General features: G+C 40.6%; 2 protein-coding genes across 7 annotated transcripts; both read left to right on the plus strand.

The window, feature by feature from the left end:
* The first annotated feature begins 6,625 nt into the window (after positions 1-6,625).
* TCAF1 (TRPM8 channel associated factor 1) lies at positions 6,626-59,343 on the plus strand. Of its 4 annotated transcripts, none has more exons than XM_064372523.1 (9): positions 6,626-6,835; positions 30,060-30,693; positions 47,128-48,122; positions 48,412-48,509; positions 49,625-49,838; positions 50,487-50,726; positions 51,638-51,975; positions 53,413-53,663; positions 56,609-59,343. In XM_064372523.1, the coding sequence occupies exons 2-9, from the start codon at positions 30,074-30,076 to the stop codon at positions 56,616-56,618; spliced, it is 2,766 nt and encodes a 921-aa protein (XP_064228593.1). In that variant the 5' UTR covers positions 6,626-6,835; positions 30,060-30,073; the 3' UTR covers positions 56,619-59,343. The 4 variants fall into 4 exon arrangements, with proteins under 4 accessions (XP_064228593.1, XP_012302976.2, XP_064228598.1 ...); XM_012447553.2 differs by lacking the exon at positions 6,626-6,835 and adding an exon at positions 20,501-20,644; XM_064372528.1 differs by lacking the exon at positions 6,626-6,835 and adding an exon at positions 23,506-23,674.
* A 210-nt stretch (positions 59,344-59,553) lies between these two features.
* TCAF2 (TRPM8 channel associated factor 2) lies at positions 59,554-105,096 on the plus strand. 3 transcript variants are annotated; one of them, XM_012447550.3, is made up of 8 exons: positions 59,554-59,568; positions 78,308-78,935; positions 94,779-95,770; positions 96,405-96,502; positions 97,732-97,945; positions 98,238-98,477; positions 99,384-99,721; positions 102,350-105,096. In XM_012447550.3, exons 1-8 carry the CDS (start codon positions 59,562-59,564, stop codon positions 102,602-102,604), a joined length of 2,772 nt encoding a protein of 923 aa, XP_012302973.2. In that variant the 5' UTR covers positions 59,554-59,561; the 3' UTR covers positions 102,605-105,096. The 3 variants fall into 3 exon arrangements, with proteins under 3 accessions (XP_012302973.2, XP_012302974.2, XP_012302975.2); XM_012447551.2 differs by lacking the exon at positions 59,554-59,568 and adding an exon at positions 74,313-74,409; XM_012447552.2 differs by lacking the exon at positions 59,554-59,568 and adding an exon at positions 74,532-74,999.
* Positions 105,097-125,533: the final 20,437 nt, after the last annotated feature.

The following is a 125,533-nucleotide window of genomic DNA, read 5'->3' on the forward strand; positions in this document are numbered from 1 at the left end:
GTAGGAAGACATATCTACACTTGAAGGATAAAATTCTGACTTTTTCAGGGGCTACTCATTACTTCAGTCCACTCTATGAAGACAGAATGACATTAGCTAGAATTCTTAGTGTTTTGTAAACTTACTACTTTCCTTTGTACAGTTTCTGAGAGTTGGAAGAATGAGGGGGGATAGTGTTCAAGCATCATTCCAAGATTGAGGTGGGGTGGGAGAAGGGGGCTGCAGATTTAGGGTTCAAAGGCTATATATTTCAGTGACCAGGAAAAAAAAACTTATAAATTTTTCCATAAGGTAATGTAAAAACTATGACTACTTGAGAATTCTATCAAAGAAAATCGGTGAAATCTTTCCAAGAATGAGTTGACTAGCATAAATGCTTACTTCTGTTCGAAGGCAATGGCAGAAATTGCCAAATAAAGATGCCAGAAAAATAGATTTCCTATCTCATAAAATTAATTTACAGAAAGTTTTAGGAATGTAAAGAATTTTGCAGCATAAACCAAAGCAGGAGTGGGACACAACCTCATTTCATAAACGTCAAACAGTGAATATAATTTAATAGAAAATAAAATCGCATTTGCCAAGCATTTGCTACGTGCTAGGCTTTCTTCACACTGTGGCTTGTACAAGAGTGTGTATTAGAAGCCAGACTATTAGGTTTCAAATTCTGCCTCCATAAAAAATAAGAGTCTGGTTCATCTTAGAATGATGCTTAAACAGTATCCCCCTGTCACTCTACCAACTCTGAGAAATTATACTAAGGAAGTAAATTTACAAAAACACTAAGAATTATAGCTGATACCATCCTATCTTCAGATAGTGGACTGAGGTAATGATCAGCCCCTGAAAAAGTCAGAATATTATCCTTCAAGTGTAGAAATGTCTTCCTACCTCCATCAGTGTCTTCTCAGAAATCAAAAAATAACCTAGCAGCACTCATAGTTTCCACCACTCTTGGGTACCATTCCTTAATGGATATCCCTGACCACGTGGAGAAAACCCCCACCCCATGCAGAACACTTAACAATATTTCAAATGTTCATATTGTGGGGAATCCCTTACCTGAGCAATTCTTCGGTTTCCTTATTGAATTCAAGTCAACCTTTTCTTCTGGAGCATTCCCAAAGACCTGTCAGGTCACTTTGCGGGGCTGTGTCCACTTTCCCAGCTCTGATTGCAACACTGCAGGAATCCCTTTCACCCACCCAGCAGAGCACTATGCAGTGAGAGGAAATGGTTAGGAAACATTCAGGGCCTGGTTACGAATCCTCACTGCCTACAAAGGTCAGGCAGTAATGTGAAAGAGTAAAGTGGGCCTGGTACAGGATGTTGGGAAGGTGGGGGCTATCTAGCCAACAGAACACTCTTCTAAAAGGGGGCCTTAGATTGTCACGCCTTGAGAATTCAGGCCCTCTGATGCTCATTTTCCAAATTACTCAAGACAAGCTGGGAGTCCGATCCTTCTGTAAAAACTCCTGATTCCTTAAATGTTGGAAATTAGTAAAAAGATTTAGACACCTGTCCAGTCCCCCTAAACACACCTTTGGGGACCAAGCCTAGCCTATGGGCTGCTGATCTGGGACCTCTATTATAGGTAAATTTGGAAAAAATCTTTCTGCTTGCTCATGTGGCAAGTATCAGTCTCAGTTGAAAATTTCATGTATAAAAAACAAAAATGATTTTGTTTTTATTTAATCAACTCAGTGCTGATATTGAGATCCTATCCCACTGATTTAACAGAAAATTCTGTCATAGTCATTGACGGGGTCCTGGCCATTCCCTCTGAGATCTGGCTACCTCCTTCGGGTACCACAATAACACATGTATAGGTCAGCCCATCACTGCTCTTCTAGGGTCCACAGGCCCTACCCCAGGTCTCTGCCTTCTCTCCTCTTGGCTTTGGTAGTTTTCCAAGGCCCTCCCCGCCTAACGTCACTGTCTAAGCACCTTTGGTAATCTGTCCAGTGGCTCAGACTTTCACTAAGAACTGACTCCTTCAGGATGCTTTGCAGAAGCAGCTACATAATTTGGGGGCATGGTGCAAAATGAAAATGTGGGGCCTCTTGTTCAAAACGTATTAAGAATTCCAAGATGGAGACAACAGAGCATTAAACCAAGGGTGGGGCTCTCCTGAGTGTGGGGGGCCATGGGACTGCAGTGGTCACACACCCATGAAGTGGCCCTGGCGCTTTGCTTTCTGCATTAGAAAAGTACCTGAGAGCTAGGGAGGTTGGGAAATGGAGAGGATTCCCTTACCATGTTTTCAAGAACTGGTTCAGGTTTAGACTTCCTAAATTTTAGACAAGACCACAAATTTCGTAAAGCTGAGAGCATTTTTCAGGCCACATCACCAGGAGCTGGTTTCAGAATTCAGCACTAACCATCTCCGTTCACCTTTTCCAGCTTCCAGTCAAGCCAGAAGGAAGGGAATCAGATGGGTTTCCATTCTCTCTCCCTCTCCCTCTCTCTCCCTCCCCCCTCCAATTGCCAATGACTTCACTTTAATATAAATAAGACCTTCTCCCTGCACTGTGGATTCCTTCACCCCTGCTTCTGTGTCTCTCCACCCTGAAGCACTTTTCTCAAAAGCAAAATCCTTCCACTCCCCTTCTGAGCTTGTTTGACCTGTTTTCCCTTTCTGCCCATCTCACAGGCCTCCCTCAGTTCTAAACCCTGCTTCCCTTTTAATGCTCATTGCCCTTGGGTCTTTCTGTCCATCTTCTCTTTTCCATATTGTTCACCTTTATCCCTCAGATAATTTAGTTCCTTAAAGGTAGAGAGCATCATGGGCAGAAACTCTTACCAACACCACTTGCCTTGTTTTCTTACTGCACTTACTAGCCACCAAAAAGACTGCTGCTCTTCAGAGCTGTAACACACGCGATGATGTGTAAGAAAGGTCATCCAGAACTCCTAGGGGCTGTACCTACTCAGCTTGGAGTCTGGCAGGGACTCCCCTCTGTCGTCCTTTCCTCCTAGGCTTAGTCCGCAAGGAGCAAGTCTGAGAAGAAGAGGAAGGGGTTGGGTAGTAGTGGGAGAGGGGTGGTGGAGCCGAGTGGCTGCCACACTGGTCTTGTGTCCTTCCAGCCCCTAAAACACACACACACACATACACGCGCACGCACGCACACACACACACACACACACACACACACAGAAAGAGAGAGAGAGAGAGAGAAACGTGAGGTGCCGAGAGGACTAGCCAGTGATCTCAGCCTCAAGGACTCTGTTCTGCAAAAGCACTGGCATCGGAATTCCAAGGTCATGCTCCAACTCTACCTGCTGCAAACCCCTACTGCTGCCTGCATTTCAGTGTTCCTTTTTCTATTAATATAAAAGAGGAGAATGGATGAGATTTTTTAGCTCTGAAATTCTATGGCCAACTGCACAGCAAAAACAGCAGCCACTAAAAATGGTGGTTTTTGCCTGTGGTGCCTGGAGAGAGAGTGGGGGTGGACAGGCTTATGTCCTGTTGACTGTCAACTTCTGAGGGGAGGAGGGATCTGGCCAGAGAGAAATGCAGCTGTCTTGGCAGAGGAATGAGAAATGAGAGAATGAGAAAGAGAGATAACTGCAAGCAACCCTGGTCTTTTGAAGACACTCAGTCTACAATCCCCAAACACCCACCTGTCCCCACAGGTTCCCCCAGGCACCCCGTTTAACTGCACAAACACACCCACATGCTGGCTTTTCCTTTCGCCGTAGTAGTCACAAACTACACCTCTGTGATAGTAGCTGGGTGTGTTCACTTCTAGAAATCTCTTAGAAGTAAACCCCCATCCATGTCTGCCCTCCAATATCAGGCCAGGCCTATGTAGTTTTGAGGGAGACTAGATTCGCAGGGAAATGAGGAGAGAACATACAGCTTGGAGATCTGAAGAGCACAGGTCAGGGCCAAGGAAATCATGGAAGAAGTCTGGAAGGATGTATGTATCCATTCTCTGGTTATGGTGAACATTCACATGAGGTTTTCCATGTTCCAGACACTGCTTTAAGAGTTTTCTCTGTATTAAGTCATTTAATCCTCATAAAAATTCCATGAGGTAGAGACAATCACTATCCCCAGTGTTACAGATGAAAACATAATGATAGAAGTTAACAAGCCCGGCTGGGCACAGTGGCTTAGGCTTGTAATCCCAGCACTTTGGGAGGCCGAGGCAGGCAGATCACGAGGTCAGGAGTTTGAGACCAGCCTGGCCAACACAGTGAAACCCTGTCTCTACTAAAAATACAAAAAAATTAGCTGGGCATGGTGGCAGGTGCCTGTAATCCCAGCTACTAGGGAGGCTGAGGCAGGAGAATCACTTGAACCCTGGAGGTGGAGGTTGCCATGAGCCAAGATCGTACCACTGCACTCCAGCCTGGGCAACAGAACTAGACTCTGTCTCAAAAAAAAAAAAAAAAAAAAAAAAAAGTTGCCCTCTGTGATAGGCAGAAAAATGGCTCCTCCCTAAAGATGTTGATATGGTTTGGCTCTTTGACCCCACCCAAATTTTATCTTGTAGCTCCCATAATCCCCACATGTTATGGGAGGGACCTGGTGGGAGATGACTGAATCATGGGGGTGGGTCTTTCCTGTGCTATTCTCATGATAGCAGAGGGGTCCCAGGATGTCTGATGGCTTTAAAAATGGGAGTTTCTCTGCACAAGCTCTCTCTTTGCCTGCCACCATCCACGTAAGACGTGACTTGCTCCTTCTTGCTTTCTGCCATGATTGTGAGGCCTCACCAGCCACATGGAGCTGTGAGTTCAATTAAATCTCTTTCTTTTGTAAATTGCCCAGTCTCAGGAATATCTTTATCTGCTGCTTGAAAGTGGATTGATACAGATGTCCAGATCCTAATTCCCAGAACCTGTGATATGCATTGCTACTTAGCAAGGGAGAATTAAGATTGCAGACAGAATGAAAGCTGCTAATTAGCTGACCTTGAGATGGGAAATTTTCTAGATTTTCTGGATAGGTCCAATGAAATCACAGGGTCCTTCTAAGTGAAAGAGGGAAGCAGGAGACTCAGAGAAGGAGCTGTGACACAGAAGCAGAGGCTGGAGCCCTGAGATCGCTGACTTTGAAGATGAAGAAAAGGGCTGCAAGCCAGGGAATGCGGGCAACCTCTAGAAGCTGGAAAAAGCAAGAAAAATAGATTTGCCCTTTAGATCCTACAGAGAGAAACGCATCTCTGCCTACGCCTGAATGACAGCCCAGTGAGACCTGTGCTGGATTTCTGATCTACAGTACTGGAAAATAGTAGTAAATCTGTGTTGTTTTAAGCCACTAAATGTGTGGCAATTTATCACAGCAGCCCTAGCAACGAACACACTCCCCAGCTTGTAAGCAGAGGATGTGGTGGCTTCAAAGTCCAGGATTTTTCCTTGCTACTTCTTTCTTTCTCTCCCTCATCCCCAGTATCTGTCATCTTTTTTTTTGGTTAGTAACATTCTCAATACCTTACTGTTTTATTAAACTTAAAAAACAATGTATGTGATTTTAAAAAAGAAAAAAACAATTCAGGCCGTGTGCAGTGGCTCATGCCTGTAATCCCAGCACTTTGGAGGCTGAGGTGGGCAGATCATGAGGTCAAGAGATTGAGACCATCTTGGCCAACATGGTGAAACCCCCTCTCTACTAAAAATACAAAAATTACCTGGGCGTGGTGGCGCCTGCCTGTAGTCCCAGCTACTCGGGAGGCTGAGTCAGGAGAACCGCTTGAATCCAGGAGACAGAGGTTGCAGTGCTCCACTGCACTCCAGTCTGGTGACAGAGCGAGACTCCATCTCAAAAACAAAAACAAAAAAGCAATTCAGTGGTTGCGAAGGTAAGAATCAATAGACAACTTTTCCACCATTAGCCCTGCCTCTTATATAAACACATATAAAATGTCTTCTTCCTACAAGAATGTAATGCTAAAGCCGGTGCAGTGAGTGGCTCAGGCCTGTGATCCTAGCACTTTGGGAGGCCGAGGCAGGAGGATGGCTTGAGCCCTGGCGTTTGAAACCAGCCTGGGCAACAAAGTAAGACCCTGTCTCTAACAAAAAATCAAAAAATTAGCTGGGCATGGTGGCGCCGCGCTTGTGGTCCCAGCCACTGAGGAGGCTGAAATGGAAGGATCGCTTGAGCCTGGGAGGTCGAGGCTGCAGTGAGTTATGAGTGCACCACTGCACTCCAGCCTGGGTGGCAGAACGAAACCCCATCTCAAAAAGAAAAAAAAAGAAGAAAGAAATCCTACTCTCCATTTTAATACAACTTGATTTTTTTAATTAAAAAATATATCTAGGACCTACAGATTTCAAGGGTCCTTAAAAATAGTCTTGTATTATTTTATATAAACATCTGAGATTATTTAGCAAGGCCCTCACTTGTTCAGAAATTGTCTCGCATGTTTTTGTTTGTTTGTTTGTTTTTAACAATTTACTCCCTGTAGTCCTGGGCGGGCGCCTAGGCCTGCGTCCCGGATTTGGAGCCACACCTGGGGGCAGAAACTGACACAAACTCAAACTCCCCTAGGGGAGGAGCGGCACCGCCCAAGCCCCGCCCCCGTCCGCGTCGGCCAATCAGCTCCCGGGACGGCGCCCCCCCCACCCCCTTCCCCCGACCCCTCCTCCGCGTTCCCCCGCTGTCTCCGCCCGCGACTTTCCACGTCCCGCAGTCTCGCGCCCGCCGCCCGGTGCCTGCTGGGCAGGGAAGCTGCTTCCTTCTGGGAACGACCGCCTCCCGCTCCTAGCAGGTTCCTACTGCTCCGAACCCGCGCTGCAGGGAACAGCGGGGCAAACAGTGAGTGGGGTTCAGCGTGAACTCTGGACCAGGAGAGGCCCGCAGTGACCGAGGCCGCGGCCCCGGGTTAGTGTCCGTGGCGGGAAGCGGCGCGCTGGGTGCGATGCTGAGTGTCTGGGGAGGGCAGGGCGTGGACCGCGGCCTCTCCGCGCGCCCCAGGTGACAGAGGCGTTCCTCAGGGAGTCTCCTCCTTCCTCTCTGCCCCGTGGCTGATTTTTCTCTGCAGCTCGATCTCTATTTCATTCTCGTGCATTGTTATCTGCTCTGCTGGGGAGGAGGCGATGACCCCCTTATTTTCTTAGGATTTGTTTTTTCACTCCGCAGGGAGCCATTAAGATCTGAGCGAGCTGGAGCCCTCGAGGCGATTTGATCTCGCCTGCTGGGGGCTTGCATTCTTCTAGGCTAGCTTCTCTCTGTTAAGTCCAGGTGAAAGTTTTCATCCACCCCAGTGCTCTAGGCGCCCACGGGCTCTGGGTGTGTTTGTGGTGGGGGAAGGGACCTGGGGAAGGGTAGCGGTGAGAACGCCACGGGAATTCAGGTAGAATGTTAGTCTGGAATGCATTTGGCCTGAAGCAGCAAGTACTGGATGATACAGTTCGCTGGTAAACAGCCCAGAGCTGGCCGCTGGTTTGGCCCAACCTGCAGCAGAAGAAGGCCTTAAGTACAGGAGAAAAAGATCTTTGCCAATTGAATAATCATGGAAATTTGGAAGAAGTACAGCTTGAACTAGACATAAAGGACAGAATGTATCTGTCTAGCTGACCAGCCAACCATCGGTCCATCACTTTCATCCTCCAAACTAGTGATTTGTTGATGAATTGCGTTTCAATACTTTTAAAATGTTGAATAAAAGGTACACAAAACATCTCAGAATGGTCTGAAAAATAATGAAACGAATGCCTGACCATCTCCAGGATTAAAATATAGAATAATACCTTAGAAGCCCATGAGTCCAAACTGACGCCCATTCTTTTCCCTTCTCTAAGATGGGACATCTTTCATGATTTTTGTCTTAATGATTCCCTTGCTTTTCTTTATAGTTTTACCATATTTGTGTGTGTATTCCTAAAACAGATATGTATTGGCTTTCTCAGTTTTGTACTTTCATATCAATGACATTATCCTGTACGTATGCCTAAGTTTTATAGGTTCATCTTTGATGCGTCCTTCATTTTCGTCGTTTGTGGTGTAAATGTACATAATTTATCCATTCTACTGCTGTTAGACATTTGGATTTTTTCTAGCTTTGGAGGTGTATGATTTATCAATAAGCCGTGTCACAAATTACCCCAACACCTGGCAGCTTCAAACCAAAGTGAACAAACAAAACAAAACAAAACAAAACAAAGCCTATTACCTCCTATCTTACAGTTTCCGTGGATCAGGAATCCAGGAGGGGCTTAGCTGGGAGTCTCTGACTCAGAGTCTCTCACAGGCTGTGTCAAGAATTAAGGTATTGCCAGGGCCTCAGTCATCTGACGGCTAGGCATAGGGTCAAGGACCTCTCCCAGGCTTACTCACATGACTGCTGGCAGGCCTATTGGCCTCACTGACCAAGGCTGGACACATCAGTTCTTTGCCACATAGGCCTCTGTATAAAGAATAGTTGCAACATGGCAGCTTATTCCCCTCAGAGTGAAGGCTCCCAGAGAGAAAGAGAAGACAAAAATCAGATTGTTTTGTAATCTCAGAAGCGACATCCCATTATTTTTTTACCGTTTTTTATCCATTAGACGTGAGTCCCTAGGTCAAACTCACACTGAAGGGAAGGAGGTGACACAAGGACATGAACAGCGGGAGGCAGGGATTATCAGGGCCACTTTAAAGCCTGCCCATGTCTAATATTCAAGTACACTTGTGTGGGAGTTTCCCTAGATTATACAGCTGGAAGTAGAATTGCTGAGTTATAAGATTTATGTAAGTTCAATTTTATTAGGTCATTTCTAAACTGTTTCCAAAGTGTTAAACCAGTTTGCACTCCCTCCAGCAGTGGATGAGAGTTCTTGTTGCTCTACACACTTGCCATAGCTTGGTCTTGTAAAATTTCACTTTTTGTCAGTCTGGCAGGTATGAAATAGCATTTCGCTGTGATTTCAATTAGCATTTTCCCATAACTAATAAGTTGACTATCTTTTTACATGTTGATCTGTTAATGTGCTTTCTCTTTGTGAAATTCTGATTCCTGTCTCTTATTCATTTTTATATTGGATTGTTTACCTTTTTTATTGACTCATTGGAATGCTTTCTTCATATAATCTAGGTACTAAGCAATAATTGTTAGCTATATATGCCACAGACATGTTTCCAATTTGCTTTTGAGGGTTTTCTTCTCTGTATATCTTTATGTCTGTTTTTTTCTCTGTCTCTATCAATGAGTCTGAGTTTTGAATTTAATTTCAAGTCAGTAGTGCTTTTGTTATAGCTTGTCTTTTTGATGATTGTTTTCTCAAAGTCACATATTAATTTTAGTGTATAATTTTCTAAAAGTGTTATGGTTTTGCCTTTGGCAATTAGTCTTAATCCATATGGAAATTGATTTTTATGTTGTTTATTCCATATGGATAATCAGTTGTCCCAGCACCAGTGATTTGCGTGAATCAGGATTTCCATATAAGCAGGAATTCGTTTAATTTGTTTTGAGCCCCCATTACTATTTTCTCTATGTCTAAACTCTGCACCAATACTAAATAATTTTTAATTACTATAGTTTTATTAAAAGCCTTGAAATCTGATAGGAAAAGTCCTATCACTTGTTTCTTCTTCAAGAGTGTTTTAGCTTTATGTGGACCTTTGGCCTTCCATATAAATATTTAAATAAACATATCAAGGTCTCCAAAACAAGAAAAAGACAAGCAAATAAACCTGTTGGAATTCTGGTTGGTATTGAATCAACTCTATGTCTTAGTCTGTTTTGCGCTACTGTAGCAGAATGCCTGAGAATGAGTAATTTATAAGGAACAGAAATGTATTGACTCACAGTTCTGAAGGCTGGGAAGTCAAAGATTGAGTGGCTGGCATCTGGCAAGAGTCTTCTTACTGTGTCATTCCATGGCATAAAGGTAGAGAAAGGGAGAAAGAGAGGGAGTAAAAGGAGGGTGAATGCCGCCTTTTATAATGAGCTCACTCCCACAGTAATGGCATTAATTGATTCACTCTGCCCTCATGGCTTGTCTCTCAATAAGCCCACCCTTCAACACAGTTGCATTGGAGATTAAGTTTCCAACACCTGCTTTTTGAGGGACACATTCAAACCATTGCATTCTATAAATCATTTTGGGCAGAAATTACTTCTAAGACGTTGGATCTCTTCCTCGATGAACATGATATGATGCTGTTTATTTAGGTCATCTTTCATGTTTTGTACTGTTTTTTATTGTTTTCTTTTTGCTCAGTTTTTGTTAAATTTCTAGGCACCCTATATTTTTACTGCTATTGTAAGTATTTTCTTTTGTAAAAGTTATATTTTATAGCTTATTGTTACTAGCATATAGAAATTCAGTTGCCTCTTATATATTAATTATATATCAAACTTGAGAAAAGTAATACTTCTAAATTTACCTGTAGCCTCTTTCAGAATTGCTACATAGGCAATCATATCATCTGAAAATAATGATAAGTTTGTTTATTCCTTTCCAATTCTAATACCTTTAATTTCTTTCTTCTGTCTTATGACAATGATTAGGAGCTCCAGTACACTGTTGAATAAAAGTAGTAAAGGGCATCTTGTTTTGTCCGTAAGATACTAAAGAGAAATATTTCACTATATTAACTTAAACATGACATTTGCTATAGTTACTTTGTAAACATCTTTCCCATGATAAGAAAGTTCCATTCTTCTTTTCGTAAGCACTTTTATTATCAATGGATTTTTTTCAAATGGTTTTTCTGTAGCTGTTGAGAATATGTATACTTTTTAAAAATATGTATATATTAACGTAGTATAGTATTTAATTTCTGATATTAAACCAATTTTGTATTCTTGGAATAAATCTTTCCTGGTAAATATGTAGTACCTTCTGTGTGTGGATATAGATACAAAGGTAAACATTAGATATTTGTATTTATATGTGTGATTTAAGATTGGCATGTAATTATACTTTTCTGTATTATCCTTTTCTGATATTGGTATAATCATAAAATAATATGAATAGTATTCTCCCTTATGCCACTCTTCGGAAGAATTTATACAAGATTGGGATTTCTGGTCCTTGAATATTTCCTTGAATTACCTGTAAAATCATCTGTGTTTGGAGTGTATTTTGTCAGAAGACTTTAATGATTATAGCACTATTTAGGTTTTCCTATGGAGTCAGTTGTGGTAAATTGTATTTTCCAAGATATTTAACAATTTCACATATATACGAACATATTAATATATGTATATGTTTATTCAATATATATAAATACATTTGACCGTTGAACAATGCAGCAGTTGGGGTACTGACACCCTTCAGAATTGAAAATTTGTATATAATTTTCGAGTCCTCCACTACTCAGTACCCATAGCCTACTGATGAGTGGAAGTCTTACCAGTAACAGAAGCAGTTGATTAATACATTTTATATGTTGTATGTATTATATTCTTAACTAGAAAAAGGAGAATGTTACTAAGAAAATCATGAGGAAGAGAAAACATATTTATCATTCATTAAGTAAAATGAATCATCATGAAGGTCTTCCTTGTCATCTTCACATTAAGTAGACTGAAGATGAGGAGGGGTTGGTGTTGCTGTCTCTGGGGTGGCAGAGGCAGAAGAAAATCCAGATAATTGGACGAAGGCAGTTCACACCTGTGTTGTTCAAGGGTCAAGTATATATATATATGAATATATGTATTCAAGATTAATAAAATAAACTTGTTTATAATATCCTCTCATTCTGTTTATAAATCTTTCAATTATCTATTGATATAGCCAAATATGTGGACATTTTCTCTTTTTTGTTTTAATTTTTCCAGAACTTGGTTTACTTTATTAGTTTTTCAAATACCAACAAAAAAGCCTTATGTCTTTTACTAATTTTTACTTATTTTATTATTTCTTCCTTCTTTCTTTGAATTTCTATGATTTATTTCCTAAGCTTTTAAATTATATGCTTAGCTCATTCATTTTGAGTTTCTTATGTAAGCTTTTAAAGCTATAAATTTCTATCGCTACATTTTAGCTACATCTTATAAGTTTTGGTATGATTATTTTTGATCATGTAGCTTTATTTATAATTTTCCTTATAGCCTCTTGTTTGAGACATGAATTTTTAGAAGTGTACCTTTTAAATTCCAGTCGGCCATATGAACTTTCTTTTATCTTGTAGTTCCCTAACTAATTTATATTGTAGTCAGAGATTACATCGTACCAATTCCTTTAAATTCACTGAAGCTAGCTTTAAAATCCAGTTTGTTTTCTTTGCGTGCTTAAAAAGTATGTCTTGTCTATAATTATATGATGTTCTGTGTATATCTTTAAAACAACTGTTTTAATTATACAATCCAGTCTTACATGTCTTCAATTTTTTATTTGCTTGAATTATCAATTACGGAAAGATATGTTAAATATTTTCACTGTGATGATGGATTTGACAATTTCTCATAAATCTATATATTTTTGCTTTATATATTTTGAGGCTGTGTTATCAGTGAGTTGTTGTAAATTGAACTTCATATCATAATATAGGGACCTTACATTATAGGTACCTATTAATGTTTTTTGTTTTAAAATCCTAATTTTTTCAAAGATAAAATCAAGGTGTCATTTATCTCTCTTTTATCATTTGACTCTAAATCTTCTGAATTTATGTTTCAATTATATATGTAGCAAACATTTGGATTTTTTAAAAGTCTGGATTTTTAAAATATTGTTTGAAAATTTAAACTTATTCAATAATTTAATTCATGTATATTTATTGTGATTAGTAATACAATTAGATTTATTTCTACCATCTTAGTATTTGCTTTTTATTTTTCCTGCCTTTTATGTTTCATTTTTCTTTACCTGCCTTTTTTTCCCCTTCTTTCTTTCTTTGCCCATTTTTGTTCTTCCTTTTATTTGGAAGTTACATGTTTTAGTTCTGATGCTTTAATTTTCTAATACATTTAGCTCATATAATTCCTATTTTTTTAAACATTTTAACTAGTTTTATAACAGATTTAATTTAGCATACTTAAGTTAAATTGATCCTTATTACTTTGTCTCTTACCCCCAAGTATCAATTGTTTATTGTTATTTAATACTGTCAGTGTATTAAATATGTGTTTATAGATTTTACTTTTTACAAAAACAACCTGAGGTATAACATATATAGAGTGAGATTCACAAATATTAAAAGTACAGCTCAATAAATTTTATATATGTATATGGTCAGATCAGGATATAGAATATTTACAGCACCTCAGAAGACTTTGTTTTTCCCTACCCTAGGTAATTTTCATTCTCAGAAATAACCCTATTCAAACTTCTGTCATGATATATTGGTTCAGTCTTGATCTTCACATAAATTGAGTCATAAATAGATATCCGTTTGTGTTTGTTTTATGCAGCATTAGGTCTATGAGATTCTTCATGTAGTGGCATATAGCAGTAATTTTGTCTGTAGTATTGTATAAGTACATTGCAAATTATTTATCCTTTCTACTGTTGATGGATATTTATTTTTTCCAAGTTTTTTTGACTATTAAAAATAAAGCTCATTTGTATATATCTTTGGTAGACATAGAACCTTACTTTTCATGAACATACATCTAATCAGGCTAAATAATGTCACACAGTTTTATCACATAGCTGTATCAGTTTACCCTCCCATCAGAAATATATACAAGTTCCATCAGCTCCAGATCCTTGTCACCATTTGATATTGTCACTATAATTAATTTTAGCAACCTGGAATGGATATAGGCATCTCATTATGGTTTTAATTTGCATTGCTTTGATGACTAATTATATTAAGCATCTTTTGTATGCTTATTGGCCATTTGAATATCATATTTTGTGATGTACCTGCACATGTATTTTGTCTATTTGGTGGCAAAGAGGTGTTTTCTTTTTTTAAATTTTGTATCTTAAATTATATTCTGGATATGCATATACATTTTCACTTGTATCAGTGATTTGCAAATATCCTTTTCCAATCTTTGGTTTGCCTTTTCACACTGGTAATTATGTCTTTTAATAAAAAGAACTTCTTAATTTACTTAATTTTTATAATACCTAATTTTTATTATTAATAAATCCAAACATTTATGGCTAGGACTAGAGTCATACTGAAGAGAATTTGGCATACCTTTAGGTCACAAGAAGATTCCCTATGAGTAATAGTTCTATCATTCACATTTAGTTTCATAATTTATCCCAGATTATCTTTTTGTATATGACATGAGGTATGAGTTAGGGTTCATTAGTTTTCATACAGACATCTAATCAATCAAGAACTACTTATTGAAAAAGGTTTTCACACCATTAGACTTTTTGAATCTATGTTCACTGAGTAATATTCCTCTCTAGTTTTTTGTTCTTGTAATGTACTTAACAGATTTTGGTATCAAAGTTATGCTGCATGTAATAAAAATGAGTTGGAAAGGATTTCTTTGTTTACTTTTCTCTGGAAGAAGTTTTATAATATTGGTATTATATTTTTCTCAAATGTTTAGCAAAATTCACCATAAAAATCCTTTTGGGCCTAAACATTTTTGGGGAATGTTTTTGATTTTGGACATTTTTTTGATGTATAGGATTATTAATATTTTCTGTTTCTTCTTGCCATTTCAGACAAATTATGTTGTTTAAGGAATTTGAAAATTCATCTGAATTTCTGAGACTGATTGGCATATGGTTATTTATAATATCACTTTGTTATATTTTTAATATCTTTTGGGACTGTAATAATGTCCCCTGACAATTATAATGGATTCTCTCTCTGTGTCTCTCTATTGATCATTCTTAGTTTGGTTCATTAAAACTAACTTTTGGTTTTACTTAATTTCTAAAATTTTTTGAATTTGATTCTTGCTTTTATGTTTATTATATTCTTTGATTTAATTTGTTCTTTTTTAATACTTGAAATAGTTTTAGTCTTTCCCTTTTACTAATATATGCATTTAGAGCTGCGGTTTTCCTTTATTAAGTAGTTGCTTTTGCTGCATCCCACAAATTTTGATAAATTGTATTTTAATCATTATTTAGTTAAAATATTTTCTAATTTACATTGTGATTTCTTCTGTGACCTAAGGGGTGTTCAGAAGTATATTCTTTAATTTCCAAACTTGTGGGAATTTTCTAATTAATTATTTCTGGTTTAGTTATTTATTTCTGGTTTAATTCCACTCAGATCAGAGAATATATTCTATATCCTTTTGAGTTTCTTGAGACTTGTTTTACGCCCAATATATGGTTTACTTGCGAAAATGTTTGACATGCACTAAAAATCATGTGTAAACTGTTGTTGGTAGGCATATATGTACCACATGTGCCAACAGGGTCAAATTTGTTAATTATGTTTTTCAAATCATGAATATCCTTACTGATTTTTTATGCACTTGTTTTATCAGATTACTGAGAAAGATGTACTTAAATCTTAAACTATGCCTATGGACTTGTCTGTTACTTCTTTTATTGTTGTCAACTTTGCTTCATAAATTTTGAAGTTATGTTATTAAGGATACAGATTTAAAATGTTTGTATGGCTATATTGAATCGATTCTTTTATCATTATGAAATGTGTTTTTTATCTATAGTAACACTTGTTGACAGTAATGTTTACTTTGCCCATTGTTCATATAGCCATTCTAGCTCTTAAGGATTATAGTCCTCATGTCCTGTTTATGTTGTTTACTTTTCCAAGTCTTCAATTGTTTCCTATGTTTTGTTGAGCTTTTATTATTGTTTCCAATGGGAGGATTGTTGCAAAGATACAAGGGAATTTCAAAAAGTTTGTGGGGGAAAAAATGAAATTAAAAAATAAAAAATAAATAAATGTTGCCTCAACAACAAAAATAAATGTTGCCCCTTCAAGTTCAAGTCACTTTTGTAAGCAGTGACAAAAGCAATTTAGTCCATCACTAAGAAACTAAAAGTCCTGGGAGTTCAGTCATGTAGATGCAGTCTTTTTTATATTATTAACTAAAGAAAAATGGTTGCCCTTTACAGATTTTTTAAGATTGGGAAACAAGAAGTCAGAAGTAGCCAAATCAGGACTATAAGGTGCATGCCTAATGATTCCCCATTGAAACTCTTACAAAATTGCCCTTATTTGATGAGAAGAATGGGCAAGTCGTTGCCATAATGGAGAAGGACTGTCTGGTGAAGCTTTCCTGGGTGTTTTCCTGCTAAAGCTATGGCTGACTTTATAAGAGCACTACAATAATAAGCAGATGTTATCATTCCTTGGCCTTCCATAAAGTCAACAAGCAAAACACCTTGAGCATCTCAAAAAACTGTCGCCATGATCTTTGCTTTTGAACAGTCTGCTTTTGCTTTGACTGGGCCACTTCTACCTCTTGGTAGCCATTGCTTTGATTCTGCTTTGTCTTCAGGATAGTAAAGCCACGTTTCCTTTTATATTACAGTTCTTCGAGGATATGCTTCAAGTAAGAATCTTGATCTTACTTGTTTAAAATTTCCATTGAAAGTTCTTCTCTTGTCTGCAGCTGATCTTGATGTATCCCATCAAATGGAGAGTTTGCTTAACTTTGATTTTTCAGTCAGAGTTGCGTAAGCTGAACCAATTGAGACGTCTTTGGTGTCTTCTCTTCTTTAATTCACTATGATATATTTAGATCAGTATTTCTTTTTATCATTTTAGGATTTGTTAGACTTCCTGGGTCTGAAGATTGGTGTCTTTCAAGATCTCTGGAAAATTCAATCATTTGTTTCAATAATAACTCTCCTATGATCTTTCTATTATATCTATTTGAACCTCAGATCAGATGTGTCTTAGATGTTCTCACCATATGCTCTATGTCTTCTTTTCATATTTTCCATCATTTTTTCAATTTTAGACTGAATTATGAATAATTTACTCTAGATCCAGCTAAGTAATTCTTTCTTAACTTTGTTTAATCTTCTATTTAGTCTCTTCAATAAATTTCTATTTTGCACTATCTTCAATTATTTTTTATTTCTAGCTATATTTGATTCTTTTTATAAAAACAATTATTTCCTCTTCAACTTTCTTGTTTCTCTTTTATTTTTCAAAGGTATAAAACATGGCTATTCTATATTCTGTGACCAGTAATTCTGATATCTGAATTTTGCCTGTTTCTGATTCTCTTGTTTGTAATAGCTCTCTTTCGTTGTGCTTTACTTCCTGAGTGTTATGTGATTTTAAAAATTATCAGTACAAGTTGCTCCTTTCATGTGAACTTTTGTCCTAGAAATTATTTCTAAAGTTAAATTTCTCTAGAAAAGATATGCATGTACATCTTCCAACTGAATACATTAGCAAATTGGGAACCACCTCAAATTATTTCCTTAGGGTTTTTCAATCCACAGAGGTAGCATGAATTAATATTGCAAACCTATTTGGAAAACTGGTTTGTGGTTACTCATTCTCATTGATCTTTTTCCTCTTCATCTTTCAGCAGGGTTAAGACAAGCAAATTGCATTGATTTCTTCTGTGTTACAAATTTACTTCCCATTTACCTTTTACCCTGTTGAAATACCCCTTTGGTGCCTGAGTTTTGTGCCAGGATGTCATTTTAAATTATATTCTTTATGTGGGCTTGGTCTTAATATCCTAGACTGGAAACCCCATGAGGGTTTTGTGGAAGCATGGTGGTGAGAGCCAGCTTTTGTGCTTGTTTCCTTCAGTGTTTCCTACTTTTAGTTTGGTTTTGCCTTTGTGTACTCTTTACTTTCATATCATCTCATTGATGAATTTATAATATTTTGTGTATATATGTTGTTTCCATCAGTAATATGATTTGGGACATTTATCTACATTTCTAGAACTAAAATATTATTTTTAACACCTTATTAAAGTTAGATATTTGCATGTGTGCTTACATATCAGTATATCATAAATTTACAGCTTGATACATTTTTACAAACTGAACAAGACCTTGGACCAGCACCTAAACTGATTAAGAGAACATTAACAGTAACCCAGAAGTCTCCTTTGTGTTCATCTCTAGTCACTGCCTTGCCCAAGAGTAAATATTATTCTGAGTCTTAATATCAAATATTAGTTTCACTTGTTTTCATATTTATGTAAATATAACAATACAGTATGTGCTGTCTTTTTTCTGGCTAGTTCACTCTGGTATGTTGGTAAGATTCAGCTATTTTGTGAAAAATGTAAATCCTTCATTCTCATTGCTGTACAATGTTTCATTGTGAATGTGCCACAATTTATTTAAACATTCTACTGTTGCTGGTACCCAGCTGAGAGACCAGGGTGGCACTACAGCTGAGAAAGCAGGAAGGGTATTTGAATAGTTTCCAGTTTTAGACTACATTGAATGGTGATGCTTTGAGGATTCCAGTACATGTCCTTTGGTGAAAATGTGTATATTGGGTACATACCTAAGAGTGATATCACTGAACAGTCTTATTTTGTGTTTGAAAATGATACTTGTAACATTTTCAAAATACAAAGTGTCTAAAGAAAAAAAAATTACTGCTCAACCCTCCCCCACTTCCTGAAATAGCCAAATTTGTACTTATGTTTTCTGTGCTTAGATAAACATAAATACACAATTATAGAATTTTTTTCCCTGTATAAAGTAGGATCATACTTTTTTTGCTGAGAATATATGTGAAGACAATTTCTCAAGGTATGAATTGAGCCTCTCTTTAAAGAATTGTATAATATTTTAATGTAGATTTTTAATCTATTTTTAATAAATTGTTCATTTATTCACATGTTGCTGAATATTTATGGAATTTAGTATCTCAAAAGTTATTTCAATACTTTCAGGATTTCATGGCGGTCTTCATTACTCAGAGCTACTCCAGGCAGAACGTTAGAAAGGAAAACAAACTCAAGGGGATGTAGAAATAAGAAAGGATCCAGGATTTAAAATTGGGCTTGTAATGTGTCTGAGACTGAGAAAGAGGAGATAGAACCAGCTCAGAATTTGAGGGAGCATCCAGGCAGGGTGGTTTATGCCTGTATTTCCAGTACTTTGGGAGCGGAAGCAGGAGGATCACTTGAGCCCAGGAGTTTGAAACCAGCCTGGGCAACAAAGTGAGACCCCCATCTCTACAAAAAAATTACAAACCTCCCTAGGCATGATAGCGCGCATCTGTAGTCCCAACTACTGGAGAGGCTGAGGCAGGCGGATCGATTGAGCCCGGGAGGTCGAGGTTGCAGTGAGCCTCGCTCCACTGCGCTCCAGCGCAGTTTGAAGAAGTCTCACTGCGCTCCACTCCCCGTTTCAAGAAAAGAAAAAAAAAAAATGTAAAATTTGAGGAAGCATTAAAAGAGCATGAAGGAAGGAAAAACTTATAGCACAGGAAGTTTGTAATTTGATTCGTTTTCTGCGTTCGCCTGCTGTTTGTTTGATTGAGGAATGATCTTAAGGATTTTCTTCTTACCCCATTTCATCCATCCATTCATCCAGTGGACATTACAGAGCATCTGTTTGTAACCTGGGTGAAGTAGGGAATAGAAAGAATAAAACACAGTTCTTAACCTATGCTTCCGCTAGTTGGGGCAGTTGAAATGAAACCCTTAGGTTATACGGGATGTCGCACCCCGTCCCTTCACCGCTGAAGCCATCTTCCCCTGGAAGGTTCACTCTGGACACTACGCTTTCATAGTAGGGGAGAAAGTTTTGTGATGGTCTTTTCTTGAGAACAGTTTGGTTCCCGGACAACCCTTCCTTAGGTATCCAACAAATAGGGGCCAGGGCAGTGAGGGATGAGGAAGCTAGAGACGGACAAGGGCCACGCAAATCTCCCTGGGGCCCTGGGGACCAGCTATAAAAAGGGATGAGTGGTTCCTCCAGGTTTTACAGTTGAACTCAGCAGGTTAGATGAACAGATGTGAGTGCAGGACCTGGTCAGGCATAAAGCCAGCTCCTGGCTCCATGGCCAAGTGTCGCGTACTACTCAAATAACATGGATCCGAACTAGGAACAAAGCTCAAGAAACCTTTCCACAGGGAGAAATCGTATTTGTAGAGAAGCCGCTGCCAGCTGCTTGAGCAAGGATATTTTATGTAGTTTTTTGGTTGATTAAATTATTTTTATTACAAAATAATACGTGTGACTATTGAAACGTTAATGAGATATATTAAGGAAAAAATAAATAATCCACTTTCCTGTCTGAAGTAACTGATTGTAATAGTTTATATTCCATATAATTTCTGTGTTTATATGAGTATATATGAACGGTTTTAAAGTTTTTATACAAAATGGAACTTTTTTACTATGTTAAATGTTTATTTTAAAAATAATATATAAAGATATACAGAGGCAATATATAAAATAGATTAATATACGTAGATTTAACCCATCCTTGAAAATAGTTATGTATTATTTTATATAGAGATCATCGTTATTTATCCATCGCTCCCTTGTTTATAAATAGTCTCAACGATGTGCTTTGAAACGAATCGTCCTGCTGCACTCGCAGGGCGGGAGCCTGGGCCTCTATCCTGGATCTGGGGGCCGCATCTTGGGGTAGAAACTGACACAAAGCGGGGCCTCTGCGGTCGGGGGCAGCGGCCAAGCTCCACCCCCACCCGCGGCAGCCAATCAGCTCCCAGGGACGCCCCCACCCCCACCATCTGCACTGCAGCCCACTTCCCCCAACGCGCCTTCTCCCAGTCACCCTACTACCAATTTGCAAATCCCCAAGCCATCTGCCCCAGCGCCTTCCTACGTCTCTGTGGAAGACTCCCACCTCTGAAGTAGCCTGGTGTGGAAATTGCTGGACAGAAGGGTGAGTCTCGTCCAAAGATGGTTTCTGGGACCAGAGCAGGCCCGGCCGCACTGACCAATTCAAGGGCGGTTCCCGATGCAGTCCGCTGAGGCACGGGTGGTAGAAGGAGGCACTGATTCTGGGTCGGGGTCCCTGGGGAGCATGGCCAAGGGGGCGCATGATGGCCTGCCAAAGTGGTCGCGTTTTTGGCCTGAGTCCCCATGGGTTTTGGGTCTAGAGAGGAAGATGTCTTTCAAAGAGGGTTTCCTGTGCCTTCTCCATTGCTGTTTCTGTTTCAGCTTCTACCAGTCTCATTTCTTTCATGCTGCATTTCTTCTCCAGGAACCTAACCAGCAAATCTGCCCCTTATAAACGCAGTTTATTATGAAATGTATTTCAAAGCTACATGCAGAAGATAATATGACAGATTTATTGTATGCCGACATTTTATCACCTTTGATTCAGGGCTCCCTCTCTTCCTCCACCCCCCACTTTCTTTCTAAGAAATAAAAGAGTTAAAACCCCTTCCCCCACCAAGTCGCACGCCCCCATCCTCAGAGGTAAGTTAGCTTGCATTCCTTCCCTTGTATATTTTGCCCTTTATTTTTGATACTTATTTTTACATAACCAGCATATGCGTTTTCTGAATTTAAAATTGTTGTACCAGATTCAGTATTATGAGGTTTTAACTTGCGGTGCTGTTAGTCCTGACATTGCAGACCCCGAAGGGACTTAGTGAGTGCCGGCCACCAGCCTGCCTCATTTAGCTGAGAAATGAGAACACTGGAGAAAATAAAAGATGTGATCACTGTCTCTCAGGTGGCCCTTGGCAGGATTCTGAATTCAGGTTCTCTTGATTTCTGTCCCTGCCATTTCCTTTACCTAAAACCTAGCGCTGAGCTCACCTACCTACGTGACCCTGTGACTTGTTCGCAATGATTCAGTTTGGAGAAAGGGAGTTGAAGGGAAATGGGGAAAGGGAGTATGGCTTGGGTCTGGACTCAAACCCTAGTCAGGATTAAAAGTTACACATTTTCTTGAAACATGAAATATTAATCTTTGGATGATTTGAATATTTATATCAGGCGCGCATCCAGTCTTACCGTATACTAGACGTTGATTCAAGAACTTTACAAGCGGCCGGGCGCGGTGGCTCACGCCTGTAATCCCAGTACTATGGGAGGCTGAGGTGGGCGGATCACGAGGTCAGGAAATTGAGACCATTCTGGCTACGAAGTGACACCCTGTTTCTACTAAAAATACAAAAAATTAGCCGGGCGTGGTGGCACGCGCCAGTAGTCCCAACTACCTGGGAGGCTGAGGCAGGAGAATCTCTTGAACCCGGGAGTAGGAGGTTGCGGTGAGCCAAGATCGCGCCACTGCACTCCAGCCTGGCGACAGAGCAAGACTCCGTCTAAAAAAAAAAAAAAAAAGAACTTTACAAGCATGAAATCACCTAATTTAAGCCTTATAATAAATCCGTAGTATAGGTATTAATTTTCTCATCCTCATTGTATAGGTAGGTAACTTGCCCAAAGTCACACAGTTGGTAAAGTATAGCACTGGGATTTGAATCCAGCCCGCCTAGCCTGGGTCCCTGACACCACCTGCATTGCCCATCCTGGAGCCAGCACCTGTGAGAAAGGTGAAGCGGCTCTCCGCTGATACCAGAAAGGAAAGAAATGGGGAGCAGGCACGATGGCTCCCGCCTGTAATCCCAACACTTTCAGAGGTCGAGGCGGGCGGATCACTTGACATTAGAAGTTTGAGACCCAACCGGCCAACATGGTGAAACTCCGTCTATACAAAAATCCAAAAAATTAGACAGGCATGATCACGGGCACCTGTAATCCTAGCTATTTGGGAGGCTGAGGCAGGAGAATCGCTTGAACTTGGGAGGCAGAGGTTGCTGAGAGCCGAGATCGCGCCACTGCACTCCAGCCTGTGCGACAGAGCAAGACTCTGTCTCAAAAAATTAAAAAGATGCGATTTGAACTGTACACAGAAGAATACATTTTAGCTAACTAGTGTTTGAAATACACACACACACACACACATATTTTGAGACGGAGTTTCGCTCTGGTTGCGCGGGCTGGAGTGCAGCGGTGCGTGATCTCGACTCACCACGACCTCTGTCTCCCGGGTCCAAGCGATTCTCCTGCCTCAGCCTCCTGAGTAGCTGGGATTACAGCCACATGCCACCACGCCCGGCTAATTTCTGTATTTTTAATAGAGACGGTGTTTCTCCATGTTGGTCAGACTGCTCTCAAACCCCGGAACTCAGGTGATTCGCCCACCTTAGCCTCCCAAAGTGCTAGGATTACAGGTGTGAGCCACCGCGCCAGGCCTGAGTGATGTATTATTTATTATTTTAATTTACGAAAGTAACACATGTAACTGCAAACAATGCAGAGTTATATAAAAAGTTACACCTCTCCTATTTCTCAAGTTAAACAATATTAGCGGGTAGAGATGTAGCCTTCCCTTCTCCCCACCATAATAATACGAACAGGGTTTGTTTTTCCTATAAAAACAAAAGCATATTCAACAATTTCTACAATTTGTGTTTTTCCCTTGGCAGTATATCACGGTATATTCCCCAAATAAGTGGAGATTCAAGCTTTTCCTAAGAACTGAATAATACTAAGCAGAATGTATGTCCCACCGTTTGCTCAGCCTTTCCCTTACTAATGTAGAGTCAGAGAAGTTTATGTCTTTAATGAAACGGCCGTCCACACTGCCAGGATGGGGTCGCCAGGCTTTCCTAAGCCACAGCAATGCCCAGCCGCCAGGGCAGGCGACACAAAGAAGTGCTGTCCCCTGCCAAGCGCCGCCCCCTCGAGCTCCCACTCCAGCCTGGGAGGAAGTGGGGAGGAGGGGACTCCCATGGAAACCCCTCCTCTCCTCCTGCTCACGTCTCCTCCCTGCTCCCAAATCCCAGCTCTGTCGCTTGGTCACTGCGGTTCAGGGAAGCCCCTTCCCGGTGCGTCCCTCTCTGCGCCTGGCCCTGCCCGCTCCCACCTGCCCCCGTGGAAATCGCAGGGAGAACTGGTGAGTGGCCCTCTCCAAAAGTCTCGCAGGCTGGAGAAGGAGCCAGCGATGGTGGACTTGGCCTGGGTGCTGAGGGAGGGCGGTGCGGGAGGCTGGGGTGGGGGTGCGGGGCGCAGTGGGCGTGCTGTGGGTCTGGGTGTGCCGAAATCGAGGACAGTGAATGCCCTTTGTGTCCATGCTTCTGCTGGTGATTTTCCTCTGCGGTCGGGCTCCGCATCCCCCTGCCGCATTGCTCCTCCTCTCCAGGTTCTGACATCTGCTGGTGTGTGCTCGCTTTGTGTGGTTGAGATACCTAAGGGCCTAACCTAGAGAACCAGTCTAATCTGCGGCTTTATTGAGCAGGGTGGCGGGTAGCCGGTGAGAGAGCATCACTTCTGGCCTACTGTCCTACTGCCCTTTGGTCTTTGCAAACACTGTCTTTGGGACAGAGATCTGTCTCCCACTGGCACCGGCCCCTAGATTCTGGAGTGAGCATTCGTTTGTGTGTGTGTGTGTGTGTGTGTACGCGCGCGCGGAGGAGCTCCCCGTGCATTCGTGTGTGTGTGTGTGTGTGTACGCGTGCGCGGAGGAGCTCCCCGCGCATTCGTGTGTGTGTGTTTACACTCGCGCGGAGGAGCTTCCCTCGCATTCGTGCGTGTGTGTGTGTGTGTTTACGCGCTCGCGGAGGAGCTCCCCACGCATTCGTGTGTGTGTGTGTTTACGCGCTCGCGGAGGAGCTCCCCGCGCATTCGTGTGTGTGTGTTTTTACACTCATGCGGAGGAGCTCCCCTCGCATTCGTGTGTGTGTGCGTGTGTGTGTACGCGCGCGCGGAGCTCCCCTCGCATTCGTGTGTGCGTGTGTGCGCGCGCGTGTGTGTGTTTACGCGCTCGGGGAGGAGCTTCTCTCCTCCCTGCCAGCCACCCCCTAGTCCCCAGTCCCCTCCGCCTCCAGACGTCACGAATGTGCTCTTTGCATACTGGCTCTGGGCCTGGGAGGAGAGAGTGGAGCCCCGCCAGACTCCAAGCTGACTGCTGACAGCACCTGGGAGTTTAGAATATCCCTTCTCACACACTGCATTTTATAGAACACTCCCTGAGGCACGCAGATCAACAGCTGGCGGGGAGGCAGCACCCACATTTGAAAAGATAATAATACCCAGGTCTTCTCACTCCTGGGCTAGTGCTCCTCAATTATGTCGTCCTCTTGAGTGACCTAGGAGAGAAGTGAGCGAATGGGAGTGAGAGACAGAGCCTCCAGGGAACTTGAGAATTAAGAAGGCAGTTGGGTAAGGTAGAAATAGAGGAATAGAAGAAGGAAAGTCTCCAATCCTGCTTACTCCTATGGGGATGACGGAGGTGCTGAACAGGGAGAATCACAGCAGGGGTTTCGAAGATGGTGGTAAAGGTCCATTTTTAAAGCTGAATGGTAGGTATATGGCTGCTTGTTTAATTTTTCAGATTGTTTTATTATTGTGCCATCTATATCCCTCCATGTGTATTACATATTCTCACAGGTGTATGAATTAAACAATCTAAGTGAAAAACAAATAAGACTGAGCTGGGAATGTCTAGGAAAGAATTCAAAAGAAGGGGTCGAACTAGCCCAATGTCTTCAAAAGATACTGGATGTATAAAGAAAAACAGAAGAGTCATGGTGGGGGAAAAAACAGCACCGAGGAGAGAAGACCCATAGAATTGAATGTCTGTAATACAAACCAGTTTTCAAGGTCAGACTAGCTATTTGCTGAAAAAAATGATTCCGGGTTTACCCTTATACGTCATCTGTCATTTAATCATCCAGACATGGATTGTCTATTCATCCAAAGAATACAATGTATACTCTGGCCTCAGACACTTACTCTAGTTTCAGGATTTGAAATCACACTACCATACGGGATATGGGTGGTACAGCATCCAGCATGTTCCACCATCTACCTGCCTTTCCACACGTCTCTCAAAGGGAAAACCAGGTTTAGGAGCCATGGCGCTGCTTTGTGGTAGGAGTGAAAGCTCTGCTCTCTCTCTCAATTACAGGTTGTGCCTGCAATACCTTCTGCTTTGGAAGTGACTTTGGTTCCAGCAAGCTAAAAGGGGCCGGGGGTGGGCCCAGGGGAAAGAAAGCAGGAACCATAGGAGGGTTAGGGAGAGAAAGAAAAGGACATTTCTCCCAGGTTTTATTCATCTGAGCTCACCAAGCCTGGAGAACAAACATGGATTCAGGCATAAAGAGGGGGCATTTGGTTCAAAAGTCAAGTAATGGAGTCACTGATAGCTGCTTAAAGTGGGGACACGACCAGCTGCAGAGTTCAAGGAACCCCCATAGAGGAGGAAGTCAGATTTATATGTGGGCAATGCAGATGCACAACCTGATCAGAGATGAAGGAAGACCTTTTAGGACCAGTGAGCTAGGATCAGTTGATCGGTCTACCTCATTGTGTATATACTGTACTTAATCTTTTAATGTGTGTTTACTTGCTTGACTGAATTTATATTAACTCAGATGTTGTTTCTCATTGTAGTAGCAATACATACAACAATTCAAAGGATGCAGATTTGTATAAAGACAGAAAAAACTGTTCACCTCTTCCCTTCCTAATGTAATCAATGTTATTATGTTGAAATATGGCCTCTGTAGATTTTCAGTGCATAGAAAAGCCTGGTATATAACAGGTACTTGGATATTCTTGGTGTGTAAGAGTATGGACTCAAGCACTGAGTTTCCTGGATTTGAATCCTAGATTCACCACTTACCACCTGTGTGACTTTGAACAAATAACTAATTCTAATAACTAATTCCCTGGGCATTTTGATTTTAGAATTCTTGTTTTGCCCATCCATAAAATGGGGATAGTGATAGTAAATACCTCACAGGTTTATTGTCAGCATTAGTTACATAAATCACTTGTAATAATGCAGGAACCTGGTAAGCATGGTATTGTTACTACTACTACTAATTACTACTGCTAGTGTCATTATCTTTGCTCACATAAAAATGAGTTCATGTTCTACATCTCATAGTGACTTGAAACTTTCACTTAAAATGTATCTGGGACATTCTTCTAGGTGGATGTAAAATATAGTCAACTCATCCTTGAACTAGCTTAGAAAACAACTAATGAGACAGATATGTGAGTTCCCTGTTCTTGTACTTGGGTCAGCACTAGAGGCAGCAGAGGCTGAGAGAAAAGGATTCTGATGGACAGCTCTTTAGGGGGTGTGTATGGGTAGATGGCTGGGGGCAGTGCTACAGGGTCTTATGCTGGGTACAATGGGGTATCTGAGAGCTATGTGGAAGTTGGATAGGTGTGGGTTTGGGTTAGAGATCCTGCACCCACAAGAGTAAAAAATGATTCTAGGAAACATTCCTTGTTATTAATCTATCTGTTTGTACTTCTGGGTTTTCATTTCTCTATCTCCATTTGTAATTTGTGTGAAGTCAGCATCCTTGTACATACGTCTTTACTACCCCTCTTATTTTGGTAAGAAGGGTTATTAGAAGAGGGATTGTTGGATCTAAGAATAGGCACACTTTTGAAGCCAAGTAGGCACTGTGAAATGGTTTTTGAAAAAGAGTGCAGACATTCTCCATCCTTCCTGCAGATTGCGATGGTGTTCCCATCACCTTTCAAATATTAAACATTATTAGCTGCCTTTGTCTTCTTCTTCATCTTCTTCCCCTTCTCCTCCTCCATTTTCTCCTAGTTCTTTTTTTGACAAATACGCAATATATTTTCCATTACTTGATTACTAGTGAGATTTTTCACAGAAGTGGCCATTTTAAATTTTCTTTTCTGTGCCATATCTTCTCTTAAAAGAATAGGATTTCCATAGATAGAAAGATTTAGGAGGGGGAACAGAACATAAAGAGAATGGAAAGATAATCTAAAATGAAAGCAGGACATGTCCAGGAACACAAGGCAGACTGGATGCTGCAGGGAGAGAGGCAGCAGGAGAAAAGGCAGGAAAACCCAGGGAGCAGCCAGCCCTGCAGGCGGTCCACACCAGGAGGCAGTAGATCATCCCCAGGGACTAAGGTAGAGCTTTGAGGATAAATAATATGATTAAAGTGGTTTTAAAAAAGTAAAGGTGGGAACAGGTCCTGATAACATAGAAATTGGATCGGTTGAGTCCAGGCATGAATTACTAAGGACCTACACCAGGTTAATGGCAGTGTGATTGGGAACCATGAACAAGGACATTGATAGGACTTGTGACCAACCAGATATGTGTACAGCAGGGAGCTGGGACATGCTGTAACACTGTGTGCTTTGCTGTCCTGATTATTTGTGGGCACCAAGAGGAGCAGGGAAAAGACAAGCTTCTTACTTACCAAATGTTCATGACAGTATCTTCTCAATAGTTTCTTGAGGTAGGTAGGTCATTAATTCTTCTGTTTAACTACTAGAAACATTGGGCTTATGTAATTTGCCTTAGAAGAGCTCATTTAGAGGGGAAATAATAAATTTAAGACTTTTTAGTTTAGAGACTGGCTATAAATGGCCAGTCTGCTCTTTTAGTAGTGGTCTTGAACTTGTTATTTCAAGACTGGGACTATTTTATCCTGGCTTGTGGAAGGCACATAGCCCGTGTGAAGGACTTTCTCAAGGGCACACAGAGATATCTGAGGGATAAATGTAATAGTAATTAGCATTAGTGTTAGTGTTAGTATTAGTATTGGTACCAAAATATGAAAACTATCAAATCAGAATCAGTACGTGCTCAATTTGGTGTTTGTAAAACCTACGTTAGGTTAAATTGTTTTTCCGCTTTGTAAGCATTATTTTTTATTCATATGCTTAAATTCAATGGTTTATTCTTAACCAAATAATTATAAGCATAAAATTAATAATTGAATATTTATGAAAAGGCATTTAACCTGTTATTTCCTTTAATCTTCAGGACAAGTTTATATGGTAGATATTATTTCTGTTTAATTAATAAGGAAACTAAGTCTTTGAGATGTGTTATCCGAGTCTCACAGTTAGTAAGCAGCAGAGCTGAAATTCAAACTGAGACTGCCCTAACTCCAGAGCCCAAGTTTGTAATCATGTTGCATATTATGTTGAGAGTGAGCATATGTTATCTGACAAGGGAAAAAGACAAGTGGTAAGTCCAAAGATTAAAATGTAAAGACTATCTGCATTTTCCAAGAGGAGGTTAGAAAAGGACAGAAAGTAAGTGGTTCCAGAGGTTGGATATAAAGAGGTTAGCTCAGGCCACAATGATAGAGGTGGTTCAGCCTCATGGATGGGAAGGGAAGTGACATCCTGTGCTGCTGAGTGGTCATGGAGGATGAGACACCCTGCATGACCTGACCATGAAAACATACCTGTCTTTGGAAGAAGTGTTTCAGTACAGCACATGTAGCAGAGGTCAGACTACAGAGCATCCTTAGTGGGGAGCTCATTGTGAAGAAACAGAGGATATCTGTGACTTCACCTCCACACCTTTGTCAGTTGCATCCAGGTGCAATTAGGATTCTGCAATAATTTCATATCTTGTTACCTTCTGCTCCTGGTTATATGAGAATTGCATTTAAACCACAGAGAATTTCCAATTTTCTCTTACGTAGCCTGTGACTTTGACCAAAGAACCTTCTCTGAGAGCCCAGGCATTTAGATGGAAGTTCTGAGTTCTCCAAGCTGGGATTCATATGATTAGTGGGGGAGCCAAGAGGGATGGAATGGGCTAGGAGGACAACATGCTGCACCACTGTACGAATTCCCAGCAGCTGCTGTAGCAAATGACCACAAGTGGGGTGGCTTGAAATAACAGGAAGACATCATCTCACAGTTCTGAAGGCTTAGAAGTTTGAAATCCAGGTGTCAGCCGCATGGTTCTTTCTGGAGGTTCTGAGGCACAATCTGTACCATGCCTCTCTCTTAGCTTCTGGTGTTTGCCATCAATTCTTGGTCTTCCTTGTCTCGTAGACTCATCACTCCAATTTCTTCCCACATTTTCTGATAGCATTCTCCCTTATGTTTCCAAATGTCCTCTTACAAGGACATCAGTCATTGGACTATGAGCCATTCAAATCACATATGACCTCATCTTAGCTTGATTACATCTATGAAGACCTCTTTCCAAAAAAGTCCTAGGGGTTAGGACTTCAAAATATCTCTTTGGGGGGACACAATTCCACACTTATTCATTCCTTCTGTTTGTTTCCTTCTGTGATGGAAAAATATCATACTCTTTAAGTTTGACCACTGAGTTTAAGAGGAGAGGGCCCAGTGGGGTCTCCTGGACTGCAGACACTGACACCGAGTGCTTGAATCATTTCCCAGTGTCAGCCTCATCTGCATAGTGGGAAGAATCACCCAGCTACTGGAAGAGTGAACTGCTTTATTTGTTTCTTTGTTTATCCGTTCTTCACTAAGCCGAGTCTTTGCTTTCTTCTCTACAGAAACCAACAGAGCCATGGCGACTCCCTCTGCTGCCTTCGAGGCCCTTATGAAGGGCGTGACAAGCTGGGATGTACCCGAAGATGCTGTTCCATGTGAACTGCTTCTTATTGGAGAGGCTTCATTTCCTGTGATGGTGAATGACATGGGCCAGGTCCTCATTGCTGCCTCCTCCTATGGCCGCGGCCGCCTGGTGGTTGTGTCCCATGAGGACTACTTGGTGGAAGCCCAGCTCACACCCTTTCTCCTGAATGCAGTGGGGTGGCTTTGTTCTTCCCCTGGGGCTCCCATTGGTGTACACCCATCCCTGGCACCTTTGGCCAAAATCCTCGAGGGCTCTGGAGTAGATACAAAGGTAGAGCCAGAAGTGAAGGACTCCCTCGGGGTTTACTGTATTGATGCCTACAATGAAACCATGGTGGAAAAGCTGGTCAAGTTCATGAAACATGGTGGCGGCTTGCTGATAGGAGGACAAGCCTGGGATTGGGCCAACCAAGGTGATGATGAAAGGGTTCTGTTCACATTCCCCGGGAACCTCGTGACCAGTGTGGCTGGCATTTACTTTACTGACAACAAAGGGGACACGAGCTTCTTCAAAGTCTCCAAGAAGATGCCCAAGATTCCAGTGTTGGTTAGGTGAGTACCTTACCCCACCGGGGAGTTGGCTTCAGGTTAAAAATCATACCCAGTTTTTATCTTCAGGTTGCTCCAAGGCTAACAGAACAGTGCTCCCAGGCACTCAGGAATTCACTACAAATCAACTAGATTTTTTAAATGCCCTGAGGCATATGAGGGGCAAGGTCCTCACTGCCCCGTCTTCCCAGACCAGACCATTTAGTTCTTTGATAGTTGGAATTTACTGATGGCTGTGGTCCTAATGTCTTGTTTAATCAAAAGTGTGTTGTTGACCCCAACAGTTGGCATAGTTAATCCAGATAGTTCCTAGGAGAAGGCTGCTTTCAACAGGAATGTGAAGAAAAGGAAAACAGGTCTGAAGCACCCCATGAGCCAAAGCCTAGAGGGCTGTGGGAAAGGTTTTGACATGTCCATCCAGATGAGGTTAGGATGCAACAGGAAGTAGAAGCCTTCAAAAGTTAAGATATCAGAAAGATGCTTCAAGTTATAAGCGCTTAATCTCAGATTTAGGAGTGGCAAAAGATCAGATGATCAATAATGAAGGAGTCAGGTGATGGGTGTAGGACAGCCTGCACTGAAAGTTCTTGGAGTGTACTGCTCTGCCTGCTTTGCTCTCACTGTACTCCAGTACCATTTATAGTGCATAACAGATAGCAGATCAGTAGGTGCTAAGTAAACATTTCTTGCATGCATGACTGCATGGATGAATGAGAGGGATTCGAAGGTGGAGTAGTCCCAGGAGCAGAAAAAGTACATTAGGCCACTCTCTATATTGTATATTAAAATTCTCAGCATCCTCGGAACAGCATGGCTATTTCTAACTGATGGGAATGGAACAAGGTAGGATTGGGTGAGGAAGACACACCAAGGGTACTACAGAGGTATGGGAATAAGCTATGACTTCTCCTGGACATGGGACTTTTAGGGAAGTTTTATGAAGATCAACCAGAATAGTTAGTCTATTCTGTTTTTGGACAAAAAGATTACTAGTATCATTTTAGTCCAAATATTGGGCTTCTGCAAAAGAGTTCAAACTCTCTGTCATTCATCCATTTATTTAGCCAGAGTTTATTGAATATATTATATATCCCAGGCATTATTTCTTATTTCAAGAACACAATTTGCAAAGATCTGAGAATTAGGGGCATAGGAACATCTCCAATTACAAGACTTGGAAAAAAGGTTGAAAACCAAGTAACTTTTAAGAAGAAGGTTATGCTATCATTGTTCATAAAACCTGGAAACCCAGGATCTACAACCAGTAATAGCACAGTGTGGCCTTAGCATATCCTTTCAATTCTCCTTTTCTCTCTAAAAGAAAGTGTTAGCATAGAAGCTCCCACTGTCCCTTGTAGCTGTTATTCCATTTTTCAGTCTACAGTGATCTCTGTATGTTCACAAAGTCATCAGAGATGCATAGAAAAGAATGCCATGCAAATGGCCATGCTCTAAATGCCCAAATGTTTCAAGAAATTTAGTTTGAAAATACTCCCATGAAACCTGAATTGACCAACCTTATAAATTGATGCTATCTATGCCCCCTTCAGTTTGAAAACTGGTGAAGGGATATTAGCCACAAAAGAGACTTGATTATAACAAACAAGATAGATCTTACACATCCTTGGAGGTCATTGCTGGTTATTGCTGGGTATATATTAGGCATATTTAGAATCCTAATTATAGGGTTTAGGTCAGAAACAATGCCCAAGCGTGGTAGGGTGAATGTATTTACCTCCTTTATAAGAGAGATTGCCAATTAACAATTGTTTTCTTTTTCTTTTTATAAACATTGTTCCCTTTTTTAATTTTAAAATATATGCTTCCTGGGAAAAAAGTAAAATAATTCATAAGCATACAAAGTAAAAAGTGAAAGATCTTGGCCCTCCATCTCATCCTCTGCCTCTCACTAATGCCTTTCTTCCCCCTCTTCCCAAGAAATGATCACTGCTAATGGTTTGGAGGTATCTTTTCTGGTGTTTTTCCTACATTCATGTATTGGTTGGAGTTGGAAGAGCTGGACGGAGGGAAAGAGAGACAGAGAAAAAGGGAGAGATCTGCGACTTGCTCTTTCACTTACTGTGTCCTGAGCAGTTTTTCATATCCCTGTACAAAGATGGGCATCATCCTTTTGAAGACCGTCTTGCATTCAGTTGGATTGTCCCGAAATTCATTTAACCATTTGCCTATTAGCTCATTAATGTTATTTCTATTTTTTTCTTATACATAATAATACAATGACTATCTTTTCACTACAGCCCCTAAGCTTGACATACACCTCTTCATTTTAAAAACTTGGTAATTTCCTTTTAGAAACATCTTATTTTGGAAAATCTCAAACACATACAGAAATAGAAATAGAACAATGAACACATATGTATCCATCACCCAGGTAATGGTATCAAATCACATCCTACCCACTCCTTAACCCTTCCTGTTTGTTTTGAAGCCAGTCTTCAACAGTGTATCATTTCGCTCATAAAACAATGTATCACCAAGAGATAAAGACAAATTTTTAAATATAGTCACAATATTGTTATCACATTTTTAAAATTATCACTATTTTTCTGTCCTAACAAAATGTCAGTAACAATATCCTTTTAAGAGCACTCCATAAATGGCATCTGTTATGTACCTATATCTATACTTACCCTTTAGATCAACTGGTAATATAATCAGTTAAGTCATGGAAATATAAATATTTATATTATATATTGATCTAAAGTATAGAGATATGTATATAACAATTGTTTCATACTCTCAGTGTGATTTTAGAATTGAATTTGGCTTTTGCTTTACATATTTCAAAGCTATATTTTAGGTTTATAAAAACTCATGACTTTTTTTGTGGCTCATACTTTTTTGTCATCTAAAATACTCTTTCTTGCATGTAGTATTTTTCACCTTGAACTCTATTTTGTCTAATATGATGACTCCTACTTTGTTTTATTTGTTGATCTTTTCTTTCATCTTTAAAGCTATATCTCTTAGTACAAATCTGATTTTTTAACCCAATTAATGGTTAAAAATTTATATAATTAAGGACATTGAAGTTTTTGTATAATTAAGGACATTTTTTTTTCTTCTAGTCCCATCATCTTATTTGATGTTTTTTCTTGTTGTTTCTTTTTAAATTTTCCTTTCTGACTTTAGCGTGGTTGCTGGAGTTTCTTCTCTCCTTCTCTCTATTTGGAAATTGTACACAATTTTTGTATCATTAATATAAATACCTTTAACTTTTCCTAGATCTTTCTTTAAATTTTTTTACACTTAAGGAAAAGTTGTCAGAATAACATAATAATTACCACACCCTTTACCTAGATTCACCAGTGGTTACATTTGGTCATATATACTGCATAAGTATACATATGAAGAGATTATTTGGCCTAACCATTTGAGAGTAACCTACAGATCTCAAGAATGAAGGAGGCAGGTGATCGGTATGACACTTGATACCTGAATACTTCAGCCTGTATCTTCTAACAAGGGCATTCTCCCATCTAACTGCAATACAGTTATCTCACTCAAAACATGTAACATTGATAGAATACTGTTATCTAATGTCTCTAATTGTTCCAAAAATATATATTTTTTAGATTTTTTAAAATATAGAATCTAATCAAGTTTCCGTATCATGTTTCATTAGTCTCCTTTAATCAAAATAGTTCTCTAGCTTTTTAAAAAATCTTTCAGGATATTAGTATTTTTGAAATATGCAGCCCAGTTGTTGTATGGAATACCCTTCAGTTTGGATTTGTCTAATTGTTTATTTTTTCATGATTATACTCAGTTCACACATTTTTGGCAAAAAAAATGATGTTTTCATCACAGTGTCACAAATTAAAGGTATATGAGGTCAGCTTGTTCAATTATTGGTAATGTCAAAACTGGTCATTTAATTAAATTGAAGTTTGCCAGATTTTCCTATTTTACTGATTTTATTTATTACATTTTATTTCTATTTATTCCTTTCCCCCTTTTTAAACTAATTTAGTGTATGGTATGACAATTTGAGATCTTTATGAATATCCTGTTTGCCAACAACCTTTCACCTAGTGGTTTTTGCTTTCATTGGTGATATGTACCTGAGTAAATATTTATGAAACTGTCTACTTCTACCACTTAAGTTTCTTCTGATCCTTTCTTCAAAATTCATCTCGGGTATCACACCTTTAGAAAGCCATCCCTTACCCCTCTTCTATCATATAGACGAGTCTTTTGTGTTCCCATACTAACCTAACACCTTAGCACTTACCTCAGGTTAAGTGTTGGTTTACTTGTAGATTTCTTCAAGAACTGATTGACATCTTTGGTAAATAAGACCTTTCCCTCCCCACCTTCACATTTACTGTTAAGTTGGTTCTTCTTTCTAAATGTTTGTTTTAGTATCACTCTATACTCATGGATCCTTTTCTTTTAAGATCAAATGCATTACAATCCATTTATAGTCAGTATTTTTTGAAGGTCAAAATGTCCCAAATTTGGCAAGTTAAAGCCTCATTAAGCTGTCTCCTGAACCCATCAGGTTGTTTGTTTTTTTTTTTTTTTTTGTATTTACTTAATATCTGGCATAAAAAGATGTTGCAAGTTTATCTTGTACTTTTCTAGTTCAAAACCTGGATTCAGTCATTTCCTCAAGGAAGACTAGTTTCATTTAGTCGTGAATAGTATTTAGAAACCAAGATCTAAAGTGTGCTCACTGCTATGGTGTCATCATTTGTGGGCTCCTCAGAAGAGACAGCCATGATATCTTTTAATCATGTATTCATACTGATACCCCCAATTTTAATTCAAAACCACAGAATTCTTCTTCTCTTTCACTCGTTCCATATTTGTATTTTTCTTCTCCCATGGTGAGAATCCTGTTTCCAACAACTTCAACATTTACCTACTTGCTCAGTCCAGTAATACACACAAAAGAGTTTCATGATTACTATACCCATACTATTACCAACAACAAACTTGCTAAGTTATTTTTGCCTTCAGAATATACCACACTGAACAAGTACTATATTCAGAAGTATTTGAGTTGCTTTTTTCATTTGGGCCTGTTTTTATTCTATGTGGGATTTTTCTCTATGTTTGTTGATTTATTTTATGGATTTGCTGTTAGCGTGACTAAAATTGAAGAATACACATTCTTTGTGTGTGTGTTTGTGTGTGTGATACTTTCTTTTTTTTATTGTACTTTAGGTTTGGGGTACATGTGCAGATCATGCAGGGTTGCTGCATAGGTACATACATGGCAAGGTGGTTTGCTGCCTCTATCCCCCCATCATCTATATCTGGCATCTCTCCCCACGTTATCCCTCCCTATCCCCCACTGTCCCTACCCTAGCCCCCTCAACTGACCCCAGGAATACACATTCTTTTATGTCCACATGAACTATTTATGAAGATAAACTATTTGCTATGCCATAAAATAAGCCTTAGCAAGAGTAAAAGAATTGAAATCATACCATATATGTCTTCATCACAGTGGAATTAAATTAGAAATCAATAACATAAACATATCTTAAAAATTCCTAAATATTTGTAAATTTAAAAACATGTTTCTAAATACTCCTTAAGTCAAAGGAGAAATTATAAATGAAATTAGAAAATACTTAGAACTGAATAAAAATGAAAGCACATGTCAAAAATTGTGGAGTGCTATTAAAACAGTGCTAAGAAAGATAATGCCTTTAAATACTTTTGTTAGGAAAGAAAAAAAGTTGAAACTCAATGAACTATGCTTCCCTATTAAGAATCTAAAAAAGGAAATTGAATTAAACCCAAAATATGTAGAAGAAACAAGGAAATAAGAGAACAGAAATCTGTGAAACAACATTTTTTAAAAAAGTAAATCAGTAAAACCAAAAGCGGATTAGTTGGAAAAAAAAACAATAAAAGTGATTAACCTCTAGGTAGATTTATGACAACAGGAGAGAGAACGCAAATTATGAATTTCAGGAATAGAAGAAGGAACATTAGTATAGATCCTACAGACATTAAAAGGTTAATAAGGAAATATTACAACTTTATGCCAATAAATTTGACAGATGAAACAGACAAATTTCCAGACAGACAAAAATTACCAAAATTGACACAAAAAGAAACATAAAATATATGCTAAATAAATTGAATTGTAATTTTAAACATTCCAACACTAAACGCAATGTGGTATCCTGGATTGGATCCTAAAAGACATTGGTGTGAGTACTGATAACATTTATATAGAATCTGGAATTAGTTAATAGTATTTAGTCACTGTTGACTTCTTAGTTTTGACAAATGTACAATAGATATTTTACTATATTTGCAACTTTTCAATTTTCTTACATTTAAAAATAGAAATAGTATTTAAAATAAACAACACAAAGAAAACTCCAGGCCCAGACAGCTTCACTAATGAACTTTATCAAACATTCAAGGAACAAATAATGCTAATCCTACATAACCTCTTTTTAAAAACAGAAAAGAAGGGAAAATTTTTCAACTTGATTTATTAAAACAGCATTTCTCTAATACTGAAACCAGAAAAGGACATTGTAAGAAAAGAAAACTACAGAACAATATCCCTCATGAATGTAGATGTAAAAGTTTTTACTAAAATATTAATAGAATACAGAAATGTATAAAAAGAATAATACATTATGACCAAATAGGGCTATCCTAGGTGAATGACTGGTTTAACATTCAAAAATCAGCTTAACTCACCATATTAATAGAATGGATGAGAAAACCCATGTAATTCAAAGCTGGGCATGGTGGCTCATGCTTGTAATCACAGCACTTTGGGAGGCCAAGGTGGGTGGACGATTTGAGGTCAGGAGTTCCAGACCAGCCTGACCACCATAGTGAAACACTGTCTCTATTAAAATACAAAAATTAGCTGAGCATGGTGACGTGTGCCTGTAGTCCCAGTTACTTGGGAGGCTGAAGCACGAGAATCACTTGAACCTGGGAGGCAGAGGTTGCAGTTAACCGAGATCTTGCCTCTGCACTCCAGCCTGGGCAAACAGTGTGAGACTGTCTCAAAAAAAAAAAGGAAATGAAAAACAATATAATTCAATACATATACATGTAAAATATTCACAGAATTCAATACCAAATCATACCAAATTATGATAAAATTTCAGCATATGAGAAATAAAAAGGAATTTCTGCAACCTGATAAAAATGTGTATGAAAAATCTGTAGTTAAAAAATTCTTAATGGTGAATACTAAACTTTTCCCTTCTAAGACTGAGAACAAGGCACAAAATAATACCTGCTCTCACCTCTTCTATTCAACATTGTGCTACAAGTCCTAGCCAGTGTAATAAGGCAAGTAAAATAAGGGATAGAGATTGGAAATTTAAAAAAAAGACCACTTATTGAGTGTTTTGTTTTTCTAGAACACTGAGCCAAAAAGACAGGAAATGTCTGAATCTTGGTGTCAGAAAACAAATTTAAAAGAAAGATAAAAAAAGTTTTACACATTTAGAAGATTTTTAAATGACAAGATCCATTTGAAAATAAAGTCAGCAGAGCATTTCCTAGAATGGAATTATTTTGTTTTTAGAAGCATTTGCAAAAAGCATGATCATCTATGTAAAAAAAAAATTCTAAAATATCTACAGAAAAACTACTATAATAATCAATTTTAACAAAGTAGTAAGATTCAAAAATCAACTTACAAAAACCAATTACTTTTTTAATATACTGGCAACCAACAATTGATAGTTAAAATTTTAAAATACAACATTTAAAATAGAACCTGAATTATGAAATACTAAAGGTTAAATTTTACAAAATACGTCCTGAGACCTGTATAGTGAAAACTATAAAACATCTCTGAAACAAATTAAATAAAACTGAAAGTAATGGAGAAATATACCATGTTGATGGATCAGAACACTCAATATTTTAAGATGTCTGTTTTCCCCTATTAACCTACACATTTAATGCAGTCCGTAGTTCAAATTGATTCTAAAATCAATATACAAATGAAATGGAAGTAACATAGCCTAATTTCAAGACTTTGTACAGAGATGAAAACACTGTGATATTGGCATAAATACAGACATGCAGATCAATGAAACACTAGATAGATAGTTTAGAGATAGACCCACAGATTTATGGTCAATTGTTTTTTGACAACGTTGCTCAGGTAATTCAATGAGGAAATGACAGTTTTCAACATACGGTTCTGGAACAACTGGAAACCCTTATGGAAAAAAGGTGAATTGTGACCCTTACCCCACTCCATAGAAAAGAAATATTTAAAAATAGAGCTAGACTTAAATGCAAAAGTTAAAATGTAAAAACTTCTAAATGAAAACATAGGAGAAAATATCTGTGACTTTGACCTTTGCAATTTTTGCCTATATAGGACACAAAAAGTACATGAACCAAAAAAGGAAAAAATTAATAAATGGGGCTTTATTTTTTAAAAGTAAATAACTTCTGCCCTTCAATAGACAGTAATAAACAAAAAGGCAAGCCATAGACTGGAAAAAAATATTCACAATACTTATATCTGACAATGGACTTGCATTCAGAATACATAGAGAACTCTTACATTCCAACATTAAGACGACCCATGTTTGTTTGTTTTTTTTTTTTTGAGACAGGGTCTCACTTTCTGTTCCAGGCTAGAGTGCAGTGGCACAAACATGGCACTCAAACAATCCTCCCTTCTTAGCCTCCTGAGTAGCCAGGACTACAGGTGCATACCACCACACCTGGCCATTTTTTCAATTTTTTGTAGAGATGGAGTTTTGCCGTGTTGCCCAGGCTGTTCTTGGACTCCTGGGCTCAAGCAATCCTCCTGCCTTGGCCTCCCAAAGTGCTGGTATTATAGACATAAGATACTGCACCCTGCAAATTTTTTTAAGGCAAAATATTTTAACGCACTTCACAAAAGATAAAATATGAAAGGCCAAAAAGCCCAAATGATTCTTACTATCATTAGTCGTCAGAAAAATACAAAAACTAAAATTATAAAATGGCTAAAATAAAGATTCACTATACCGAGTGTTGACAAGATTGCAGTTTTATGCATTGCCAGTGGAAATATAAAATGACACAACCACTTTGGAAGACAGTCTGGCAATTTCTTATAAAGTTAACTGACAATTAACATACAATTTAGCCATTTCACCACCCAAGAGAAAGGAAAATAAATTAAAAATGGTGAGTTGATTTAAATATTAAAAAAAATAGTGAGCAAGTTTCAAAAAATTTATGATATGCTATGTTTAATTTGTAAAATATCTGGAACAATATGTATCTATGCACATATACTAGCATCAAAAACAAACAGGGAAAGAACATCTTTTTCCAAGAGAAAGGAAAACATGTCCACACAAAAACTTGTACATTAATTTTTAGGTCAGCAAGCCCAAACCAAAGACTACCCAAATGTCCATCGGCAGATGACAGGATAAACAAAGTGTAGACTATCCCCAGAATGGCATAATACACAGCCATAGAAGAGGATGCATTACAGATAGGTGCCACAGTATGGATCATTCTCACAAAGTTATTCTGAGTAAAAGAAGCCAAACTCAAAGAACATACTTTATTATTACATTTATATGAAGCTTTAGAAAACACAAGTCTAATGTTTATGGTTAGAAAGCACATCAGTGGTTGCCTGTGGTTGTGTGTGGGACCTAGACTGATCATAATGGGCCAAAATATAGCTTTTGAGGGTGATGGAAAAGTTGTAGATTTTCACTGTGATGGTGTTGGTTACTCAGATGTATAAAGTTAGCTCATCAAGATGTACTTTGTGAATTTTATCACATCAATGAAAGTGATTGTTAAAAATTGGCATGTTTAAAATTTCAACACCATTTAAATGGATACAATTAGAGAAGACTCATTCTCTTCCCTACTACTTGTAATCTGTTCCCATTCACCCCTGTAGGTACCCAATTTCATCAGTTTCTTGATTATTCTTTCCCTGTTTGTTTTTGATGTTTGTGCATAGACACATATTGTTCCAGATATTTCACAGATTAAACATAGCATACTATACATAAATTTTTTGAACCTTGCTCACTATTTTCTTTTTTATATTTAAGTCAACTCACCATTTTTAATGTATTTTACTGTATGTATGTGTGTGTGTATATATATATATACATAAAACAAGTTTTGATATATATAGCAAAATGGTTACTCTAGTCAAACTATGTTGAATTTACATATTCAATACCTTCCATAGTTACTTCTCTTCAATATGTGTGTGGTAAAAGCAGCCTATTCTCTTAGCAAACTTTCAGTATACATTATTAAAGATAGTCTTCATGCCATCCATTGTTGTCTAGGCTTATTCATTTTACCGAAGTGAAAATTTGCACCCTTGATTTACTTCTCCCTGTTTCCTCCCCTCCTCATCCCTGGTAACCACTATTGTTTTATTCTCTTATTTGACATTTTTTTAAAAAAAGATTGCACATACATGTGAGATCATATTTTTTTTTTCTGTGACTGACTTATATTACTTAATATAATGTCCTGCAGGTTTATCTTTTCTTCTTTGTTTTTCAAGTGATAGTATCTCCTTCTTTTTAGGGTTGAATAATATTTCATTATACATATGTAGATAAAGAAGTTGTCTCTCTATATATATACACACACACATATATATGTATATATATATATACACACACACATATATATAAATGTTGTATCCATTTCGGTTTGATGTAGTTCCATGTGTTTATTTTTTGCTCTTGTTGCCTGAGCTTTTGGTGTGATAGCCAAAATGATTATTGCCATGGCAATATCAAGAAGATTTTCTTCCTATATTTTCTTCCAGGAGTTTTATGGTTTCAGGTCTTAAGTTTAGGTCTTTAATCTAGTTTGTATTGTTGATATATGTGTATCACAATTGTTTTTCTATTCATCCATTAATGGACACTTAGGTTGTTTCTGTAACTTGGCTATTGTGAATAATGCTTTGGTGGACAGATATCTCTATGAGATACTGATTTCACTTCCTTTGAGTATATATCTAACAGATATATCTAGGACATATGGTAGTTCTATTTTTAATTTTTTTTTTTGGAACTTCCAAACCATTTTCCATAATGGCTATATCAATTTACATTTCCACCAACAGTGTACAAGCAGTGTTCCCTTTTCTTCACACCCTAGCTAAGACTTACCTTGTGACTTTTGATAATGAACATCCTAACAGATGTGAGGTGATAGCTCATTGTGATTTTGATTTCCATTTCCCTGATGATTAGTGATGTTGAACATCTTTTCATACACCTCTTAACCATTTGTATGTCTTCTGTGGGAAAATGTCTATTCAATCCCTTTGCCCAATTTTTGATTGGTTTTTAAGGTTTTTGTTTGTTTTGTTTTGTTTTGCTATTGAGTTGTATGAGCTCCTTATATATTTTCGTATTAATTCCTTATCAGATATCTGGCTTGCAAATATTTTCTCCCAACCCATGGGCTGCCTTTTCACTGTGTTGGTTGTTCCTTTGGCAGTACAGAAACATTTTAAAAACACTTGAAAAACAAAGAAGCTCTCCTGTATGAGGTGTCTGTTGACCCCTGCTGGAAGGTGTCTCCCAGTCAGGAGGCATGGGGGTCAGGGACCTACCTGAGGAGACTGTCTGTCCCTTAGAGTGCTGCACTGGGAGATCCGCTGCTCTCTTCAGAGCCAGCAGCCGGGAAATTAAGTCTGCTAAAGCTGCACCCACAGCCGCCCTTACCCGAGGTGCTCTGTCCCAGGGAGATGGGAGTTTTATCTGTAAGTCCCTGACTGGGACTGCTGCCTTTCTTTCAGAGATGCCCTGCCTAGAGAGGAGGAATCTAGAGAGGCAGTCTGACTACAGGCTTTGCAGAGCTGTGGTGGGCTCCGCCCAGTCTGAGCTTCCCTGAGGCTTTGTTTGCACTGTGAGGGGAAAACCGCCTACTCCAGCCTCTGTAAAGGTGGATGCCCCTCCCTCCACCAAGCTCTAGCATCCCAGGTCAATTTGAGACTGCTGTGCTGGCAGCAAGAATTTCAAGCCAGTGGATCTTAGCTTGCTGGTCTCTGTGGGGGTGAGATCTGCTGAGGTAGACCACTTGGCTCCCTGGCTTCAGCGCCCTTTCCAGGGGAGTGAATGGTTCTGTCTCTCTGGCATTCCAGGTGCCACTGGGGTATGAAAATAAGCTCTGCAGCTAGCTTGGTGTCTACCCAATGGCTGCCCAGTTTTGTGCTTGAAACTCGGGGCCCTGGTGATGTAGGCACCAGAGGGAATTTCCTGGTCTGTGGGTTGCAAAGACCATGGGAAAAGCATAGTATCTGGGCAGGAGTGCACCATTCCTCACAGCACAGTGCCTCACAGCTTCCCTTGGCTAGAGGAGGGCGTTTCCTGACCCCTCATTCTTCCTGGGCGAGGCGAAGCCCCACCCTGCTTTGGCTCTCCTCTGGCTGCACCCACTGTCTAATCAGTCCCAATGAGATGAGCCAGGTACCTCAGCTGGAGATGCAGAAATCACTGGTATTCTGCATTGATCTCACTGGGAGCTGCAGACCTGGGCTGTTCCTATTCAGCCATCTTGCCAGCCACCTCAAGACTTATTTTCTTTCCATGTATGAAAATTGGGATTATCTGTTTGGCAATTACATTTTTAGTTTAATCAGTAACTTTTTAGAGTAGCCTGTCCCAGTTATTTAAGAGAGAGGCAATATATCTTCTTAGGACTTTCCAATGATAGGCAGTACTTACTTAGAACATTCTTCTCTATTTGTTGCTGCTGTTCCCTTGGGAGTTTAGTTGTTCTTCTCTTTCGTGTTGTTAATTTTCATCAACTGTTTGGTGGTTCTTGTCTATTTAAATTTTAAATTACATTTAAATCCTAAATTGATCATTATGGGTTACTGCAGAACATTTTCACGGGACAAATGATAATCCTTGGTCCTTTATTCTCCTGATCTTCTCTTTCATATGTGTGCAGTTAGATTTTTCTGTAATCAATCAGATTCCATTTGATTTATATTTTTAAAAATGTTTCCACTATCCCAGTTTGCTCATTGCACCCTTCTCAAAATCCAGTGCTATAATGGATTTATTTATTTATTTATATTGAGATGGAGTTTCACTCTGTCACCCAGGCTGGAATGCATTGGCGTGATCTCAGCTCACTGCAACCTTTGTCTCCCGAATTCAAGCAATTCTTCCACCTCAGCCTCTTGAGTAGTTGGGATTACAGGCATCCGCATTATACCTGGCTAATTTTTGTATTTTTGTAGAGATGGGGTTTCACAAGGATTTTTTTTTTTATTGCATTTTAGGTTTTGGGGTACATGTGAAAAACATGCAAGGTTGTTGCATAGGTGCATACGTGGCAGTGTGATTTGCTGCCTTCCTCCCCTTCACCTATATCTGGCATTTCTCCCCATGCTATCCCTCCCCAACTCCCCACCCCCACCCCCGCTGTCCCCCCTACTCCCCCCAACAGACCCCAGTGTATAGTGCTCCCCTCCCTGTGTCCATGTGTTCTCATTGTTCAACACCCTCCTATGAGTGAGAACATGTGGTGTTTGATTTTGTGTTCTTGTGTCAGTTTGCTGAGAATGATGGTTTCCAGGTTCATCCATGTCCCTACAAAGGACGCAAACTCATCGTTTTTGATGGCTGCATAATATTCCATGGTGTATATGTGCCACATTTTTCCTGTCCAGTCTATCATCGATGGGCATTTGGGTTGGTTCCAGGTCTTTGCTATTGTAAACTGTGCTGCAATGAACATTCATGTGCATGTGTCCTTATAGTAGAACGATTTATAATCCTTTGGATATATACCCAGTAATGGGATTGCTGGGTCAAATGGAATTTCTATTTCTAGACCCTTGAGGAATCGCCACACTGTCTTCCACAATGGTTGAACTAATTTACACTCCCACCAACAGTGTAAAAGTGTTCCTATTTCTCCACATCCTCTCCAGCATCTGTTGTCTCCAGATTTTTTAATGATCGCCATTCTAACTGGCATGAGATGGTATCTCAATGTAGTTTTGATTTGCATTTCTCTAATGACCAGTGATGATGAGCATTTTTTCATATGCTTGTTGGCCTCATGTATGTCTTCTTTTGTAAAGTATCTGTTCATATCCTTCGCCCATTTTTGAATGGGCTTGTTTGTTTTTTTCTTGTAAATCTGTTTTAGTTCATTGTAAATTCTGGATATCAGCCCTTTGTCAGACGGGTAGGCTGCAAAAATTTTTTCCCATTCTGTTGGTTGCCAATTCACTCTATTGACTGTTTCTTTTGCCCTGCAGAAGCTGTGGAGTTTGATTAGGTCCCATTTGTCTATTTTGACTTTTGTTGCCAATGCTTTTGGTGTTTTGGTCATAAAGTCCTTGCCTATGCCTATGTCCTGAATGGTTTTCCCTAGGTTTCCTTCTAGTGTTTTTATGGTGTTAGGTCTTATGTTTAAGTCTTTAATCCATCTGGAGTCGATTTTAGTGTAAGGTGTCAGGAAGGGTTCTAGTTTCTGCTTTCTGCATATGGCTAGCCAGGATTTTTTTTTTAAATAAGTTTTGTTTCATTTCAGAAGAGGGTAAGGAAAAGAAGTAAAATATAACTTATTTTTTCAATGTATGAAAGAATTACTTAGCCCCTCCTGTATATAAGTAATGGCTGTTGGAACTAATAGACAGATGTCTCTGAGGGTGCCTCCTGGCTAGACATTGAGCAAGACCTCATGTAGTCTCATTGTTCAGATGAAGTTCTAATAACTCAGTGTCTGAGTCTCAGCTTTGCAGGTTTAACTTCTCTCATCTTGTCAGTATGCTCGTATAAAAATCCTGAAGCTGATGTATTCACTTAGAGCATAGTAGCCCACCTCTTTACTGATTTCACTCATAAAAACAATTAATTTCATGAAATTTGTAAACAAGGCCAGTGCCGGGGCTCATACCTATAATCCCAGCATTTTGGGAGGCCAAGGCAGGAGGATTGCTTAAGCCCAGGAGTTCAAGATCAACCTGAGCAACATAGTGGAACCCCCCCCCCCCATTAAATTAAAAAATCAAAAATAAAAGAGAAAAAAAATAAACAAAACTCTAATTATAAAAACTAAAACACATTTTTCATTTAATTTTGCATACATGTTTAAAGTACTAAAATAAAAAATGAATTTATAAAAAATTTTAGAGTCACCAAATTAAATACAGACTATCCAAAATGTTGCTTGAATAAAATAAATGTTACAAATCTAGAATATTCTGCTTGGCCTAGCCAGTGACGTCTTTCTCTCATTAGGCAGGTGATCATGGGAAGCAATATTATAATCACAGAGCTGTTCGGTAAGCCTCTAATCAGAGCAAGAAGAGACAGTTGAATGATGTTAATGGTTAGTTCTTTATGGAGTTAGACAGTCATCCACTAATTAGTATGGTGGTCACTTTATCTTTAGTAAAGGGTTTACTTGCTAAGAGGACCATAGCTTTCCCACCAGTTAAAGCTCTGCTAGCCATAGAGAGTACAGCACGAATACTGAAAATAAATTGTCCACCTGACCGCCATTTTTTGGTGTTATCTTATAGCTACATTCTACTATGCAATTCCCATAGCTTTACCTAACAAAAGTGACAGAACCAACACTGGAATCTCAGGCTCAGAGAGGCCACTCTACTCCTTAACCCCACCTTATCCAGTGTTCCATCTCATTTTGGCTTTGTGGGCATCTTGAGGGCTTCTAGGGTTGGGTTACCCACAGACAGTAAACAGATGGTGCTGAGCAAAACCTTATAGCATGGTCATGCATCACTCCTTTTGGGCAGGCAGTGGAAAAGTGGAGTTCTAGATGCAGACAGTAAAGTCCTCTTGGGCTCAGGTAACCAGAGGGTCTCAGTAGAGTTGAAGCCAGTCAGTTCCCCTGCCCCACCTTTTGAGATAATAATGATTCTTCTCTAGCACTACTGACTTAGCCTTCCATAGACTTTATTTGTAGGAAATTAGCTGCATGAAATTTAAGAACAAGACTTCTTATAAGGAAAAAACATGATTTCCCATATATATATATATATATATATATGTATAGAGATGTATATACGTGTGATGTGTGCGTGTGTGTGTGTGTGTGTGTGTGTGTGTATGTATGTGGGGGGGATTTAGAGGATTGAAATAAACATGAACTTAAATCTGGAATATTTAAGACATGGTATTGAGTAAACACAGAAGGGCTTCTTTTGCAATTTCCATTGGAGAATTTGTGCTCTAAGAATGAGCAGAGCAGAATTAATGCTGAGTCCCTCTGTCACCCCTCCAACAAGTCTCCATACCCAGTGAGGTCAGATCTGTCCTTTTTGTTCTCCCAACTTTCCCGTAAGAACTAAAAATAACAATATTAGTAAAGCTTACACATCTATAGCACTCACTGTATGCTGTCCACTGTTCTAAGAGCTTTATACGAAACTATACCTCTAATAAATAATGCATGTGTCTTTTGCAGTTGTGAAGATGACCTCTCCGAGGACAGAGAGGAGCTTCTGCATGGGATTTCAGAGCTGGACATCAGCAACTCAGATTGTTTCCCATCCCAGCTGCTAGTGCATGGGGCTTTAGCCTTTCCTCTAGGGTTAGATTCCTACCATGGCTGTGTTATAGCGGCTGCCCGCTATGGCCGGGGCCGGGTGGTTGTAACTGGCCATAAGGTATTATTCACTGTCGGTAAACTGGGCCCCTTTCTGCTCAATGCTGTCCGCTGGCTAGATGGGGGCCGCAGAGGCAAGATTGTGGTGCAGACAGAGCTGAGAACCCTGAGCGGTCTGCTTGCAGTGGGGGGCATAGACACCAGTATCGAGCCCAATCTGACCAGTGATGCCAGTGTCTATTGCTTTGAACCTGTGAGTGAAGTGGGGGTCAAAGAACTGCAGGAGTTTGTAGCAGAGGGTGGCGGGCTGTTTGTTGGAGCCCAAGCCTGGTGGTGGGCCTTCAAGAACCCAGGAGTGTCCCCTTTGGCTCGATTCCCAGGAAACCTCCTCCTCAACTCCTTTGGCATTAGCATTACAAGCCAAAGCCTCAATCCAGGACCCTTTCGTACTCCTAAGGCAGGGATAAGGACCTATCACTTCCGCTCCACCTTGGCCGAGTTCCAGGTTATAATGGGCAGGAAGAGAGGAAATGTGGAAAAGGGCTGGTTGGCAAAGCTGGGGCCAGATGGTGCAGCTTTCCTGCAGATTCCTGCAGAAGAGATCCCTGCCTACATGTCTGTGCATCGACTCCTGAGGAAGCTGCTAAGTCGATACCGGCTCCCAGTAGCAACCCGAGAGAACCCTGTTATCAATGACTGCTGCAGGGGTGCTATGCTTTCCCTGGCCACAGGGCTGGCCCACTCTGGAAGTGACCTCTCTCTGTTAGTCCCAGAAATTGAAGATATGTACAGCAGCGCCTATCTGCGCCCCTCGGAATCTCCTATCACTGTTGAGGTCAACTGCACCAATCCAGGTAACGAACAAGAGTTGGGAGCTCAGTATTATGGGAATCAGGGAATGGGAACAGGCTGACTTCAGCAGTCCATTTCAGGGACCCAATCGTGTCCAGAGGGCAGTCTCCATCCTTTACCATGAACTTTGAAGAAGATAAGGGTTAGGATTTTAAGTACTGTTTGGAAGAGTTGAATCAGGGCAGTGTGGAGGGGGAAGATATGTACTTATGAAGGGTCTCTGGTGACGGTGGGTGAAGATGGCATCACGGAGGAGAGATAAAGTCTGTCTGTCCCTCCTGCTTTTGGCAGGTACCAGATATTGCTGGATGAGTACTGGACTCTACATACCTGGAAGGCAAATTATAGAAGTCTCATTGCCTGAAGCTGCTGCCTCTGCTGACCTGAAGGTAAGGCTATGCCCTATCTCACCATGTAATATGGAACCCAAAGGCTCTTCCTAGCACAGTCAGTATCTAATTCAATTCTCACAAAGCCCTACTGGTAATACAGAGCAAGTGATTTTACCCTTGTTTTAAGGATGAGGTAACTGAGGTGCAGAAAAGCTGATTATTGATTGAAATGCATAGAGCTAATACAACTAAGTGCCCAGGACTCAAACCTAACTAATTTCTGGTTCTTAAGTTTTGTGCTTTTGACTTATGTCCTAGAGTAGGGAATAAGAGAGGTATCAAATGGAAGATAACCTAGCACAGAGTAGGCATTCAATAAATCTGAGTTTACTGTTCATCCCTATATCCATTCCCATGGTAGCACAAGGTCTTTCTGACTTCAGCCTCCTCCCCAAGACACCCAAGACCATTTCTCGATTGCCCAGTTCACCTTCCCTCTTTCACTTTCACATAGAGATACACCCCACTTGCACAATTTGTCTTCTGTCCTGCTCTATCCCCCTTGAGGGTCACTGTGATGGTTAGCCTCTATTCTGTGCCTGTGCCTATCCTGGAACTTGGTTAGCATAAACCCAGGGAAAAGAATCCTAGGACCCTACCAAGTACCTGCCCAGAAAGAGAGCTTGGAGAAAGGGGAGAAATTGAATCAACCCACCACTAGCTTAGCCAGATCACATCTCCCACTGGGCCTTCCCTCTGATCAGCAAAATGCAGGGTTCCCTCTGCTCCATTCTGAATGTCAGAACCACCACCATGAGCTAGGCAACTGAGTGTTCTGTTTGTTAGCAACACCAGGGGACTGGGCATGGGAGTCAGCCCTCCTCAGAATTGGCCTTATAGGTTACACCTGGCACTCCTCATATTAATGTCTAACATGACCCATTGTGGAGCTATTTGAATACCTTGGGAATATATTTATACATAATTCAGTCCATATCCCTCAAGGAATGCTCCAGTTTGATGGGGTTATCACACATGGTTCATCAGTGGTGGGAAGGTTGGGCTCGCTTGGAGTCATGGCTGAATGACCCATCCTGAGTCCCTTGCTGGGCTCTCTTCTTCCACCCACTCGTGCCCCATGATGACTCTATGGGGGGGTTCTCTCTGTTCAGATACAGATTGGCTGCCACACAGATGACCTGACCAGGGCCAGCAAGCTTTTCCGAGGCCCACTCGTGATTAACCGGTGCTGCTTGGACAAACCCACAAAATCGATCACATGCCTCTGGAGTGGACTCCTCTATATAATTGTACCTCAGAACAGCAAACTGGGCTCTGTGTCCATCACTGTGAAGGGGGCTGTGCATGCTCCATACTACAAGCTGGGTGAGTGGAAGCCCTGGGTGCCCTTGAGGGAAGGGGAAGAACTGGGATGAGGACTCCAGAGAGCATGGGAATCCAGGAGGTGACTAGAGCCTGTTTGGTGCAGAAGGAGAGAGACGCGGACTATCGGAGGAAGGAGGGTCAGCTTCCTTAGATTCAGCTTTGGGGTTGTACAGATAAAGACAAAACCACATCCTTGGAGACTTCATAGAAGAAAGATAGAGAAAAGGGATATGGCCTCAGCAAACTAACGCAGGAACAGAAAACCAAACACCATGTGTTCTCACTTATAAGTGGGAGCTGAACAATGAAAACACATGGACACAAGGAGGGGAATAACACACACTGGGGCCTGTCAGTGGTGTGGGTGGGGAGGGCAGGCAGTCAGAGGGAGAGCATCAGAATAAATAGCTAATTCATGCAGGGCTTCATACCTACGCAATGGGTTGATAGGTGCAGCAAATCACCATCACACATGTTTACCTGTGTAACAAACCTGCATGTCCTGCACATGTATCCCAGAACTTTAAAAGTTTTTTAAAAAGAGGAGGGATATGGCAGTTCATGACTCCAGTTCCTGGAGTCCAAGTTGTATGTCGTGATGTAAGGGATTTGGGAAAGTATTTCAAGCTCCATGGTCTCTCTTCCTAGGGGAGACAACCCTGGAGGAGTGGAAGAGGCGTATCCAGGAGAATCCAGGGCCCTGGGGAGAGCTGGCCACAGACAACATCATTCTGACTGTGCCAACCGCAAATCTTCGTACTCTGGAGAACCCTGAGCCGCTGCTCCGCCTCTGGGACGAAGTGATGCAGGCTGTGGCGCGACTGGGAGCAGAGCCCTTCCCTTTGCGTCTGCCACAGAGGATTGTTGCCGACGTGCAGATCTCAGTGGGTGGGTACTGCGAGCAAACCCTCTATGCATGCTGCCTCTGAGTGCCTTCCGGTCCTTCATCAGCCATGCGGTGGGCAACTAGTAGCAAAAACATTTTTCTAGCAAGACATATAGATGTATCCTTGCTATTTAAATGGGAAGGAAATGTATATAAAATATATTATAAACTGTTATATATATATATAACTGATCATATATATATGATATATATATATATATAATCAGTTTAGGTCAGCATGTCAAGGACATCAAGAAATGCCACCTGAGCTTTCACAGGCATCCATCAGGGACTTCAAGCCGGTAAAAATGGCAGAGGGCCTTGACCTAGGTCAGAGTTGTTGGGTTAAAACAGGGAATTTTAAAACTTTAAGAAGACACTGAATGAAGCGATCTTTGCCTGTGGGCCAAGGAACATGAAAAATGAGGGAAATATACAGACAATAAAGAACCGTGGGAATTTCTCACTTTCTTCTCTTACACAGATGTTCATTATAAACTTGTGTCAATGTGGCAAGTCCATATCTGGACAATGAGAGAGGAGCTATCCTTAAAGAGCTTTGAATTTTGAGAAAAGGTTATAGTGACACAGATTTACATGGATAAGGCATCCTCATCAAATTAGAAAATTGAACGGTAATGTGAATGGCTCCTTATATGTAAGCTGCGTCTCCTTCTGCAGCCACACTCTTTCGGGTCAGAGTGAAGATGAAGGAATTCTTACAGAATGAGAAGAGAAGAAACACCTAGCAGGGTTGCAGTTTGGGCTGCTTTTCAGAGCTTTTCTGAGTATTATGGTGTGTTGGAATTTGGCTGAGGTTACTGAGTATTTTGGAACAGACACAATACAGAGAATTTTATGAGTTGGATGGGGAGGCCCCTAACTCTCTCTTCCGTCCTTCTGCATTTTCCAGGCTGGATGCATGCAGGGTACCCTATCATGTGCCATCTGGAGTCAGTGCAGGAGCTCATCAATGAGAAGCTCATCAGAACCAAGGGGCTGTGGGGCCCTGTCCACGAGCTGGGCCGCAACCAGCAGCGGCAGGAGTGGGAGTTTCCACCACACACCACTGAGGCCACCTGCAACCTGTGGTGTGTGTATGTGCATGAGACGGTCTTGGGCATTCCTCGAAGCCGTGCCAATATTGCTCTGTGGCCCCCAGTTCGGGAGAAAAGAGTCAGAATCTACCTGAGCAAGGGTCCCAATGTGAAAAACTGGAATGCGTGGACCGCACTCGAAACATATTTACAGGTACTGGGCAAGAATGGTGGGTGAGGGGGGACCCCTACTGTGGGGACCATCAGGGCAATGGTCGGATACTGCTCTACTGGCCTAGAAGACCTCCCATGGCCCCTGTCTGCCACACTAGGATACAGGAGGCTCTGACAATGTCCAACTGTGACAGAATGCTCAAGTGGATTTAATCGCTTGAGCCTCACCTTCCACCCCATAGAGATAAATGATAGTAAATAGAAACCACTGAGAAAAGTTAAAAATGGTAGAGACAAATAAGGTACTATACATATACTCACTCACTCTGGCTTTAAAGCCAGGCATAGCTGAGACTGAAGCCAAACTCTCCTACTTAATAGCTATCTAAAACCAAACAGTCCCTGCCATACACATAATCCATAGTATATGACTTTTTTTTTTCTTAGATGAATGTGCCATCTTCTCATTATGCCTCAGCAGTGCCTCAGAGTCCCCATTATATGGGCGATCCAAGAGTCCTGAGTGACCAGGACAAGGATGTGGCCTTGCCTTTGACCAGTTGTTTAATGCCCGGTTCCCTCCCTGCAATGCCTGCATCAGTTCCTCAGTTCCTGACATGGAACTGGAGAGTTTCATCAACTTGAACTTCAGAGCTCAGTCTCAGGCCAGGCATGCTCTATTCTGGTTCTTCCACCTGCTGGAGGCTTTTGCATTCATTCCCACTGCTGTGAGAATTATGGGAAACAGTCATGGAGGCTCCACTTCAACCCTGTTATGGCTGCTTTGCCCCAGGAACACAAGTTTCTCATTGGTGAAATAAATGTGAAGTTGGTCTGCGGAACTGCTCAAGTGCTTCATAATTCAAGCTGTGTAACTCAACAGCCTCAGGATGGCTGCCTTTTTCAAAAATTACAACTTATTCTTCATTCTAGTTACCCAGACAACCTGCAGCCTTCTACTTTGACCCAACTCACGTTTTTCCCCAAGGGCCATTTTAGTAGCCTTGCAAATTGACACAGATCTATGATTAATGAGGATTTCTTTGTGCCAGGATGAGGTGGAGGTTTCCCTATTGTTGCGGTTTTAGTTTTCAACTCTGAGAGATAAGAGGATTTTTCCAATTCTGCCTATTTTCATTCCTTGAATAATATCCTGTCTCTGTTTGCATTATCTAGTGGAATATATGGATAATGATACTGGTGGAAAACACATTAAGTATTGCAGTTATTACCATGGCTGTCACTGACCAAGTGTCCACTTGGTGTTGAGCACCATGCTGGCCCCAAGGCCCTTCCTAAGATTAGAATGTGGGAGAGCAGGGCATGAGGCCAGTAGGTAAAAAACGGAGAGCAAGTCGGTGATAGATGTGAAGCTGATGGTAAGGGGTTACATACAGTGAGTTCACTTATTATAGTGGTTGTTGTTGGACCCTCTTTTATTTCCAAATCTCATCTGTATTTTTCATTCTCTTTCCAGCTACAGGAAGCCTTTGGTTGGGAGCCATTCATCCGTCTCTTCACCGAGTATAGGAACCAGACCAACTTGCCCACAGACAATGTTGACAAAATGAATCTGTGGGTCAAGATGTTCTCCCACCAAGTGCAGAAGAATCTGGCTCCATTCTTTGAGGCCTGGGCCTGGCCTATCCAGAAGGAAGTGGCTACCAGCCTGGCCTATCTGCCTGAATGGAAGGAAAATATTATGAAATTGTACCTCCTCACACAGATGTAAGGAGTGCCCATCGAGGTGGCAGGTAGAGAGGTTTGGGGAGGTAGGCAGAGGTGGGGATTCACTCCTCTACCTCTGCCTCCCAGGGTCTGGCCTTGTCCTGTTAGTTCATTGCCCTATACCTTATTACCAACTCCTGTCTCAAGGAAGTGGGTTCAGAATGCAGCCAAAAGTGGAATTAGAATTTCTCAGGTACAAGGCCTTCTGTTTCTACATCTTGTTCCTCTGCTCTCAGCTGTTAGATTCCCTCCTGACCCTGCACTGGCCCAGTTCTGAAAGCCTTGGCACCTATTTATATATCAATCCTGGATTCACCATCATAGGCTGTAGCCCAGAGCGGGTAGTTCTCGTCTTGGCATTCTGAGGATTCTCTTTGGGCTTTTGTTTTTTTATCAGTTGTTCCAAAAACTTGACCATAGAACTCAACTGGAACACAAATTTACCATGAGACCCAGACAGCTCCCTGATGGACTCATATACTTTGTGATTGAGCAGTTTTCAAAGTGCTACACAAGCATTCTGGCATAGTGGGAAGAGCCTAGAACTAGGTAGGGTTAGCTCTTGGGAAAGTCATTTCAACTTGGTACCTTCATTTCCTGTGTGTAAAATGGGGATAAAAATTCCTGATGCACAGGGTTGTTGTGGAGGTTCAGACTAATAATTCTGAAGAGGCTTGTGAGGTCTGCAGAACACGTCATCTAAGGGGTTTTTCTCTTTTATGCTGGTCCACAGGATAATGAACTTACTACTTTCCATCCTCTCTCCAGAATTTAAAGGTTGGGATAACTCTTTCTACAGGTAGCTTCCCTGTGTCCAAATCCTGGTTCGTTCACCTGCTAGTTGTATAACCTGGCAATTTCCTTAACTTCTCTGTGACTTAATTTTCTCATCTATAAAATAGGATCTATTTCATAGGATTATTGTGAGGATCACATTTTATAATACCTCCAAAAAGTAATAGAAACAGTCCCTGGCAGGTAGTAGCTGTTGAGAAAATGTCAACTGCCATTATTATTACCTAATTGACTCAATATCCTTTATGAGCTAGACTTTACTTATAGGTGATGTTTACAGAGGCAGTTATAGTTAATCCTAGCCCATCTTTTTATACAGTAACCTCTGAAAGGATTATTCTATGTTGCCTCATGAATCTAAAAGAAGAACTCTAAATTCACGAGTTTTTTTAAAAAAGCTAAAAAATTTAGTTTTTCTTAAACTTAGATTGGTAAAGCTATTTTTAAAAACCCCATTGTGAATTTGGAGCTCTTCCTTGGATTTCCTTACCCAATTCTGTCTTAAAGATCCAATTCCTGGATTAAATCAAGAGTAGATGTTTTGAAGAAACCAGATCAATTCCATGATGACATTTGTCTTTAACAAACAGTGGGTATCTGGTTTCATAACAGCGTTTATATTTCTGTAACACAGATTCAAGACACAATCCCTGTCAAGAGTTACTCACCAGTTTGGCAGACAAAGTCCACACACATAGAGGACTTTACTCTGAAATAATATAATTGGATAGAGTTAACCCAAACTTATTTCCTTTTAATTTTATTCAGAATCCCCCATTTCTTTATAGTTTTAACTAAAGTTGGGTCCCTTGGGTTGATGTTGTATACATCCAGCCACTTTTTCTTTAGTTCACTTTTTATTTTATTTTAATATATCATTTTATTTGCTTAATTGGTAATTGGGTGTATATGTAGACTGTAAGATTTGGCCTATAGAGATTTTTCTTTAGATTTCTTTTTTTTTTTTTTTTTTTGAGATGGAGTTTCACTCTTCTTGCCCAGGCTAGAATACAATGGCACAGTCTCGGTTCACTGCAATCTCCGCCTCCCAGGTTCAAGTGATTTTCCTGTCTCAATCTCCTGAGTAGCTGGGATTACAAGCGCCCACCACCACCCCCAGCTATTTTTTGTATTTTTAGTAGAGACAGGGTTTTCCCATGTTGACCAGCCTGGTCTTGAATTCCTGACCTCAGGTGATCCATCCACCTCAGCCTCCCAATAGATTTCTTTATCATATTATTTGTCAGACCTAGGAGTATTTCTCCTGATTACATGAATATCCATTGTCTAGGTGCTTTAAATATTACACACTGGATATTCATTCAACATTTAAAATAATTGTTATCAATTATTGGGTGTGTACCAGTTATGATACTGGTTCCTGTCTATAGATTGTTTCATTTAATCTTCACAATAATCTCATGACATGGAAACTATTATCACTCCCATTTTATTTTATGAAAGAGAGAACTGAATTTAATGAAGATAAGGTAAATTATCTAAGGCTATATTGCTAATAAGTGGTTGATCTGGGATTTGAATTCAGGCATTCTGGTTACAAAATGGACATTCATAACTACAGTGCTTTGAATGACACAATCAATGGGTAAATAAAGAAGCCAACCAGCAAACCAAAGGATCATTATGTCCCTACTTGTCAGAGCTTTGGCTGCACATACTTACCCATCATCTCCTTTTGTCAGAACAAAAAGTCATTTTGTTTATCCCAAATGACAATTTAAAGAATTTAAGGTAGGCTCCTGAAGCACTTCCCAGTAGATAGTGCTGGGCTGAGCCCTTTAGCATCAGCCAGGTCTTTTAGGTTCTGAGTTGTTCAAAATTCAGTTATTCTTTCTAGGGTACCACAAAAGTGTTTGCTAGATTTTGAATGATGGGCTATTTCAGTGAAGTGCCTAACTCCCAAAGATCCCAAACACTGCATATTCTCAGAGAAGAAATTAGATTCTCCATCTTTGAGAAGAATATTTGTATCCATTTTTCCCTTTTTGAATATATTTTTAGCAGCACATCCCGGGGATATATTTAAAATATAAAGTTATCCATGTTACTTCCCTGTCTAAAAGCCTCCAGTGGGATTTCTAATTAAAGATGATGAACTAAACATAAGTTTACCTTCCCTCCCTTGCCAGGCCCCACTGAAGTTGAAGTCAAGAAATGTAAAAACGGAATTGACACATCTCAGAAAAGAAAACTGATGGGATTTGGTTATAAGTGGAGAAGATCTCAGCACATTTCTGGAAGAGAGAAAGTGAATGAAGCATGATAATGAAAGTGAAGTACCTTTCAGATAGACTATAAGCTGATCTGAACATAACCCCACAGAGACTTGAGCACCTGAAAAGTCTGTCTACTGAAGAATTACTCCAGTTGTAAAATTGAGCCCTATCCTACCCTCCCCCAACTCTTAGGCACAGAACACGGGCAGTCTCCACTATTGATACCAGTTAAAAACTTCTTGTTGTTGTTGCTGTTGTTGTTTGTACAAAGGAATTGAACAAACTGCCTGCAGAGAGGTAAGAGTTGGTGCTCCAGAATAAAATTTCTCTTCTAGTAGAAATAAGTGTCCCTACCCCGAGTCAGTCAGTGAATTCTCTACTGACAGTTTAAACCTCCTACTGAAGTACTGTTGCCTTCAGGTATAGAATAGGTTTCCTGAAGAAACAGACCTAACCATACAACAGCAGAGGAAACCCACACCAGCTGTTATAGAAGTCAGGAATTATGTTGATTCTTAAATAGGAATGGTGAGCTGGAAATTCCCAGACATGGGTGGTGGGGAGAAATCACCAGGTAGAATTAGGGGCCTTGAAAATATAAAAAAAATAACAAACTTTGAGGGACACAAAGACAATGTGGAAAAAATAATTTTAATTCTATCTTCAGAGAGATTTGAGGTGTTTATAAGATGAAAACAGGATACTACCAAAAAAAAAAAAAAAAAAAAACCAGAAAACTCAGGAGTTTGAGACCAGCCTAGGCAAGATGGCAACACCCTGTCTCTACAGAATACTTTTAAAAATTAGCCAAGCACAGTGGCATGTGCTGGTGGTCCTAACTGCTTGGGAGACTGAGGTGGGAAGATCACTTGAGCCCAGGAGTTCAGGGCTGCAGTGAGCCATGATGGTGCCACTGTACTCCAGCCTGGGGGACAGAGTGAGAGACCCTGTCTCTTAAAAAGAAAGAGAAAACTGAGAATAAGAACAGCTATAAGACTGCTAAAAGGATTCGGTATACAATCTGGAAAATAAAGTTGAGGGAATCTCCCCAGATACAGAGCAAAAAGAGATAGAAAATATAAAGAAAGAAAAGAGACATAGACAATCAATATTTAATGTTAGGAGTTCCTGGAAAAGAGGACGTAGATAATGTAGGTGAAGAAGTAAAAAGAAATGAAGAACAGAGCAAGCTAAGTCTCCAGATTGAGAGGGCCCAATACAATCTACATCTAGACACAATTTTGTAAAATTTTGGAATATTAAGGATAGAAGGAAGATATTAAAGTGGCCAGGGAGAAAGCAAATGAGGTCATCACTATTAGCTCAACAAAAAAAAAAATGGGTCAGAAATAGACTGCTAACAGATTTGTCATCAGCAAAAGTGAATGTCAGAAGTCAATGGATCAACATCTTCACATAGCTTATAGAAAATTTCTGTATCTAGAATTTTATAGTAAGGCAAACTGTCAAGAAGAATATCTAAGTGAAGACATTTTCTGACAGACAAATTTTCAGAAAGTCTACCTCCTTTGCACCCTTACTGAGGAAGTATCTTGAGGAAGTTCTTCAGCAAAATGAGGATGAAAACCAGGAAAGAAGAAATGGGATCCATAAAACTGTGGACCTTACTTAGGATGTCTCATTCTAGAGTGATAATTATCCAAAAGGATGTCTTACTCTAGAGTGACAGCTATCCATCAGACTAATTTCAGATGAGAGCACATTGTCTTGGGCTTTCTGGGAAGAATGTCCATTCAGTGCCATAGACAGTATCACTGAAGAGCTGGAATGCTTGAGAAGATAATTTAGTCAAGAAAAAAGAAAGACAAATCAACAATATGTGAAAAAATTCAGGTCCAATTGTAGAGCAAAAAAAAATGAGACATGATTTTGAGTTATTCATGAAGAATAAGAAGAGGCTTGATAGGTACATTTCCTTTTCTATGGCACAGGCATGATAACATTGGGTGTGTAGGGAAGAAAATATCCTAGCTTGTACTGGGCTCTCAGTAAGAAGCATTTAAATTGCCAAAATAATGTCGATATCATTTGTTAGTATTTAGTGTTCAGATCAGCCTATTGACAATGTATGAAAAGCTTCATTTTTTATATTCAGAACTGAAGTTGAAAGTAATGCTGACAAAGAAAAAGAAAGCAGAGATTGAGAATTAGAGGAAGAGTGGTGGAATGAAAGGCAGAAATACATATTCAAAGTGGGGATGAAAAGATATTCAGTTAATGGAACAAGAACTAGAGGATTAGTACATTGTTCAAAGCTATAAATCAATAGATGTATTAAAAAGTGACGTAACTAGCAAACATTTGGAGAGAGATGGACAAAGGAGAGTGACGATAGTGTAAGTTAAATACTTATCTTTTGTAATGGGGAATTATTAAAGATCGTGTAAAGTCAGTAAGTCAAGAAATTATTGTTCAAACATATTATTTAAAGTTAGAAAGGTAGTTACCAAATGATCTAAAATAATTATCATTAAATACATTTCCTCTAGGGAATGGGACTAGATTTGAAAAGGGTGGGATGGGAAACTGTGTTTTTCATTTTAAGTCCTTCTGTACTATTTAATTTTTTACCTTGTGCATGTATTAATTCAAGAAAAATTTCAATAAACTCAAAAATCTTCCAGTGACTTCACATTGATTAAGATGTAATCCAACTAAAGCCTTTAACATGGTTTTCAAGGTCCTCAAGTATCTGGGTCCACCTGATGTGTCCAGGCTCATGATATCTCCCCACTAGTCTCTATTTCCAACCACATTAAGTATCTTCCAGTTATTAAAACACACTTCACATTCTTTTGTTTGTACAGGTGTTCCACAAAAAACAAAGCCTACTGCTGATCTTACCATGTCTGGTGAGTAAGCTTACCATCTAGTGGGTTTTTTAATATTTGTTGAATGAAGGAATGTCCAGTAGAGCACTGAATGAAGTTTGCCAACTTCATTCTTTTCCAGGAGGGCCTTTGATGTTTGCCCCTGTTCTGGGAAACATTTCAAAAAGGACCATCCAGGGCCCTAAGCTTTTCTGCATTCCTCTTCATTTGACAGCTTTAATAAGTTTTAGTGTTACATGAGGCCAGCTGGCATCAGAGGATTTCTGTCCACCTGTCAGTCTCCCTGATGTGCTCTTTGCCACTTTCCTTGAACATCGTAACCTGTTTTCAGCTATTTTTAACCCTGTACCTGGGAGAAACAGTCAACTATCTAATGGAAATCTGTAGTCCACTAAGTTCCTTTTTTAAGTTTTTTACTTTTAATTGACTCATAATAATTGCACATATTTATAGGGTATAGTGTAATGTTTTGATACATGTATACATTGTGTGATGATCAAATCAGGGTATTTTGCTTATTTTTCACCTCAAACATTTATCATTTCTTTGTGATAAGAACATTAAAAATCCTCCCTTTTAGCTGTTTTGGAATATAAAATTTAATATTGTTACTATAGTCACCCTACCGTGCAATAGAACACCAGAACTTACTCCTGCTATCTAATTGAACCTTTGTACCTGTTGACCAGTCTGTCCCCATCTCCCCTGACCCACTACTGTCCCAAGCCTCTGGCAACCACTATTCTACTCTCTACTTGTATGAAATCAACTTTTTAAATTATACAGTCCACTTTTGTGTGAGATTGTATGGTATTTGTCTTTCCGTGCCTGGCTTATTTTACTTAACATAATGTCCTCTGGGCCCAATGACAAAATTTCTTTTTATGGTTGAATAGTATTCCATTGTGCATAAATGTCACATTTTCTTTATCCGTTCTTCCACTGATGGAACTTAGGTTGATTCCATGCAGGTATTGTAAATAATACTGCAATAAACATGGAAATGCAGATATCTCCTCCATATAACTGATTTTATTTCCTTTGGATATATACTCAGTGGTGGGATTCGGATCATATGATACTTCTATTTTTAATTTTTTTAGAAACCTTAATTCTGTTTTCCATAATTGCTGGACTAATTTACAACGACATATCAAACTTCCCCTTTCTTCACATCTACACCAGCATTTGTTATTTTTTGTCTTTTTGTTAATAGCCATTCTAACTGGACTGAGGCAGTATGTCATTATGGTTTTAATTTGCATTTCCCTGATGATTAGTGATGCTAAACATTACTATGTCTTCTTTAGAGAAAGGTCTATTCAGGCATTTTGCCCATTTTTAAATGGCATTATTTATTTTTCTGCTATTGAGTTGTTTGAGTTTTCTGTATAGTCTGGGCATTAATCCCTTGTCAGATGCATAGTTTGCATATGTTTTCTCCCATTCCTTAAGTTATCCTCAATCTGTTTGCTTCCTTTGCTGTACAGGAGCATTTTAGTTTAATATAGTAATATTTCTCTATATTTGCTTTTGTTGTCTGCTTTTGAGGTCTTATTCAAAAAATTCTTGCCCAGACCAGTGTCATCAAGTGTTTTTCCCATGTTTTCTTCTAGTATGCTTATGGTTTCAGGTCTTATATTACAGGCTTTAATCAATTTTGAACTGATTTTTATATATGGTGAGAGATGGGGTCTAATTTTATTCTTCTACATGTGGATATTCAGTTTTTCCAGTGCCCTTTATTGAAGATTCTGTCCTTTTCCTAATGCATGTTGTTGACACTTTTGTTAAAAATCAGTTGGCTGTAAGTACATGGATTTATTTCTGTTCTGTATTCTGTTTCAGTTATTGATGTGTCCAGGTTTATACTAGTACCATGTTGATTTGGTTACTATAGCTTTGTAGTATATTTTAAAGTCAGGTAGTGTGGTGTATCAAGCTTTATTTTTGCTCAAGATTGCTTTGACTATTTGAGGTCTTTTGTGCTTCCTTAGAAGTTTTAGGATTTGTTTTCTATTTCTGTGAAGAATAGGGATTGAATTAGTAAATTGCTTTGGATAATATGGACATTTTGACAATATTAAATTTTGCAATTTATTATCTTTCCATTTATTTGTGTCCTTTTCAATTTATTTCATCTGTGTTTTATAGTTTCCACTCTAGAGATCTTTCACCTCCTTGATTAACTATATTCTTGGGCATTTATGTATAGTTATTGTTAATGGATTGTTTTCTTAATAGCTTTTTTAGATAGCTTGCTATTAGCATATAGAAACCCTACTGATTTTGCATGTTGTTTTTGTGTCCTGCAACTTTATTGAATTTATTTATTCTAACAGTTTTTTTGTGGAATCTTTAGCATTTTCTAAATATAAGATCATGTCATCTGCAAACAAGGACAATTTGACTTCCCCCTTTCCTATTTGGATGCCTTTCATTTCTCTTGCCCAATTGCTTTGGCTAGGACTTCCAGTACTACATTGAACAAAAGTGGTAAAAGTGGCATCCTTGTCTTGTTGCAGATCATAGAGGAATAGCTTTCAACTTTTTCTTTTTCAGTATGATGTTATCTATGAGCTTGTCATTTATGGCCTTATTATGTTGAGGTATATTACTTCTATATCTAATTTGTTGAGAATTTTTATCATGAAGGCATGTTAAATTTTATTAAATGTTTTTTTCTTTGTCTATTGAAATGATTATGTCATTTTTGTCCTTCATTCTGTTAATGTGATGTATCACATTTATTGATTTACATATGTTGAACCATCCTTGCATGCCTGGGATGAATCCCACTTGATTGTGGTGAATTATCTTTTCAATATGCTGTTGAATTTGTTTCACTCTCATTTCATTAAAGATTTTTGCATCCATGTTCATAAAGGAGATTGGCCTGTAGTTTTATTTTTGTGTTGTATCCTTGTCTGTGATTGATAATGTTGGCCTCAGAGAATGAGTTTGGAAGAATGTCCTCCTCTTCAACTTTTTAGAATAGTTTGAAAAAAATGAAATTAGTTATTCTTTACATATTTGTTAGAACTTGGGAGTAAAGTCATCAGGTCCTGGGCTTTTCTTTGATAGGAGACTGTTTAGTACTGATTCCTTCATGTTACACATTATTGGCCTGTTTAGGTATTTTATTTATTCACAGTAGTTCAATGTTGGTAGGTTGCATGTGTCCAGGGATTTATCTATTTATTTTAGGTTTTCCAATTTATTGGCATATAATTGCACATAAAAGTCTTTTATGATCCTTTGTATTTCTGTGGTATCTCCTTTTTCATCTCTGATTATATTTATTTGAGTCTTCTCTTTTTTTGTTAGTCTAGCTGGAACATTTGTTTATCTGAACCAACTCTTTGTTCTATTGACTTTTTATATTATTTTCAGTCTCTATTTCACTTATCTCTGCTTGATCTTTATCAGTCCTCTCTTCTAGTAGTTTTGGGTTCAGCTTGCCCTTGTTTTTTCCTTGAGGTGCCACATAAAGTTGTTTATATAAGATTCTTAAACTTTTTTGATATGGGCATCTATTGCTATAAACTCCCTCTTAGAATAGCTTTTGCTGTATCCCATAGGTATTGGTACATTATGTTTCCATTTTTATTTGTCTCAATAATTTTTAAATTTTCTTTTTAATTTCTTTATTGATGACCTGGTTGTACAAAAACATGTTGTTTAGTTTTCATATATTTGTGTATGTTCCATAGTTCCTCTTGGTATTCATTTCTAGTTTTTATTGCATTGTGGTAAGAGAAGATACTTGATATGATTTTGATTTTTTTAAAATTTCTTGAGATTTGCTTTGTGGACTAATATATATTCTATCCTGGAGAAAGTTCCATGTGCTGTTGAGAAAAATGTATATTCTGTAGTTGTTGAGGGGAATGTTTTGTAAATATCTGCTGGGTCTATTTGGTCTAGAGTGTAATTATATCTGATAATTCTTTGTTGTATTTTTTATCTGGATGATCCATCCATTGCTGAAAGAGGGTACTAAAATCCTTTTTTATTTTGTTGTAATTTTTTTCTCCCTTTAGATATCATAATATTTACTTTATATATTGGGTGCGCTGGTGTTGGGTGCTCATAAGCTTATAACTGTCCTAAACTTTTGCTGAATTGATTTCTTTATTATTATATAATGACCTTCTTTTTTCTTTTTACAGTTTTTTATTTAGTCTATTTTGTCTGATATAAGCATTACCACCCCTGCTTTCTTCTGGTTTCCATTTTCACAGGATTTTATTTTCTATTCCTTCACTTCAGTCTATGTGTGGCCTTATAGGTGAAGTGAGTATCTGTTAGGCAGCATATTGTTGAATCTTGTTTTTCCTTTTTAATCCATTCAGCCACTGTATATATTTTAATTGGGAATTTATTTCATTTACATTCAAACTTATTATTGATAGGTAAGGACTTTTGCCATTTTGTTCAATATTTTCTGGTTGATTTGTATATCCTTTGTTCCTTCTTCTCTCATGCTTCTCTTTGTGGCTTGGTGAGGATATTTGTTGTGATAAGCTTTGATTCCTTTCTCTTTCTCATTTGTATATCTGTTGTAATTTTTTTTCTTTGTGGTAAGTATTGGAGTTACATTAAAAACTCTCAACTTATAATAGACTATTTTAAGCTGTTAACAAGTTAACTTTCATTGCATACCAATACTCTAGACTTTCATTCTGCCGCAAATTTACAATTTTGTTGCCTTAATATACATCTTTATATATTGTTTGTTCCTTAACAATTTCTCATAGCTATAATCAGTATTACCATTTTCACTTTTTGGCATCCTACAGAGCTGCATTTACAAAAGAATTTATTATTATTATCTTTTTTTCTTTTTTTGAGACAGAGTCTCACTCTGTCACAGGAGCCAGCCTGGTGGGCCAGAGTGCAGTGGTGTGATCTCAGCTCACTGCAACCTCTGCCTCCCAGATTCAAGCAATTCTCCTGCCTCAGCCTCCTGAGTAGCTGGGACTACAGGCACACACCACCACACGCAGCTAATTTTTGTATTTTTTTTAGTAGAGACAGGGTTTTACCATGTTGGCCAGGATGGTCTCGATCTCTTGACCTCGGGATCTGCCCGCCTCAGCCTCCCAAAGTGCTGGGATTACAAGCGTGAACCACCGCACCTGGCCTATTATTATTTTAAAAATTAGGTCCACTATGTTGCCCAGGTTGGACTCAAACTCCTGGACTCAAATGAGCCTTCCATTGCAGCCTCCAAAATAACTGGGACTGTAAGCACATGCCACAGCAACCAGCTATTTTGGCTTTTAAACTTCATATTAGAGATTTGAAAGATTATGTATCACCATTGCAGTAATGAAGTATTATGAAGTTGATAATGCATTTACCTCCAGCAGTGAGATATATACTTCATATTTTTTATACCAATTATAAAATATCCAATAGTCAAGCATTTCTTGTAAGTTTGGTCCAGTGGTAATGAGTTCCCTCAGCTTTTGCTTATCTGGGAAAGACTATTTCTCCTTCATTTATGAAAAAAAAAAAAAAAAATTTACTGTGTATACTATTCTAAGCTAGCAGTATTTTCTTCTAGTATTTTAAATATATCTTCCCATTCTCTATGGGCCTGCAAGGTTGCTGCTGGGAAATATGCTAATAGTCCAATGGTAATTCCCTTACATGTAACTTGATGCTTTTCTCATGCTGCTTTTAGTATTTTTTCTTTGTCTTTGACTTTTGACAGTTTGGTTATAATATGCCTCAGAGAGGACCTCTTTGGGTTGAATCTGTTTGGTATCCTTTGAACTTCCTGGATCTGGATGTCCATATCTCTTCAAGACTTACAAATTTTTCAACTATTACTTTGTTAAATAAACTTTCTTTGCCTTTCTTCATCTCTTCTTCTTCTTAAGTTGCCAAAATGCAAATATTTGTTTACTTATGGTGCCACTTAAGTGTCTTAGGTTCACACTCACTACAAGGTTTTTTGTTTCCTACTATTTTTAGTTTTTTGGTAGCTGTTCCTTCTCCATCTTCCTTTTTTTTTTCCCCCCTTTACCTCTGACTAGACTATTTCAAAAGGCCTGTTTTCGAGTTCAAAAATTCTGTTTGATCTACTTTGCTGTCAAAGCTCTCAATTGTATTTTTCATTTTATTAATTGAATTTGTTGGCCCCAAGATTTCTGTTTTTTTTTCTCTTTGTTGAATTTCTCATTCAGATCACACATTGTTTTTCCCAATTATTGAATGATCTGTTTGTGTTCTTTTATGTTTCACCAAGTTTCCTTAAGCTCACTATTTTGAATTCCTTTTCAGGCAATTCATAAATTTTTATTTATTTGATTGAGGTCAGTTACTAGAGAATTTTTAAGAATTATTATGTTTCTTTGGCAGTGTCATGTTTCCTTGCTTTTTTAAGTTTCTTGTATCCCTGCACTGGTATCTGTGCATCTGATGGAATAATAACCTTTTCTAACTTTGTAGAGTAGCTTTCATGAAGAAAGACTTACACCTGCAGATGTGTCCCGGCATGTTGGTTGGGTAGGGTACATTTGTTTTTGTTCTGGGTGGATGCAGCAGTGTAGCCTCCATGCAGCTTCTTTAGCTGTAGTTAATGTCAGTGATGCCTGCAAGTACCCCAGTGGCCTTGGCTGCAGAAGTTTGTGTGGCTGGTATGCCTACTCAGCTGCTTGTCCCCTAAAGGCTGGGCACTGGGCTGGTCTGTTCTCTGAGGATCCATGGCTGGTAGGTTCTTCTTGGGTGCTGATCTCTTAGGGGCTGCATAGTGAGCTAGTCTGTGCTCTAGAGAAGTACAGGGCTGGTTATCCAGTAGCTCTGCTAGGTTGCTGCTCCCTTGAAGCCAAGGCACCAGAATGGTTCACACTCACTACAAGGTTTTTTGTGTCCTACTATTTTTAGATTTTGGTAGCTTTTCCTTCTCCATCTTCATTAACATTTCTGTCTGAAGGCAAATATTTGTATAAAAGCCTTTTCTTACCTGAGTTAGCATCTGTCCTATTTTCCATGTATCATAATAGAGATTTATCCTCACAAATAGGAGTAGTTTCCAGATGGCTCAGGTTATCACAGAAATAACCAAAATTATTTTGTCTTCTACCATACCACTGAGTCTGAATTCCTGCAAAGGGAAATTGAAATATGCCATGAGTTTACTTTTCTCTGTTGTCTAACTCCCATAGTCAACTGGAGCTCTCTGATGAGTCTTGGCCTTACAGCCAATCTTCAAAGCAGTATTTATCAGAAATCCTTCCTATCTCTTCTTCATGGGATCAAGCTAATATATTTAGTGCTTAAAGCAATGTCCTCACCCAAGGTCAAAACCTCACCTAATATATGTACCTAACAGGGCAACAGGTAACTAGGGATGGCCTTCAATGTTAACTCTTTTTTTGCCGACAAAAGTAACATATGTTATTCCTTCTTTCAAGACTTTTTCCCTCCTCTGTTCTCTACTCCTTACAAAGCCTTTGTACTCCTACTTGGCTTCTATTTTTAAAAGGATTTCTTTTTTGACCTACATTATTGCAGTCAATCTTCAAGAGGGAGGGAGCAGAAGGTGTTCTTCAGCTTCTCAGAGATCTCTCTTCTAACTACACAAAAAACAACTCACCTCTCAATCAACAGAACTAAGAAATGCTTCCTATGCATTTGGATTCTTGTGCCTTTGAGTGCTATAAAGAAGCATTTCTTTGATAGGAAAGGTTGAGTAGCTTAAGTTATTATTGATCTTCTAGTCTGAAATTGGGTGGGTTTCATAGGTGCTCATTATATTAGAAATAAATAGAATAAAGGAATGAGTAAGTAAGTGAAAGATAAATAGAGGTTGGGTAGCAACTGCAACTTAAAAAAATGTATTGACCAGTGATGACAGTCAGGAACCAAGATTTATCTTAATACAAATACGTGCACCTAAGGGTCATTAAAAAGTTACTTCTGTTCTTAGGAACTCAAATATACATAATTGTTTAAGAAATATGTACATGTAGGTACAGAAAATTATTTCCATGAATTGCTTAGTGACATAAAATTCATTTTTCACATACTACCAAAATTATTTAGTATAAAGTCTGAGGCAGCACTCAAAGGGGGTTAGAGGAGGACAAAATGATCAAATACACAATATAAAAATAATCTATAAGAGAGTATAGAAGAGATCCCACAGGTTTAGAGCGAAGACCCCACTTCTTCTTGAAAATACCCTGTAGGTGAGGGCCCAAGTATATACAGCAGGCTTACCTACTGTCTATGAGATTTCTATGCTTCAAGCAGGAGCCAAAAATGTGAAAATAGGTCATAAACTCTTTCTTGACCCTCCACCATGGTAAATAGAGATGGGAGAGTCAAGTGGAGCTTTAATAAAACAGAGGTTTTTCCTTTTTTTTGTTGCTGCATGTGTAGCCTTGGAGCCAGAACTATTACAAAGGAGAAAATAATAAGCATTAATTAAGGCTTTTGACATTTAATCACAAGACAACTGGCACTATGAGCTTATTGCTCTTAACACCGAGAGCAGACTTAAATCTCAGATCCTCATAGGATACTGAGATAAACTATTTCAGCTGTCAGAATCATTAAAAGACAAACAACTGACTTGTGTCAGTAATGTTAGAGTGAGCTTTTGCAGAAAGCCTAGTGGATCTCCTAGCACTGGAAAATGTACTTTTGGTTGTAGGGCATTATTAATATTATTAATGCATTCATAGTACATAATATTAATGCCCTACAGCCAAAGACCAGTGGAAACACACCTATAATTAAACAAGTTGAATCTATTATTCACAGCAGCTAGGGAAAATGCACACCATAGGGAAATGGGTGTGTCAGTAAAAAGGTGTCAGAACCTATTATGGGCTGTGGGCTCTGGTTGGATCATTTTGTGAAGTGTCTGAAGAGGCAAGACTTTGTTCTAGATTATATACTATCAAGAACCAGAAGCAATTCTATGACTGAGATCTCAATAAATTTCATATATAAGGAGACTTGACTAAAATGAGCATAAAGCTGTGATTGGTTTCTAAAAAGTTGCAATTATTTGATCAGTATTTTGTGGGTTACGTGGTAATCTTGTATGTGCCTCACTTTATGACGGTCTCAGAGTGACCTTGTCTGATGTTGATGTTTTCTGAAATTGTGGGAGAACAATATGGCCTAGCTGTTAGTGCCAGACAAGTTTCTGGATGTCAGGGGCTGCTGCTTTTTTTTTTTATCAGTTGAAAAGGAAAAAAGGGAGAACCATTGCTCCTCTTATAGAGATTCAAATCTGCACCTCTCTTGATTGACCACAAGGGACAGACTGAAAAAAAAGTTAATAGCAGAAAGTATGCATGATGTACCTTGGGTAAGGATGGTTCCCTACAGATCTGCTAGACTTGGTGGAAGTCTTGGGGCAAACCAAAATGAAATTAAGACTACAAGTCTCAATATATAATGAAAAGCCTTGAGAAAGAATAATCTTGATGTCACAGGAACTTTGGAATAAATCAACTTGGAAATAATTGTTTACATTTTCAAATAAGTAAATAAATAGACAATGATAGATGCCGGTCCCATAGGAGTAGGGATTCTGACTCGCTCTTTCTCTGTAGGAGTTTTCTTATATGGTATTGACCTACTATGACCCTCAGTTCCCATACACTTTCCCCCCGGCATATTGATATTTACAACCCTTGTGGGATTGTGAATGAAGACATTTATATTACACTGATGTAGGTGCACTTAAAGAAAATTGGATCTATTGAGCACCTGTCCAATGGTCTGATATTTCAAAGGCAGAAAGAGAAAAAGGACATCCACTCTTATTCTCGGGCTAACTCAGTTCCACTGGCTCCCAGACAACTAAAATCTTCAGTACAAAACCAAACTTTATGTCTGGTCTGGTCATGGGAGGAACAGTTTATAAATGTAAGAATATCTCTCCTCACTTCCACCCCAGCCTTGTCCCTTACTAGAGGAAGAGAGTTTCAGCACCTTTGGAGTGGCAGTGACATGTTCCAAGACATCCTCTGTGATTGGAATATAACTGGCTCTTACCACGTATGTTCCACACACTTATAATCCAAACTGAAAAAAAAAGTATCCCCAAGTAAATTTTACAAATATACCAAAGCAACATACGAAAGCTTTTGTAACTCTGAATTAGGGCTGGCCACTTGTCAAGAGAAGCAACAAACTCCCTCATTGCTTCAAAGTTCCACTGTTTTCAATGAATACGAATCAGGAACTTGCCCTTGGATATAGACCATGCTATAATTTGAATAAAAGTTATTATAAATGTACTAAAGAATGAAACTTAATGGGTGTTTCATAAATACTCTCAAGTTAGTAACTTTGCTTTTTACTCCCACTACAACACAATTTTAGTAATTATACTTGAGAGTTTTAAAGTGAGGAGATATAATTATGACAGTACTTGTGTTATTCTGGGTCCTCCAAGAAGTAGAAACCAAGATAGGATCAGATATGCAAGAGATTTATTAAAGGAAATGCCTGTGAGAGAAAATGTAGAGGAAGCCAGAAGAGGCCGGGAGAGCCACCATCAGACTGCAATGCAGCTTTAACCCTTAGGAAGGAGACAGCAAAGGAAAGAAAGGTTTCCACTGAAGTATAGGTCTCGGAGAGTTTCTTTCAAGACAATGAGGAGTCCTTGAGCCAAAGTCACCCATCAGAAGAATCTCATGTCTTCCAGGAATAGGCCTGCCTTAGGATCCCCACTACATTTAATCACTAGCCTGGAGAAGCCCTTGGCAGCATGGCCTTGGTGCCAAGGATTCCAGAGCACACCAGCTGGGGCCATCTGCAATTTCATACCCACCCCCTGCAGTTGGACATCTGAGAGGAACATTTTCATGGCCACTACAGTGCTGATTCTTAAAGCAGCTGTAGACACCTGTTCTGGATCATCTTAAATAGTGACTGGGTAAACCTCCCCAGTGACTCATACCAGTAAATGTCCATAGGTGGATTCATCCATCTCTGTTCCTAAATTAGAGTGTGGCTAATTCTTTCCAGATTCTTAAGGTCCTTAGAAGAAAGAATATATGGTACCACATTTAGTTAAGCTCATGACTGAAAATAATTTAAGAAGGAGGCCAGTGACTATTAATACTAGCCCACAATTAGAAGGCACATGTATGAGTATCCCCTGCACTTGGCTTAGTGATAAACTGCAATCACTGCAGCAATTGCTCACTATTTGACAAAAAATAGACTGAGGTACCACTGGTAACAATATTTCTGATTTGTGTTTGTCTCTTGTAAATGCTGGACAATGAAGTAGTTTTGTTTACATATATTTATTATGTATACCTAGAAAGAGTCTGTCATGGAAGCACAAAAAGTATGAGTTAACCTGCCTAACTTAAGCTAGTATAGATCTATGCTTGGAACTGGAGATGACGTCATTGTACCCTGAATCTCATAAGGGAGAGGTGGATTATCTGATAAATGAATTTGGTTAGAAAGGAAAATAGGGGCAGTATAGGGAATAGATGTTGAGGAGGCAACCATAGTGTTTACTAAATGGTGCTTTAAAAAAAATATTCCTCCAAACTGTAGAATGAAATCAAAATTCCCTAGTACGGCAGCCGAAGTCCTCTAAACCTAGCCCAAACTTCTTTAGAGGTAACACTATGAAAGTCCTGCTAACTAGTTTCAGCCACTATGAATATTTTGTCTTTCTCAAATTGAGCCTTTCACATTCATATCTCTATGCTTTGGAATATTATACAGCCTCACATTGTAATACCCTCCACCCTTATCTGCCCACAAACATACATTTTTCTAAGCTGAGTTTCTGTGTCACCTTCTCTGCACATTCTTCTCTAATCCTTGGATCAGAAATAATTGCTGCTGCTTTTATGTGCCCTCGCACCTAATTTTGGTACTTAGATTAGTTGACCTGATATTAGAGTTGTTTTCATGTCTTTTCTCCTCTCTAGATTTATTGACCATAATAGCATTTCTGTCTCCCAGAGTGTTTCACAGAATAAGTGTCCAGTAAGGATATGTTGACTTTCATTGAATGGCTTCTGTTTTCTCCTAAGTAAAAGGAAAGATCTGGGGGTCTGCACCTTTGCATAAGCAATAGCCATTTTGAAGCTTATCCAACATGCCTTATTTTGTCATAGTTGTTGTTCTGTTTTGTTTTATTTTAGGCTTCTGGCAGCCTGAATCCATGGTTTTTTGTTTCTGCCTCTAGGGAAAGGGGAAAAGAGGGATGAGGAAGGGGTTTTGCTTGCCCAACCAGAAACAGAAACTAAGAACCCACAGTTGTATTCTCTCTCTTGGATACCCTTTAGTAAGAACATATGCCAGTCACTATCTTTCATCTTTTTTTTTTTTTTTTTTAATGAACCATTATGCCATTCCTATGTTGTTAGGTTCATTCCTCAGGCAGCTCCTGCTCCCAAATGGCAGGTACCTTTTGCTCTCTGACCCTGGAAAAACAACCTTTGTTCAAAGTCCTTTCTTCTATTACAGGAACACCAAAATACTCTCAGGAGTCAATTTAGAACAATAGTGGTACTTTACCTCAGGAGTGAGGTTGATGTAGGTGGAGACTGATTAAAAGCTAAGACCATAAATACATAAAAGATACCGAGCCAGCTTTTTTTTTTTTTTTTTTTTGAGATGAAGTCTCGCTCAGTCCCCCAGGGTGGAGTGCAGTGGCATCGGCTCACTGCAACCTCCACCCCAAGTTCAAGCAATTCTCCAGCCTCACCCTCCCAAGTAGCTAGGATTACAGACACCCACCACCATGCCTGGCTAATTTTTGTATTTTTAGTAGAGATGGGATTTCACCAAGTTGGCCAGTCTGGTCTAGAACTCCTGTCCTCAGGTGATCCACCCGCCTCGGCCTCCCAAAGTGCTGGGATTACAGGCATGAGCCCCGGCACCCGTCCCTGAGTCAGCTTGTAACGTGGAACTTTACTGACCCACTTTCTTTGATGTCCGTCTCCCGCGTCAGTTCCCCAAGGTCAGTTGTTTCCTGATATGAAGCCTAAAACTTCAACATACTTCACCTCACATTGGATTTCTATCCTGAATTATTCCAAATTCTGGCAAGTCTTATCCAAACTTTCTTTTCTGTGTAATTTTCTCCTTGCTCTTTCTTTCTGAAACCTGAATGCATTTGGTCCTCTGCCAATCAGATTTCCACTAGTCTTCCAAAGAGTCAGTTATTAACTCACTAATTCAACAGATATTTTTGGACGTTCACTATTTACTTATTTATTCAGCATATATTTAGGTATTTATTAAGAAACTAAAGCCTACTCCCTATCAGAAATGGAACTAGGCAATGAGGACCCAATGGTGGGCAAAATGCAGACTGCTCTTTCTTCCCCCTCATTGTAGCAGAGTTATCACTTTCCTGGAAAGACGTTCCTAACCTCCAGACTACACCACATCCTCCTCTGACCACACCCCTCCATCTTGATTTTCACCTTCCGACCTCTCTTGCGTAGAAATTCGAGCACCAGACACTCTATAGCTTTAGCTTAATTTCTCCAGCCACGCAAGGACGTATCTGTGTAAGTGATGCCACAGGCACGTTTCCTTCCCAGTAAGAATATCACTCACTGGGCAGCATTTCTGTGGATACTTCCAGAGAAAAATGTCAGTTCTGGTCCTCCTAGTTGAATACCCGCCCCATGACCCTGGGCATCGCCCCGGCTCGGAGTGCATGGCCCGCCGCCGACCATCAGGGGGCAGCCCTCCACGCAGAGGCTGGAGGGACGGGGGCGACACAGCGGCCACCGGCTCTGCTGAGCCCACCCCAGGACCGGAGGAAGGGTGCCCGATTCCACGCGGGGCCTCCGCCGTAGCATACGTTGTTATTAGGGAGTTATTCTCCCTGAATACGGTTTATTGGAGACTTAGAGTTAACTTTTCTCATCAAGTGCGACAGCAACCTGGCAGGGCCCCCTGCCGAATCCAGAACCCGCGGAGGCTCATGCAGGCCAAAGCATCTCTCTGGAAAGACGGGTCGCTCACCTGGTAGGCGCCCCGAGAGCCCGCAGAACGGCCCCAGGTGGGGCCCGCAAATAGAACGGGAGACCACGGGCGTGGTTCGGGGCACGGAAATAACGCTCCGGCCTCGCCTCAGTGACGGCTCCGCCTCACCCCAACCTGCGCCCCGCCTCCGGACAGCTCTGTTTCCGATACCTCCCAGACTCAAGGACAGGCCCGCCTCCAGGATAGGCCCGCCTCCAGGATGGCCCCGCCTACGAGACAACCCCGCCCCCAGAACAGCCCCGCCTATGTTACAACCCCGCCTCCAGGACGGCCCCGCTCCACCTCCGAGACAGCCCCATCCCCAGGACGGCTCCGCCTACGATACAGCCCCGCCTCTGGCACTGCCGCGCTCCACCTCCGAAACAGCCCAGTACCCAGGACAGCCCCGCCTCCGACACTGCCCCGCCTCCGGGAACACCCTTTCTGCCTAGGGAAACAGCCCCGCCTCCATGCCGGCTCGCCTCCGAGACCGCCCCGCCTCTGAGACCGCCCTGCCCCGCCTCTGAGGCAGTCACGTCGCCAGTGCAGCCCCGCCCCTCCTAGGAGACAGCCCCGCCTCCAGTACGGCCCCGCCCCCTAAACCACCCCGCCTCTGGGACCGCCCCGCCCCGCCTCCGAGACCGCCCCGCCTCCGAGACCGCCCCGCCTCTGGCTCCGCTCCGCCCACCTTTGTGGTAGCCCCGCCTCCAGCACGACCCCGCCTCCGGCACCACCCCGCCTCTGGGACCGCTCCGACCAGCCTCCGAGGCAGCCCAGCCTCCGGGACCGCTTCTCCTTGCTTCCGAGAAGTGCCCCGCGCGCCGCAGCAGAGCCAGGCCGACAATCCCCAGGGATCTGCACTGCCCAGGCGTGAGTGTTCCAATCCGAGCGGGTCTTGAGGTGGGGGCGGTGGCTGAGCACCTAGGGCGCTGGGGGTCGCCGCAAAGTGCCAGAGGCCCCAAGCCATTCCCGGGTCAGGAGTGTCCCTCTCGTCTTAGGTCTAGGTCTTTGGTTTCATTTGGTTTTGTGAGTCTGGTGCTATTTGCAGTTTGTCTCAAAACACATTTCTCCCTCCTCTTTGAACTTGTAAATTACTAATTCGATAAAGATGTGAACTTGTAAATTCGATAAAGATGTGATAAAGGTGTGTGGGCGCACGACGGCGTATTTTGTTGCAGAGTGCTGGGTCAGCTTTCCGGGACATATTACTCATCTGGGGTTTTTTAGTTTGTCTTTGTTTACCCTGTCGAACTGGTAAGGCCCGAGAAGTGAAAGACTTCGCCTGTCTTCTGGGAGGTAGCTAGCAGGATCTTGAGCTCAGGCTTCCGGATCTGTTTCCGCTCCTTTTTACCCTGGTCCCTGTGAAGCTGAGATCATGTACCTGCATGCTCGATGATCTGCGGAGTATTGGCTCTCTTTTGTGAACTCACTTTCTCGCGGGCAGTATTAAGAAAAAGACGGTGAGTAGGAAGGGAAGAGGGAGATATTGAATTCTACAGGAAATACAGGGCATGCTCAGAATGTCAATCTTTCTGAGCTTGGAGTGATTTCATGGAAGAAAGCAGCAGGAAAGACGTCCAGTAATCACTGGCATGCCCGACCCTGGAGAAGCCAAGCTGAGGCGCTCAGCAAGTTTCACCTTAGTGAGAGTGAAAGAAATGTAAGGGCTCTTGTTAGAGTTCTTGTGGAGGAAGACTGTGGATGAGAATACATCCTGGGGATTAAAACCAGATTGGTTTAGTCTAGAGTGATTGCCAACTGAAGGGATTGATGTTTGAGAGAGATGGTGAGAGATTAACAGAATGAGGTGGCTAACAGCACATGTGTAGGGCTGTAGAGGCCCCACAGGGTTGTGGGGTGTCCCTTATGCTGTGCTGAGGTGCAGGATCCAAAAAGTAAAGAGACAGGACACTGAAGAACTGGTGAAGAGCGTCTGGACTCAGGAGCCCATGCCACCTGTGAGCAGAGATCGGTGAGCTCCTCAATGCCCAGAAGCATCTGTATTTATTAGGTACAATCAGGGGGCAGGGTTGTGAGTGAGTTCATCATCTATAGGCTTAGTAATAGGGCATATATAATCACGTGAGTCACAAGCAAGGGGGCCACCCCATTATGTCACCTGGGCAGAGAGGTGGGCCATGCGCAGTGGGGAACCATGCCATGCGCAGTAGTAGAGGGTCGTGTACAGAAAAGGGGTCCACCCCCATTAGGTCACTGAGGCAAGGAGGTGGGCTGTGTGCAACAGGTGTCCTGCGCAACACTTCTTATCTGGGGGCTGGAGACCTCAAAGGATTTCTAATAGAAGGATACTGTAAGCTTAACGCAGTGGGAGCTGGCAGACTTGTGCTCTTCTCTTAAGATATTTATGGGAGGATGACTTGAGCTAGCACAGAAGTGAGAAAAGACTGACATGGTGTACAGCCACTGTGTCTGGTCACACCAGAGGGGTTCTTTTCCCTTGGTTATTTCCAGGATCTCAGGCCTGAGGTCTGCTTTCCAAAGGAACTGGATGCAAGGTACTACAACTGCTTTATCAGGAGGAGAGGCTCTTGCTCCAAGCCTGCCATAGAGCGTATGCCTTTTCAGGCAGGGACGCCACCGCCTGGGTCTTCGGTTCTTGTCCTTCTGGTCTGGCTGTTTTCCCATGTACTGCTTCTGTTTTGTGACTGCTCTAGGCATTCCTCCTACTACAAACTACTATATGGTTATATGGAAGGATTCTATAAATCAGCACTAAATGTGTCAGTACAGCTCCAACTACAATACCTCTATGATTATATAGAAAGATTATATGGGACTAAATATGATTTTATATATATAAGCTAGATATAGTAAGCAGTGAGTTATGCTTCAGGCACTAATTCTATAAACTAATATATGATTATGTATGAAGGATTATATAAAGAAATAGCTGAGTAATAACACTATAAACTAAGATATTCTTCAGGTACCAATTGTGCCTGGGGTCTGGACAGTTCTCCTTTCTTAGCGCCCCTGTGGGGTGTTACCACACACATGGACAGGAGGGAGACAGGAAGGAGGCACGTGTGGCTCACGGGCTTGATGTGTGTCTTAGTTTAGATTCTCCCCTAAAGAAAAGCCTTATGCAAGGGGTTATCTACAGGTAATTTTTGCGGGGGTGGGTAAGTGAGACGAAAAAGCCCAAATGAGGAAGTGGAGAGAATGAGACAAGGAAAAAAGGGAAAGTTTGGAGGGGCATGGGCTGAGGGTCTTCCACGTGGTCCGTTCATCCAGGGGCCTTCCGAGGACCTCTGTGAAGGACACCTCCGGAAAGCCACCGGGCACTTTTCTATGACTCCCTGCTCTATTGGGTGAAGCTCACCCTGGTGTAAACTCATCGCCACTTTAGGGCTGAGGTGAGAAGGCTCAGAGCACACAGGAAAGTCCCTTACGCTGGGATCCTCAGAGATGGGCCGAGGGAGGCAGCACGGGACAGCCAGGGGACTACTAGGTGACTGCAATCTGCAACATGGCCCTTGGCACTCCCGGATACTAGAAAGGCAACAAAGGGACAGACACTCGTTTAATCCGTGCTCACTGTGTGTGTACCAACCCCAGACGATGCATTTTTATTTGTTGTTGTTGTTGTTTTTTCTTCTTCTTCTTCTTTTCTTGAGGTAGAGCCTCGCTCTTTTACCCAGGCTGGAGTGCAGTGGCATGATCTCATCTCACTGCAACTTCTGCCCCGCTAGGTTCAAGCAATTCTCCTGACTCAGCCTCCCGAGTAGCTGGGATCACAGGAGCACAGCACCAGACCCACCTATTTTTTTTATAGATTTGTAGAGACAGAGTTTTGCCATGTTGGCAAGGCTGGTCTCAAACTGCTGACCTCTAGTGTGATCCGCCCGCCTCAGCTTCCCAAAGTGCTGGGATTACATGCATGAGCCACCACACCTGGCCTATTCATGTTCTTTTCATCTTCGAAAACAATCTTCCCAGAGATTTATTATTTTCTTTTTGATGGGGAAACTGAGGCTGAAGCCATCTATCCAAGAGGAGCCTCTTAAAGGGAGAAATAAGCTCAGTTTTAGGCATGGCAAATTTTAAAAGACCCCAAGAACCTGCAGAATGCTACCAAATAGAGGGGTCCCTCTCCATTACGGCAGACTTGATAAATTGGGTGGGGGGCACTTTCCACTTACTGAAGCTGTCAGAACAATTGCAGTTTTCAACAGGTCTGCAACCTTTCTGTTCAAAAAAATCAAGCACTGTGCCAACTCAGGCACACAAACTTAACTATCACCTTAATCTACCAGCCCTGAAGGATCTGGCCCCACCCTCACTCCTCCTCAGGGCCTGCTCCTACCTGCCCCTTGCTCTCAGCCACCCCAAAGCAGTCCCTTTGTTGGAATGCTCTTTGCTCACTGCATTTCAGGTTTCAGTTTCAATGTCGGTTTCTCAGAGGCTTTTCCTATCACACAAAAACTAAGAGAGTCTTTCAGTTCCTCCATATCATGTCCTCATGTTTTATTTTCATCATAGGGATTAATTGTTGCATTCTATTTATCTGTTTACTAATTTTTTCATTATCTTTCTCCTAAAATACTCAAATCACGAAAAGGGAAACCTCATCTCTTTTGTTTCTTGCTGAACTCCCAGTACCAAAACAGTGTGTGGCCCACAGTGGGGAATCCAATAAAATTTCGAGATGAATGAATTTAGTTGTTTGTTTTCTTCATCTGTTCTGACCAGCAGTGCTTATCAGTATCTCTTAACTACATGAAAGTCTTTGCTTCCCTTGCCACAGCTGATAGAACCATGGCGACAACTGCTGCTTTTGAGGCCCTCATGGATGGAGTGACAAGCTGGGATCTCCCCAGAGACCCCACCCCCAGTGAACTCCTTCTTATTGGAGAGGCCGCCTTCCCTGTGATGGTGAATGACAAGGGCCAGGTGCTCATTGCTGCCTCCTCCTACGGCGAAGGCCGCCTTGTGGTCGTGTCCCATGAGGGCTACCTGATGCATGCTGGCTTGACTCCATTTCTCCTCAATGCAGTGAGCTGGCTCTGTCCCTGCCCTGGGGCTCCCGTGGGAGTGCATCCGTCCCTGACACCTCTAGGAAACATCCTGCAGGATGCTGGGCTTGAGGCACAGATCAAGCCAGAACCAGGAAAGCCCCTGGGTGTTTACTGCATCAACGCCTACAATGACGCCATGACTGCGACGCTGATCCAGTTTGTGAAACATGGAGGGGGCTTGCTTATTGGGGGCCAGGCCTGGTACTGGGCCAGCGAGCACAGCAGTGACAAGGTGCTGTCCAAATTCCCTGGGAACAAGGTGACAAGTGTGGCCGGAGTGTACTTCACCGACACCTGCGGGGACAAGGACCGGTTCAAGGTCTCTAAGAAGGTGCCCAAGATCCCACTCCATGTCAGGTGAGTGTCTGTTCCCACCTTGGGAAGTCTGACTCGGGTTAAACAATAGAGTTGCTCCCCCTCTTCAACGAGCTTCCATGTCAATACAGGTGACTTTCCACCCAGTTTTGGAACCACCACAAATCAAAAACAGGATGATTAAAATGCACTAAGACACAAGAGAGGCTGGGCCCTCTCTGCCACTCCCTCCTGTGGCCAAAGCTGAATAGAAAAGCTTGTCTTACTCACCACTCTATCTCCATGTCTAGTGCCTGGAACAGAAAGTGCTTATCAGTCCCTCTTAAATACATGAAAGAACATTTGTTTGTATGAGAGACGGAGGCAGACAAACCATGCCATTGTGAGGTTTATATTGCAGGGGAGAGAAAGGCAATTAAGGAAATTAATATTTATGTACTCTATCAGGTATCAATAAGATGCATGAAGGAAAATAATATAAGTGGATAGCATGACAACAGGAAGGTGGATGGAGGCTATTTTATTTCAGGTGTTCAGGGAAGTTCTATCAGTCAGGCCAAGTTGGATTTGTCAGGATTTGTTGGTGTTGCTAGCAGAAGGGATTTAATGTGGGAATTGACTATACCCATGATAGAGGAGCTGAAAATACACATAGGGGACAGCAGGTAACCCAGGGATCAGCAATAGCAGAACCAGCAGAGGGAGGTGGTGGTATTAGTGGAGTCCAGGTGCTACAGCCACCTGGTAGAAGCTGGAGTCATGCTACACCTTCCCAACGGGAGCTGGAACCACAGATTCAAGGTCGGTGTGCTGGGAGCTGGAGTCTCAGAGAAGACACTGTGGTTACCAGCAACACAGCCTGAAGAGAGAAGCACACACTTAGCCTCCTTCCCTCTTCCTTCCTGATTTCAGTCTTCCACCTCTACCTCCCATGGGCAGAGCCCACCAGGATCCAGTGAACAGGGGGGAGCCACAGAAATGCAGTTTTCTGCAACACAGAGAATGACCACGATGAAAGGTGAATGGAGATGAGAGCAAACAAGCCCATGGCCAGCTTGAAGGCAGGTCTGGTAGGTGGCATTTGAAAGGAGACCTCAAGGAAGTGAGGGACTGAGCCATGTGGGCATCTGTGAGAGGATTCCAGGTAGAGTGAGGAGCAAGGGTGAAAATCTGGAATGGAAACCTGCTTGGTATGTTCCAGGAGCATCAGGGAAGCCAGAATGATGGGAGCTGAGTGAATGACAGCTCAGGTCATATAGGAACTGATAGGCCAGGAGTAGAACTTTAGATCTTATTTGCAGTGAGAAGGGAAGGCATTTTGGATTCTCTACAGAAAATTGCTATGATATGACTTAAATTTCCAAAGGAACCCTCTGATTGATGGTGGAGAACAGACTGTGGGAGGCAAAGGTTGAAGCAGCAGATCAATCAGGAGACCACTGCAATAGACCACAGGAGAGATGGAGGTGGCCCAGATAAGGGTGACAGAAGCTATGGAGCTACATAGAACAGGTTCCATTCTGGACACACTTCAAAGGGAGAACCCAACAGGCTTGGCTGATGGATTGAGTAAGGAGAAAGAGGAGTTGAGATTTTTGAATTGAAAAAGGCAAACAATTAAAGACAGGAGCTGCTATTTATTGATCTGTGAAAAGACAATGAGAAGATGGATTAGAGGAGATCAGGAGTTTCATTCTGGATATTTTGGGTTTTAGATATTAGTGACGACTTACTTCTGTTTGGCCACATGTAGCAGAAGCCTTAATACAGCAGATTAACCATGTAGACATTTATTTTTTCTATGAAACATGAAGTTTAGGTTGGTATTCCATCTCTGTGGCTGTGACTCCATGATGTCCCGTAGTCGTGCTCTGTGTCCTCATCACTGCCCACCCCTGTCATGGTGTGTTATTTTATCCTTATGGCTACAAGATTATCATTGCTACTCCAGGCACCAGAATAATACCCATGTAATAATAAATTGGAATGGATACACCTACTTTTAGTTTATAAAATTGTAGGGTTGTTGGCCCCACAGGGTCATGGGGTGTCCCTTATGCTGTGCTGAGGTACAGGATCCGAGAAGTAAAGAGACAGGACACTGAAGAACTGGTGAAGAGCAGCTGGACTCGGGGAGCCACACCACCTGTGAGCGGAGACAGGCAAGGCCCCAAATGCCCAGAAGCATCTGTATTTATTAGGTACAAGCAGGGGGAAGGGTTGTGAGTGATAGGCTTAGTGATAGGGTATACATAATCATGTGAGTCATAAGCGAGGGGGCCACCCCATTATGTCACTTGGGCAGAGAGGTGGGCCATGTGCAGTGGTGGGCTGTGCCATGTGCAGTAGTAGAGGGTCGCTTACTGAAAAGGGGTCCACCCCCATTAGGTCACCGAGGCAAGGAGGTGGGCTGTGTGCAACAGGTGTCCTGAGCAACACTTCTTATCTGGGGGCTGGAGACTTCAAAGGACTTCTGATAGAAGGATACTGTAAGCTTAATGCACTGGGAGCTGACAGACTTGTGCTTTTCTCTTAAGATATTTATGGGAGGATGATTTGAGCTAGCACAGAAGCGAGAAAAGACTGACATGGTGTACAGCTACCATGCCTGGTCACACCAGAGGGGTTCTTCTCCCTCGGTTATTTCCAAGATCTCAGGCCTGAGGCCTGCTTTCCACAGGAACTGGATGCAAGGTACTACAACTGCTTTATCAGGAGCAGAGGCTCTTGCTCCAAGCCTGCCATACAGCGTATGCCCTTTCAGGCAGGGATGCCACTGCCTGGGTCTTTGGTTCTTGTCCTGGTGTGGCTGTTTTCCCACGTACTGCTTCTGCTTTGTGACTGCTCTAGGCATTCCTCCTACTACAAACTACTATATGGTTATAGAGAAGGATTCTATAAATCAGCACTAAATGTGTCAGTACAGCTCTGACCACAATACCTCTATGATTATATAGAAAGATTATATGGGACTAAATATGATTATATATATAAGCTAGATATAAGTAAGCAGTGAGTTATACTTCAGGCACTAATCGTGCCTGGGGTCTGCACAGTTCTCCTTCCTCAGTGCCCATGCGGGGTGTTACCCACATAAAATCATATATTTTCTGGAAGGCCTAACTACTAGACTTCTATTTATATTTTAGCGACCGGGATAGTCCCAGCTGCTAAAATATAATCGAAGTCTAGTGATTAGGGCTTCCAGACCGAACTACCAGGAGGTCTGAAGGCCTGGCTATTTTTAAATGGGCATTTGGTGTCTCTGAAGAAATCAAGATTCTGCTACAAAAAAGAAAGGGCATACAGATACTAGTGAGCAGCTAGCAGTGACCTAGACCCTCAGCCCCAAGCTCTGGACCTCTTTGAATTCCTTCCCTTCTGAGAGATTTGGGGAAGTGATGGGTTTACTCAGAGACATTAGGGTGGATCTGATTCACTTCAACTTTTTTATTCTAACACTAAGGGAAAAGCAGGTTGAATCTCATCACCATAATCCCTCTTAATTGCCTCAAGGGACTCTCTTCTTTAGCTAAGTCAACCTCTTTTTCTTCATCTATACCTACATTTGTAATCCCTGCCACCAATTCTAAGGTATGTTTCCTGTGTTTGTTATTTTAACTCTTAATTACTGAAAACGTTAAACATGTGCAAAAGTAGACAGAATAGTACAGTGAACCCCCATGCAGCCATTCCCTAGTCCCAAAAACAGTCAACTCCAGGTCTGTCTTATTCCATCTGTAGCCCCACTCCTCCCCATCCAAGATTATTTTGAAGCAAACAGCAGACATCATGTCTTTTCATCTGTAAATGTTTAAATATATATATATATCTCTAAAGAGATGAAGTCTTTTGAAAACATAACTGCAAGTCACCATTATCAAACCTAAAAGAATAATTCCTTTGTGTCATCATTTATTTCCACGATTGTCTTATTTTTCTAAATTTGTTAACATTGGGCTGGATGCGGTGGTTCACACCTGTAATCCTAGCACTTTGGGAGGCCGAGGCAGGTGATCACTTGAGGTCAGGAATTTGAGACCAGCCTGACCAACATGGTGAGACTCTACTAAAAATACAGAAATTGGCAGGGTGTGGTGATGTGCGCCTGTGGTCTTAGCTATTCAGGAGGCTGAGGCAGGAGAATCACTTAAACTCAGAAGGTAGAGGTTACAGTGAGCCGAGATCATGCCATTGCACTCCAGCCTGAGCAGCAGAGTGAGACTCTGTCTCAAAAAAAAAAAAAAAGTGTTAACATTGGTATTTTAAAAAGCCGAAATATTATGATTTCTTGATACAACTTTTATATCTCCTTTAGGATACGCATTTTCTTTCCAACTTTCTATTACTTACAGTTTTGTTGCTGTTGTGGAAGACACCAGGTTCTCTTTCTGAACACTTTCCTTCAGTCTGGACTTTGATAGTAGACCTCAAGGAAGTGAGGGAGTGAGCAATGTGGGCATCTGTGAGAGGACGATTCCAGGCAGAGTGAGGAGCAAGGGTGAAAACCTAGAAAGGCAAATTGACTGCCTCCCTGGGGTATCATTTAATATGCGGGTACCAGTCCATGGCCTGTTAATAACCAGACCACACAGCAGGATGTGAGCAGCGGGTGAGCAAACAAAGCTTCCCCTGTATTTACAGCTGCTCACCATCGCCTGCATTACCACCTGAGCTCCACCTCCTGTTTGATCAGTGGCGGCATTAGATTCTCATAGGGGCATAAACCCTATTGCAAACTGCACAAGCAAAGGATCTGGATTGCATGCTCCTGAGAAGAATCTAATGCCTGATGATCTGTCACTGTCTCCCATCAATTCCAGATGGGAGCCATCTAGTTGTAGGAAAGCAGCTCAGGGCTCCCACTGGTTCTACATTATGGTGGGTTGTATAATTATCTCATTATCTATTACAGTGTACTAATAATAGAAATAAAGTACACAGTAAATTTAATGCACTTGAATTATCCTGAAACCCCTGCCAGGTCCATGGAAAAATTGTCTTCTATAAAACAGGTCCCTGGTACCAAAAGGTTAGGGACCAGTGATTTAACATATTCATCTTTTCCTTGTATTTTCTGCATAATACAAATTAAAAGTTAGATTTTGATTCAGGTCAGGATTGACAAACTAAGGCCAGCCCCGTTTTTGTGAATAAAGTTTTGTTGAAGCACAGCCATGCCCATTCACTCACAAACTGTGGCTGCTTTCAAGCTACAGTATCTACCATTGTTGAGTAGTGTCAGCAGAGACCATACGGCCCACAGACGTAAAATATTTGGCCTTTTAAGGAAAAGTTTCCCAACTCATGATCTAGAGGTTTGATCAGATTCATGTTTGAATTTTTGACCTACTTTATAGGTGGCAGTATGTACTTCCATTGGGTAGAACATACTGGTCTGACTTTCTCTCTTACTGTGAGGTTGGCAGTCCTTAATAATGATTGCTTAGCCCTAGACCCATTAATTTGTGTGTATAAAATGATGAGTTTAAAATTTTAGTATTCATTTTGTTTGTTATTTGGAATAGTTTTATAAAAGAAACTTCCATTCCCCAATTACATACTCTATGGCATAATTTATATAGGAAAGGCAAAATAAATGTTGAATTCTCTCTTTATCATTTTAAAACCAGTTTTCAATATTGATTTGGTTTCCTAGCATCTTCCCGAGGTCACCAATGTGTTTAAGTTTTTCTTAGAATCATTACGAAATCACGATTGAAAACACAATGTGTTTCATTTATTATCCTGATTGATGTTGAAATTGTTGTGTTTGGCTACTGTGAGTCAATTCAAGATCATTCCTGAATCTTTTCCATCCAACCTTAATGAGCTCCCTGGCTTTCGGTATAATAGGAGGTTTCAGTTTCGTCTCATATATTTCCTGCTCAATCCCAGGTTCCACCATTTCTCCAAAAAGCCCTATTACTTTCTTCTTTTTTTTAAATGTACAGCCCATATTTCTGCTAGGAACCCTAATTTGCATTTAGAACCACAATCTGGGCATTAGAAGTTTGCTTGTAATTTCTGCACATTGATTTTGTATCCGGAGACTTTACTGAAGTTGCTTATCAGTTTAAGGAGATTTTGGACTGAGATGATGGGGTCTTCTAAATATACAATCATGTCGTCTGCAAATAGAGACAATTTGATTTCCTCTTTTCCTAATTGAATACACTTTATTTCTTTTTCTTGACTGATTGCTCTGGCTAGAACTTCCAATACTATATTGAATAGGAATGGCGAGAGAGGGCATTCTTGTGCCAGTTTTCAAAGGGAATGCTTCCAGTTTTTGCCCATTCAGTATGATATTGGCTGTCACTTTGTCATAAATAGCTTTTATTACTTTGAGATACGGTTCATCAATGCCTAGTTTATTGAGAGTTTTTAGCATAAAAGGCTATAGAATTTTGTTGAAGGCCTTCTCTGCATCTATTGAGATAATCATGTGATTTTTGTCTTTGGTCCTGTTTATGTGATAGATTATGTTTATAGGTTTGTGTATATTGAACCAGCCTTGCATCCCTGGGATGAACCCTACTTGATCATGGTGGATAAGCTTTTTGATGTACTGTTGCATTTGGCCTGCCAGTATTTTATTGAAGATTTTTGCATCAATGTTCATCGTGGATATTGGCCTGAAGTTTTCTTTTTTAGTTGAGTCTCTGCCTGGTTTTGGCATCAGGATGACGTTGGTCTCATAAAATGAGTTAGGGAGGATTCTCTCTTTTTGTATTGTTTGGAATAGTTTCAGAAGGAATGGTACCAGCTCCTCTTTGTACATCTGGTAGAATTCGGCTGTGAACCCATTTGCACCTGGGCTTTTTTTGGTTGGTAGGCTATTAATTGCTGCCTCAACTATCTATAGCAATAAACGCCCACATGAGAAGTGAGGAAAGATCTAAAATCGATACCCTATCATCAAAATGGAAAGAGCTAGAGGAGCAAGATCAAAACACTCAAAAGCTAGCAAGAGACAAGAAATAACTAAGATCAGAGCAGAATTGAAGGAGATAGACACACAGAAAAACCCTTCAAAAAATCATTGAAACCAAGAGTTTGTTTTTTGAAAAAAATCAACAAAATAGTCCTCTAGCCAGACTAATGAAAAAGAAAAGAGAGAAGAATTAAATAGATGCAATAAAAAATGATAAAGGGGATGTTACCACCGTAGCCACAGAAATACAAACCACCATCAGAGATTACTACAAACAACTCTATGCACATAAACTAGTAAATCTGGAAGAAATGATTAAATTCCTGGACACTTAACACCCTCTCAAGGCTAAACCAGGAAGAAGTTGAATCCCTGAATAGACCAATAACAAGCCATATACATCTTTAAAGTATTTTAGAACTGTCTCTCAATATAAAGACCACATGTAACATTAGGTTTCTTGTTTTATAAAATATCACGATATTTGGAAATCTAGTTATTCAAAAGATTAACACTGGCATTTCAATATCAAAGATCCTGGTTTTCAGTTTTTTCTTCCTTTTCTGGACTTTCTCTCAGCTCTTGAAAATCCAATTTATTCTTCTTTAGTTGCAACTCAAACACCCTCCTCAGAGCAGTCTTCCCCAGTGGCCCTACTGAAATTGGACTGTCCATCCAGTTTCACTTCATCATATTTCTCCATTTATTCCTGAAACATTATCACTCTCTATAACCATCTCCCCTGTTTCTTGCTAGGGCCTGTTTGGCCAACCATAACACAGAGCTCCATGATCTTGCCTATTGCATTTACTGCTTCATTCTCAGTTTCTATAATACCTAACATTAGAGATCAACAAATATTTGGAAACTATATAAATTAAATTGTTATAAAACCATAATAAGAGAAAGGGCAGTCTTATATACTAGTGTTAATCCTGCAGACAGCTTCCTACTAGGGAATATGGGGTTGGAGGTTGCATCAGAGCCTTCCAGCCTCAGCCAACAACTGAACCAGAGATGACTGACTCCTTGAGGGTCTCAGAAGGTTAGAATCTGAGTCTCTTCAAAGCAAGTCCTATTAGAGGTTGTCAGTGAACATTCCTACGAATAAATCTTGGTCAAAGGTCCTTGGACTGACCTAGCAGGTTCCTTAACTTCAAATCTCCACTGGAAGGCCCTGGAGCTCCTTTGGAGAATTGTTCACTGCCCCACCCCAACTCTGTCTGCCAAAGAGTGGGGCAGTCTCTAAAAACTCCAACAAAAGATCCTCTCATATCCTATCCCCAAAGGCACACCTATGTTTATATAATTGAAGAGGCCACTGCAGTTACCTTAATATTTAAAAGCAAATCCAAAGGCACTTGCTACCTTTATACCATGACAGAAGAATCTGGGGAGAAAGTTAACTTTACATATGAACCAGCCACCCATTACACTTACACATAGTATAATCTGCAAGGTCTAAAAAATATTAGCAGCTGCTCATGTCAAAGTAAATGCATAACTGGGCATGCTGATGCACACATATTCACATACTCAGGCAGGAGGCTGTCTTGAGGCTGAGAGTTCAAGGCTGCAGTGTACTACAATTGTACCTGCAAGTAACCACTGCACTCCAGCCTGGGCAACATAGTGAGACCCTGTCACTATTATTTTTAAGTAAAAATTGTAAATATGTACTAGTAGCTTAACTTTATGACTCTCTTGAGGAGGATTTATTATCTCTGTCCTCAATACAGTCCTACAGAGTAGGAAAGTCTTTGTCCAAAGAGTTCCAGGTTATAAGCACCACAGTTCTGTTTCCATATTCAAGATCCATGAATGTAGTTTCCAGGTTAAAAATTGTGAAATGAGGCCAGATCCCAGTATTGCTCTCTGAGCCAAATCTGATAAAATGAATGAAAAATAATTAATAAATGGATGGATGTGGAAGGTTTTGATCATGATAACATACATGGCTAACCACTGGCCAAGGAGAACAGGTAATTGATGGGTGGCCCAGGATGGAGCATCTCCTAACGGCAATCAACCTCTCATGTACAATAGAAAGAAAATAGTCAAAATCACAAATTCAAGAGTTATCATTAATGCTTTCTAATTCATAGAAAAGTGAACAAATTGGGTGGGTAGACACTTAAGAAAAAAACTTTCAAATGTAAAAGTAGGAGAGCTACTTGAGGATATGGTAGAAGCAGGAAAGGATACCAGAATTTTCCATCTTCTAAGCAGGGTAGTGAGCTGAACTACCCACATGAGTTCCGTCTGTGGTTGGGTGAAGAGGGCCTAGCTTACTAGGTCCCCTAAGAGTGGACAAACCAGGCGTAATCAAAAATATCCTAAATCTAAAATGCTCCAAAATCCAAAACTTTTTGAGTGCCACCAACATAACACCAGAATAGGAAAATCCCACACCTGACACCTTTGTTTTCTGATGGTTCAATGTATACAAATTTGTTTCATGCACAAACTTATTTAAAATATTGTAAAAATTGCCTTGTATAGCAAACATAATTGAATTTTGTGTTTCGAGTTGGGTCCCATCACCAAGGTATCTCATTATGTATTTACAAATATTCCAAAATCTGAAAAATATCAAAATCTGAAACACTTCTGGTCATCCCAAGCATTTTGCATAAGGGCTGCTCAACCTGTATTATCTCCTTCAATTCTCACAATAATCGTCAGAGATTGAAAATATAGTTAATAAAACCAGGAGAAAGAATAAACATTATGACATTGTTAGAAATATTTATATTTTTAAGCAGAATTTTGATCTGACCTAGAAATATGAATATATCTGTGCTCACAGGTGGGTAGCAATTGTTTTCTGACTATTCCAGATGAGTAATTTATGCACCTGCAATTTTTTTAAAAAGTGAGTTTTTGTAATCCCAGCACTTTGGGAGGCCGAGGCGGGTGGATCACGAGGTCGAGAGATCGAGACCATCCTGGTCAACATGGTGAAACCCCGTCTCTATTAATACAAAAAAATTAGCTGGGCACGGTGGCGCGTGCCTGTAATCCCAGCTACTCAGGAGGCTGAGGCAGGAGAATTGCCTGAACCCAGGAGGCGGAGGTTGCGGTGAGCCGAGATCGCGCCATTGCACTCCAGCCTGGGTAACAAGAGCGAGACTCCGTCTCAAAAAAAAAAAAAAAAAAAAAAAAAAAAAGTGAGTTTTATAAATTATTTTCTTAAATTTGACAGGTTAAATAGGTTAAATAATATTGTGTGTCTAATAGGTATGATTGAGACCTAAAGAGATTTTACCCTGTATCTACTAGCTTAAAATAAAAGAGAAAAATACATTTACAATTTCAAGGCACCTCTCTGATCATCTATGCCCATATTGTTCAATGATGTTGAAGACCATTTTTAAAGTTTTGTTATTTACTACAGTTTATCTGTATTAAATTAATTAAAAATACAAAAAAAAGATGTTGGGGGCAGATGGTCTTCAAAAGGTTTTTTAAAGCATCTGATCAACATAGTTCTCTCTAGCCCCTTTTTTGATGTTACAGATCCTAAGGAAACATTGTGTCTAGATTCTAGTATTTTTATGCTGTTTATATTTATCAGAGAGTGAATTAAATCCAGAAGAGTATTCTTACATCCCATAGAATCTGAACAGAAAAACAAAACAAGCCAAGTGAAGATATATTTGATTATGACCAGTAGACTTCATTACCTTTATGTTCAAGAAAAAAATGTATAAATTGTTAGATGTTTTACCTTTAATATAGTGAAAATGATAGCAGGGCACTTCACAATTAATAAGTGCTGTAACTTCCTAATTTGGCAGCTTTTTTATCAGCATTCAGAAACCTATCACCCATGTTACCTGTCTGCTCAGGTGTGGTTTGGTATAATACATTTCCTAAACATACCATCCCCTCCCTTTCCTTTCATCCTCAGTGGCTTCCCCTGCACTTCCAGCTCTGAAGTAACACGTGCTTTTCCTTTCTTAAACACAGAATTATTTGCACCTTCTCATCCTGTAAAGCTTCCTTTGCATAAGATATACTGTTGAGAAACATTAAGTTTGCCCTGCCCCCATGGCTACCTCGTGGAGAATACCTTTTAGTTTGTAATTAGTGGTAGGTGGGTAATAGCTGCCTAACTGGTATATTTTTGAGTTATGAGTAAATATAGAAAACCTGTATATTACTAAGAATCACCTGTCTAAGAGCAAATAAATACGTGGATGAGAATCTGCTTGGGGCCTCAGTCTGGAACACTGTTAGCCTCTTAGCTCTCAGGCTGTTATCCCCCAGACAGATCCACTCTGTTGTTCTATCTGGGTGTCTGCCTCTCAATACCTTCAGTGCCGCCTGGGTAGGGGGTCCCCCAACCAAGCTGGTTCTCAGTAGTATACCTGTCAATAACCTTGTACCCAGATATAGGTTTCATCAAAGACTCAGTAATTGATTGAGAGAGTTCTGATATGTAGACAACAGTGGTTTTAGAGGCAAGCCAGCCTGGGTTTTGTAAGAATTAAAGAAAGAGGTAAGAAACATGAAAGATGGTTTGACAGTCAAGGAAACGTTTAATTTAGAGAAAACAAACCTGAGGGGCTTCTGGTTGAGTTAGGTGAGAGGCACATTCCCTTACAGACTAAGAGTTTTTAAGGATTCAGGGTGGGAGAGTCTATGAGAGGTTTCTACTGCTTCTGTGTCTCTTTGTTATGCTTATCTGGGAGGGAGAGTTGTGTGTCTGTTCCCATACATCTTTCTGTAGCTGCGTACCCCTCACCCCTGCTTTTAGCTTCCTTATCATAGTGCACCTGAAGGAAAAGGAATGTATTTATTAAGGCCCACTATTTTACTGGGGCCCATTGTATGAGGGTGAAGTTTGGCAGTTACCCAAGAGACTTCTTTGCCCCCACCTCCTTCTGTGCCTGAGCTGTCTTATTTGTGTTTTACTGTCTGCTCTTTCTGGCTGCTTGTAGTTGGAAGAAAAGTGATTTCCTTGAAATGCATGAGGCTAGAAAGGGAGCTAGAACTTAAATAGTGGTGTTTGTCCAAGATGATGGTACTCCTGCTCTGTCACGTTTGCTTCCTGTCCCTGCCCGTTTTTAGCTAAGAAACTTGTGGAAAATTGCCTAGTTTTTCTAAAGTTCATCTTTAAAATGAGAATAATAACTTTCAAGTTTATTATTATGATTAAAAGAGATAATACATATGTTAAATGCCTAGCATATATTAAACCTCATTAAATAGCAGCTACTTTTATTGTTTTCCACACTTAAAATAGTAAACATATATTATACAAGATTTAAATATTTTGGTAACTAGCTATCTGAGATCATTAATTTTGCCCTTAGGATATTGTCAAACTATCTGTTGAAGTTTACCTAATATCCCAACTGCTATGCTTACTCACTTTCCCCTCCCTCCCTCCCTCCTCATTTCCCAAATCCTTTCCCCCTCCCTCCCTCCATTCCCCCTTCCTTCCTTCTTTCTTCCTTTCCTTTATTTTTCTTTTAAGAAATGCCTTTTTAATGAAAATATTTCAAAAGGAAATCAAGTTTTTTGTGAAAAATGCAAACCAATACAGAAATACAGAGAGGAAGACGGCAACTCATCCTCCTCCCCACACCACCAGTACTATTCTCATGCCTCTGGACCAAGGTAGCCAGTCCTAAAACTTTGATATGGATCATCTCAGATGCTTATCTGTGTGTGTGTGTGTGTGTGTGTGTGTGTGTGTGTGTGTGTGTGTTCTTCACGTTGATTTTTTAATGTTTCATGTTGCAGATTGTCTGCCTTCTTACTTTGTATTTATTCAACAACTTAGCAGAGCACAACCTTCTCGGGTCTCATTTACTTGTCCTCAGGATTCAGGACAAGTATCTTCTGGCTGTAAGCAAGTTTGTAAGTAATTCTGATGAAATCATCTCTATCCTTTTTTTTTCTTTTTAATGTAATTGATCCAACAGATGCTGAGAATACATTACCATCTCCAAATATAATGATCAATTCAAAATTTATTTTCTTTGTAGCAGTTCTTGCTTTCAGTATTGTGTTTTGCAGGACAAAAAAATTAATATAAATTTTATTTTTGGTAGAGTATAACTTTTATCCATAGAAAATGTTCATTTTTAATTTTTTCCTCTTTGAAATCACTTGCATCCCTTATTAATGCTGGCATGTCTGCTTTTTCGTTTTCATATTTCTTGAAAGAAAACTGTTGATTTTGTCATTTTCAATCCTTTTATGTCATTTAGTTTCAAGTGTGCTTTTTATAAGCAGCTTATATCCAGATGTTTTTAACCTAATCTAAGAGCTTCTGTCAAATTGAAATTTAGTACATTCATATATACTGTGATGATTCAAATGTACATCTTACTCTTACTCCCTTTTAATTTTCTATATTTATGCTTCATTTCTTTTTACATTTTTCCTTGCTTGTTACTAAGTTTTATCTATTTCTTAAATTCCCTCAACAAACTTGTAGATTATACATTTTCCTTCTATTTTTGGAGCAGTTATCTTAACATTTTACATTTAATGTTTAATTACCCGAGAAATGTAATTGTACATTTTCCTTATTTGAAAAAACAAATCATTGAGGCAAAAGTCCTTTTGATCACTTCTTTCAGTGTCACTCCCTTCTCTCTATCCCGCAGTCCTAAAGAGAACACTTTTATCAGTTTCTTCTGGTCACTTCCTGACGTTTTGGACATATATTGACATATGTTTACTTTGCTTTCTATTGTGTCTTACATAAGCTGCATCACCAAGTTCTGCTATTTTTGAAATTGTTTTACTCAAATGTTTTGAATATCTATCCTTGTTAATATAGGTGTATGTATTCTTTTTGAATGATAAATAGTAATCCATCATATGATTAAATGCCAAATTTTATTTGCATTCACATTAGTGAATATTTAACTTCTTTATACTTTTTCACTATTACCAGCAATTTGCAATGAACTACTTAGTACTGCCTCCATGTATATTTTTATTTTTAATGTTACTGGATACTGCCAAATTGATCTCCAGATTTTATGAAAGACTATTTTTCTTCACACTCTTGCCGGCACTTAATATTGTTAGCTTTTGAAATATTTACTAATTTTCTGGGTAAAAAATGTTATTAAGTTAAATTGCATTTATGTGATCATATCATTTGAAACATTGAATATCTCACTTGGATTTCATCTTTCATGAGCTGTTTGAGCATATACTTTAAAAATATTTTCTGTTTTTTGCTTTTCTATTTATCCTTAGGAATTACTCATATATTCTGGATTCTAATTTTTTGTCTGTTCAATCTGTTGCAAATATCTTTCTCTCCTATGAGCTCACCTTTTTTAACTTTATGCTGCTTTTGTGCTAAGAAGTTGTTGGTTTTTTTTTTTTCTTTAATTCTATGTGGTTCTTGCAGCTTTAGTCAACCAGTCTAGGTACTTCCTCGAGTCCCAGTGCTACTGTGGTTGTGTACATGTGTGGGGGCACATGGATAAATGTATGCAATCATTTTAATTAGCTGTGGAGAAGATATCTGCAGATAACTGCAGCTTTCCATATTGAAGGCTTACTACCATTAGCTGAGACTTTGCCAGGTGCCTGTGAGAAGATGCTAAGAATGCTTAGAGTGGAATGTTTTATTATTAAGTCTTATAGCTCAACGTCATTAACTCCCTGAAATATCTTGAGTTCAAACAGGTAAAAAGCCACAGGCAGGACTGATACCTGAACTCTATGACAACCATGTGAGTTTGAAAATGGGATGACAAAACTAAGACATGCCGTCTCCTAATTTTCATGCTGAAAAGAAATTCAAGAGAATCTGCACAAGAGTTACCTTTTTCAATAATGTTTTACTACCAGACTAAACTATACTTTAAAAAAAAAATTAAATTTCTAATTATAAAAGAAATAAATGTTAATTTTAAAATTTGAGAGAATAAAGCTTTATAAACATAATTAAAATGGCCTACAATCCCACCAGCCAAGATGACCATTGAAGACTTATTATTTTTAACAAAGATATTTTCATAAATATGTTTAGGTTCTGCTTCTATGTCTAATTTTATGGTTTTTGATTTTTCCCAAAATGTGGCTTATTTAGAGCATGGTATCTTGTAATCTAATCTAAATTTTTTTTCCATTAAGCATTTTTCAAATTATCTAATAATTATTTTAATCACTATATGAGTTGCAATCTCTTGTTAACTATAATGTACTTAACCAATCTCCTATTGCTTGACATTTACAGTATCTACAAATTGTTTAAAAATTTCTTGAAATACAAAGCCTTTTCTAGATTCATTACATTTTAACATTTCTTAATAAAAAGAAGTAAATACTCTAACCAGATTTGAGTGAACTTTTAAAAACGAAGTGTGTTTGTATAAATCTTCAAGTATAGTGTTAAACAATTTACTTGTGATGATTTGATGATTTTACAGCCTTCCTTTACAGAAAATTAGCTCAAGAAATTAATAAGCAGTACGACTTTCTCTGGGCTTGATAAACTAATTTTTCTAATGTAATTTGTTTATATGATTAAATATTTTAAAAGATAAGAAACTGAAGCCAGAATATTCAATACTTAGTTGACTAAATGGGAAGAATTTCTGGAGGTGCTCATTTAGAAAATGTAGATTTTAAGATATGCAAGTAAGGGCAATCACTACCTCTATAGCATTTCCTCAAATCTATGACAACATCGATTGTGAGAAATACTGTTATTTTATGTATCACTAAGCAAGAGCAAACACTACCAATTAAATAACAATATGCCATCAGTTGTGAAAAAATATGCCTTAAACATGATAAAATAAATGATATTAACATACTAAAATTCTAATATTAGTAAGAATGGGAAGGCTGACATGAACCATGCAGTCTTCCTACCTGCACATAGATTTCTCTGTTCAGTGAGTACAATTCAGTGGCTCATTAACTGACTGTAGCCTCACTGTTTCTCCTGTCTCTTCCAGGTGTGGGGAGGATGTCAGGCAGGACCAGCAGCAGCTGCTGGAAGGGATCTCAGAGCTGGACATCAGGACAGGGGGAGTCCCCTCGGAGCTGCTGGTGCATGGAGCCCTGGCCTTCCCTCTGGGGCTGGATGCCTCACTCAACTGCTTCCTGGCAGCTGCTCGCTATGGCCGAGGCCGGGTGGTCCTGGCTGCCCACGAGTGCCTGCTCTGTGCTCCCAAGATGGGGTCCTTCTTGCTCAATGCTGTGCGCTGGCTGGCCGGAAGCCAGACAGGCAAAGTTGGGGTGAACACAAGTCTAAAAGGTCTGTGTTCCCTCCTATCAGAGCATGGCCTGGAATGCAGCCTGGAGCCACATCTGAACAGCAACTTGGGTGTCTACTGCTGCAAGGCATACAGTGACAAGGAGGCTAAGCAGCTGCAGGAGTTTGTGGCTGAGGGTGGGGGGCTGCTGATTGGGGGCCAGTCCTGGTGGTGGGCCTCCCAGAACCCTGGCCACTCCGCCTTGGCTGGCTTCCCTGGTAACATCATCCTCAACTGCTTTGGCCTCAGCATCCTGCCTCAGACTCTCAGTGCAGGCTGCTTCCCTGTTCCCACCCCTGAGATGAGAAGCTACCACTTCCGCAAGGCACTGTCTGAGTTCCAGGCTATATTGAACCATGGAAATGGGAACTTGGAAAAGAGCTGTCTGGCAAAGTTGAGAGTTGATGGTGCAGCCTTCCTACAGATCCCTGCGGAGGGGGTCCCTGCTTACATATCCCTGCACAGGCTCCTGAGGAAGATGCTAAGAGGGTCTGCACTCCCAGCTGTGAGCCGAGAAAATCCAGTTGCCAGTGACTCCATTGAGGCTGCGATGCTCTCTCTGGCCACTGGGCTGGCTCACTCTCTAACTGACTCCTCCCAGCTGGCCAAGGGGCTTGGCACCAGGACCTGCTCCTCCAATTTGTACCCCTTAAAACACCCCATCACCGTGGAGATTGAAGGAAACAACCCAGGTATGAAAAGAGAACAGTGTGCCCAGAACATGAAAGACCCAGGGGAAAATGAGATTGGCTGACACTACACAGGACATTGCAGGTACTTACCCTCAGACCCTTAGGAAGATTGACTCCATTCTTTTTTCTTTTCTTTTTCTTTCTTTTTTTTTTTTTTTTGACAGATTTTCACTCTGTCGCCCAGGCTGGAATGCAGTAATGCAATCTCGGCTCACTGCAACTTCCACCTCCTGGGTTCAAGCAATTCTCCTGTCTCAGTCTCCTGAGTAGCTGCAACTACAGGTGTGCACCACCATGCCTGGCTAATTTTTGTATTTTTAGTAGAGATGGGGTTTCACCATATTGGTCAGGTTGGTCTCAAACCTCTGACCTCAGGTGATCCACCTGCCTCAGCCTCCCAAAGTGCTGGGATTACAGGCATGAGCCACTGCACCCGGCTGACTCCATTCTTTATTAGGTACTTTCAAGAAAATGGAGGTTGAGGCTCCGTTTAAGGTTTAGGAGAGATGAATCCAAGAAGAAGTATGGATGACTTAAGATACACAGGGGAGAAGCTGCACCTATGGGAGGGGCTGGGAGGCCCCAAGTGAAGATGAAGTCACATGGGAAGAACTTTCTCTGTGATTTTTGTCAGGCAGCGATGATTGCTGGGTGAGTACTGGGCTCTACCTCCTGGAAGGACAAAATGCAGAAGTCTCACTGTCTGAAGCTGCTGCCTCTGCTGGCCTGAAGGTAAGCTAAACACCTACAGCTGCCACCTCTCAACACCCTAGAGCTGTGTCATTCTCACCCACTGTCCAGTTCCAGCTCATGGGAATCCAGCCAAGAGTATAGGGATGGATTATTCTTCCATTTTACAGATTTTACAGTTGAATTTCAGGGCACCTAAGTGAGTGCCCAAAGTGCCTAGTGTTACCAAGTAAAAGGAGCTCACTGTAGAATGTGCTAGAAGCCAATACTATGACACTTGAGGTTTTGACCAAGAAAAAAAGCATTTGATTGCAAGCTGACTAACAAGGAGGCAGGACAGGAGTCCAGCTCAAATCTGTCTCATTGTGCCTCCTTTAAAGAGTTCCTTTATTAGAGAAGGTTTAGGGAGTGGGTTCTGTGATCAGTAGGTGATTGGTAGAAGGAAAAGAAAGGGCTGGAAAGTTCTCGGGCATGTGCACTTCCCTCTTCATGCCTCCTCATGGGTGCCATGTGCAAATTCAGGGGGAGTTAGTATGAAACCTGCAGTGGAAATTTGGGCTGTGATGTCGGCAAGCACATTCTGCACAAACTCTTATTTTATCTCTTTATCTTGATACCTGAAGTGTGTCCATAATCCCATCACTCCCCAAAATATGCCCTAAATGCGGAATTTAAATTCATCCTGCCTCCTTGACTCTGAGGGTCACCTTCTACCACAGCTAGGGTCTCTTGTGTCGGTGTTCTTTCTGGAGCTTGTTTACATCAAACCTAAGAAAAGCAACTCCAGGATTCTAGAAAAAACAGATCTTATCCATCTGGCCAGGAAGGGAAGCTCTGGGAAGAGGGAGAGAGAATCAACCTCAGTGCCTCTGGACAGGCCTCCTGTGTATTCACAGAGGACAGAGCAGAGTCCCCGAGCTCATTCCCAACCTCAGACTCACCACACTGGTGTAGGTCCTGCTGGAAGAGCCCAGGATTCTGCCTGGCAAAGACACAAGGCCTTTGTCAGGATTAGCCTGGTCTCCCACCAATTCACGTCACGTGAAGATTTACAGTGGAGCTGTTTAAATCCTTGGAAAAATGATTTTACATGCTTTGAAGTCCAAATGGCTTTGGAGTGCTAAAATTTCCTGTTTCCGTGCCTAGCACATAGAAAAGGGAAGCTGGGTTTTCATGGACATGTTTGTCTAATACCTTCCATCTACACCACCTCACACACATCAAAGGACTGTAATAATTTCCTCCAACACTTGGTGGAATCACCTGTCCAGGTACAGATTGGTTGCCACACTGATGACCTGACCAAGGCCAGGAAGCTATGTCGAGCCCCCGTGGTGACTCACCAGCGCTGTATGGACAGGACAAAACGGTCAGTCTCCTGCCTCTGGGGCGGCCTCCTCTACATCATCGTGCCCAAAGGCAGACAACTAGGCCCTGTGTCTGTCACTATCACGGGGGCCGTGCATGCCCCATACTACAAGCTGGGTAAGTGGACTGAACATTTAGTGAGGGAACTGTGGGGTGGTTGCTAAATGGGAGAGGGATGAGGTTTGGTGGAGAGAAAGAGCAAGAACTGTTGGGGGAGAACATGGAAGCAGGAGATATGGAATACCCTGTGTCCATGGAGACTTCAGGGCAGACAAAGAGAAGAGTCTGGAAGTCCTTTCCATTACAAGAAGAACACTATCGCAGCATTCTTCCAGAGTTCAAGTTGTATTTTTAAGCTCAAGGTATGTTGCAAAGTGGGTGTGGTAGGTTCCATGCTATTCATTTCCAGGTAAGACATCGCTAGAGGAGTGGAAGAGGCAGATGCAGGAGAACCTGGCTCCCTGGGGAGAGCTGGCCACGGACAACATCATCCTGACAGTGCCGACCACAAAGCTCCAGGCCTTGGAAAACCCTGAGCCTGTGCTCCGCCTCTGGGATGAGATGATGCAGGCTGTGGCCAGGCTGGCAGCTCAGCCCTTCCCTTTCCGCCAGCCCGAGAGGATTGTGGCTGATGTGCAGATCTCAGCTGGTGGGTGCTCCCAGGAATCCTCCTAGTCAGTGGACACCATTTATCTATTACTTTGGCTTTTATGAATGTTCAAGATGCGGAAGCATAATTTTATTAGTAAAGCAAGGGAAAAGGTTATAAAAGACATTGACCATGATGGGGATGAAAGAATGTTTACATGTGAAAAGGCAAACTGTTAACATCTACAAGGTGAGATTTCACCAGATGGTTGAACAATCTCAGACAAAGTTATATTGGGAATTCATAGATGGCAACCAGGGTCATTTCAAGGAAAGCCTCCAAAATGAACTGTTTTCTTCAAACATAAGCCAGAATTGAAAATGAAAAGAGGAAATACGGAAGGATGTATGTTAGGTACTTAGTGGTTAAAAAGAAACAGGTGCATAGGAAGCAAAATAAGGAACTCTGGATCCCACACGGGGAAGTTCCTTTGGATCTCGATTTTTGTATCTTCAAATAAGGACAAAAGTTATCTCTGTCATTGAGTGTAAACTTGGATAAAAGTTGCATACATGGGGAAGAAAGAACGACACTGTTCCAGCCCTCAAGGATGTTAAATCCAGACATAGGACATCATATCACAGACTGAGATGCCAAGGACACTCACACACACAAAGTGAAGGTGTAAAATTCCAGCAAGAATGACTATGTAAAGTATAACCAATTTCTTCAGGGCCAGAGTGAAGAGAAGGGCACAACTCAGGTGTGAGAGGCTAAGAAGGGGATTAGGTGCTATTCAGTTTCTGACCAAGTCAGGGAAAGTTTTCTTCTTTCCAATCAGCATAGAGATTCTGCAATTATTGGGGATAACCATGATGGTGAAGAAAAGTCCCATATGGAGAAGAATGAAGGAGATAGTTTGGGTGGACTCTCCTTCATGCTCATCTCTTCCTTCTGTGTTCACAGGCTGGATGCATTCAGGATACCCCATCATGTGCCACCTGGAGTCTGTGCAGGAGCTCATCAATGAGACGAGCATGAGAAGCCAGGGTCTGTGGGGCCCCATCCATGAGCTTGGCCACAACCAACAGCGGGATGGATGGGAGTTCCGCCCACACACTACTGAGGCCACCTGCAACCTTTGGTCAGTCTATGTGCATGAAACAGTCCTAGGGATCCCCAGGGCTAAGGCCCATGAGGCTCTGAGCCCTCCAGAACGAGAGAGGAGAATCAAGGACCACCTGGGAAAAGGAGCCCCACTGTGTGACTGGAACGTGTGGACAGCCCTGGAAACATATCTACAGGTACTGAGCAGAAATTCCAGGGGAAGGGGATGACCAGACTCCTCTGTCATGTAGCGACCTGGATCCCAGGAGCTCTCCAGCTCCTTCACTACTCACCAGCCTAGACCACCACCTGCCCTGGAAATGAGAGGGACTGGGCCTCATGGTGGTGCTTCTCAGGTTATGCCCCTCTAAGGCAGCTGTCTCACTCACCGTCTGATTCTGTGATGTAAGAGGATATGAAAAGTACTATGAAAATAGAAATAGAAATACATTATTCAAGGGCAGAAATTTTGTGAGACATTCCTGAAGCTGAATCCCAGTTCTTCCACCCACTGGTTTTGTACTTGCTCTCCTAATAAGTGTCCATAAATGGTCACTGTTTTGTTTAGTTTTATTTCACCTAAATTTTATGGGTCAAATGAGTGTTACACTTTTTTTTTTTTTATAATAGGGTGTCTGCAATGCAGCTGCGTTACCATAAGAAGGCCTTGTCAGAGATAAATCTGCTAGCAAGCGTCTCAGCATCTGTCACCCCACTTGAAACCAAAACGATTTAAAATGAATAACCAATCAAGCCAATAGGAGAACACTGAAGTCATAAAGCAACTGTGAAATAAACACAAATCCCTGCCCCCTCCCCTAGTCCTGCATTGAATGTCCAGGTTTCTGAGTTGTCAGTGCTGTTCCCCTGTCAGATCTCCCGCAATGTCTCCCACAGCTCTATAGATAGGAGCTGTCTGGCTGATTTTCACAGAGCCACACACTAAGTTAAAGAATTTCAGCAACTTGTCAAGAAGCACCCATTTAAGTGAAGGACCTAGAACTTAAAATCAGGACGTGATGACAGGTCCCAGACTTTCACATTGCCATACCTGCTCTTAGATTTTTTTGCCTTTCGCTAATTTTCTGAGAGTGAACATCAGACAGCCCAGTCAGTGAGGGAACTTTATGTTGTATCCACTTCCAGATCCTTCCATAGCCAGTCTGGGGTATACAGGACCATGGACCAGAATGGTAGTTTGCCCCTAAAGCGTAAGTTTAAGCCCTAATTCTACCCTACTCTGCTACACTGTGGTGCCCCAAATATCAGTTCTCAAAAGCTCTAGAGAGACCGCAACTGAGACTTGGCCGCTGGCCAAACAGGCACCTTCTGACCCCATTTCCTGCTAGAGGGCTCCTCCCCAGCATCCCTGCACCTGCTGCCTCAGCTCAGGCCCTCACTAGTTTTCCCTCGGTCTATTCCAATAGCCTTGTAAGTTGTCCCAGCATCTTGCCTCAGTCCTCTATGATCCATCTTCGTTACACTTCTTCCAAAAAAATGTTAATACTCTGTCTATAAAATGCTTACAGGGTTCTCTAGCACATATGGGATACAGATGAAGCTGATTAGCAAGGCATAGGAGGCCCTTCCTGACCAGACGTGCCAGATGTCTAGCTGTATCTTCTATTGCTCTCACCTCCATATTTGCCCTCCGTCATGCCAACCCGCTTATGGTTACAGACACATCTTGCTGTTTTGGCTCCTGTGCTTTCCCTTGTTTTCTTCCTGTTGCTGAATCATCTTGTCCATTACCTGTCAAGGCACCTGTCCAAATTCAGCTCTGTTGTCCCCTTCTCCTGGACATCGTCTCCTTGATAAGCCAACATTTTTAGCAATGTGTTTATTTACATGTGTCTCTCCCTTTGGCCAGTGTTCTCTAGAGGGACAAGAGCTCTTAGTCATGTTTACCTAGCACAATAGCTGGCATGTTGTAGATGTCTAACAAATGTTATATGTTTAATAAATGTTGAATTTTCTTGTGTATTAAAAGTGTCAAAGAGCAAGCCAGTGAGAAGAGAGGAGCAATGATGAGGGTACAACAGTGAGACTCCGAGGGAGGCTCGGCTTCTGTGGTGTCATCTGTCCTCGGGCTTTTACAAGCCAGAGTCAGAGAACGCTCATCTATTAAAGGGAGAGTGGGGATGTGAAACCCCAGAACCTCGCTCACTGGAAATTTGTATAATCTTAATGAACAAGGGCTTTCGGCCAAGGGCTTTCCGGAGGGCTGTCCCCTATGAAGCATGAGCCACTCTCATTTTCGGCCTCTTAAGACATGCCGGATCTTTTCTTTTTCTGCCCTAAATGCAGTGTTCTACAGAGCAATATTGTACCTGGCAGATAGTCACAGGTCCGAGATGGCTATAAAGTCAGGATTATTATGATGCCTGGAAATTATAGTATTGGAGGTTCCCAGCTTTTAGAATCTCAATAGGCCAAATATGTAGGAAGTGAAGGTTTCTCATCTCAGTCAGGCCCAAACCTGTTCTGATGCTAAGGAAAACACTTAAGATCTGGGAACACAATGTTTTAAACTAAAGATAATTACAGTGGTCATTTGTTGAGTATTTAATCACTATTCAGACATTAGGTTTCCCCTGAGCGCCCCCACTACATGCAGGGGGTGCTGTTTTGTGGCCAAGGGGTGGAATGAGCCAATGAGATTGCATTAACGTGCAGGGGTAGAGTGGCGAGATAGGAGCACATACCAAGGGTGAAGTTAACCATTGGGGGGAGGTGATCATGTGAATGAAATATACTTATGAACACCCATGTTGCATCACTTTTGCAAACTTGACTTCTCATTCTGTTCTTCTTTCTCTTTGCAGCTCCAGGAGGCCTTTGGGTGGGAGCCATTCACCCAGCTCTTTGCTGAGTACCAGACCCTCACTCACCTCCCCAAAGACAACACTGGCAGGATGAATCTATGGGTGAAGAAGTTCTCTGAAAGAGTGAAGAAGAATCTGGTTCCCTTCTTTGAGGCCTGGGGCTGGCCTGTCCAGAAGGAGGTGGCTGACAGCTTGGCCTCCCTACCAGAGTGGCAAGAAAACCCCATGCAAGTGTACCTCTGTGCCAAGAAGTAAAGGATGCCCCACAATGCAGGAGAGAAGAGGCAAGATCACGCCACCAACTCCACCACCGGGGTTTTGGCCACATGTGCTCAGTACCTAGAGCCTGAATCCTGCTTACCAGCCTGAGCTCTAGGCCGAGGTCATAAGAATAACTGAAACCCCTTTCTGAAAAAGGTGCTCTTGTGCTTCTTTTCGTTGTTTTTCTGTTTACACTGTTGCTTTCCCCAAGAGACTCACTTCACCTCAGTCTCCCAGAAAGGATCTTTCATCCTGCCTTCCTGAGGGTTCTATTTTTGACCAATAGCTCTGAAGATCATGGGTTCCCTTAACAACCATATCCCTTTCTCATCTCTGCCATCCCTGAACAAAGTTTCTAACTTGCTATGCTCTAAGAAGTTTTCTAATAGCAAATGAGACACGCTGGAATCATGGAGAGAGCCCTAAACCAGCTCTGGTTTTATGGAAAATCACTTCACCTGTCTGTGTTTCTGTCTTCACATCCATGACGTCGGTATACGAATCTTTTCCTCGCAAAGCTGTTGTTTGATAATGGTGAACATGTTTGCGCACCACAACATGCATAGACATTACGTGTCTATAGGGTATTCCTTAGATTTGTCCTGGTCCCATAGTGGACTGTTAGGGTGTCGAGTCTAGCGTGCACATCCTGGGCACTGAATCTCACTTCAGTGTTCACCCCCTTGATGTCCACATTCAGTCCTTGTATATTTAGAGAATACTGATGTTTTCCCAGACATGGTCTCAATAATGGTAATTGTCAGCAGTATCCTAGCCCTTTCTACATGTTTTCTCCCACTGCTGGAAGGATTCTTGGGCATAACCTAACCTCCTCAAAAAAAGGCCTGTGCTCAAACTGAGGGTCACAGAGCTGGAGGGTTGGGTCTTTGGGGGCGGCTCCGTCTTCCAGTACGTTTGTTTCAACCAAAGGGCAAAGTCATGTTAACAACTGCTGCTAAGTCTATATACCTATTCTTACCACAAAATAGGCAACTGACTCCTCTGGTCACCATGGAATCAAGACACTGTCCGTAGGGGGCAGGGAGGTCCACAGGCACAGTGGGCTTCACTCTGGAACAGGATTACTGGGTGCAGCAGACCCAGTCATACTTAATCAGCTCACAACCCAGCATCCCCTGAGCTTTCTCTTAATCTTCTAGCCCATCCCGACTCTTTGATTAGGGGGAGTTCTCACTGGAGATTTGTCCCTGGGATTAATGGGTGTATGCCTAGATATTTTCTCCAGTTTACTTTTAGACCGTATTATTGTTTTGAATATCATTCATTAAGCTTTGTTAAGAGTAGAGTGGCTTCCCATGAGGACAACTAACTTACAGCATGTCTTTTGCTGAATACCATCAGCATATCCTTCCCAATTCTAGATAATTTCCTTTTATTTCTCTAGTAGCCTTTGCCAGGGGCTTTGCACATGAAAGTGTTTATGAAATATTTGTCAAATGAAAGAACAGCAATGACAGCTAACACGTAATGAGTGGTCAGTATGTTGCGGGCATTGTGTGAGGTATTCACTGTGAATTATCTCATGTAATCTTCCCAGCAGTCCTCTGAGGTAGGTACTAGTATTATTCCCATTTCATAGATGAGAAAACTGACATTAAGGGATATGAAACAACTTTTCTGAAGGCACAAAAGTGAATAAGAGAAACAGCCAGGGCTTAATTGAAGCCCAAAGCCATGAAAACATTGTGGAACTTACTCTTCATGAATGGTTTACGATTTAAACAAAATGTCACCTAGAAAATAGATGAAAATATGTTCAACAAAGTCTGGATTTTTCTGATGTTTACTACTGAATTTTCATTCAGTAACAAATTTCACTTCCAAAAAGGTGTTAGTATCTGATTTTCTACCTGCCTCAGCATGTCATTTGTCTGCCTTTGGGTAATCCAGCCTTGGGTAGAGAAGGGATTTGAGCCCAGGAAATTCATATCCTGAACTGGTGTGTGTTTGTTTTATTCGTTAAGATTTGGGATACATGTGCAGAATGTGCAGGTTTGTTACATAGGTATACAGGTGCCATGGTGGTTTGCTGCACCTATCAACCCATCATCTAGGTTTTAAGCTGGTTTTATGCCTATCATGTAGGTTTTATGTATTAGGTATTTGTCCTAATGCTCTCCCGCCCCTTCTCCACAATCCCCTGACAAGCCCTGGTGTGTGATGTTGCTCTCCCTGTGTCCATGTGTTCGCATTGTTCATCTCCCACTTACGAGTGAGAACATGTGGTGTTTGATTTTCTGTTCCCGTGTTAGTTTGCTGAGAATGATAGCTTCCAGCTTCATCATGTCCTTGCAAGAAAAAATAAACTCATTCTTTTTTATGGCTGCATATTATTCCATGGTATATCTGTATCACATTTTCTTCATACAGTCTATCACTGATGAGCATTTGGGTTGGTTCCAAGTCTTTGCTATTGTAAATAATGCTGCAAAAAATAAACATACATGTGCTGTGTCTTATAGTAGGATGATTTGTAATTTCTTTGGGTATATACCCAGTGGTGGGATTGCTGGGTCAAATGGCATTTCTGGTTCTAGATCCTTGAGGATCATCACACTGTCTTCCACAATGGTTGAACTAATTTATACTCCCACCAACAGTGTGAAAGCATTCCTGTTTCTTCACAGCCTCACCAACATCAGCTGTTTCCTGACTTTTTAATAATAGTCATTCTAACAGGCATGAGATGGTATCTCATTGTGGTTTTGATTTGTGTTTCTCTAATGACCAGTGATGATGAGCATTTTTTATATGTTGTTTGGCCACATTTTGTCTATTCACAGAAACTAATATGCTGCCAATGATAAGGATAATCCATGATTTCTGACTTTTACTTCTATAATTTCACAGTTCTAAGTCTAGAAAAATTATTAATAGAAGAGTGCTTATGAACAGTAGGATAGATACTGAATCTAGCTTGTCTCACTGTGGAGCTAGTTCTTATGATTTCCCTTGGACTATATATTTTTGTCCAATCCCTACGGTACAGGACATGGGTTTGGTTTGGTTACTCTCTTCATTTTGCTGAGAACTAGTGAGCAGTGAAGCCACATTTCCAACCCTGGAAGTTGCAGACCACACTCTCAGCCAACTTACTGTCCTACACAGTTACTGGATCTGCCATCGCCTATAACTCTGCCTGCATTAGACTATGTGTATGACTACTGAATCACACAGCAAGCAGAGTCAAACTGCTCAAACCAAACAGGTTATTTCTAGTCACACAAAAAGCACCTACTTAACAATAAAGGTCATTGATCCAAGGATCACATTGCTCAGGATATATAATTCATTTCTTTTCCAATACCAAGACTGTGTTCAACCTAGACTGGAGGGTTTTAAATATCCTACACTTCAAAATGAGAGCTTGATGCAGTCTTAGAGGAAGTGGGTCTTACACTCAAGGCTTTTCTCATTTTTAAGGATGCTCCGACTCCCATCATTGTGTCTGAGCGCTTTGGACAACGGACCACATATGTTTTTATAGGTTATTAGCTCCAGTAACTGTACTTTAGGGAAGTAATAATAGTCACTTTTTAGTTTTAAAGAAGTGATGTGATTTTGTTGGTTTTATTTGTTTTTGGAGTCTGCTCTGTTGCCCAGGCTGGAGTGCAGTGGTGCAAACTCAGCTCACTGCAATCTCTGCCTCCTGCATTCAAGTGATTTTTCTGCCTTAGCCTCCCAAATAGGTGGGACTACCAGTGTGTGCCACTATGCCAGGCTAACTTTTGTATTTTTAATAGAGATGGTGTTTGACCATGTTGGCCAGGCTGGTCTCGAACTCCTGGTCTCGTGATCTGCCTGCCTCAGCCTCCCAAAGTGCTGGGATTACAGACATGAGCCACAGTGACCAGCCTTAAAGATGACTCTACCTATATTTAAAATGACTCTTCCTATATTTCCTCCCCTGAGTGCCTTATAATTCCTGACTTGTTTGAAAATTAATATTCTAAAACAGTTTCAGAAAAAAATTAAAGCCTTAGTGGTTGGTCACACCAAATGGGACTGTCAGAGCTCCTACTGCTCACAAACATTGTTAAAATGGAATAACAGACACTTCTAAAGGGAATTAAAGTCACTCTTATTTGAATGAACCCTGGACATTTAAGTTGTGTCACCTGCAGAGAATCTTTTTTCTTTGTCTCTCCCTTGTGGCCATTTAGAAAATCTTACAGCTCCTGATCATGAACTGAAACACTGAAATTGTTCCCATCATGGCAAACACAGTCTCTGCCCTGGTTTTGATTTAAAAGAGATATTTATATTACCCTTCCTATGAAGCAACTGACTGGTCAATATGCTCTCTACTTATCCATAAACATTTCCCAAATCAATTTACTTTTAGTATGAGGGAAACAAAATCACCTACTCTTTATTTTATAATGTTGTACTAAAATAGACTTCGGTTCTTGGCATACCCCAGAGTTTCATTTTCATCAATTAAATACACAAAGCTATAATTAACATCTCATTAAATTTATGACTTTCATAAAATAAATGATTATTAAAAGTATAAAACCCAATAGCCTTCCCAGAATGAGATGTTTTTGGCCATAGCAATGTCTAGACTACAGAGAAATATCTATATTACCTTTCTTCTCTTAGGCTCCCCTTTCTAAGAAAGGGGTACACAGATTGGTAGGCTACTAGAGGTAGCCTGCTCGATATTTGGACAAGCTTCTCCAACCTAATTCTCTGGGATATGCATAAATTAGTGGCCTTGCACTGGAGAAAAGAAAAATTAGCTTCCCCAGAGTTCTTCAGGCCACAGTACAGCTGCCTTTCATTTGGCTCATACCACACAGAGAAGGACACTCGGTCGCTTCAGATCTCCTCCTAGGCTGCACCACATGCCTCCAGACCCTGCTTTGAAAAGAACCACAAAACAAAACAATACTCACAAAAGGACATCAGGAGCCACAGACCACTTACCAAAAACTGAGTTAGGGCAGGATCGCTAGCCTCAAGATGGTTAAGGCTAATAATAACTCTGCCAAAAAAATGCAAAAAGGAAAAAAAAGGACATGAGGAAGCACAATAAAACCCGGTTCATCAGGATTTCATCCATACCTGGGTCAATAATTGCTTCATCAAATGGAGTCATGACCAGGGAATTCTGACCCTACCCTTAAAACTGGAGTCTCTCTAACCTCATGGACTTTTACTTCTTTTGAATCTCTGCACTCAAGTTTCCTATCAAGGCATGATCTAGGTAAGATGCTGTTTTGGCCCTGCTTTACAACTAGAAGATGAGGGCCTTCATCTAGGCTTCATCACTCAAAGCAACTTCAAGTCCTGCTCAAGATCTTGAAAGGCTGCAGAATCAAATGCTTAGGTACACAGGTAATTTCTGCACTACCTTCAGTGATCTGGCTCTGAGATTGATATAATATTCTATCCAATATTTGGAATATTATATCTGAATTACTATAGAGTTGTTCTAGTGGACAACTGGCAACAACAGATCACTTACCAAAAACTGAGTTATGGCAGACTAATGTAGAACAAATCTATCTGAAAACAATTAGCCAAATATACAGATAAAGTAAAATTGTAGTCTCATATATTGATACCAACCAAGTATGTATGTGTCCATATACAGTCAGCCCCTCACCCCATGGGTTCCACATCTATGGACAGAATCAACCATATCAAAAATATCTGGAAAGTGGCCAGCTATGGTGGCTCAGTGCCTGTAATCGCAGTACTTTGGGAGGCTGAGGAGGATGGATCATCTGAGGTCAGGAGTTCGAGACCAGCCTGGCCAACGTGACAATACCCCATCTCTACTAAAAATACAAAAATTAGCCAAGCATGGTGGTGGCGCACACCTGTAATCTCAGCTTACTCAGGAGGCTGAGGCAGGAGAGTTGGTTGAACCTGTGAGGTGGAGGTTACAGTGAGTCGAGGTTACATCGTGCCACTACACTTCTGGGCAAAAGAGTGAGTGAGACTTCGTCTCAAAGAACAAAAAAGGAAGAAGAAATATCTGGAAAAGACAATAACAAATAACAAAATGTTTTAAAATAAAGTGTAAACTATTTGCATAACATTTACATTGTGTTAAATATTGACAGTAATTTAGAGATGATTTAAAGTGTACAGAAGGATGTGAGCAGGTTGTATGGAAATGCACCATTTTATATAAGGGACTTGAGCGACCTCAAATTTTGGAGTCTGAGGGAGGTGCTGGAACAGATCTCCCCATGGATACCAAGGGACAACTATATATACGTATACATTCATACAATAGTATGGCGATTGTATGCAGAATCATGCAGTGGTACCTCAATATTGTCACACTGGGAGATTTAACTACTCTACTGCTGCTAGGAAATTATGAATGTAAATGGGTGGGTGCCCTTAGAAGGATATGAGCCAACATGTCCCTTTAATTATACCCAAATCCTACATTCAGTTGGAAAAGGACAAAACAACGAACAATGGCCTCAGGGAATTGTCCACAGAGATAGTCCATTTCTTTGTTGTTACACAAAACAAGCCTCCTCCGTTTGGGCAGTTCTGAGTTGAAAATAATAAACAATTTAAATTAATTTGACTGAGATAGATATTACTATCTCCTATCAAAATTTTTCCAACTTCTTAAGACCCTGCCCCCCCCAGAGCTAATTAAACTCTAAGGTATGAATTCGGTGTTCGGGGTGGGCACATAATCCGCAACAATTGAATGAGTGCTCATTCAATTTTCTTGTTCATTTTTCTATCAGATTTTCTGTATGCCACCATGTTTTCGATATATAAACTTGGTCAGTTAAATGTGTGGCCAGTAGTTTTTCCCATTCTGTGGACTACACTTTCACTCTTTTTAGGATGTATTTTAATAAATACAACTTCTTAATCTTAAAGTTGTCAAAGTTATTAATCTTTTCTATGATTAATACTATTTATATCATGAGTAAAAAAACTGTTTACCCAAATTCCACAAAGAGATTTTTCTGTATTGTCGTCAAAGAGTTGTATAAATTTTTAAATTTAGGTCTTTAAATGAGTTTGAGCATAGTGTGAACTAGGAATACAATTTTAGTTTAAAATATGAATTCCTGGAGATCCAAGATGGCCGCTTAGGAGGAACTCGGGAGGGAATGCAGCTCCGAGAGAAAGCACAGAGGGTGAGTGGACGCCGTATTTCCAGACTGATTTTTACTGCCCACAGACCAGGAGATTCACACGCAGAGAAGCCACACGGGTCGCCAGCGCCACTGGCGCCGCTGGCTTGAACGGCGCAGCCGCTGGGCCGGCACCCTAAGGCAACGGATCACTGTATAAAGTGAGAGAGTCTGAGTCCCCTATAAGCCAGCAAGGGGAGCTGAAACGGGTAGCCAGGCCAGCGCCACGAATCTCAGAGCCGCGGCTTTAGCCAACGCAGCGGCTCCGGAGGCAGATCAGATGAGACGGTGTCCCCTCTTACCCAGCAAGAAGACCTGAAACACAACTGAAACCGGGACGGTCCAGCTCTGTGGAGGAGGGGCGTTCTCCATAGGCACCCTGCTGTTCTGTACCAAGGCAATCCGCCACTACAGAGACTCCGTCACTACAGGGGCGGGCCAACATAGCGGAAGCAGTTCTAACTACACCCAGAAGTTCACACGGAAGCTGGGTGGAGCCCACAGCAGCTTAGCGAAGCCTCTGCAACCTGAGTGTGACTAGGCTGCCACCTTGTGGGCAGGGAAAACAGCAACCGCACAGGGGAACATCATAAAACAGTAACTCCCTGGGACAGAACACCTCGGGGGAAGAGCAGGGGGTTTATGAGTTCTGCCACAGCAGACTTAAAATTACCAAAATCAGAAAGACAACAACTACAAAGTCAGCAGGTGGAAAAATCCACAAAGATGGGAAGAAACCAGCGCAAAAAGGATGAAAACACCCAAAACCAGAACACTTCTCCTCCTACAAGGGATCACAACTCCCCACCAGCAAGGGAACAAGACTGGACGGAGAATGAGTGTGATGAAATGACAGAATCAGCTTTCAGAAAGTGGATAATAAGAAACTTCCGTGAGCTAAAAGAACATGTTCTAACCCAATGCAAAGAAACTAAGAACCTTGAAAAAAGACTTGACGAAATGCTAACAAGAATGGACAACTTAGAGAGGAATATGAGCGAATTGATGGAGCTGAAAAACACAACACGAGAACTTCGTGAAGCATGCACAAGTTTCAACAGCCGAATTGACCAAGCAGAAGAAAGGATATCAGAGGTCGAAGATCAACTCAATGAAATAAAACGAGAAGGCAAGATTAGAGAAAACAGGGTAAAAAGGAATGAACAAAGTCAACAAGAAATATGGGACTATGTGAAAAGACCTAATCTACGTTTGATAGGTGTACCTGAATGTGACGAAGAGAATGCATCCAAGCTGGAAAATACTCTTCAGGATATTATCCAGGAAAACTTCCCCAACCTAACAAGGCAGGCCGAGATTCAAGTCCAGGAAATACAGAGAACACCACAAAGATACTCCTCTAGAAGAGCAACCCCAAGACACATAATCATCAGATTCACCAGGGTTGAAATGAAGGAGAAAATACTAAGGGCAGCCAGAGAGAAAGGTCGGGTTACCCACAAAGGGAAGCCCATCAGACTCACTGCAGATCTCTCAGCAGAAACCCTACAGGCCAGAAGAGAGTGGGGGCCGATATTCAACATCCTTAAGGAAAAGAACTTTCAACCCAGAATTTCGTATCCAGCCAAACTAAGCTTCATAAGTGAAGGAAAAATAAAATCCTTTGTGAACAAGCAAGAACTCAGAGAGTTCATCACCACCAGACCAGCTCTACAAGAGCTCCTGAAGGAGGCACTACACATAGAAAAGAACAACCAGTACCAGCCACTCCAAAAACACACGAAAAGGTAAAGAGCATCAACACAATGAAGAATCTGCATCAACCAAAGGGCAAAACAGCCACCTAGCACCAAAATGACAGGATCGAATTCACACATAACAATATTAACCCTAAATGTAAACGGACTAAATGCCCCAATCAAAAGACACAGACTGGCAAATTGGATAAAAAGCCAAAACCCATCAGTGTGCTGTATCCAGGAAACCCATCTCGCATGCAAGGATACACAAAGGCTCAAAATAAAGGGATGGAGGAAGATTTACCAAGCAAATGGAGAGCAAAAAAAAGCAGGAGTTGCAATTCTCATCTCTGATAAAATAGACTTTAAAGCAACAAAGATCAAAAGAGACAAAGAAGGACATTACATAATGGTAAAAGGATCAATGCAGCAAGAAGAGCTAACGATCCTAAATATATATGCACCTAATATAGGAGCACCCAGATACATAAGGCAAGTTCTTAAAGACTTACAAAGAGACTTAGACTCCCACACAATAATAGTGGGAGACTTCAACACACCACTGTCAATATTAGACAGATCAACGAGACAGAAAATTAACAAGGATATCCAGGACTTGAACTCAGACCTGGAACAAGCAAACCTAATAGACATTTACAGAACTCTCCACCCCAAATCCACAGAATATACATTCTTCTCAGCACCACATCACACCTACTCTAAAATTGACCACATAATTGGAAGTAAATCACTCCTCAGCAAATGCAAAAGAACGGAAACCATAACAAACAGTCTCTCAGACCACAGTGCAATCAAGTTAGAACTCAGAATTCAGAAACCAACCCAGAACCGCACAGCCTCATGGAAAATGAACAACTTTCTCCTGAATGTTGACTGGATAAACAATGAAATGAAGGCAGAAATAAAGACGTTCTTCGAAACCAACGAGAATGAAGACACCACACACCAGAATCTCTGGGACACATTTAAAGCAGTCTCTAGAGGAAAATATATAGCAATAAGTGCCCACATGAGAAGAAAGGAGAGATCTAAAATTGACACCCTATCGTCAAAATTGAAAGAGCTAGAGGAGCAAGATCAAAAAAACTCAAAACCTAGCAGAAGACAAGAAATAACTAAGATCAAAGCAGAATTGAAGGAGATAGAGACACGAAAAACCCTTCAAAAAATCAATAAATCCAGGAGCTGGTTTTTTGAAAAGATCAACAAAATAGACAGACCACTAGCCAGACTAATAAAAAAGAAAAGAGAGAATAACCAAATAGATGCAATAAAAAATGACAAAGGGGATATCACCACAGATTCCACAGAAATTCAAACCATCATCAGAGATTATTACAAACAACTCTATGCACATAAATTAGAAAACCTGGAGGAAATGGATAAATTCCTGGACAGCTGCCTCCTGCCAAGCCTAAACCAGGAAGAAGTCGAAACCCTGAATAGACCAATAACAAGGTCTGAAGTCGAGGCAGCAATTAAGAGCCTACCACCCAAAAAAAGCCCAGGCCCAGATGGGTTCACAGCCGAATTCTACCAGACATACAAAGAGGAACTGATACCATTCCTACTGAAACTATTCCAAATAATCCAAAAAGAGGGAATCCTTCCCAAATCATTTTATGAGACCAACATCATCCTAATACCAAAACCTGGCAGAGACTCAACAAGAAAAGAAAACTACAGGCCAATATCCATGATGAACATAGATGCAAAAATCTTCAATAAAATAATGGCAAGCCGATTACAACAGCACATCAAAAAGCTTATCCACCATGATCAAGTAGGATTCATCCCGGGGATGCAAGGCTGGTTCAATATACGCAAGTCTATAAATGTAATTCACCACATAAACAGAACCAAAGACAAAAACCACATGATTATCTCAATTGATGCAGAGAAGGCCTTCGACAAAATTCAACAGCCCTTTATGCTAAAAACCCTCAATAAACTAGGTATCGATGGAACGTATCTCAAAATAATAAAAGCTATTTACGACAAACCGACAGCCAATATCATACTGAATGGGCAAAAACTGGAAGCATTCCCCTTGAAATCTGGCACTAGACAAGGATGCCCTCTCTCACCACTCCTATTCAATATAGTACTGGAAGTTCTAGCCAGAGCAATCAGGCAAGAAAAAGAAATAAAGGGTATTCAATTAGGAAAGGAGGAAGTCAAATTGTCTCTATTTGCAGACGACATGATTGTATATCTAGAAGACCCCCTCATCTCAGCCCAAAAGCTCCTGAAACTGATAAGCAACTTCAGCAAAGTCTCAGGATACAAAATCAATGTGCAAAAATCACAAGCGTTCCTATACACCAATAACAGACTTAAAGAGAGCCAAATCAAGAACGAACTGCCATTCACAATCGCTACAAAGAGAATAAAATACCTAGGAATACAACTAACAAGGAATGTAAAGGACCTCTTCAAGGAGAACTACAAATCACTGCTCAACGAAATAAGAGAGGACACAAACAGATGGAGAAACATTCCATGTTCATGGTTAGGAAGAATTAATATCGTGAAAATGGCCATACTGCCCAAAGTAATATACAGATTCAATGCTATCCCCATCAAGCTACCAATGACCTTCTTCGCAGAACTGGAAAAAACCACCTTAAACTTCATATGGAACCAAAAGAGAGCCCGCATAGCCAAGTCAATTCTAAGCAAAAAGAACAAAGCAGGAGGCATCACACTACCAGACATCAAACTCTACTACAAGGCTACAGTAATCAAAACAGCATGGTACTGGTACCAAAACAGAGATATAGACCAATGGAACAGAACAGAGGCATCGGAGGCAACACAACATATCTACAACCACCTGATCTTTGACAAACCTGATAAAAACAAGCAATGGGGAAAGGATTCCCTGTTCAATAAGTGGTGTTGGGAAAACTGGCTAGCCATATGCAGAAAGCAGAAACTGGACCCCTTCCTGCACCTTACACTAAAATTGACTCCAGATGGATTAAAGACTTAAACATAAGACCTAACACCATAAAAACACTAGAAGGAAACCTAGGCAAAACCATTCAGGACATAGGCGTAGGCAAGGACTTCATGACCAAAACACCAAAAGCATTGGCAACAAAAGCCAAAATAGACAAATGGGACCTAATCAAACTCCACAGCTTCTGCACAGCAAAAGAAACAGTCAATAGAGTGAATCGGCAACCAACAGAATGGGAAAAAATTTTTGCAGCCTACCCATCTGACAAAGGGCTGATATCCAGAATTTACAACGAGCTAAAAAAGATTTACAAGAAAAAAACAAACAAGCCCCTTCAAAAGTGGGCGAAGGACATGAACAGATACTTTACAAAAGAAGACATACATGAGGCCAACAAGCATATGAAAAAATGCTCATCATCACTGGCCATTAGAGAAATGCAAATCAAAACTACATTGAGATACCATCTCACACCAGTTAGAATGGCAATCATTAAAAAATCTGGAGACAACAGATGCTGGAGAGGATGTGGAGAAATAGGAACACTTTTACATTGTTGGTGGGAGTGTAAATTAGTTCAACCATTGTGGAAAACAGTGTGGCGATTCCTCAAGGACCTAGAAATAGAAATTCCATTTGACCCAGCAATCCCATTACTGGGCATATATCCAAAGGATTATAAATCGTTCTACTATAAGGACACATGCACACGAATGTTCATTGCAGCACAGTTTACAATAGCAAAGACCTGGAACCAACCCAAATGCCCATCGATGATAGACTGGACAGGAAAAATGTGGCACATATACACCATGGAATATTATGCAGCCATTAAAAACGAGGAGTTCGCGTCCTTTGTAGGGACATGGATGAACCTGGAAACCATCATTCTCAGCAAACTGACACAAGAACACAAAATCAAACACCACATGTTCTCACTCATAGGCGGGTGTTGAACAAGGAGAACACATGGACACAGGGAGGGGAGCACTATACACGGGGGTCTGTTGTGGGGGAGTGGGGGGGACAGCGGGGGGGTGGGGAATTGGGGAGGGATAGCATGGGGAGAAATGCCAGATATGGGTGAAGGGGAGGAAGGCAGCAAATCACACTGCCACGTATGCACCTAAGCAACAACCTTGCATGTTTTTCACATGTACCCCAAAACCTAAAATGCAATAAAAAAAAAAAAATAAAAAATAAAAAAAAAATAAAATATGAATTCCTAATGACAGCACTGTTTGTTGAAAAGTTCACTCTTTCCACCACATCTACGGGGCCAGGAGTCTGGATCTGTGTAAACCTCTTTGGAGGCTCTTTGTTCTATTTTATTTTTTCTCCATTTCTATGCCAATACTATATTATTATAATATCTTTATAATAAATCTGGCTAATTATACTACCTTAGTTTTCTTCAAGAATACTCATCTATTCTTGGCGTTTTGTACTTCCATTTAAATTTTTAAATCAGCTCATTGTATTTCACTAAATAAATGAGTAAACAACTACAGTAATGACAAACCCTGTTGAGATTTTGATTCTAAGTGATTTTTTTAAGAATATTTATCAGGGAGGATCCCAAGATGGCCAAATGAGAGGCAGTTCCGGAAAGCAGCTCACAGTGAGAGAAACACAGAAACCAAGTGGTCTCCACAATTCCCAATGAGGTACCAGGTTCATTTTGTGGGTCTGGTTGGACAGTGGGTATCAACCAAATAGGGCAAGTTGAGGCAAGGCAGGGCACTGCCACACCCAGAAGGCATGTGCAACTGACCGGAGGATGGGGGATCTCCCCTTCTGGGACTTCGGTTCAGACACAGCACTCCACCCAAGCCCTTTACAACCCACAGAACAGATCTTCACGCGGCTGAAAAGCCTCAGTGAGCTGCCTAAACAAGGCAGAACAGCAACTTCCGCCGGCTGCGGGGGCTGTCAGCTTAGATCTAGGTGGAAGTACTGGCTGAGGAGAAAGCCAGAAAGCCAACTGGACAGATCTGCCCTTCCCACAGAGGGAAGTGGAACTGAAAACAGGGAAGCAGCCCATACAGCAGGATGGGTCCCCCACCTTCCCCTTGAGAAAGCCCAGCAGACTGAAAAAACTCTCACACCAGAGTTTCGCACCTAGAGAGCAACGGGAATGATCCAGCTCGACAAGGGGAGGGGCAGCCACCATTGTAGAAGCCAGCCTAACTTTTCCTGAGTAAATAAAAGATGGAGCAGCTCCGCTGAACCCGTGGCAGCCCAGCAGCGCCTCTGCAGGCAGACAAAGGAAAGGCCACCTCCCCAAGCAGCTACCTGAGATCAAAACTACATAAATCCAAGAAGATGGGGAAAAAAACAGCGCAAGAAGAATGAAACCATCAAAAACCAGAATGCCTCTCACCCACCATGAGATCACAGCTCCTCATCAGCAAGGGAACAAAGCTGGACAGAGAACAAATTTGATGAATTGACAGAAGCAGGCTTCAGAAGGTGGATAATAACAAACTTCCTGAGTTAAAGGAATATGTTCTAACCCAATGCAAAGAAACTAAAAACCTTGAAAAAAGGTTAGACGAAATGCTAACTAGAATAACCAGCTTAGAAAAGAACATAAACGACTTGAGGGAGCTGAAAAACACAGCATAAGAACTTCTGAAGCATACACAAGTTTCAATAGCCAAACAGATCAAGCAGATTAAAGGATATCAGAGATTGAAGATCAACTCAATGAAACAAAATGAGAAGGCAAGAAAAGAGAACAAAGAGTGAAAAGAAATGAACAAAGCCTTTAAGAATTATGGGATTATGTGAAAAGACCTAATCTACACTTGATTGGTGTACCAGAAGATGACGGGGAGAATGAATCCAAGCTGGAAAACACTCTTCAGGATATGGTCCAGGAGAACTTCCCCAACCTTGCAAGGCAGACCAACATTCAAATACAGAAAATACAGAGAACACCACAATGACACTCCTCTAGAAGAGCAACCCCAAGGCACATAATTGTTAGATTCACCAGGGTTGAAAGGAAGGAAAAAATACTAAGGGCAGCCAGAGAGAAAGGTCAGGTCACTCACAAAGGGAAGCACATCAGACTCACGGCAGATCTCTCAGCAGAAACCTACAAGCCAGAAGAGAGTGGATGCCAATATTCAACATCCTTAAAGAAAAGAACTTTCAACCCAGAATTTCACATCCAGCCAAACTAAACTTCATAAGTGATAGAGAAATAAAATCCTTTACAGACAAGCAATTGCTGGGAGATTTTGTCACTACCAGACCTGCCCTACAAGAGCTCCTGAGGGAAGCACTAAACACAGAAAGGGAAAACAGTACCAGCCACTGCAAAAAAGAACCAAATGGTAAAGATCAATGATGCAATGAAGATATTACACCAACCAAAGGGCAAACAACCAACCAGTAATAAAATGGCAGGATCAAACTGACACATAACAATATTAACATTAAATGTAAATGAACTAAATGCCCCAATCAAAAGACACAGACTGGCAAATTGGAAAAAAAGTCAAGACCCATCGGTGTGCTGTATCCAGGAAACCTATCTCACATGCAAAGACAGACATAGACTCAAAATAAAGGTATGGAAGAAGATTTACCAAGCAAATGGAGAGCAGAAAAAAAGCAGAGGTGGTAATCCTAGTCTCTGATAAAATGGACTTTAAACCAACAAAGATCAAAAGAGACAAGAAGGGCATTACATAATGGTAAAAGGATCAACACAACAAGAATAACTAACTATCCTAAACATATATGAACCCAATACAGGGGCACTCAGATACATAAAGCAAGTCCTTAAAGACCTACAAATAGACTTAGACTCCGGCACAATAATAGTGGAGACTTTAACACTCCACTGTCAATATTGGACAGATCAATGATACAGAAAATTGACAAAGAAATCCAGGAGTTGAACACAGATCTGGACCAAGCAAACTTAATAGACATTTACAGAACTCTTAACCCCAAATCCACAGAATATACATTCTTCTCAGCACCACATCACACTTACTCTAAAATTGACCACATAATTGGAAGTAAATCACTCCTCAGCAGATGCAAAAGAATGGAAATCATAATAAACAGTCCCTCAGACCACAGTGCAATCAAATTAGAACTCAGGATTAAGACACAAACTCAAAACTGGACAACTTCATGGAAAATGAACAACTGGCTCATGAATGTTGACTGGATAAACAATGAAATGAAGGCAGAAATAAAGATGTTCTTCAAAACCAACAAGAACAAAGACACAACATATCAGAATCTCTGGGACACATTTAAAGCAGTGTCTAGAGGGAAATTCATAGCAATAAATGCCCACATAAGGAGCAAGGAAAGGTCTAAAATTGACACCCTATCATCAAAATTGAAAGAGTTAGAGGAGCAAGACCAAAAAACCTCAAAAGCTAGCAGAAGATAAGAAATAACTAAGATCAGAACAGAACTGAAGGAGATAGAGATACAAAAAACCTTCAAAAAATCAACAAATTCATGAGCCGGTTTTTTGAAAAGATCAACAAAATAGAAAACTAGTCAGACTAATAAAAAAGAAGAGAGAAGAGAATCAAATAGATGCAATAAAAAATGATAAAGGGGACATCACCACCAATTCCACAGAAATACAAACTACCATCAGAGATTACTACAAACAACTCTATGCACACAAACCAGTAAATCTGGAAGAAATGGATAAATTCCTGGACACTTACACTCTCCCAAGACTAAACCAGGAAAAAGTTGAAACCCTGAATAGACTAATAACAAGGGCTGATGTGGAGACAGCAATTAATAGACTACCAACTAAAAAAAGCCCAGGTGAAGATGGATTTACAGCTGAATTCTACCAGACATACAAAGAGGAGCTGGTACCATTCCTTCTGAAACTTTTCCAAACATACAAAAAGAGGGAATCCTCCCCTACTCATTTTATGAGACCAACATCATACTAATACCAAAACCGGGCAAAGACACAACTAAAAAAGAAAAGTTCAGGCCAATATCCACGATGAACATTAACACAAAAGTCTTCAATAAAATACTGGCAAACAGAATGCAACAGCAAATCAAAAAGCTTATTCATCATGATCAAGTAGGCTTCATCCCAGGCATGCAAGGCTGGTTCAACATACACAAGTCTATAAACATAATTCATTGCATAAACAGAACCAAAAACAAAAACCACATGATAATCTCAATAGATGCAGAGAAGGCCTTCAACAAAATTCAACAGCCCTTTATGTTAAAAACCTTTAATAAACTAGGTATTGATTTAACATATCACAAAATAATAAAAGCTATTTATGACAAACCCACAGCCAATATCATACTGAATGGGCAAAAACAGGAAGCATTCCCTCTGAAATCTGGCGCAAGACAAGGATGCCCTCTCTCATCACTCCTATTCAATATAGTATTGGAAGTTCTAGCCAGAGCAATCAGGCAAGAAAAAGAAATAAAGGATATTCAATTGGGAAAAGAAGAAACTAAATTGTCTCTATTTGCAGATGACACGATTGTATATTTAGAAGACCCCATTATCTTAGCCCAAAATCTCCTGAAACTGATAGGCAACTTCTGCAACGTCTCAGGATACAAAATCAATGTGCAGAAATCACAAACATTTCTATACACCAATAACAGACAAACAGCCAAATCAAAAGAGAACTCCCATTCACAAGTGCTACAAAGAGAATAAAATACCTAGGAATACAACTAACAAAGGATGTGAAGGACCTTTTCAAGGAAAACTACAAACCACTGCTCAACGAAATAAGAGAGGACACAAGCAGATGGAAAAACAGTCCATGCTCATGGTTGGGAAGAATCAACATCATGAAAATGGCCATATTGCCCAAAGTAATTTATAGATTCAATGCTATCCCCATCAAGCTTCCAATGACCTTCTTCACAGAACTGGAAGAAACCACTGCAAACTTCATATGGAACCAAAAGAGAGCCCACATAGGCAAAATGATCCTAAGCAAAAAGAACAATGCTGGAGGCATCATGCTGCCTGACTTCAAACTATTTTACAAGGCCACAGTAATCAAAACAGCATGGTACTGGTACCAAAACAGAGATACAGACCAATGAAACAGAACAGAGACCTCAGAAGCAACACCACACATCCACAATCATCTGATCTTTGACAAACCTGAGAAAAACAAGCAATAGGGAAAGGATTCCCTGTTTAATAAATGGTGTTGGGAAAACTGGCCAGCAAGTGCAGAAAGCAGAAACTGGACCCCTTCCTGACACCTTACACTAAAATTAACTCCAGATGGATTAAAGATCTAAACATAAGACCTAACACCATAAAAACCCTAGACGAAAACCTAGGCAAAACCATTCAGGACATAGGCATATGCAAGGACATCATGGCTAAAACACCAAAAGCATTGGCAACAAAAGCCAAAATAGACAAATGGGATCTAATTAAACTCCAGAGCTTCTGTACAGCAAAAGAAACAGTCATTAGAGTGAACTGGCAACCAACAGAATGGGAAAAAATTTTTGCAATCTACCCATCTGACAAAGGGCTAATATCCAGAATCTACGAAGAATTAAAACAGATTTACAAGAAAGAAACAAACAAGCTTATTCAAAAGTGGGTGAAGGATATGAACAGACACTTTACAAAAGAAGACATCTATGAGGCTAACAAACATATGATAAAATGCCTGTCATCACTGGTCATTAAAGAAATGCAAATCAAAACCACACTGAGATACAATCTCACACCAGTTAGAATGGTGATCATTAAAAAATCTGGAGACAACCGATGCTGGAGATGATGTGGAGAAATAGGAACACTTTTACACTGTTGGTGGGAGTGCAAATTAGTGCAACCATTGTGGAAGACAGTGTGGTGATTCCTCAAGGATCTAGAAATAGAAATACCATTTGACCCAGCAATCCCATTACTGTGTATATACCCAAAGAATCATAAATTGTTCTATTATAAAGACACATGCACATGTATGTTCATTGCAGCACTGTTTACAATAGCAAAGACCTGGAACCAACCCAAATGTCCATCAACAATAGACTGGATAAAGAAAATGTGGCACATATACACCATGGAATACTACACAGCCATAAAAAACAATGAGTTCGTGTCCTTCATAGGTACATGAATGAATCTGGAAACCATTGTTCTCAACAAACTGACACAGGAACAGAAAATCAAACACCACATAATATCACTCATAGGCGGGTGTTGAACAATTAGAACATGTGGACACAGGGAGGGGAGCATCACACACTGTAGTCAGTTAGAGGGGACTAGGGAAGGGACAGCAGGGGGTGGGGAGGGTGGGGAGGGATAACATGGGGAGAAATACCAGATATAGGTAATGGGGGGAGGAAGGCAGAAAACCACCTTGTCATGTATGTACCTATGCAACAGTCCTGCATGATCTGCACATGTACCCAAGAATCTAAAGTAAAAAAAAAAAAAAAAAAAGAATATATATCAATTAGTGGAGAATTGATTTTTAAAAATTAGTTTTCCAGGGAGGAGGAGGCAAAGCAAGATAGTGGAATAGAAGTCTCCACTGATAGTCTGTCCCGCCACCACAAGAACAGCAGGTTAACAACTGTCTACACAGAAATAAATACCTTCATACCAACCAAAAATCAGGTGAGCACTCATAGTACCTGGTTTTAACTTCATATGACTGTAAGAGGCACTGAAGAGATAGGAAAAACAGTCCTAAATCAAGGTTGCCACCCCTCCCGCACCTTTCAGCCATGGTGGCATGGTGTGGAGTGTCTCTAGGTGTGGGGAAGGAAGAACGCAGCAATTGTGAGGCACTGAATCCAGTGCTGTCTTATTAGAACAGAAAGGAAAACTGGACCAAATTCAGCTGACACCTGCCCACAGAGGGAGCATTTAAACCAGCCCTCGCTACAGGAGAATCACTGATCCCAACAATTAGAACTTGAGTTCCTGCAAACCTTACCACCAAACCTGAAGGGCTGTAACACTCTGTGTCTCCAAGTAAACTTGAAAGGCAATTTGGGCCATAAAGACTGAAACTCTTAGGCAAGTCCTGGTGCTGAACTAGGCCCAGAGACAGTGAACTGGGACTGTGTGTGGCATACAGAGACACTAGCTGGGGCAGCTAAGAGAGTGCTGGCTTCAACCCTTCCATAAACCCAGGCTGCACAAATTATGGCTTCAAAAGACCCTCCTTTCTTCCACTTGAGGAGAGGAAAAGGAAGAGTGGAAAGGACTTTGTTATGCATCTAGGATAATGCTCAGCCACAGAAAAACAGGGCACCAGTCAGAGTCATGACACCCCCATTATAGGCCCTAGCTCCCAGATGACATTTCTAGAGACATCCTGGGCCAGAAGGGAACCTTCTGCCTTGAAAAAAAGTATCCTGTCCTGGAAGCATGTATTGCCTGCTAATTGAAGAGTCCTTGGACCCTGAATAACCAGCAGCAATGCTCAAGTACTACACCAAGGGCCTTGGGTAGCCCTCTGAGACTTTCTGGCTTCAGGTGAGATGCAGGATATTATCAGCTGTGGTGGCTCTGGGGCAAAACTCCTTCTGCTTGAGAAAAGCAGAGGAAACAGTAAAGGGAACTTTGTGTTGCACCTTAGGTACCAGCATGGCCACAGAAGGGCAAAGAACCAAGCAGGCTCCTGGGGTCCCCAGTTCCAGGACTTGACTCTGGGACAACATTTCTGGACCTGCCCTGGGCCAGAGGGGTGCCCACTTCCTTGACAAGTGAGTCCCGGGACAGGTAGCATTTATAGTAAATTGACTTAAGAGATCTTGGGCTTTAAGGGAACATTGGTGGTAGTCTGGAAATACTCCTTGTGGCCTGGGTGGCAGTGGCTATAGGGTGAGGCTCTTCTGCCTTTGGAAAGGGGAGGGAAGAGTGGGAAGGACTGCATCTAGTGGTTAGAGTTCCAGTTCAGCTGCAATACAACAGAACACCAGGTAGATTTCTAAGGGTTTTTGCTCTAGTCCCTGACTCCCAGATGGCACTTCTGGACCCACCCAGGGCTTAGGGGAGCTTGCTGCCCTGAAGAGAAGGGCATAGGCCTGACTGGCTTTGCCGCCTGCTATAGAGTCTCATGTCCTTGAGGTAATGCAGGTAGTAGCCAGGGAGTGGTGGCTGCAGGCCTTAGGTGAGACCCAGTAAGCACTGTGCTGGTTTCAAGTCTAACACAGCATAGTTATAGAGGTGGTGGCCAAAAGGGTGCTTGTGTCATTCCACCCCCAGCTTTAGGTAGCACAGAACAGACAGATTGAAATTCTGTATGTTTGGGAGAAAACAAGAAAAGAGAATAAGAATCTCTGCCTGGTAATCCAGAGAATTCTCCTGGATCTTCTCCAAGACCATCGATGCGGTACTTGTGCAAGTCTGCAAGAACCACAGTGTTACTGGGCTTGAGGTGCCCTTCCAAAGCAGATATAGCTTAGATCACAAGACTCAAGTCCTTTCAAGCATCTGGAAAGCCTTCCCAAAAAGAACAGCTATAAGCAAACCCAGACAGTGAAGATTACAATAAATACCTAACTCTGCAATGCCCAGACAATGAAGAACATCCACTAGCATCAGCACCATCCAGGAAAACATGACCTCGCCAAACAAACTAAATGAGACACCCAAGACCAATTCTGGAGAAACAGAGATATGTAACCTTTCAAACACAGAAATCAAAATAGCTGTGTTGAGAAAACTCAAAGAAACTCAAAACAACACAGAGAAGGAATTCAGAATTCTAACAGATAAATTTAACAAAGAGATTGAAATAATTAAAAGAATCAAGCAGAAATTCTGGAGCTAAGAAATGCAATTGACATACTGAAGAATGCATCAGAGTCCTTTAATAGAATTGATCAAGCAGAAGAAAGAATTAATAAGCTTGAAGTCAGGCTATCTTGAAAAACAAGACCCATTGATCTGTTGCCTACAAGAAACACACTTCACCTATGAAGACACACATAGACTGAAAATATGGGGATGGAAAAAGATATTCTATGCCAATGGACGCCGAAAAAAGAGCAGAATTCACTATACTTATATCAGATAAAATAGATTTTCAGAAAAAAACTATAAGAAGAGACAAAAAAAAAAGGACAGTATATAATAATAAAGGGCTCAATTCAGCAAGAGGATGTGACAGTTTTAAATATGTATGCACCCAACACTGGAGCACCCAGATATATGAAGCAAATATTATTAGAGCTAAAGAGAGGAGTCGGCTCCAATGCAATAATAGCTAGAGACTTCAACACCCTACTTTTAGCATTGGATGGATAGATCTTCCAGACAGAAATCAACAAAGAAACATCAGACTTAATCTGTACTTTAGACCAAATGAACCTAATAGATATTTACAGAAAATTTTATCTAAGAGCTACAGAGTACACATTCTTCTCCTCAAATCATAGTATCAAGGATAAACTATATGTTAGGTCACAAAACAAGACTAAAAACATTAAAAAAATTGAAATAGTGTCAAGCATCTTCTCTTATCATAATAGAATAAAACTAGAAATTAATAACAATAGGAATATTGGAAGATATACAAATACATAGAAATTAAACAACATGTTCCTGAATGACCAGAGGGTCAATAAACAAATTAAGAAGGAACTTCAAAAAAAACAAGAGTTCAGCAAACCCAAAATTAGTAGAGTGGGTAACCCCCCATATAGGCACCGAAGGAGGAGAGCTAAGCAGAACCCTGGCACAATTAAGGCCTGAAGAATATCTCAGTTTATAGTGTTACTACTCAGTTATTTCCTTTTATATAATCCTTTATATAATCAGATATTAGTTTATAGAATTTGGGCTTGGAGAATATCTCAGTTTATAGTGTTTCTACTTAGTTATTTCCCTTTACATAATCCTCTATATATAATCATATATTAGATCATTGAATGAGGGCCTAAAGAATATCTTACCACTCAGTTATTTCCATATATATATATATATATATATCTTAGTTCATAATCGGAGCAATGCCTAGAGTAGACACAGTGCACAGCATGAATTAAGGAATAAGCAGCTTATAGTTGGAGGAATGTCTGGAGCAGACACAGTGCAGAGCATGATTTA

The sequence above is a fragment of the Aotus nancymaae genome, unplaced genomic scaffold (assembly GCF_030222135.1).
Source record: "Aotus nancymaae isolate 86718 unplaced genomic scaffold, 86718_ANA_hifiasm-v0.15.2.pri h1tg000002l, whole genome shotgun sequence".
In the NCBI taxonomy this organism is placed as follows: domain Eukaryota; kingdom Metazoa; phylum Chordata; class Mammalia; order Primates; family Aotidae; genus Aotus; species Aotus nancymaae.

Excerpts from the sequence above, each read along its gene's own strand:
- TCAF2 (XM_012447550.3), top strand. Across the intron at positions 97,946-98,237 it reads TGCCCCATACTACAAGCTGG|GTAAGACATCGCTAGAGGAG; the intron begins GTAAGTGGACTG and ends ATTCATTTCCAG. Across the intron at positions 98,478-99,383 it reads TGATGTGCAGATCTCAGCTG|GCTGGATGCATTCAGGATAC; the intron begins GTGGGTGCTCCC and ends CTGTGTTCACAG.
- TCAF1 (XM_012447554.2), top strand. The coding sequence starts at position 24,995 with ATGGGGATGACGGAGGTGCTGAACAGGGAGAATCACAGCAGGGGTTTC. Across the intron at positions 48,510-49,624 it reads CTGCCTCTGCTGACCTGAAG|ATACAGATTGGCTGCCACAC; the intron begins GTAAGGCTATGC and ends CTCTCTGTTCAG. Across the intron at positions 51,976-53,412 it reads CACTCGAAACATATTTACAG|CTACAGGAAGCCTTTGGTTG; the intron begins GTACTGGGCAAG and ends TTCTCTTTCCAG.